This window comes from Scyliorhinus canicula, chromosome 20 (genome assembly GCF_902713615.1).
Source record: "Scyliorhinus canicula chromosome 20, sScyCan1.1, whole genome shotgun sequence".
Lineage (NCBI taxonomy): Eukaryota > Metazoa > Chordata > Chondrichthyes > Carcharhiniformes > Scyliorhinidae > Scyliorhinus > Scyliorhinus canicula.
In genome coordinates, this window is record NC_052165.1 from 57,992,603 (window position 1) to 58,136,781 (window position 144,179).

Below are 144,179 nucleotides of genomic sequence, written 5' to 3' on the forward strand. Positions count from 1 at the left end.
GGACACTGAGCATTTAGGAATCATTTAGTCTATCTCAAAACGATTATGTTCACCACTTTACCAACCTCTTAATGAATGCAGGAACAGAAAGAGGTGAACGACTGGTATTGGTTTCCCCCAACATGAAACCCCAACCCAGGCGGAATAAATGATTCTGCAAATCATTGACCACAATGCATAAAGACCTACAGATGACTGACCCGCATCTCCAGGCTAGCAGTCATCATTGCTGCATTTTTATTTTGGCCATGGATTTGTCACAATTTCAAGGATTGGGGTGGCTTTTTAACTTGTTGCATGGTGTTGCGGATCAGCTGTTAATTATAGAATTTTTGCATTTTCACTTTTATTGAAATTTCTAACCTTTATCAGATGTAGAGTCTAAAGCTACAGATCGATAGCTCACTTTTTATATGTGTACTTTTCAATGCTAAATCTCAAATCATTTAAGAGGATACAACAAAACTCTCATCATCTTGCTAGAGTAAAGGGGAGAATATTGGACTATTGAGCTGTCATTCAACATCAGTAAAGACAAACCGTATTGAGAGAGATGATCATATAAAGCCTCTCACTTCCAGAGAAAATCGAAAGAACCTCAACAGCTCCCTTTTTAATCCCTTCCGAAGAAAAGTTGTTACATTTTAAAACCCAAATAAATTTGTTGTGATCATGTTGGCCCTAGGTTTGATTCACTCACCTTCAGTAATTCTTGGCATACATCCTCACAGATTTCCATTGGGTCCTTGTACTTTTACAATAAGCTGCACACAAGAAAATTATTTTGTTTCCATCCAATATTATGTACTATATTTTCTCGATACCCAAGTGTATTCACTCTATTAAATGATAGTGATGATTTAAATCGGAACTTAGAATTTCTAAAACCTGTACTTAGATTTTGACAGTCATTAGGAATGACGTGTTGCATCAAGAAGAGCACCATTCAGTTTTATAATGTATAACTTCAAAGATTCTTCAGGACTTCCGGTGGCGGCCATGGAGTGAGCGGACGCACATTTGGCAGCTCCCTCTCATGTCATGGTGGTCTTTTTGTGGCTTTTACGCCAGATTGTTGTAGGAATTTTATGAAGTAAGGGTCTAGAAGCAGAAACAGAAGGAGGAGACCCCTAGTTCATTGAGCTGCACACCAGGAAAAATCTGAAAAAGATGACTCAGAAGTTGGTGGCGGGTGAGGACCAGATTTCGGGTGTGGCAATGGCGGATGCGCAGGGATTGGCCCCGCCAGCTCAGTGGTCAATGGAGGGGAGGGTTTAGCTCACTGGGCTAGGGGCTGGTTTAGCGTGGGGTCAGTGTGGGAGCGAGTGGATGCGGCATCTTGCAAGGGTACGAGTTTGGAGGCTTTACTAACGGCGGCCCAGCGTTCTTGCCGGCTCGGTACTCCACAATCCCGGTGGTGGTGGTAGCCCTGAGGGTGTGGGGACAATAGAGACAGCACATTGTGGAGATTGGAGGGGGCCCCAGTGTGGTAACCGATCTGTGATAATCACGGTTTGTTCCGGGGGGACTGGACAGGGGCTTTAGGAGGTGGCAGCGGGCAGGGATTGAGAGATTTGGGGATCTCTTCATTGAGGAGGGCTTCCCGAGCTTAGAGGCATTAGAGGAGGAGTTTGTGTTGCTGGATGGGAATGGGTTTCGGTACCTGCACGTATGTGGGCAGGTTCCAAGCTTTCCTCACCTCCCCCTAAGGGGACTACAGGATAAGGTGATGTCAAACACGGGAGTTTGGGGGAGAGTGTTTCGGAGATATACAAGGAGTTGATGGAGTGGGAAGGGGTCCCTGTCGGGGAGGTGAAAAGGAAGTGGGAGGAGGAATTGGGAGGGGAGTTGGGAGTCGGACTATGTGAAAAGGCCTTGAGGAGAGTCAATTCATCCTCATTGTGCACCAGGCTTAGCCTGATCCAGTTCAAGGTGGTTCAAAGGGCTCATATGACTCTGGCCCGGATGAGTAGGTTTTTTGAAGTGGAGGATAGTCGCGGGCAGTGTGGGGGTAACCCAGCGAACCACATACACATGTTCTGGGCATGTCCGAAGTTGAGGGGATTCTGGCAGGGATTTGCAGACGTCATGTCAGAGGTCCTGGAAGGGAGGGTGACTCCGAGTACAGAAATGGCAATATTTGGGGTATCGGAGGATCTGGGGACCCAGAGGGGGAGAGAAGCCGAGGTTTTGGCCTTTGCCTCCCTGGTGGCCCGGAGACGGATTTTGCTGGGATGGAGGGACTCAGAACCTCCAAAGTCAGGAATGTGGGTCAGTGACATGGCAGGGTTTCTCAGGCTGGAGAAGATTACGTTCACCTTGAGAGGTTCAACTCAGGGGTTTGCTCGGCGGTGGCAGCCGTTCATCAACTTTTTTAAGGAAAACTGAATGTCAGCAGAAAGAGAGGGGGGAATGGGGAGGGGGGGGGGGAGAAGAAAAATGAGAAGCATGGCAGTGTAAAATAAGAGAGAGGGAATCTAATATACAGGTAGTTAGGAGCTAGGGCGAGGGGGGGGATAGTTGGTTATGTTATTGTAATATTGTTGCATGTGTCAGGCCGCTCGGCTGTTTAGAATGTTAATTTGTTAAACTGAAAATTACAAATGCTTCAATAAAATGTTTTCTAAAAAAAAAGATTCTTCAGTCAGCATTTTGCCAATTAGGAGATTTCAAGTCTATAAAATTCAAAGGATTTGGAAAAAATATAAGGCCATTGAAATTCAAATATGGTTTTGATTGAAATTGATTTGAGATATCTGCAGACTCTGAAGAATTACTTTGGTATTTTCCACCTATTTTCGTATTATATATTAATGTAAGTTGTATAATTCTCAAAGTTACAATACTGCCATGCATTTAAAAACATTTTGAAGCAATAAACGACTTGGTTGTGTAAAATGTTGCGTTTTTTGTACATTTCTCAGTGAAGCTGTCTTAATTAGTGGCTGGTTTAGCACAGGGCTAAAGAGCTGGCTTTTAAAGCAGACCAAGGCAGGCCAGCAGCACGGCTCAATTCCCGTACCAGCCTCCCCGAACAGACGCCGGAATGTGGCGACTAGGGGCTTTTCACAGTAACTTCCTTTGAAGCCTACTTGTGTCAATCAGCGATTTTCATTTAATTTCATTCAATTACCTCACTGCTGAAGGAAAATTTAACACAGAGTGATTTTGATTCACTCAAGTGATGTCTGTGACTTTTGCTATGGTTGTCTAACAGATGATATATTACAAACACAGTAAGATCGCGCTTTCTAAATGTTTACAAGGTGTTTGAAAGAGAGACCTCGCAAGGCCAAGTTACGAGACATTTTAGCATCTTGTACTCACGTTTTTAGAATTCACAAAAAAAGTTAAGTGGAGGAATGAAAAAGTAGATACTAAATATAAAATAGAAAGGTGTACAACATTATCAATATTGTCCATTTGGTTTGTGGTAACCAAGAGAAAGTGCTCCAAAAACAAATCAATACTGAAACATGCCATCATCAGCAATAACAAGTGGGGCTGGAACAGGCTGGGCCAACAAATTATGGGTTTCACAGTAGAAAAGTACATATTTTATGCTGAGAAAAGTAATGGAAGTGACAGGTAACAACTTCTCCAGACGAGTGGGTTAGTAAAGAGGTCTGATGACAATCTAACTTGCATGCTCTGCACGTAGACTGAGTACAGTCCAAAGGACTAGGATGAAATGTTGCTCTTTATTGTTTGCCTACAGGGAGGCACTGTACAAATCCACAGGCTTGTTTGAATTGCTATACAAATATCAAGCGTACAATCAATCACTTTTCACGATCTAAGTTAATGACCCTAACCTGGGTGCACGGGGTACAATTTTTCAAAATTAGCAGTTGTTGTAAAAGTTGAAAGTACCGAGAGGGACTGAAGGAGAGGGTAGAGCGCTGGAGAGAAAGTGAATTTAGATACTTGCAGATAAGGGACTTTGCGCGGAAAGTTTGGAACGAGGTCCCTAAGCTACTGAAGTATGCCCTGCTGGAGTGGCTGCTTTTCCCGGGCGTGAAAGGGGAGGGCAGGATCGGAGACATATATGGGTGGCTGGGAGAGTAGGGAGGCGAGCAGGTGGTGAAGATTAAGAAGTGGGAGGGGGGTTAGGAGGGGAAATAAATTGGGGAGTGCGGAGTGAGGTGCTACACAGGGTAAACGTGACTTCCTCGTGCGCGAGGATGAGCTTGATACAATTCAAAGTGGTACATAGGGTACATATGACTTGGGTAAGAATGAGTGGGTTCTTCCAGGGAGTGTCAGATGAGTGTGAGAAGTATGGGCGGGGATCAGCAAACCACGCACATATGTTCTGGGGCTGTGAGAAGCTAGAGAGAATCTGGACGGGAGTATTCACGGCACTAACGAGGATTGTGGGGGAGGAGTTTGGGCCGGACCCTTTGGTGGCGATATTTGGAATATTGGAGAAGCCGGAGCTGATGGAGGGGAAGGTGGCCGATGTCGTGGCTTTCGCCTCTCTGGTTGCCCGGTGAAGGATATTACTGGAATGGCGGTCGGCAACACTGCCAGAGGTGGTGGCCTGGTTGTGAGAATTATACCACTTTCTCCCTCTGGAAAAGATCAAATACGAATTGAGGGGTTCAGTGGAGGGCTTTGAGACAAGGTGGGTGATGTTCATGGCCATGTTTGAGGAGCTGTTCATCGTGAGGGGTGGTAAGGGAGGAGGGAAAGTGAGGGGTGAAAATGGGGGGAAATATTGTACAAACTGTATAACTGTAAGTTGGGGAGCTGTTTATGGTTTGTAACTGTTTGAATAGGTTTGGAATAAATTACATTAAAAAAAACTTGGAAGTACCATTAACTACAAGGAGGATAGTGATGCACTTCAAGAGAACATAGACAGGCTGGTGAAATGAGCAGAGACATAGCAGGTGAAATTTGAGTTGAGACAAAATGAAGGATCCAATTCTAAAAAAAGGGTGGAGGAGCAGAGGGACTGGGGGGTATATGTGTGCAAAACACTGAAGGCATCAGGGCAGGATGAGAAAGAGGTTAACAAGGCAAATAGAATCCTGAGCTTTTTAGAGAATCCTAGAGTATAAAAAACAAAATGTTATGTGAAATTTTTTTGAAAAGTATTTTTATTCCAATTTTCATCATTTTACATTGTACAAAATAAACACACCCAACATACAAAACCCTTCCCCCTCCCCCCTTAATGGTCGACAGTAACCAACTCTCCAAAATACAGAATTAACAAATGGCAGCATTTGTGGAACCCATTATTGCCCTCCATAGGACAAATTTCATCTTTTCCAGAGCTAAGAACTCCAATAGGTTCCCCCCATCACGCCGAGGCACAGGGTGGAGAAGCTGACTTCCACCACACCATGTCCCACTTGAAAGCAATCAGCGAGGCGCAGGCTAAAACATCTTCCCCTCCCCCGTCTGCAACTCCGGTCGGTCCGACACTCCAATATAGCCTCCAGGAAACCGGGCTCCACATCGATGTACAAAACCGCCAAATTGTTGCTGAAAACTGACCTCCAGAACCTTTCCAACTTCAGGCAGGACCAGAAGACATGCATATGATTAGCAGGGCCCCTCCCACACCGCTCACAGATGTCCTCTACCCTCTCAAACAGCCGGCTAATCCTTGACTTTGTTAGGTGCTCCCTACACAACCTTCAGCTGCACCAGCCCCAGCCTTGTATACGTGGTCGAGGCATTCAGCCGCCACAGCACCTCACACCACAATCCCTTCTCCAATGCTGCCTGCAACTCCTCCTCCCACTTAGCCGTAATCCCCTCCATGGACACCTTATCCTCCTCTAAAACCCTCCTTTAAATCGCAAAGACGTCCTCCCTTCCCAACTCCTCCCGCTGACTGCACCCTCCAGCAACGAAGAGGCAGGCACGGGAAGGTCTGAAAGTCCTTCCTTGCAAAGTCCCGCAACTGTGTGTACTGGAAACTCTCCTCCCGCGCGAGTCCAAACTTCTCATTCAACTCCTCCAAGCTCACAAACTGTCCTCCCAGAAACAGATCCGTCATCTTCCTGATCCTCCTCTCCTCCCATTCCCTGAACCTCGCTGCCATTCCTCCCCGGCTCAAATCCCCCTGATCGGCATCACCCTTGACCCTGCTCCCAACCTAGAGTGCTGTCGGAACTGCCTCCAAATTTTCAGCGTGGCCCTCGCAACCGGACTTGGAGTGCCATTTTTGCCAGCGCCTGCAACCCTTACCCCCTATATGAACTCGCCTCCATCCTTATCCACAAAGCCTCTGCCTCCCTATCCCAACTCTGAACTTTCTCTGCATTTGCCGTCCAGTAATAATACATCAAATTTGGGAGACCTAATCCCCCCTGACTGCCGTCCCCCCTGCAGTTCCACCTTCCTTATAATGGTCAACTTCCCCACCCACACAAACAAAGAAGTCAGTGTTTTCACCCCCTTGAAAAATGCCTTCGGCAAAAAGATCGGCAGGCACTGAAATAAAAATGAAAACTGTGGTAAAATGTTCACCTTCACCGCCTGCACCCGGCCCACCAATGATAGAAGAAGCCAATGCTAAATGCAGAAGGGGGGCATGGGGCATACTGCCTCGTTCCTCGGCGCAACGAAGAATACCCCGAATTCATATCATTCGTGCGCACACTCGCCATCCGCTCCTTATGCAGCAACTTCACCCACAAATTTAGGCATAATCCCAAACTTCTCTAACACCTTAACCAGATAACTCCATTCCACCCAATTAACTGCCTTCTCCGTCTCCAATGCCACCACGACTGCCTTCCCTCTGCTGGAGGAAGCACCAAAATCAGCAGTCAATGCACATCCAACAACTGTCTGCCCATCATGAGCCCAGTCTAATCCTCCTCAATCACCTTCCAACCTTAACGCCAGAACCTTTGCCAATATCTTGGTAACTACATTCAGCAGAGATACTGGCCTGTACGACCTTTACTCCACCAAGTCCTTATCCTTCTTTAGCAGCAACGAGATGGAGGTCTGCCCCATCATTTTCGGCAAAACCTCCCTGTCCATCGGGTCCTTGAATATTTCCACCAGCAACACCACCAGCTTATCCTTAAATTACTTGTAAAATTCCACCGGGAACCCATCCTGCCCTGCTGCCTTCCCAACTGCTGCCTTCACCTCTTCTATCTCCACCGACTCCTTCAGCCCAACTTCTCCATTTCACCCACCTTCGGGCACTGTAACCTCGCTAAAACCTCCCTCATCTTCCACTCAGCCTCTGGTGGTTCAGATTTGTACAAATCCCTATAAATCTCCTCAAACACCTTGTTAATCCGCTCCGGGATCACCACCATCCTATCCTGAACCCGAACTATCTCCCTCGCCGCAGCTTGCCTGCGGAGCTGACCTGCCAACACACGACCTGCCTTCTTTCATAGAATTTACAGTGCAGAAGGAGGCCATTCGACCCATTGAGTCTGCACTGGCTCTTGGAAAGAGCATTCTACCCAATTCTTTCCCCATAACCCAGCAACCCCACTCAACACTAAGTGCAATTTTGGACACTAAGGGCAATTTAGCATGGCCCATCCACCTAACCTGCACATCTTTGGACTGTCGGAGGAAACCGGAGGAAACCCACGCACACACGGGGAGAACGTGCAGGCTCCGCACAGTCAGTGACCCATGCCGGGAATCGAACCTGAGACCCTGTGAAGCAATTGTGCTAACCAGTATGCTACCGTGCTGCCCAAAGCTTCCCATACTCATAAATAGCCCCCTTTTCCTTCTCAGCTGATGCACCGTTTTCCCTGTGAACAGCAGATCAAATCTCAGTCTGCAACTCCTTTCTCTTCACCAGGAGTCCGGGATCCGGATCCCCCGTGTACCTCCCATCCACTTCCAAAATCTCTTCTACCAATTGTTGCCGTTCCTCCCTCTCCTCCTTATCCATCTTAGCCATAAACAATAATACTTGCCCCCTGCCTTCAGAGCCTCCCCAGTTAAACCCCACGTACTCGTCACTCACTTTCCCCATCCTATCATAGAAACTCTGGTCTGCCAAGAACCCCACATTCAGTCTCCAACCTGGCTCCTGAGCATGTTCTCTCAGACCATGTCCATCCAATGTGAAGCATGATCCAAAATCACAATTACTGACTACTCCAGCAAAGAGCACCTTCCCCACCACAAAAAATATAATCCCCGATAACACATTGTGCACCGGAGAAAAAAACGAATACTCCCGATCTCTCGGGTGTAAAAACCTCCATAGGTCAACCTCTCAACCCCATCATAAGCCCAGCTGATGCTCCCCCCCCACCCCCCAAATCCCGTCGGGATCAGCGAGCGCTGCTGTCCCCTCACCACAAAATCAACTCATGGGTATCTAGATTTGGAATGGCAGCACAGTTTTCTTCACAAACCCGTCATCCCAATTGAGGGCATATACGCTAACCAATGCCGCCACCCTCCCCTCCAGTGCAACAGTTATGATCATGCAGCTACGCCCCTGATCCGCCACCACTGTCTCCATCTGAAACTTTGCCCACTTGCCCACCAAAATCGCCAGCCCCCGGGCCCTACTATCAATCCCCGAATAAAACACCTGTCTCACCCAGCCCCTCCTAAGCCTCATCTGGTCCTTCACCCTCAGGTGGGTCTTTTGCAGCATCACCACATCAGCTTTGAAACTCTTCAAGTGCGAGAAAACTCTCGCCCTCTTCACCGGTCCCCCCAACCCACTCATGTTCCATGTTACCATTCTGACTGGGGACCTCAGCCCCCCCGCTTCCATCTGCTAGCACCATGACCCCAGGCCCTGCCCAACCGGCAGGACCCGCCACATCCTTCAGCCACCATCCCGCTTCCCAGAATCCCCCCACCTACTTCTAGTACAGCGGGTAACACTGTTGCTTCACAGCTCCAGAGTCCCAGATTCCCAGCTTGGGTCACTGTCTGTGCCGAGTCTGTGCATTCTCTCCGTGTCTGCGTGGGTTTCCTCCGGATGCTCCGGTTTCTTCCCACAAGTCCCGAAAGACTTGCTAGTTATGTGAATTGGATATTCTAAATTCTCCCTCTGTGTACCCGAACAGGTGCCGGAATGTGGCGACTAGGGGCTTTTCACAGTAACTTCATTGCAGTGTTAATGTAAGCCTACTTGTAACAAAGATTATTATCTTGCAAACACCCACCCAGTATCGATCCCCTCCCCTCACCATTCACACCTCCCAGGTCCAATGAAGCCTGCCCAACCAGGTCCAATGGCCACGCCCCCTCCCCCACTACACTCATATTCACTTGCATGGTGACCCTTGCCAGAGCCCCCTCCTCCTCCCCACCACTCCCTTAGCAACCCAGCTCCCCCATGCCCAGGACCCTGAAACCTACCCCCCCCCCCCCCCCCCCAACCACGAAAAGCAAACTCAGCCATACAGTTAGAGTGGGGAGAATACATCCACAAAACAAAAGAAAATACACCAATAAAGAAAAAACACATTAAAAACTCAGTGGAAAAAAATCAAAGTAAAAAGATCTTAGTCCACACGTCCAAGACCCTAATCCCAAAAACTCATCTCAGTCCCAGTCCTTTAGCCTCCATGATAGCCTCTGCCGTCTCAAAATAGAAGTCTTTCGAATTGTGAGTCACTCTCAACTTAGCTGGGTAGACTATGTTTTGTTATGCTCCTGATTTAGCATAAGCTGCTTCCTTGATGTGCACTCTGACAAAGGAAGGTTCAGACTTGGCGATAGCTTTAACACATTTATTAAACTGTTAACAATTCTCCTACTTGAATTCGACTATCCTGTTAATCCTGCTATAGCTACTCAGACTGACGAACCAGTCTGCTACAATCCAGGTGGTGGGTGTGATGTGTTTCAAATCAACCCTGTGTACTCACTGAGAGTCCCCACTGGAAAGAGGAAGATCATGTGTGCTGTGTCCTTTTATATGGTTTGGTGTAATGCCCTCCTGTGGTGGTGTCACCTGTGTGTGTGTATGGTGAATGCCCATTGGTTGTGTCCTATCTTACTGACCTATTGGTTGAATGTCTGTGTGTCATGTCTCTGGTGTTCCCTCTAGTGTCTAACTAGTCTACGTTATTTACATTAACCCCTTGTGTATTTACAGTGATGCATATCACCACAGACTACTCCAAACCTCACCCCGCTGCCGTATAGTGCTGCCTTCACCTAAGCAACCTGCCTTCTCGCCAACTCTGCCTTAAGATCTTGATATATACGTATACCAGCGCCTTCCCATTTTATCTCTTGCTTCTTCCTCGGCCAACTCAAAACCTTTTCCTTCACATGGTAGCTGTGGAAACAGCCTATGACAGCCCTTGGTGGTGTCATAATATCCACTCATGTATATCATGAGATGCAGACAGGCAGTGATTGACACACAGGATAACCAATCAACACACACGACACAGAACAACCAATCACCAGACAGGACACAACCACTCTAAAGCCCACAGGGCATTAAGGCTCTCCCTCTCTCACAGGACACGGCTAGGGTGATAGTCGCAGTGCACAGGCCAATGAACATCATCACCATGTGATAGAGAGCTAGACTGGTCAAGCCAGTAGGAGGTTTCAGTTAGGTTAATAGAGTGTAAACCCACAGCAGATTATGCACAGCAATCAACAGGTTCAATAAAACAGTGTTGGACCATCTCCTGTGTCGGAAGCCTGTTTCTCGTTTTACTGCATCCAGTTGCAATCGATGTTAGACCAACACAGATAACACATCAGGTGGCTCATATATTTTAGGCTTCCTCCGGAGTGACCAATGGGCCCTGTCCAACTCATAGAGGGAGGGCTCTTCCCCCTTTCCCCATCAACTTGGCAAAAGTCCATAAAGTACTCAGTCGGACTCTGGCCCTCCATCCTCTCAGACAAGCCCACGATCCTCAAATTCTGTCTCCTTGATCTGTTCTCCAGGTACGCCACTTTGGCTCAGCCCTTTATTGACCTCCATAGCTCCTCACTCATCGAGGGGAACTGGTTGCTATGCTATGACAATGCTTCTTGCACCTCTATTGACATCTTTGTCAACACAGTCTTTGTCAACGCAGCCTTTATTGGGGCAAGCGTCTCCTCCACCCACTCTTTGAGGAAGGTCATCTTCTCCCTCCGATTCACCTCTAAATGCTTGGCTAACAGCCTTTCAAACTCCCCCGATAGCACCTTGGTCAGAGTTTCAACCGTAATGGGAGTGGCCTCACCCGACAAACCAATACCCTCCTTCCTTCCTCCTGTTGGACTCACAACAGTACTCAAGGTGGACTTTCATTTGCCCCTTCCTCCCCTGACCTTTCTTCTGATTCCATTCCATCGATTCCTTAGAACTTTCCACACCATCCAAAAAGTACCTGAGACCGGGCATAAAGATCTAGCAGGAGCCACCGACGTGTGACCTTCATTTACCCACAAGTCACCACAGGAAGTCCCCCAGTTACGGTGAACCTTTATAAAGCACTGGTTTGGCCACCTGGAATATTGTGTCCAATTCTGGTCACCACACTTTTGGAAGGATCTGAAGGCATCAGTGAAGGTCCAGGAAAGACAAAACTGGTTGCTGGGATGAAGGACACCAGTTACTGGATAGATTAGAGAAGCTCTTCTGCTTAGAAATTGAGGAGGTTGATAAAGGCTGTCAAAACTATGAAGGGTCTGGACAGAGGATATCGGGATAACTTATTTCCATTCGCAAAAGCATCACCAATTTAAGGTCAATGGCAAAAGAACTAACGGTATCATGAGAGATTTTTAAAATGCAGTGTGTTTAGGATATGGAATGCACCGCTGGATAGTATGATGGGGGCAGATTTAACTGTGGCTTTCAAAAGGGAATTCGATTATTATCTGAATAAAAAACAAAACTGAAGGGCTATAGAGAAAAAGAAGGGGTGTTTTATCAGTTGAGTGAACTGGCATAGTTATGACAAGCTGAATGGCCTCCTGTGCTATAACCATTCTAAGACAAGATCTTATTGTTCTGTGTAGATTGTCAAAACCAAAATGACAACAGCTGACTACCGAGAGGTGATTCTCATGAAGCTGATGCCACTAAGTATCCGATTACTAGATCTGACAAAAAAGTTATTGTATCTGAACCCACCCATAACCAGGAAACAGGTATGGGCAGGGCACAGCTTCTTGCTCTGAAGTGGCTTCATGATTTTTTACACGCGCTGTCTGCATTTCGTAGCCCAATTCTACCGTCTATGATTTTAAAGATGAAGCCTCATGAATTAATTGTTAGCCATCAAGTTCAGAGCACAAGTTAACAACACTTATTTAGAACAATGAACTCTTCTCGCTCTTTTCCTTTAATTCGGCGTAGACATTTCTTCCAAAGTACCATTCATCCTCCCTTGTGGTGCAACAGAACAAATAAACTTATTCCTGCCAGTTGTGAATAGGAAGGTGCCCGTTCCAGGCAGATGTGGGACCTCAAACAAACAGCGTTTGTAAATCAATGTGTTTTCCCCTGTGTGCAGACACGCGTTAAACCCTAACCTTTGCTCAGTGTGTGCACGTTGAACGATTGCAATGTTGAGTGGCACGACCTTACCTCGTGTGCACGCTCACTCGCTCCGCGCGCTCACCCGGCGCGCCCCCAAGCGCCTCCCGCCTGGCCGGCCCACGGTGCCGTCACTTCCGTCTGTCAGCCCCACGAAACCTGACACTTATGTGTGTGTGTGTTGTTTTTGCATGGAGTGTCGATAAACAGCTCGAGGCGGTCGCGAGCGCCGTCTTGGGAAGTGCCCGGAGCATTCCGAGAGCAACCGCCGAGCGAAGGCGAGGGCGGCCGCCGTTGATGGGGAGGGCAGGTAACTTCGGACTACTTCGGCTACTTGAGTGGGGAGGTCAGGTCAGGTCAGCCGGCCCCAGGCGCGCACGGGCACGGTTGTTGACTGAACGCAAAAGTGGTGTGTGGACGGCAGCAGGTGACGGCGGCGGCCCGTTTTAACGAGCCGTGTGGTTTTCTTTTCCGTTCCCTCCTGCCGTGGGCAGCTGAGTTTGCCAGCCCTCTCCTCCCCTCCTCCCCCGCCGCGACCGGCCGGGGAATGGGGAGGGGGGGAGGAGGGGAATGGGGGGAGGGCGGGGGGGGCGCTCCCGCTGTTGCTGCCACTGTTGCTGCCACTATTGAACGGTGCCAGGGCTGATCGGGGCACACAGGACTTTGGACCCGGCGGCCTGTCAAATGCTGGCACAGCTCGTAATGTGTGACAACGGGGTTAATTTTGCCGCTGGCAGGTGCAGCCCGTGCCACGCCGGGTCTTGCAACACTTGTGCTGCCCATCTTTGGAAAGCAGTGAAACATTTGCTCCATCCAGACTGATGTCATCCCAGAGACCCAGTGGCGCCTCCATTCGGGTTGTGCCGATTTCTTTCTCGATCTTTAAAAGGTCAAGTAACCGAAAATAATGGTCAGAAAGACATTTCCCCCAATATTTATTTTTTCTTTAATTTGTTCAAACTGTTTGCGCGCTCGGGGGCTGAATAGCTTTCACCCATATTGCTTTACATTGGGACTTTTTATAGTTTAAAAAGGTTTCAATTTTATTTCATAGATGCAATGATAAATACATATTATAGTAATACTGTTCATTCATAGATGTGCCATTATGTTGGGCGATAGCCGAGATTTTGTTGCAGCAAACTTTAGAGCAAATTTTCCTTGCATTGCCCATGTTTTCAAAATTTCAGCCAGTTTCTGATCAGTAGCAGTATTATTTTCGATGGCTTGGCCCCATGAGTTGTTGGAGGAGTGAAACACAAATTCTGAAAAGACTAGAATGGCAACTTGGTCAATAAAAATCTGTTTTGAATTTAATGATTTCCAGTAGTAAAATTGAAATATTACCAAAATATGGCAATGAAATACTGGATTAAAACTACAATTAAATCTCTTCCAAAAACAAAAATAAGACTTAAAAAGACAAAAAGCTTCAATTTTAAAACTTAAAATTTCTATGATTAATGCATATTGATTGTATGTATTGGGCATTATCAATAAATTATTAGCCATTCCTCTGAAAGGAAAACCTAGGAAAAGAGCATTTTTACTATTAAGTTGGTAAAATGTCATGGCAGGTGTGTTGATTTTTAAAAATATAGGAGGCAGTTTCTGATGCTGATTTTATTTGATGAGATCTGATAAAGAAAGATGTGCATTTATATAGTGTCTTCCATGATCACAGGGAGTTCCAAGGACTTTAAGTCAATGAGGTGCTGTAATAGAACATAAAATATACAGTGCAGAAGGAGGCCATTTGGCCCATCGAGTCTGTGCCGACCCACTTAAGCCCTCACTTCCACCCTATCCCCGTAACCTACCTCCTTACCTTTTTGGTCACTCAGGGCAATTTATCATGGCCAATCCAGCTAACCTCCACGTCTTTGGACTGTGGGAGGAAACCGGAGCACCCGGAGGAAACCCATGCAGACACGGGGAGAACATGCAGTGCTCTCAACTTGTGCTACCGTGCTGTAGGAAATCTGGTAATCAGTTTGTGCACACCAGGTTTCTTCAAACAACAGTGTGATAATGGCCAGAGAATCTGTTTGTGATTTGGGAATAAATATTGAACAGGTCACCCTGCTTAATTCAAAATAGTACTTTGAGCTCTTTTTTATACTGGCCTGAGACGTCAGATTGGGCCTTGGTTTTAATGTTCCACTTGAATGCCAGCATCTCTGCAGTACTACACTAGAGTGTTAGCCTTGACTTTTGTGCTCAAGTCCTGGAACTTGATTCTAATCTTTTGCTTTTAGTGGGAGCACCATCAGCTGTGTCGTGGCTGACACTTGTTATGACTTATCAAAGGAACTTTTCTCAACATGATTGTCAGTTTATGCCTCGGTCCCACAGTAGAGTGGTTAACTCATGTTGTAGGGGCTGGTTTAGCTCACTGGGCTAGACAGCTGGTTTGTGATGCAGAACAAGGCCAGCAGCGCAGGTTCAATTCCCGTATCAGCTTACCTGAACAGGCGCCTGAATGTGGCGACTTGGGGCTTTTCACAGTAACTTCAGACTTGTGACAATAAAATATTATTATTAACTGCCAAAGTATAATTTTACTGTTTTGATTAACCGAGTTTCAGATATACTTCCCCTGTTAAGTGTTGGTAGAATAATATCACCAAATAAAATTGGGCAATGAATGCAAGCACAATAAAATAAACATGTTTTACTTCAGGTACCAGCATTAATATTATTTACATGGGAAATGTTTTAATTATTCTACTGAGATCAAATATTGATATGATATTTTCTTCATAAACCATTTTCATTTGCATTTATAAAATAATTTAAGTGAAATTAACAATGAATACTGCAGGCTTTTTATTTTTACACATCTTTTTCTCTGAATTGAATCAGTATCAATCTAAAAATGGTATCATAGAATCCCTACATGCAGTAGGAGGCCCTCTGAGCTAGCTCCCTACCTAGACCCACTCCCCAAACCTATCCCCGTAGCCCCACCTAACCGTTGGACACTTATCATGGCCAATCCATCTAACCTGCACATCTTTGGACTGTGGGAGGAAACCAGAAGAAACACACACCGATGTGAGGAGAACGTGCAAACTCCACATAAGACAGTCAGGGAAGGTCGGAATCGAACCCAGGTGCCTGGCGCTATGCGACAGCAGTGCTAACCACTGTGCTGCCCACAGTGAAACGAGATATAAGCAATCTATAAAATGAAAATGTATGTGGTGCTGAGACCTGCTAGAAATACTATTAATTGAAAACAATTAGATGGCCTTAAGTACATAAATTGGAATAATATTTCTTTTTTTTAATAAACAATTTTATTGAGGTAGTTTTTGGCTTTATAAACAGTTACAGACATCATCAGAAAGGAAGCAAAAAAGGCAAAAATGTGCAAACATCCACATACTTTCAATACTTCCACCGTAACATATTGCACAAGCCCGCTCCCCTCCCACCGGTACTACCCGCCTTATTTTCCCTCCTACTCTACTCTACCCCCCACCCCCCTGCTGATGCTCACTCTCCCGCAAAGAAGTCAATAAATGGTTGCCACCTCCGGGTGAACCCCTGCACAGATCCCCTCAAGGCGAACTTAATTTTTTCCATCCCCAGGAAACTCGACATGTCCGCAAGCCACCACTCAGTCTTCGGGGGCTTCGAGTCCCTCCACGCCAATAATATTCGTCGCCGGGCTATCAGGGAAGCAAAGGCCAACACATCGGCCTCTTTCTCCCCCTGGACGCCCGGGTCTTCCGAAACCCCAAAAATTGCCACCCCTGGACTCATCACCACCCTTGTTTTTAGCACCTGGGACATGACCCCCGCAAATCCCTCCCAGTACCCCCTCAGCTCAGGGCATGCCCAGAACATGTGAACATGGTTCGCTGGTCCTCCCGCGCACTTAGCGCATTTGTCCTCTATCCCGAAAAATGTGCTCATCCGAGCCACCGTCATATGGGCCCGGTGAACGACCTTAAATTGGATCAGCCCGAGCCTGGCACATGTCGCGGTCGAGTTTACCCGACACAGGGCCTCTGCCCACAGCCCATCCTCCATTTCCCCGCCTATCTCCTTCTCCCATTTAAGTTTCAGTTCCTCTGTCTGGGACCCTTCCTCCCTCATGAGCACCTTATAAATACCCGAGACTCTACCCTCCCCTTCGTCCCTCCCAGAGACTATTCTGTCTAGGATCCCCATTGGCGGGAGGCGCGGGAAAGATGGGACCTGTCTACGAACAAAGTCCCGCAACTGTAGGTATCTAAAATCATTTCCCCTTACCAACCCAAATTTCTCCTCCAAGCTCCTCAAACTCGTGAAGCTCCCTTCTAGGAACATATCACCCACCCTTCCCGCCCCTGCTCGCCGCCACACTCGGAACCCCCCATCCATTCTGCCGGGGGAAAACCGATGGCTGTCGCAGATTGGCGCCCAGACAGACGCCCCCATCTCCCCCACATGCCTCCTCCACTGACCCCATATCCGCAGGGTCGCCACCACTACCGGGCTGGTGGTGTACTTGGCCGGCGGCAGCGGTAGAGGAGCCATGACCAGGGCTTCCAAACTGGAGCCCCTGCACAAAGCCGCCTCCACCCGCTCCCAAATAGACCCCGTACCCACCATCCACTTCCTTATCATAGCGATGTTGGCCGCCCAGTAATAATTGACCAGACTCGGCAAAGCCAGCCCTCCCTCGCTGCGGTTCCTCTCCAACATCGCCTTCTTCACCCGCGGAGACTTTCCCGCCCAGACAAAGCTCATGATCAGCCCATTAACTCTTTTGAAGAAGGACTGTGGGATAAAGATCGGGAGGCACTGAAAAATAAACAAAAATCGAGGGAGGATTGTCATCTTTACAGTCTGCACCCTCCCTGCCAGCGACAGCGGGAGTGCATCCCATCTCCGAAACTCTCCCTTCATTTGCTCCACCACCCTGGCCAAATTTAACTTATGCAGCCTGCCCCAGTCTCGTGCCACCTGGATTCCCAAATACCGGAAATTTTCCTCAACTGGCCGAAACGGTAGCCCTCTCAATCTGTTCTCCTGGCCCCTTGCCTGGACCACAAACATTTCACTCTTGACCGTATTTAATTTGTATCCTGAGAACTGGCCGAACTCCCTCAGCATTCCCAGTATAGTTCCCATCCCGGCCACTGGGTCCGACACGTACAGGAGCAGGTTGTCTGCATAAAGAGAAACCCTGTGTTCAACCCCGCCCCTCACCATCCCCTTCCAACTCTCAGCGCAATCGGCAGCGGCTCTATGGCCAGCGCAAACAGCAGTGGGGAGAGCGGGCAGCCCTGCCTGGTCCCTCGGTACAACCTAAAGTACTCCAACACTTCTCTGTTGGTCCTGACGCTGGCCCTCGGGGCCTGATATAATAATTTAATCCAATCCACCAATCCCTCCCCGAACCCAAACCGTCCGAGCACCTCCCATAGATAGTCCCACTCCACCCGGTCAAAGGCCTTCTCGGCGTCCATTGCCACCACTACCTCCACCTCTCTACCCGCCGGGGGCATCATTATCACATTGAGCAATCTCCTCAGATTGGCCGCCAGCTGCCTACCTTTCACGAACCCCGTTTGATCCTCCCCAATCACCTCCGGTACACAGTCCTCCATTCTACCCGCCAGTACCTTTGCCAGGAGCTTGGCGTCTACATTAATCAGGGAGATTGGCCTGTAGGACCTGCACACCTCCGGGTCTTTACCCCGCTTCAATATCAGAGATATGGTGGCTTGTGACATTGTCAGCAGCAGGGTCCCTCTGTCCCTTGCCTCATTGAAAACCCTCGCCAAGACCGGGCCCACCAGCTCAGAGAACTTCCGATAAAACTCTACTGGGTATCCATCCGGCCCCGGGGACTTCCCCGACTGCATGGCCTTTAGGCCCCCCAATATCTCCTCTACTCTAATCGGGGCCCCCAGCTCTTCCACTCGCCCCCCAAACTGTTGGGAATGTTAACCCGTCCAGAAACCTTTTCATCCCCTCCGGTTCTTCCGGCGGCTCCGAAGTATACAGCTTACGATAGAAGTCCCGGAATACCCTATTCAATTCTGCCGGATCCTCCACTTTGCGCCCCCCCCTCGTCCCTCACTCTACCTATTTCCCTGGCCGCCTCCCTCCTCCTGAGTTGCTGCGCTAACAGTCTGCTAGCCTTTTCCCCATACTCGTACACCACTCCCCTCGCCTTCCTAAGCTGTTCCACGGCCCTGCTCGTGGATAGTGCCCCCAGTTCCGCCTGTAGTCTCTGCCCCTCCCTGAGTAAAACCTCCCCCGGGGACTCCGCGTGCTCTTCATCTATCCGACCCATTTCCCTGACCAATCTATCCATCTCTGCCCGGTCTGCCTTGGCTCTGTGGGCCCCAATTGAAATCAGCTCCCCCCGCACTACTGCCTTTAGCGCCTCCCACACGGTCGCCGCTGAGACCTCCCCAGTGTCATTCACATGCAGGTAATTTTTTATACATTTCCGAAGCCTCTCGCAGATCCCGTCCTCCGACAGCAGTCCCACATCTAGCCTCCATTGCGGGCGTTGATAACTCGCTCCCCCGAACTGCAGGTCCACCCAATGCGGGGCATGGTCTGAAATGGTAATTGCTGAGTATTCCGTGTTCTTTACCTCCCCCATACAGTCCCTGCTTATTACAAAGAAATCTATCCTGGAATATACTTTATGGACGTGCGAGTAAAACGAGTAGCCCCTTCCTGTTGGCTGTCCCTCTCTCCAGGGGTCCACTGCCCCCATTTGCTCCATAAACCCTTTCAGCTCCCTTGCCATTGCTGAGAGTCTACCCGTTCTGGGACACGACCGATCCAAAGTCGGGTCAAGGACCATGTTAAAGTCCCCTCCCATTATTAGCCTGCGAGAATCCAAGTCCAGGATCTTCCCCAGCACTCTTTTTATGAAGTCCACGTCATCCCAGTTCGGGGCATATATATTCACCAGCACCACTCTTCTCCCCTCCAGTCTACCCCGTACCATCAGGTATCTGCCCCCCCTGTCTGCGGATATGCCCTCTGCCTCAAATTGCACGCGCTTGTTGATCATGATTGCCACCCCTCTGGACTTCGAGTCCAAGTCCGAGTGGAAGACCTGGCTAATCCAGCCCTTCCTTAGCCTGGTCTGGTCTGACACTTTCAGATGTGTCTGGAATAATATTTCTTATTACCTTTATAGGTAGGGAAAACTTTCAGAGAGCTTTATTTTAGGATTGATTTCATAGTTCACAAATTTAGTGGATTGGGTAGAGTCCACAATAGGAAATGTGTACGATCTGTAAATGGAACAGCAAATTACCATGTTACATTTGCAGAGGCAGTGCACTTCAGCTGTTCTGAATCATACCTCTCAGCCAATGGTGGTGGCTCAAGAAAGGCTAAACAGTGGTTTCCAAAATTCCAGAAACTGCTCTGGTGGTCAGAGGAAGTGGTGATAAGGTCAAAGGGGTTGCTCCTTCCAATGACCATGGAAAGGTACCAAGGTAAATGGTCAGAGATGGTAGAACAGGTTAACCTGAGGAGCATTGCATACTGTAAGAACTTCATTTACAGGAGAATTCTGAGGAAGAGCAAGGCTCACCATTCTTGCCAGCTTCAGAGCTTTATGGGAGCTGATCATTGAGGAATGCCTTAATTAACTGATCTGCCTCTCCTTTCTCATCCAGCACCATATTACTCCTATCATTAGACTAACGCCTTGCACTCTTCAGATGTAGGTCTTCAATGTGAGCCTGGGGATTAATCTGCATTATAAAAAGCTCAACTTCTTGTTGCTATCAGTAGCAGTTCTGGCATACGTCTAGCATGGCATATTGTGATGTGAAACTTGGATGCCTTGCAATAATTTTATACTAAAAAATGAGTTTAATTTCTCTCAGGAAAACAAATATAAATGAAGCACCTTGTATTCCAAGAACTCTCCATCTATCTACATCTACGTAATGTAGTTCATTAAAAATCTGCTTGCCCCATTCTGGTTTCATGCCACCTTCCAGATGGATTGCAGTGTTAATCCTGTCTGCTTTGTGTGGGATATCTGGCTGATGCTCTTAAGCCTCAGCAGAGGTGGAAGGGGGAGCTGCATAAGCTGCCACCATAAAGGCTGATAACAGAAATGCAGCTGCACATAACTGCAACATAAGTGACCTGCTAGACAGGTGAAGTGCTTTCCAAGCAGTTGATAATCACCTGTTAAACAACGAAAGCATTCCCTGAGAGCCAAAGTATTTTGCACAGTAATGTCTCTATGGCCATAATCTATAGTAACTATTCAAATTTGTCAGTTTCAACATCAGTCTGTAACCTTGTGGTGCGGCCTGCCATATCACTCGGGTTGATTACTCAGATCAACCCTGGTTCAATGAGGAGTGCAAGAGAGCATGTAAGGAACAGGGCCAAGCATACGTAAGAGGTGCCAACCTGTTGAGGCTGCAACGCACCCTTCCAGTGATGGCCATGAAGTGAGAGGTCGCATAAAAGATAGTTCCTGCCTGAGACTTGATTCTTGCCTGTTTAGCAGGTTCTGTGCAGGTGAAAAAGTAATATCGTAGAAGAGCTAGGATCTTCCTATGATATGGGATGGCTAAAAGTTACCAAACGAGGAGTGTGTCGAGTAAAGGGCTCTCTTCAGACTCAGAAGACATTGCGGGGAACAGGAGGGGAAACATGGTAGAGGGACCAGTGGCGTCGTTGCCCACTCTGGACGACAAGTTGGTGGAGTTTCTAATTGGAGAGTTTAAAAGGCAAACGGACAATCTGGCAAATGTGACTGAGCCAATCCGGACGGGCGCGCACGCAGAGCTTAATAAGGCCAAGTCAATTCTTTTAGGAGCAAGGTGAAATTTGGAATGGTGTACCCGGTACACCTACGGATCATGCATGGGGCAGAAACCATTATTCCGGCATGCCGGAGGAGGAAAAAACATTGATCAAGGAGCATGTATTGGAGGACATTTGGGTGAATTGGATGGTTTCATCTGTATGGTGATGGTTCGGATGTGCTGGAAGGCCTCTTTGAGCTTCTGTGTGCAGGGGGGATGGTGGCGGCCATCTTGGGTGTGCCTGGAATCTGGGAATTGAGGGGCCCTGTTGCATTACCTTACAAGTAGGGTATAGCTGATTGGAGGACAGGGGCGCTGACCAGACCAGACTGGTCCCATGGAACGTGACTGGATTGAATGGGCCGGTTAAAAGATCTCTGGTGTCCACCCGTTTGTGCTTGAAGGCAGATGTGGTTTTCTTACAGGCGACACACCCTGTGCATTAGGGATCAAACCAGGTTGAGGAAAGGGTGGGTGGGACAAGTGTTCCAATCCATTCTACTTTAGACAAAGGGAACCGTGGTGCTTATCAATAAGAGGTTGGCTTCCCGGTTGGTAACATAGTGGTGGATCCAGGTGGCCAGATACGTGATGATGAATGGAAGGCTGGAGGGAAAGCTGGTGTTTGAGACCTTTCCTGGGGATTGTACAGGTTGGAGCCCCCATAGGGTGACTCTGACATTATACAATTCTTGGATGGTTTAATAAGAAAGAAAGAAAGAAAATCGCTTATTGTCACAAGTAGGCTTCAAATGAAGTTACTATGGAAAAACCCCTAGACGCCACATTCTGGCGCCTGATTGGGGAGGCTGGTTCGGGAATTGAACCGTGCTGCTGGCCTGCCTTGGTCTGCTTTCAAAGCCAGCGATTTAGCCCTGTGCTAAACCATCTTCAATAATTGGGTGGAGAAGGAGAAAGTGCAGGGGCTGACAGTTCTGTTCGGGTTTGAAGAAATTGAGATGAGTTGGTTCCATGCAGTCTGGGAAGGGCCCAGGCCAGGACAGATTCCCAATGGAATTTTATTTAAAAATTGTGATGAAGCTGGCCTATATCTGTTTTTAAAAAAAATGTATTTTACTACAAACATGTATCAGAACAGGTTACAGCGAACAAACACACTGGGAAACATGCTTCCCTACAATCAACTATAGTCTGTACAGATTTTTCCTCTTTTTCACCCCTCCCTCCCCCGTGACGAATAGCCCCTCAAACACGGTCACAAACATCCCCCACCTTTCCTCAAATCCCCCTGAAGAGCCCCTTAACTCATACTTTATCTTCTCTAATCGCAGGAAGTCGTACAGGTCACCCAACCAAGCCACTACCCCCGGTGCCGATGCCAACCAGCACTCCAGCAAAATTCGCTGCTGTGCAATCAGAGAGGCGAAGGCCAAGCATTGGCCTTCCTCCTCCCCATCAGCTTCTCTCAGACCCCAAATATCTGCGCCAAAGGGTCCAGATCCACCTCCTCCTCCACTATCCAGTCTAAGACTGCGAACACTCCCGCCCAGAATCTTCCCAATTTTTTTGCCACCCCAAAACATGTGCGTGTGATTCGCTGGCCCCCCGCCAGGTCTCCGACTTCGGGGGCTTTGAATCCCTCCAAGCTAATAGTATCCATCTCTGGGCTACCAGGGAAGTAAAGGCTAGAACATCTGCCTCTTTCTCCTCCTGGATTTCCGGGTCTTCAGACACTCCGAAAATCGCCACCTCTGGACTCGGTACCATCCTTCTTTTCAACACCTTGGACATGACATCTGCAAACCCCCACAAAGTCCCTTTTAAGCACACAAGATGACTGTGGTCAAACACATGCGCCCCACTCTGAACACATGGGTTTCTCCTCCGAATCCCCTCCGAATTCCAAACTCCACTCCCAAAACATGCTTTAAAATCTTATCGCATCGATCCCGGCTCTGGGTCACTGTCCCAGACAGGTCACTGTGTAGAGTTTGTACATTCTTCCCGTGTCACCCCCACAACCCAGAGGTGCGCAGGGTAGGTGGATTGGCCACGCTAAATTGCCCCTTAATTGGGAAAAAATGAATTGGGTACTCTAAATTTATATTTTAAAAAATCTTCGCATAATGCTTAGCGTTTTGCATTCTGAAATCCAGACCAGGTTTTACAAATGCCTCTTTTTAACCCAGGATTCCGATCTACTGTGAAATTAAACCTTAGTCCTTGGATTTCCGAGAGCCAACCACCAATTTCCATTGTTAGTTCAACTCTCGTTCCATAGGATGTAATAATATCTCAGAAGCTTCTGACATCTTCTAGCAGCTCTGTCTCTCTTTAGTGAATAGGACTCTGTTCCAGTACCTTTTAACCTCTCTTCATTTCTCTAGTTTCTGGAAATGGTTCTATTCAGCTTTCTGCCTTTGTTTTCTTAAACATTATTCCACGGTATGTCTTTTATTCTAGCAAGGTTGAGAGATGTTCCCTCACCAGCCTTCTAAACCACTGCTTCTAGCAGAGCTGTGAGAGCTGTCTTCTCTCTCACTTACCTGCAACTGCAGTTAAATTAGTTCAACTAAAACATAACTCTACCTTTCAAGTACCCAGTTACTAACCAATATCCACATGATTGTGCCTTTTATTTATTCTTCATGCCGTAGCCCTCTCTGAGCAGAATGGAATCACAGTTGGAATTGAAACTATCCCCTACATATGCAAACACCTTTGTCCTGCATGAATCAAAGTATAGGTTTACCCTTCCAGGCATATAAACATTAAATTAAACCCACATAAAACTTTTACCTTATTTTCTAATGTTTACCAATGCGAATATAAATCCCTTAAAACTAACTTTGTTTCCTAACACCTCCCTGGGGTGTTACATCCACTTTACACAAGCTTAACATGGCAAATATCTAACCACAACCTATTTCATCATACAAGTACAATTCTCTTAGTTCAGAACTGTACATTGCATATAATTACAATGATTTACCCAAAACAAATAGAATAATTTCACTGCATCATCAGAATCTATATATGGAAATATACTCGAGCCTTGTGTTTTTTTTTCATTTCCAGTTTTCAGCTTAGAAAATAATACTTAATTTAAATTTACACTGCAACTGCCCTTTTGTTACTTATTCCGTTCTCAAGCCCACTTTCCAAATTCACATGAGGCAAAATCATCTTTCAATTTAACAGTCAAAATGTAATTTTTGTGGGTTAACATCTCCTGTTTCAAGAATGCCGTTATGATGCTTCTTATGTTCTCTCATAATAGTATTATACTCTTGCTTTGTTTGTTCTTTGAACTTCTTGTAATCTTGATGTTTCTCCCTGTCCTATTTCAAATGAATTCTGTTCAATTCAGTTTGAGCCATGTCAATCACTTCCTCACTCTGAAGTTTCATAGTGCATTCTAACCCATCAACTTTATTGCACAATTTCTGAACTGTCTCAGTCCAGTTCTTAGTTGAGTTTGAATGGTCTTTGACAAACTGTTCATTTTGCCTTTTCTCCAATGACTACATCTTGTGTAGTGTCATCGAAAAGCATTTTTAAATCAGTGTCTCTTGTCATTGACTCAGAAAGATCACTTTGCAATTTCAATACTTTGGTTTGACGATGCATAATTTCCAATTTTGCAAGTACTTCAGTTGTTTTCCTACTTTGATACATCAGTAACATTACTTGGATCAATTTCTTGCTCACCTCGATCACTATTCAATAATGAGTTCCTATTTACAGGAACAACTTTCAAATTGAGATGCTAGCTACACCATACACCTTCGCCTTCATTTCCTCCATTCAGCTTTGTACTTCAAAAATCTCATTGTTCTTTTCACGACTGAGTTCTTTTGGTTAGTTTAGCTTTATAATTCTGCATACAGCGAATTATTCCGATTTACTAGAATCTCCTTTCTTTTAAAAAATAAATAAATTTAAAGTACCCATTTCATTTTTTCCAATTAAGGGGCAATTTACCATGGCCAATCCACCTACCCGGCAGATCTTTGGGTTGTAGGGGCGAAACCCACGCAGACACGGAGAGAATGTGCAAACTCTACACAGACAGTGACCCAGAGCCAGGATGAACCTTGGACCTTGGCACCGTGAGACAACAGTATTAACCACTGCGCCACCGTGCTGCCCTATCTCCCCTTTTCAAGGCATTTTTACGATACTACATAAATATTTTGATGCTTGAAATTCACCAAGTTTTAACTGAGGATCTATCTTTGCCAAGTTTGCTTTTTCAAGTTTATCCTTTAGACAGATAAAATCTTCACTCAAATGTTCTACACTTTTCCCGATCCATTCTCGATTGTTCTCATCAGTTCTCCCTTCGCTCCCCTTACAACCTGCCACTCTTCCTCCCGGACTGATGCCGCCTCACGACCTGCTTCCCTCCCTTCTGGACTGATGCCGCCTCGCGACCTCCAACCCTCCTGGACTGACGTCACCTCCCTCCCCCTCTCCAGGACACTCCTCCTGTCTCCTGGATAGTGCCGTCTCGCTCCCTACCTTTCTCCTAAACTGACGCCACCTCCCTGCTTCCTTCCCTCCCTCTCTCCGTGACTGATGCCGCCTCGCTGCTTCTCTCTCTCCCTCCTGGATTGACGCAGCCTCGCTTCTTCTCTCTCTCCCGAACTGACGCCGCCTTGCTCCTTTGCTCCCTCTCTCCTGGACTTATGTGGCCTCGCTCGTTCCCTCCCTCTGTCCCGGACTGACACCGCCTCGCTCCTTCCCTGCCCCTCTCCCGGACTGACGCCACCTCGCCCCTTTGCTCCCTCTCTCCCAGACTACTGCCGCCTCCCTCCCTCCCGGACTGACGTCGCCTCGCTCCTTCCATCCCACTCTCCTGGGCTAATGCCGCCTCGCTCCTTCCCTCCTTCTCTCCTGGACTAATGCCGCTTCGCTACTCCCAGACTGACGCCGCCTCGCTCCTTCCCTCCCGGATGACGCTGCCTCGCTCCTTCCCTCCCGGACTGACAACGCCTCGCTCCTCCCCTCCCTTACTCCCGGACTGACGCCACCTCACTCCTTCCTTCCCTCCTCCTTTCCCGGACTGACGCCGCCTCGTTCCTACCTATCCTCCCTCTCTCCCGGAGATACCATCTCGCTCCTTCCCTCCCTCCCTCCTGGACCGATGCCACCACGCTCCTTCCCTCCCGGAGTGACGCAGCCTCCGCTCCCTTCCTCCCAGACTGACGCTGCCTCCCCTCCCGGATTTCCGCTGCCTCCTTCCTTCCTCCCCTCTCTCCCGGACTGAAACACCCCCCCACCCCTCTCCCAGACTGGCGGCGACTCCCCAGGTCTGCCCTCCCCCCTCCTCCACATATTCCCTAAATTTTAGAACTTGCATGCTCCTTCTACATTTTCACTTTAAAACCCCCTCCCCAACCTCACGTCAGCTGCTACCATACAAAGGGGTAGTGACTTGCCTCTCCGCCCCAGTGACGACTCGATGATGCTGCCGGGGGTATGCTTCGCTGCTCCTGTCTCACCCAACCCGAATGAGGAAGGTTAGGTGAGACGGTCTTCAGAATTACAGCGCCGAAGATTTTGCCAAAGATATTTGCTGAATTTCATGGCAACAATCTAGATGCAACTGACTGTCTCCAACTGCAGCACTCCGATAATTGTTGAATTGCATGGCAACGTTCTTGATGCTGACTGCCTCCTCCAACTGCAGCAGAAAAGACCCATTCTTTGATTGTGCTGAAGATTGGTTTGTCAATATTTCTGTGTACATTTCTTATCGTCCCAGGATCCTCGAAGGTGGAAGGGGTGAAGTTATTCTGTAAATCTGTATTAACCGCGGAAACTATAGTTGTGAACATTGAGAAGTTGAATGTCATCCTATTAAATTCATTAAATTACAGGAGAGATCTATTCCCACTGGGATAATGGTTAGATTCTCTAAACAGATTCCACATCTGGTTGGAGCTCTAATTGTTGAAATGGGATGGCTTTCAAAACATGATGTCAAATTTGGGTCATTGATGTGCATACACGTGGTTTCATTCTGCCTGTTGACATTTGTTGCATTTTGTTTCTTTTCACGTGTACCTAGGTGCAGTGAAAAGTATTTTTCTGCGAGCAGCTCAACAGATCATTAAGTACATGAAAAGAAAAGAAATACATAATAGGGCAAGGTTCACAATGTAACTACATAAACACCGGCATCGGGTGAACCACACAGGGGTGTAGTGTTAATCAGGTCAGTCCATAAGAGGGTCGTTTAGGAGTCTGGTAACAGCAGGGAAGAAGCTGTTTTTGAGTCAGTTCATGTGTGTTCTCAGACTTTTGTATCTCCTGCCTGATGGAAGAAGTTGGAAGAGTGAGTAAGCTGGGTGGGAGGGGTCTTTGATTATGCTGCCCGTTTTCCCCAGGCAGCGGGAGGTGTAGATGGAGTCAATGGATGGTAGGCAGATTCGTCTGATAGACTGGGCTGTGTTTATGACTCTGAAGTTTCTTGTGGTCTTGGGCCGAGCATTTGCCATGCCAAGCTGTGATGCAGCCAGATAGGATGCTTTCTATGGTGCATCTGTAAAAGTTGGTAAGAGTTAATGTGGACATGCCGAATTTCCTTAGTTTCCTGAGGAAGTATAGTTGCTGTTGTGCTTTCTTGGTGGTAGCATCGACATGGGTAGACCAGGACAGATTTTTGGAGATGTGTACCCCATGGAATTTGAAGCTGCTAACCAGCTCCATCTCCGACAGGGGTGCGTACTTTGCTTCCTGAAGTCAATGACCAGCTCTTTTGCTGGCATTGAGGGATAGATTGTTGTCGCTGCATCACTCCACCAGGTTCTCTTATCTTCCTCCTGTATTCTGACTTGTCATTATTCGAAATCTGGCCCACTATGGTAGTATCGTCAACAAACTAGTAGATGGAGTTGGAACCAAATTTAGCCACGCAGTTATTGTGTGTGTACAGGGAGTATAGTTGTGGGCTAAGTACGCAGCCTTGCGGGCAGGGGCGGATCTACTGTGAAACTAATGAAGCTTAAGCTTCAGGGCCCCTAATCCTGGAGGGGCCCCAGAAGCGACTTTAGTCCACATTGCTTAAAAATTTTGGGTCTACTGTATGAGAAGGGGTTTAAAAAAAAAAATAATATTAATAATACAGTATTAAACTTATAATATCGTATTACAAAGATGATATTGACCACAAATTAGTAAACGAGTGTTATCAGTTCAAAGAATATTTGCACCTTAGGAAATCCCAGAACATAGAAGAAAACACGCCATCTAAAATGCAACATGCAGAAGTTCTTCAGCTTATTTGTGAGCAACACCTAATTGAAGTGCTCCCCAATATTACTAGTGCGTTTAAGCTGTACTTGACAATGCCTATCATGAGCTGTGAAGCAGAAAGGAATTTTTCAAAGCTATCTTTTATAAAGAACAAATTTTGGTCTACTATGACTGAAGAGCACTTAAATTCTTTGTGCATATTGTCTCTAGAAAATGACATTGCAAGGAAGCTGTCATGTGGCAAAACTGTATGTGAATATGTTGCTTGAAAAAACAGAAAAAATAATATTTTGTAAAATGTGCTTCATGTAGTATTCTCATAGGTGTCTAAAATAAAAGATTATATTGACTGTGGTCTTTTCTATGTTTTATTTCATCATTCTATGATGCATCATGCATGCATGTAACATTTCCCTCATTTTCGTCCCCCCATAACTCGAAAACTATAAGGCATAGGAAATGTTTATTCACACCAGTGACTTTGATATGAGATAATCCAGTACAGCAATTTTAATCAAAATCTGAGATGTAGTGGTTAAATTTTTAAAAAATTTGTGGTGATCTGTCGTGGAACAACACCATTGAAGAAGATAACAGTGGTTACCCAGACCTCGTTGCTGGTTGCGACATAACAGTTCAAGCTTCAGGGCCCCAAAAATGTAGGTCCGCCACTGCTTGCGGGGCTCTGGTTTTGAGGACTATGGTAGAGGAGGTGTTGTTTATTCTTACTGATTGTGGTCTGTGGGTCAGAAAGTCAAGGGTCCAATTGTAGAGTGAGGAGCCAAGTCCTAGGGTTTGGAGCTTTGATATGAGCTTGGCGGGGATTATGGCGCAGTCAATAAATAAGAATCTGATGTAGGAGTCTTTGTTGTCAAGATGCTCTAGGCATGAGTGTAGGGCAAGGAAGATGGCATCTGCTGTGGACCGGTTGCGGTGGTATGTGAATTGCAGTGGATCAAGGCATTCTGGGAGTATGGAGGTGATGCGCTTCATGACCAACCTCTCGAAGCACTTCATTTTGACTGAAGTCAGGGCTACTGGACAGTAGTCATTGAGGCACGTTGCCTGGTTCTTCTTTGGCACCAGTATGATAGTGGTCTTCTTGAAGCAAGTGTGGACCTCTGAGCGGAGTAGGAATGGTTAAAGATGTCCGTGAATACATCTGCTGGCTGGTCCGCGCAGGCTCTGAGTGCACAACCGGGGATCCCATCGGACCTGTCGCCTTCAGAGGGTTCACTTTCAGGAAGGCCGATCTGACTTTGGATGCTGTTATGGTGGGTATGGGTGTGTTATGGGCCTGGTTTAGCTCACTGGGCTAAATCGCTGGCTTTTAAAGCAGGCCAGCAGCACGGTTCGATTCCCGTACCAACCTCCCCGGACAGGCGCCGGAATGTAGCGACTAGGGGCTTTTCAGAGTAACTTAATTGAAGACTACTTGTGACAATAAGCGATTTTCATTTCATTTCATTTCATTTCGTTATGGGCTGCTGGAGCACCCGACAGCAGATTGTTAGTTTTCTTCTCGAACCGAGCATAGAATGCATTGAGTTTATCGGGGAGGGGTGAGCTGCTGCTGGAGATGTTGCTTGACTTCGCTTTGTAGCCCGTTGTGTTGTTTAGACCTTGCCACAACCGCCACGGGTCTGTAAAGCTTGTCTGTGACTCAAGCTGATATTATCTCTTGGCATCTTGGGTGGCTTTACAGAGGTCGTACCTGGATTTCTTGTATAGGCCAGGGTCGCCTGACTTGAACGCCTCTGACCTGTCCTCCTTCAGTAGGGAGTCAATCTCGCGAATGAGCCATGGTTTCCAGTTGGGGAATGTACGTACTGCTTTCTTTGGCACGCAGTCGTCCACACATTTGCTGATGAAGTCTGTGACAGTGGCAGCGTACTCATTTAAGTTGGTTGCTGAGTTCTTAAATATTTCTCTAAGCAGTCACATAGGAGCTCTTCTGTTTCCTCGGACAAGCACTACACAGGCTTCTTAGCTGGATTCTCCCGCTTGAGTTTCTGCTTTGTATGCCAGGAGAAGGAGCACCGTCTTATGGTCTGATTTTCCAAAGTGCAGTGGCCCTTGATTTTTGAGTAGCAGTGGTCAAGAGTGTTGTTGCCCCTGGTGAGACAGGAGATGTACTGGTGGAATTTTGGCAATACAGTCTTGAGGTTGGCCTTGTTGAAGTCCCTGGCCATGATGAACAAGGCCTCCGGGTGTTCTGTTTCGTAGTTGTTTATAACTGTGTACAGTTCGTCCAGCGCCGCCTTCACTTCTGCCCTGGGTGGATTCTGCAGTGATTTATACAATGAAAACAGATATGAACTGAACATGGAGGATGGCAGAACTGAGAGAACAAATGTGTTTCAATTTCATTCTGCAGCTTTGATTTTATGAGCTCTGTTTTTTTTGTCCATTTGGTTCCTTTAGCCTCATTGAGGCTTCAGATTTGATACAAAGCATTTCGATTCTGCAGCTTTTATAATGCATTTGCAGTATTTATCTTGTATGCCTGTTTCAAATGGGAGATGCTTCATCTGTGATAAGTTTTTAAATTGTCACAGGTTTTGGTTATTTTGGTATTTGTTACTTAGCGGTTTTCTCTATTTCTACATTTTTATTGTATGTGTTTATAGTCTATTTTGACAATTTTTCTTGACTCCTGCACTAAAATTGTTTTCAAGACCAGTATTTCTTAATTGGAGAGTTACAAGTTTAAATAAATACCAAATTATACCTGCAGAGTTTGATGCACCAACCGGTTGTAGCTTGTTCTGAGTCAGGAAAAAGCCCATTGTAAAGAGACCAGCTAATAAATGATGCAACACAAGAATGACCCTGATGGTGACTAGCAAGTTTACTATGATTAAGATTTTATCACAGTGTCAGTTAGCAGTGTGATATCAGCTAATGTGGTGCTATGCAGATGACTGCATTGGTGGGCATGACCAGCACTTTACTCTCCGATTAAATATCATGACATCGCGGTCGCAGCAATTCGGCATTTGCCAGCTTCAGAGATTATTGGTGATTGTCATGCTCCCAACCTACCAAATCTATAGAATCATCCTAAATAACAGTAATTCAGCATATGTGTTGACAATGCATACCTCTGATCCTTATGTTCCAAACTGTGCACAAATGAAGGATATATTTAGACCATAAGACCATAAGACATGGGAGTGGAAGTAAGGCCATTCGGCCCATCGAGTCCACTCCGCCATTCAATCATGGCTGATGGGCATTTCAACTCCACCTCCTATTTGCAAGAAATACTAAAAACTTAAATCATTTGAGGATGAAAATTTGAGAAAGGAGTCTTGCAAAGTGGCAATCATAGTGGATTGCCATTGACTCAGCCCACAATGTATATACAGGTGGCCTGATTCCACTCTCCTCTCTATTGTGGACCCTCCAGACCTGTTTTTTCTTTTTTCTGCTCCTTTTTCGGGGTCCTAATTTGCTGCTCCATTTCTGTGCACCGTCGTTGTACCATGTGGAGCAAACAAGGTACATTAAAACCAGTTTTTCCACTCGTGAGTCTCAACAATTGATGAGATATGTATGGATATTTTGTTTTCCCCCAGACATTTGACTAGGAAGTTGGGTGGGATCACTTGGAGGTGGGTCACCTTGAATGCTAAAATGTAGAGTAACAGTCCCAAATTTAATCAGGTTGTCCAGTAAACATTGATAAAGTTGTATTTTATTGTGAATTATAATGACGGACCAAATTTATCCCAAATCAGACATTATAATACCAGGTTCTTGAGGTAAATGGCTTCCCTGTGGTTAGCACTGCTGCATCACAGCGCCAGGGGCTCTGGTTCGATTCCAACCATGAGTGACTGTTTGTGTGTGGAGTTGTACTTTCTCCCTTCGTAGGTATCCTCAGGGATCTCCAGTCTACTCCCATGGTCGAAAGATGTGCAGGTCAGGTGGATTGACCATGATAAATTGCCTCTTGATGCGCAGGTTAGGATACAGGTATAGGGCAGAGTGGATCGGTGCAGACGTGATGGGCCGAATGGCCTCTTACACTGTAGAGATTCTATGCAACTCCACATTGCAACCCTACTATATCTGTGTTCCCTCCATTGTTCCGTGCAACTCATTTTTCCAGTCTTAAGTACTATATGTGTTTGCACAAAATACGATTTAAAATATAAACAATTATGGAGGTGCCAATGAATAGAAACCGACAGCTGTACTCCATATGCATTTGTAGATGCTGTTGTTAAGTCTAGAATATAATACCAGATTTTGGTGTCCAACAGATATTTGAAGCAAGGAGTCCAGACAGTGTTGTGTTAAACCAGTCAACCATTAACAAATTGTACACAGTAAGCTTCCTAAATTAGAGTTTGCCCTCAATGAACTGAAAGCACTGTTCCCATGTTGCAGTTCTTTGACATTCAGTATCATTGCAGAATTTTGGCCTGCTCCTTGCCAACCCCCACTTGTTTATCTGAATGAACCTGTTCACTCTTATCAATTTGAATAAACCCATTCACCCTGCCATTGCACTCATAACTATTTTATAACATAACTGAATACTTCAAATTATTAAAAACCTTCAGAATATTTAATATCTTGAATAAAAACATTGGATCGTATTTTTGTCTTTATTCAAAATACTAAAGTAGAAGGAGCGGACCAAAACCTGAGTGTGGAAACTGCCAGTTTGAAATTTGATGGTTCCATATCTTTTTTTCTTGTGTCCTCCAGCTGTAAATTTCTCCATGGTGATTATCAGGTCTGTCAGTGTTTGAGTAACATGTTTTTTTCTGCGTTGGGATTCATGCAGTCGTCAAACATTCATTCTGTAGTGGAAAGCAGTGCTGTTTTTGGAAGCTACAGCAAGGACTGTTTTAAATATGAATGGTGGTTTCACCAAGAAATATAATTAAAACATCTGACTCTGGCGTCAATATTCTACTTCTTGAGCTGTCAGAGGATCTTCAATTTATGGCTTTCATAGTTTTTTCTTTATTTAGCATTTATTTTTTTTAAATTCCTTTTCTTGCCGTCTGATGGGTGAAGGGAGATGCAGAAAAAATGATGTACTTGTAATTTCATCCAGCACCCTATGAAGCCTTTCTGTATTGTCTTTTCAGTTAATTTTCATATATTGCTCTCTTTTACAACTTGTGCTACCAAAATAAGTGAGGGAAACCATGGGTCTGAAGGGCACATTGTTAACAGTTCATTAATGAAATTAGATCTAAGCAAATTAACATTATGTAGATACTAGGTATTTTAAAGTAGCCCGTTTGGTCATGCATTTCAATTTATTTATGCATGTGGTGTACACAATTTTTATTTATAAATAGAAATCATCTGTTGAGCAGTTTTTCAGTTTACAAATTCTATTGCCTTTTGCATTCTAGCTGCAATTTTCCATTAATCCATAGAATCCTTACAGTGCAGAAGGAGGCCATTTGGCCCACTAAGTGCACCGACCCTCCAAAAGAGCTCTCTACCTAGGCCCACTCCCCTGCCCTATCCCCACAACCCCACCTAACCTGCACATCTTTGGACTGTGGGAGGAAGCTAGAGCACCCGGAGGAGACTCGTGCAGTCACTGGGAGAAGGTACAAACTTCACACACAGTCCCCTAAGGCTGGAATCGAACCCAGTGCTAATCACTGTACCACCGTGAATGGCTGAAAAATAATGACATGTGGCTGTGATTTTCATTGAGCCTGGCTCGTGGGTGACATTTCCTGATATTGTAAGTTGATAAAATAAAGTGCTGTATGGGTATACCCTTTCCTGTGGTTGGAGGAATTTATAGTGTAGCCCTATACTGAAGAAACCAATTGTTAAGATTTGTTTCAAAATTAGCATGCATTACAGTAAAAATTCCCTTTTTTTGATAACTCTAATCCTTTTTAAAATAATTTTACTCTTTAGAAATCCTGCACATTATACTTTCCCCTATTGTTGCTTTGGCTAGGGAATTATATTTTTGACACGCTGTTACTTCGAAAACAGAAGAGCAGAAACTGAACAAAGCTGCTTTTGTATTTAAGATGATAACTTTAAAACCAGAGTCAAATTACAGCTTTTGGGAGTCAAATTTATTTCTATAAAGCAAGTCTGCATGCCTGTACATCTACTTACAGCCTATTGGAGTATTCGTGCTGTTGTTTGGTACCAGCTAGGAAATGGCAGTTGTCCAGAATCTAGCACTCTGGCTTAAAGTAAATTGAAAAAGATAAATTCTGCTTTCAGAAAGTAGAATATCTAAGGCAAAGTAAATGGAAAAACTGTACTTTAGTAATTAAGTTGCAGCCATCAAAAATAGCAACATCCAGGTCATTAATAAAAAAATTACAATGAATTTTTGTGGGGAAAATGTGCATCAGTGCATTGCGGTCACTGTATCCAGAAGGTGTACCTGAACAAGACGCCCTCCCTGTTCAAGTGAAGGCAAGCATCCAGCAGAGGGCAGCAGAGCAGAGCCGCTGATTGGCTGTAGCGGGGAAAATCTGTATCAGTGCGTTGCGGTCACTGTATCCAGAAGGTGGTGTGTGGAGGAGCTGTTGTCAAGTGACAATTAAACCCCAAACACTTCTTCAGTGTTTCCCTCCCTACCTCCTCTTCTACCCAAAAAAAAACAATAATTGTAAGGATCCCAGCCGAGTAAAGATCAAGAGGGAGACTCGAGGGCAGGTAGAAGTTGAACCGTGATGCCACAGCCAGCAGGTAAGTGATTGGCTTGTGACTGGTAAGTAGTTTTTCTTTTTCCTGAGGTGCGTTGATAAGATACGGTTTTTCTATTTCAATTTTTTATTTATCGTGTGATTGGTAACAATTTTTCTTTTTTTTTTTCTTTTTCATTTATCTATTATTTGATATTATAGTTGGACTAACTTACACATAAGATTAAAAATGGCAGGAGATTTCAGACCTGTGTTATGCTCCTCTTGCTCAATGTGGGAGCTCAGGGACATGGCTGATGTCCCTGGCTCTTTCACGTGCGGGAAGTGTGTCCAGCTGCAGCTCTTGTTAGACCGCATGACAGCTCTGGAGCTGCGGATGGACTCAGTTTGGAGCATCCGCGATGCTGAGGAGATGGTGGATAGCACGTTTAGCGAATTGGTCACACCACAGATTAGGATTCCTGAGGGAGAAAGGGAATGGGTGACCAAAAGGCAGAGAAAAAGCAGGAAGGCAGTGCAGGTGTACCCTGCGGTCAACCCCCTCCAAAACAGGTATACTGTTTTGGATACTGTTGGGGGAGATGGCTCACCAGGGGAAGGCAGCAGGAGCCAAGTTGGTGGCACCGTGGCTGGCTCTGCTGTACAGGAGGGCAGGAAAAAGAGTGGAAGGGCTATAGTCATAGGGGGTTCAATTGTAAGGGGAGTAGATAGGTGGTTCTGTGGTCGAAAACGAGACTCCCGAGTAATATGTGCACGGGTCAGGGATGTCTCAGATTGGCTGCAGAACATTCTGAAGGGGGAGGGTGAACAGCCAGTTGTCATGGTGCATATAGGAACCAATGATATAGGTAAAATACGGGATGAGGTCCTACAAGCAGAATTTAGGGAGTTAGGACCAAGTTTAAAAAGTCGGACCTCGGAGGTAGTAATCTCAGGATTGCTACCAGTGCCACGTGGTAGTCAGAGTAGAAATGAAAGAATAGGCAGGATGAATGCGTGGCTTTAGAGATGGTGCAGGAGGGAGGGGTTCAGATTTTTGGGACTGGTTCTGGGGGAGGTGGGATTACTACAAATTGGATGGTCTACACCTGGCCGGACTGGAACCAATGTCCTTGGGGGTGCTTTTGATAACGCTGTTGGGGAGGGTTTAAACTAATGTGGCAGGGGGATGGGAACCAAATGAGGAGGTTAATGGATAGTAAGGAGGTAGTAACTAAAGCCTGTAAGGAACTAGATCATGAAGTCAGCGTGACTAAGGGGAAGAGTAGGCAGGGAACAGATGGTGATGGCAAAGGGACTGGTGGTCTGAGGTGCATTTGTTTTAATGCAAGAAGTGTAGTAGGTAAAGCAGATGAGGTTGGGGCTTGGATTAGTACCTGGGAGTATGATATTGCTATTACTGAGACTTGGTTGAGGGAAGGGCATAATTGGCAACTAAATATCCCAGGATATCGATGCTTCAGGCGGGATAGAGAGGGAGGTAAAAGGGATGGAGGAGTTGCATTACTGGTCAGAGAGGATATCACAGCTGTGCTGAAGGAGGGCTCTATGGAGGACTCGAGCAGTGAGGCGATATTTTGAGGAGCTCAGAAATAGGAAAGGTGCGGTAACGATGTTGGGGCTGTACTACAGACCTCCCAACAGCGAGCATGAGATAGAGGTACAAATGTAAGAGCAGATTATGGAAAGATGTAGGAGCAACAGGGTGGTGGTGATAGGAGATTTTAATTTTCCCAACATTGACCGGGATTCACTTAGTGTCAGAGGTCTAGATGGAACAGAATTTGTAAGGAGCATCCAGGAGTTTTTCTAGAGCAGTATGTAAATAGTCCAACTTGGGAAGGGGCCATACTGGACCTGGTGTTGGGGAATGAGCCCGGCCAGGTGGTTGAAGTTTCAGTTGGTGATTACTTTGGGAATAGTGATCACAATTCCGTAAGTTTCAGAATACTCATGGACAAAGACGAGAGTGGTCCTAAAAGAAGAGCGCTAAATAGGGGAAGGCCAACTATACCAAAATTCGGCAGGAGCTGGGGAATGTGGATTGGGAGCAGCTGTTTGAAGGTAAATCCACATTTGATATGTGGGAGGCTTTTATCGAGAGGTTGATTAGAGTGCAGGACAGACATGCCCCTGTGAAAATGAGGGATAGAAATGGCAAGATTAGGGAACCATGGATGACAGGTGAAATTGTGAGACTAGCTAAGAGGAAAAAGGAAGCATACATAAGGTCTAGCAGACTGAAGACGGACGAAGCTTTGGAAGAATATCGGGAATGTAGGACCAATCTGAAACAAGGAATCAAGAGGGCTAAAAGGGGTCATGAAATATCTTTATCAAACAGGGTTAAGGAAAATCCCAAAGCCTTTTATTCATATATAAGGAGCAAGAGGGTAACTAGAGAAAGGGTTGGTCTACTCGAGGACAAAGGAGGAAAGTTATGCGTGGAGTGAGAGAAAATGGGTGAGATTCTTAACAAGTACTTTCCTTCGGTATTCACCGAGGAGAGGGGCATGACGGATGTTGAGGTTAGGGATAGATGTTTGATTACTCTAGGTCAAGTTGGCATAAGGAGGGAGGATGTGTTGGGTATTCTAAAAGGCATTAAGGTGGACAAGTCCCCAGGTCCGGATGGGATCTATCCCAGGTTACTGAGGGAAGTGAGAGAGGAAATAGCTCGGGCCTTAACAGATACCTTTGCAGCATCCTTGAACACGGGTGAGGTACTGGAGGACTGGAGAATTGCTAATGTTGTCCCCTTGTTTAAGAAGGGTAGCAGGGATAATCCAGGTAATTATCGACCGGTGAGCCTGACGTCAGTGGTAGGGAAGCTGTTGGAGAAGATACCGAGGGATAGGATCTCTTCCCATTTGGAAGAAAATGGGCTTATCAGTGATAGGCATCATGGTTTTGTGCATAGAAGGTCATGTCTTGCCAACTTAATAGAATTCTTTGAGGAAGTGACAATGTTGATTGATGAGGGAAGGGCTGTAGATGTCATACATGGACTTCAGTAAGGCATTTGATAAGGTTCCCCATGGTAGGCTAATGGAGAAAGTGAAGTCTCATGGGGTCCAGGGTGTACTAGCTAGATAGATAAAGAACTGGCTGGGCAACAGGAGACAGAGTAGTAGTTGAAGTGGAGTTTCTCAAAATGGAGAACTGTGACCAGTGGTGACAGGGATCCGTGCTGGGACCACTGTTGTTTGTGATATACAAAAATGTTCTGGAGAAAGGTATAGGTGGTCTGATTAGCAAGTTTGCATTGACACTAAGATTGGTGCAGTAGCAGAAAGTGAAGGGGACTGTCAGAGAAAACAGCAGAATATAGATAGATTGAAGAGTTGGGCGGAGAAATGGCAGATGGAGTTCAATCTGAGCAAATGCGAGGTGATGCATTTTGGAAGATCCAATTCAAGAGTGAACTATACGGTAAATTAAAAAACCCTGAGGAAAATTGATGTACAGAGAGATCTGGGAGTTCAGGTCCATTGTACCCTGAAGGTGGCAATGCAGGTCGATAGAGTAGTCCAGAAGGCATACGGCATGCTTTCCTTCATCGGAAGGGGTATTGAGTACAAGAGTTGGCAGGTCATGTTACAGTTGTATAAGACTTTGGTTCGGCCACATTTGGAATACTGTGTACAGTTCTGGTCGCCACATTACCAGAAGGATGTTGATGCTTTGGAGAAGGTGCAGAGGAGGTTCACCAAGATGTTGCCTGGTATGGAGGGCGCTAGCTATGAAGAGAGGTTGAGTAGATTAGGATTATTTTCATCAGAAAGACGGGGGTTGAGGGGGGACCTCATTGAGGTCTACAAAATCATGAGGTACAGACGGGGTGGATAGCAAGAAGCTTTTTCCCAGAGTGGGGGGCTCGATTACTAAGGGTCACGAGTTCAAGGTGAGAGGGGGAAAGTTTAAGGGAGATATGCACTGGAAGTTCTTTATGCAGAGGGTGGTGGGTGCCTGGAACGCATTGCCGGCGGAGGAGGTAGATGCGGGCACGATAGCGACATTTAAGATGTATCTAGACAGATATGTGAATAGGCAGGGAGCAGAGGGATACAGATCCTTAGAAAATAGGCGACAGTTTTAGATAGAGGATCTGGATCGACGCAGGCTTGGAGGGCCGAAGGGCCTGTTCCTGTGCTGTCATTTTCTTTGTTCTTTGTTCTTTGAAGTGTAGTAATTTCCATTGGGTTAGTTAGTAGTTTATCTTTCTAAATTGTGTTTTTGTGTTTGTTTCTCAATATAGTTTTTGTTTAAATAATAGGATTGTATAAGTATATACATTTTACTCTGAGCATGTGCTACAGGAAGAATTTGGAAGTCGGTTTAATATCCTCAAATTGTGATTAAAGCAGTGGTGGACCACATGTGGGCCCATCTGGGTTCTGCGTTTGGCCCACAAGATATTTTGTTGATTGTTGCCCATGTGCAGGATTGCCACATTCTGCTGATTTCCATCAGTATAGTTTCTTTCCTACCAGCATGTCAGAAATGATACACATATAAAGAAAGAGCAAGTGAAGTGAGGTGTTGATTGCACACAACATTGACTGTGAGAGCCATGTGCTCCCTCCGCGTTCAAAGTATTTTGCTTTTACCATTTCATGTTGATGACTGTTCTATTAATATATGAATGATTAAACATTTTCTATAACTCATTATGAAATATTCAGCGTTCTTCTGGTGGCAGCATGTAGAGGGTAGACCCACACTAGGTGGGTCCTGTCAGGATACTGCATTTTTAGTCCCTTTTGCCCAGTTTCTGGGTGTACCTTTGCTTAAAATACCACCTGATCACTGGTATAAGGTGCCCACATAATGGAAAAGCCCAGAAGGACCAGGGCAAAGACAGTTGAAGAAATAAATTTATTGATGGAATCGGAAGCTCTTCGAAGCTCTACAGAGAATCTTAGAATTTATAGTGCAGAAGGAGGTCATTCAGCCCATCGAGTCTGCACCGGCCCCTGGAAACAGCATCCTACTTAAGCCCATGCCCCACCTCATCCCCGTAACCCCACCTAACCTTTTGGATACTAAGGGGCAATTTAGCAGAGCCACTCCAGCTAACCTGCACATCTTTGGACTGTGGGGGGGAGAAACCGGAGCATCCGCAGGAAACCCACACAGACATAGAAAGTGCACTCCTTACAGACAGTCACCCGGGACAGGAATTGATCCCGGAACCCAGGAGCTGTGAGGCAACAGTGCTAACCACTGTGCCGCCATGCTGCCCTTCGTTGGAGAATATGGTGGAGGCTGATGCTGCTGTGACACCTTACACTCCACTAATGGCCAAGATACTTACCGGCATATTAGTGGCTGAATTTGAGAAGTGGCCTGGGTTTCTATTCGGTTGGCAATGGAGAAAACCAGCAAGTTGGTCCACAAGTTGGTAAAAGTGCATGGCGCTGCAACTCGATGTAGTGCATAGGGCCCATATGGCAGGGGCATGGATGAGTAGGTTCTTTGCAGAGTTAATAGATAGGTGTGAAAGAATTGGAGGGGGGTCGGCAAACCATGTCCACAATTGGTGGGGTTCTGGGGCTTGATATTTAAAACATTATCGAAAATTATGCGGATATAGACATAGAACAGTACAGCACAGAACAGACCCTTCGGCCCTCGATGTTGTGCCGAGCTATGATCACCCTACTCAAACCCACGTAACCACACTATACCCGTAACCCAATAACCCCCCCTTAACCTTACTTTATTAGGACACTACGGGCAATTTAGCACCAATCCACCTAACCCGCACATCTTTGGACTGTGGGAGGAAACCGGAGCACCCAGAGGAAACCCACGCACACACGGGGAGGACGTGCAGACTCCTCACAGACAGTGACCCAGCCGGGAATCGAACCTGGGACCCTGGAGCTGTGAAGCATTTATGCTAACCACCATGCTGCCCACAGTATGGGGGTGAAGATGTCACCCGGCCCTCTGGTGCCGATACTTGGGAGTATCAGAACGTCGGGAGTTGTTGGAGGGGAGGTGGATGTCGGATGTAGTGGCTTTCACCATGCTGATCGTCCAGTGGCAAATTTTAAGGAGTGGACGTCTGTGGAGCTGGCAAGACTATCGAGGGTTGTGGGATGTTGCAGAATTCATAGAATTTAAATAGAATTTACAGTGCAGAAGGAGGCCATTCGGCCCATCGAGTCTGCACCGGCTCCTGGAAAGAGCACCCTACCCAAGGTTAATATCTCCACCCTATCCCCATAACCCAGTAGCCCCACCCAACACTAAGGGCAATTTTGGACACTAAGGGCAATTTATCATGGCCAAGCCACATAACCTGCACATCTTTGGACTGTGGGAGGAAACCGGAGCACCCGGAGGAAACCCACGCACACACGGGGAGGATGTGCAGACTCCGCACAGACAGTGACCCAAGCCGGAATCGAACCTGGGACCCTGGAGCTGTGAAGCGATTGTGCTATCCACAAGAAACATTAAGTTTGCCCTTCAGTGCTCATCGGGGATGGTTCTGGGTGTGATGGAGACTGTTTGTGTTTTAGGATCTGTCCTTTGCCAGCGGGTAAGGGGAGGGAGGGGGTAATAGTGTTAAGGGGAGAAAATGGCAAAGTATGGTGATTGTTATGTTTTGGACTGATAGTTTTGGACTGGTAGTTTTATCTGTGCCCTAGTTTGAATAAAAAGATATATTATTTAAAAAACACATGGCGTTGGGACAAAGGGAATTGAGGTAGCTTTCCTGAGGCATAGAGACCAGATTGCCTCTCTGACAGCTGAGATGTTGCATAGGGCAGGGTAAATGAAACACTGAAGGCCAAACTGGAAGATTTGGAGGCAGAATATCAGAATTGTGGGGTTGCTGGAGGCCTTGGAAGGCCCAATTCCCACAGAATTATTTTCAAAGCTGTTTGGGAAGGTGGTGAGGCAGGTGGATTCGCGACTCCTCCCGAGCTGGATCGAGCGCACCGTACACTCCGCCAGAAGCCCTGTCCCAATGAACTGCAGTGTAGCTGCAGCTCATTGTTTAGTTTAGATTTGTATAATGAGCTTAGTGTTTTTGTTTGGTATGGGGTTAGGATTAGTAGAGTAGGGTTTAGAGGTTTTTGTTTGCCTCATTGTTATATGTGTGTACCTTCTGAGTGTGGTTTTGTTTTGGGGATGGGGAGGGAGTGCAATCTTTGGTGGCCCTGGTGCTTTTACACTCTAAGCAGTAGTTGGATGGCTCCTCTTGGTGGAAATGGCTGACTCCGGGAGTGCAGTGTGGGGGAACCCCCAATTCGGATGGTGACCTGGAATATAAAGGGGGTGAACAGCCCAGTCAGGTGTAGGGTTTTTGCCCACCTGAAAAGTTTGAGTGCTGTTGTCGTGTTTCTGCAGGAGACTAATTTGCAGATAAGTGACCATACTAGGTTACGGATGGAGTGGGTGAGTCCGGTATTTCACTCGAGCTTCGATGGTAGGACCCAGGAGGTAACAATTTTGATCAATAAAACAGTTACATTTTCATCTGCAAAGATTTTGCCGGATCCTAATTGTAGGCATGTGATTGTTAGTGGATCCTTGGCGGGCACCTCAGTGGTCCTGGTCAACGTTTATGTGTCAAATTGTGGTGATACGTTGATGCTGGCCTCCATCCCTGATTTGGACTCGCATCAGCTAAGTTTGGGGAGGGGTAATTTAAACTGCACTCTAGATCTGAGGATGGATCGATCTAGGCCCAAATCGCTGTTTCCGTCAGGTGTGGCATAGGTGTTGTTGGCCTTTTATGAAATATTTGGCGTGTATTAAATGTACTTAATCTTGCTATTGGTGTCATGGTTAGTGAACAAGACCGGTTTCAATCTTGCAGCCCACTAAGATGAAAGAGAGCCACTCATGCAGCCCACTCACTAGCCTGTGTTGACCATTACTGATTTAAAACAATTGTATTCATGCAATTTGGGAGATGCCTGAGACAATAGGTAGTTTATATTTCGATAATTAATGGGTAGAGCGCAGAGAGAGGCAAAGGTTTTTCAAGTGTTTTCGTGAGAATTTTCTATCAGTATGTTTCCAGTCCAACAAGAAAAGCAACATTGCTGGTTCTGGGGAATGAGGTGGGACGGGTGTCAATGGGGGACTTATAGTGGATAGTAATTATAGTAGTATATGGCTTATGTTGGCTATGAAAAAGGACATGGACCAATCAGTAAAAATAATTAATTAGAGGGTCATTTTTAATGGGGCAAGAGCTGATATGGCCCAGATAAATTAGAATCAAATATAAACAGAGAAAATTGTAATGGAACAATGGGCTGTCATTAAAGGTTCAGGAACAATTGAGGCATGTTCCCGTGCTGAGGAAAGGCCCCAGGCAAATATTTCCAGAACTCATTAGACGATAAAGCAGAAAAATAATTTGTATCGCTGTCTGGTGGATAAAATAATTGAGAACCAGTCTTAAGATAGAAGATTTTGGCATATTTTCTTAACATGCCTCACCTTTCTTAACTGTAACTTCAATGACATGGTTAATGCCGGCCAATAGATTGTCTCTCTACAATTAATTGAAGTTGTTGAAGTATGTCACATCACAATGATTCTGGTATGTTGACCGTCCTGTCTTTGAAGGTGACTAAGATACTTTTTGCTCTTCCCGATAAGCCTAAAGCTGTCTCATGGGCTTAGGAACACCCTGAATGGAGTTTGGCATCCTTTTATAACTGTTTTCCAGAGAAATTGCAGCATAGAGTATTTTGTTGTCTCCTCCTGCAGTAGCTGACGTTGTGCAAAATTCACCAGGTTAATGTGTAAAACATCTTCCAAGTTCTATGGCCACATGCACAATCTTTTCTGGATTTGGGAGCCTGCTGAGGGTATCATTAAGTTACCAGGATTATATTGAACCTTGCAGTTGGAGCTGTATATCTATCTGTACTTGTAGACGTTGCTACCTAGAGCAATGCACTAGCAGCATCTCTAGCAGCTTGTGGTCATTTTCTCCCACAAATCTGTTGTTGAATATGTAGGTGGGTATGTATATGGGCAGCATGGTAGCACTGTTGCTTCACCGCTCCAGAGTCCCAGGTTCCATTCCTGGCTTGGATCACTGTCTGTGTGGAGTCTGCACGTTCTCCCCGTGTCTGCATGGGTTTCCTCCAGGTGCTCTAGTTTCCTCCCACCAGTCTCAAAAGACGTGCCGTTAGATAATTTGGACATTCTGAATTTCCCTCTGTGTACCTGAACAGGCCCTGGAATGTGGCTGCTAGGGGCTTTTTCACAGTAACTTCATTGCAGTGTTAATATGAGCCTACTTGTGACAATAAAGATTCTATTATTATAGATGTGTTGCTCGTTCTGGGTGAGTGTGCTTAACACTCAATTTGGCTCTGTTTCTTTACTTAGCTCTGGAGTCGCCAGGTATCGTTAAGATACGGCCACAAGTTTCAAGATGAAGTTCAAAGCAATAAAACCATACACCAATTAGTAAGTTCAAACAACTGAGTTTATTATAATACAATTATAAAACTACCCATGCACACGCTAAAAGGATTAAACTATTCCTACCGCTAAATAAACTAATACTTATCTCGAAGGAACTGCCGGATCAGGGAACAAGGCCTCGTGCTCTGCACTGGTCTGCAGACTTCAGGTTGGTATAGGTTAAAAGGGGTCAGGAGTGTCTATCTCTGGTAGCAATCGTTGTGAGGCACTTACTTGCTGGCGGCTGCTGTCCCCAAACCTCTCCTCTCTCTCGTTCAAGGTCTTCTTAGCAAAAGCCGGTCGAGGTGCTGGTCCACAGAGGAGGGCTGGTCAAGGAGAGAGGAGGGCTGGACAAGAAGAACGAACTATGTGTGGGACCTGTCTTTTATAGGTCCCAGGGATCCGCGCCCCTTTGGGCGGACCCCCTTACCTGCTCGGAATCGATTGGGTCTCTTCCCAATCGATATGTTTGAATCCCCCCAATACTGAGGCTGTTCCTTGGCTACTGGACGGGCTTTCAGGTTCTTTGTTTTCGAACCCCGCTTGTGCCGGGGTGTCTGGTATTTTCTACAATGTTGCAGTAACTTCCCCATTTGTGTCCATTGTCTCTGGAATCGTTCCATTAATATGCTAACTATCCCGGAGATTGCCCCATTAGTATGCGGAATGTTCATTTCGGGCTGTCTGCTTTCTTAGCAGGCAGAATCCACATTTGCTAGGTGCAGCCTGCTGGTGCTGCAAACATTGTCCATTTTAACCTGTATGCTTTGCGTTCCTCCATTTTGTATTCAGGGAATGGCCAACTCCGGTGGCTACACTCCCTCCTTGTGATCCTCATGAGAAATCATGAAAGATCATCTAAGTACGGTGTCTTTGGGTCCCCTGACCTCAGCGAGTTCCATTGCTTCTATCCTTTCCTCAACTATGGCAAAAAAAATTTAACTAACAATTTCTGATTGGCGCTATGTCAAAGGGGACATGCATTACCAATTCGAATCGGGAACCTCTAACTATTTTAATAAACTACTCTCATCTCACATTTAAAACGTTCTACAACATTCTAAACCCTTATTTATACAACAGCATCTTTACATTTCACTTTCTGACTTGGCAGTCGAGCGCAGAACATTATAATACATCCGCAATAATCTTTATTTACAGATCGTATCAAAATTAAATCCTTCTCCATTTCCTCATCCTGAGGGTCTGGACTATGATACATAGGACTGCAATCACCAAGAGTGATTCTATTACATATGACAAGGAGTACCATGTCAGAAATTTGGTAGACCAGGTTGGGGGACTGTTACCATTGACTGGGCTGGGGGTGGTCTGGGTTTGGGAGAAGTTAGCAAACGTTGGACTGTGGGAAAGGGGATCCGCGTCCACGTGCAACCACACAGATGCCACAATAGCTAAAAACATAGCAATCGGAGTGCTCTTCATCTTCTCTCTCACTTCTCTTCTGGGATCTTGCTGTGCTGTTGCTTCGGTTCCTTCCCTGAACGTCTGAAAGCTAAGGGGATCAAGCATATTATCTGTTAGTGTTCAGCTTAATATCTTGACTTTAAGTATGTCTGTCCTCTTGTTCCAATTTTCCCTTTATGATGGTCACCTCCATGTGACTCCCTAATTTTTTTTTTCAAAAAGCGGATTTAGGACCAGACATATACTTATCTATTAAACCAGTGCGAGCCGTCTCGCAGAGTGTTGCAATTTACCATCCCAAAATGTTCCTGGATGTAAATAGCATATGGAGTGGCGGCCGAAGGGCTACCTTAAACAAAATGAAACCAAGATTTAGAAAAGAAAGGTCGAATGAGTTGCGTATGGGCCGCGACGGGTAAGAGTTGAATGGGATCCCCGGGTAGGGCGTGCTGTGCTGTACCAGAGGTTAGCTGACCAAAGGGGTGGTCCTCAGACAGGGCGGGTCCTCAATGCCGTTTCTCCACTGCCTGAGCGACCTGAAATGAACGGACAAGAATGTAGTCATCGTTGAATTTGCAGCCTCTATTCCCAGAATAGAGGGGCTTATTTTTAAAAAAGGGGAGGAGCCAAGATGCTCCTCGTGAAACGTTTTGCTGGGCTCCAGACGTTTCAGCTGAGTCAAGTTCTCAGAAATATCTGCGGATAAACTAACGTGCATGTGAGGTGGTCACAAGCTTTTCAGCTGAAAAGTAAGTGGCCAATCTCCAGATCAAACATTTAACATACAAACAAACAAACATCCGTGCAGGTTCCATCAGAAAGGACAGCGCTTCTCTCAAGTGGTTCCTCTTCTTACATCATCTGGACACCTCACTTCTCATCATTCTCTGCGAACAGGGTCGCAAAGGGGTTGCCGTGTCGGGAGTCAGACATCAAGTCATCCTCTTCTCCCGGATCCCATACCCTTGTATGGATCAGGCATGCAATTTTCGCATTGTGTGACCGGGGGTCACTCTCATCGTTGTGGACAAGTCTCCAAGAATTGTCCCTGTGCCAAATCGTGGGGTCTAAAATTGAAGGAGCATTGTCGGGGTCGTCAGTGTTGGGTGGTGGGTTTGGGTGTGGGTCTGGATTTTTAATGTAGGTGATCTCCATGGGGTCACTGGAGTCGGGGTCGAAGTCGCTGAAGTGGGGGCTGTAGGGTGGAGTGCTGTGGCTGTCCTCAGTCTCACAGTCACTGTCTCTGCTGTGGCAGCTTGTGGGCGTTCCGGGGCGTGGTCTGGAGTCAGTGGGTGGAGTCGAGTTCGAGTCCAATGAGGAACTGGTCTGTGAGGGGGAGGGTGGAAATGTTCTGCTGTGTGGGGCAGATTAACTAACACAACGGGGTGTCTCGTAAAAGCCGACGCACTGGCAAAAGCAGGTTCCAGGCGAGGTCACTTTTGGAAACCCCCAGCTAGCGCACGTGTCCATTTTAACCTGTATGCTTTGCGTTCCTCCATTTTGTATTCGGGGAATGGCCAACTCCGGTGGCTACAGATGTGAAAACACATAATTCCAAACACCAAGTTAGTGCTTCTCATTCAAAGTTAGAGTAATTGGACTGCATTGCATTAAGGATTTTGAAGCGAATGCAATAGTTTTGCCTTTCTGTAATATTGATGCAAGCACCCCAACCTTCTTGTCACTTGCTACTTGAATTCACCACCTTGCTCTTAGGCTCTCATCTCAAATCTTGGTCTGCTGCAATGTTCCAGTGAAGCTCAATGCAAATTGGAGGAACAGCACCTCCTCTTCCGATTAGGCACTTTACAGCTGCCTGGACTTAACATTGAGTTCAACAAATTCAGACCTCTGTCCTCCATTTTGATCATTTTAAAAAAGATTTCCCCAACTCCCCCTCCCCCACAGGATCACTCTGTAGTTTGTTCTTGGGTTTCAGAAAGCGCTCGCTCTTGTCCTGCGATAAACACGTTTTGCTATCTGACCTTTATGCCTCTATCAGAACCGTCCTTAGTTTTTAACAATATTTTTAACACACTTTTTATCTTGCGGCCATGACATCTTTGTCAAATCTGTCCTGAGCTCCCACCTATCCCTGACCTTTTTTGCTCTATCCACTCCACCCCTCTCCAAACAGTATAAAATCTATCACATTTCTACTTCTCTTGTACTCTGAAGAAGCATCATATGGACTTGAAAATTAAATTTGTGGATGTGATTCAGCGGTCCTGTCACCCCTGAATTTTAATATAATATGTATTAAATAATCTTTATTAGTGTCATAAGTAGGCTTACATTAACACTACAATGAAGTTACTGTGGAAATCCCCTCGTCACCACACTCCGGTCCCTGTTCGGGTACACTTGGACAATTCAAAATGTCCAAATCACCTAAAATGCACGTCTTTCAGGACTTTTGGGAGGAAACCGGAGCACCCGGAGGAAGCCCACGCAGACAAGTTGAGAACGTGCAGACTCCACACAGACAGTGACCCAAGCTGGGAATTGAACCCAGGTCCCTGGTGCTGTGAAGCAACAGTGCTAGCTTCTGTGCTGCCAAGGGTGTCGGAACGAGGCCTTTGAATCACCTTGTCCAAATATCTGTTTATTTGACTTGATGTCACATTTTTTGAAAATGCTCTTGTGATGTTATACTCTATTAAATACACTTGTCTAAATGCAAATTGTTGCAATTCCCGAAATACCCATTCTAACTGTCAACTTAAGAACAAATTACATTTGTATAGAACGTTTCATAATTTCAAGGCATTGCTACAGGAATTCCTCGAAGCAAAGTCCTAGGCCCAACCATCTTCAGTTTCATTCATCAATGGTCTTCCTTCCATCATAAGGTCAGGAGTGGGGATGTTCACTGATAGTTAGTGTTCAGCTCCATTCGCAACTCAAAATGAAGCAATCTGAGCCTGGGCAGCATTCGGGCTTGGGCTGATAAGTAGTAAATAACATTTATTCCATGCATCTGTCAAACAATGTCGAGAAAGAACCTAGCCATCACCCTGTGACATTCAGCAGCATTACCATCACTGAATTCCTCACCATTGTAGGGAGCGCTGTTGACCTGAAAATAAAGTGGACTTCCACATAAATGTGGTGATCACAAGACCAAGTCAGATGTTGGCAATTCTCAGGGAGTATCTGCCTGAATGAGTACAGCTCCAACAACACTCAAGACACCACCCAGGATCATGTATCATCTTGATTGGCACACCAATCCATCACCTTAAAATTCACTCCTGTGGTGCCAATTTGTGGTATCTATAAGGTGGCACATTCGGCAGTGCAGAATTTGCTCCGTATTGCATTGGAGAGTCAGCCTGATTTTTGTCCTCCCAGGTCTCTGTTGTGGGACTTGAACCCACAGCCTTCTAGCTCGGACAAGAGGGCTACCAACTGAACCACTGTTAACATTCAAGGAAATGGAGTGGCAGGAATTGCTGGACTTGGGTGATTCATTGCCACCTCCAGCAAGTCCAGATGATACCCCTAAATTTACAGGCACCACTTCTGCTATAATGGCAGTCAGCATCAACTCATCTGTTGACTCAATCAGCTGAGTAGGCTAGCTTGGTGACATGGAAGTTGAATTATACTGAAAGATATACTTTGTCCCTGTCCGTCCTCGGTGCAATCCTCCTGCATGTTCATCCGGCCGAATGGTGCAGTTCCCAGATCATGGTAGCCTTGTGTTATGATCTCAATAGAGAACAGTAATTCTTTTTTAGAAATCAGAAAACCTACACAAAAATCAAGGAACATGAATACTAATAACTTGCACCCTATCTTAAATAGTTATGTTATGATATTAAATGTACAGTGAACACAGTTGTTTGGACTCTAAACTGAGCTTCTGATAAAAATTGACTATTCTTGTCTGATATGAGGTTTAAATGAGAACTCATTAAGAATAATTGACTATAATCATATTAACCATGAGAGTAAGGGAGCCGAATAGCTGGGAACATTTTGCAAGTTGTTTGAGACTTGCTTAAGATTGTAAGAACAGTGACATCAACTAGCTAAAAGGCCCCATTGTTATACAATAAAGAACTGGTAGTTCCGTCTCTATAGTAACAGCCAGTCTAGGACTGATAATTTCTGAACAAAAACTGTGTTTTTCTAATTACATTGGCAAGCAATGGTATGGGAAAGTGGAACCAAGATATTCAAATCCATATATTTCTTGAAAATTGATCGACAGTTTGGCCGAATTGAGTGAATTCTAAATTAGTTAAAGCCAATCGGAGGTGAAAAGAAGGGGAGACCTTAAGATAACCTCTATAAGAATAACTTACCCGGGATGGAAAAACTCATTCCGCAATCAATCTATCTTTTTCTAAAGCCTATTTCCTTGCTGCTTTTGCTAAATCACCACCTTTCCTTTGTTTAAGTCACTTAGTCATTTTATGCTGTGTATTTGAAGAAATTACCACGATCTGTATTTTAAAACTCAACCACTGTATTCGCTAAAAACATTCAATCTGACAAGCTTGCTAAAGGGCTAGTCGGAATTGAAAATAAAGTTACCAGTGGGCACTACAGCTGACTAATAAAGTTCCAGTTAACTTTGCCAAAAAGCACAGACTTAACCTTTGTTATTTGGGAACTGAGAAGGGATAACGGATATCCAGGGTTCCGAACAGACACCGAGATCCATCAGCTTCTTAACTCGAATTTCTTCCTACACTCATTTGAATTGCACCGAAAACAAAACTCTGTCAGACATGTATTAAATATTGGAAGATTAACCAATTGGAAGATTAATCATTTAGTCTGAGTGCTGTTTGAAAGATTAGTATGAAGGTGGAAATTTTTGGGCCTTCGAAGTTCCTCCAATTGTACCATGATTGTAGATTTAACACCGGTATCACAAGCATCTTAACCGCGGGTTTCACAGATCTCTTCTGGTTCTAATGCTCTTTAACCCTACATTATTGTAATGGGAACTCTCTCTTTCTGTTCAGCTCAGCTAATCCTAGAAATCCAACTGGATATTTGTTGAGTCTTTCAAATATCAAGGGTTTTAAAATCCTTTTAGCCAACACATAGAATTTCGACTGAATCCTGCATCCAGCTTGTTCTAAATCTAAAAATAATACCCAGGAACCTACTCGCCCCTATAAATAATTTTTGGTTGAGCTTTTTTTTTTAATGTTGTTTAACTCCCAGGTAGCTTGACTAATAAGCATCAACTTGTAGACTGGAGTGCAAGGTCTTGATGCTTCTGAGAGCATGCAACTGCTCTTAAAGTTGCTACTTGAAGGTGCCATACAGTCCATAGTAGACTGTATTTCTTTTAAGTGATCAAACCCCATTGCACAGATATGGGTTGTGTTTTTGCTTATTTTACTGTGAATTCTTTTGTAACATATTATCAAAGTCTCAATAAATTGATGGTGCTTAGAATGCAACCAACTTTTATAGGCAGTCCCAAAATTTAATATTTGAGGTTGGTACTGTTGATAGATTCCAGAACTTTTTTTCTTGTTAAGAAAATCTATCCCAATCCACCCTACAGCACTTGTGAATTATAAATTCTATTCTGTCATTTAAATAAAATCTTACAACACACTGGTCTAAGTCTTTTCTGTATATTCAAATTTTTGTGTTCAAGAAAATGAAGAGTAAGCGTAGCATTATTTTCTATTGCCTGAAACCTCTCCCCTAAGCAGTAATTCTTTCTAATGTACAATTCCATAGGTGATGGAAAACACTTATCTTTTGTCAGCAGTAGTTTCTAGGCAGTGGGATTTCTTGCCAATGCTTCTTCTTTGCCACTTTACGTTAGACAAAAAACACTGGTCTCACTGCTGCAACAACAAAGACCAATTAAGATAAAAAAACAAATTTTCTTTAAAAAGGATGCTACTATGTTATCAATTAATTTTCCACATGTAGCCTCTGTAATAAAGTGGCAATAAAGTTCAACACAGTAATTGTTTTCACTGAAAATATACTTTTTATTTGGATAACCTATCTCTCAAAATCTATCCCCGTGCCAGTTCATCATCCTGTTTTGAGCATGTTCTTCTTTCCAAACACTGTGCGACATGGAATCTTCGGTATTGGGAGAAATCTGGATATTGCATCATTTTATTGTTGACCGACATTTCCTATTCTTTATACATTATTTTAATTTCTCATTTTGATGGAAAACAAATTTTCAGTAAAAATTTATATAGGTGAACTGGCTTCTTTTTATAGGCTAATGACTTGTTCTACCAGACAGTGCTCACTGGAATGGTAGACACACAGATCCACTCTAATCCATTATCGCCGCTGGAAAATGACTCTGGGACTCCCTTGGCTGGAGAATTCGTACAGGAAATGGAGAATGTACAAGACGCTTCACAATCTGTCGGGGACAACAGTTCAGAGACTTTTAGCGTTGATGAGAACCTGACTTCAGGAAATGGTCCTGGATCAAATGAAACTATACCAGGTAGGGTAATTTACTTTGAATAGGCGATCGTTTTTCCAAATGTGTCAGTGAGTGGGCAATTCTTTCATTTCAACAGGATTCCACTGAATGATCATTTATTGCATTAGGCTTAACTGTCATGCTATGACAAATCAAACATTCTACTCCCAGAGAGAAAAAGCCATTTATTGGCAGCCATCTACTCCAATTAATTGATTTGCTATTAGTCAAATTAGATGCCACCTGAGTTGTTTTTCAGACTCCTATTAATCTATAGAGGGTCATAGTAACTCATTGAAGAGTTGGATTCATAGGTCATAGCTCCATAAACCAACTGGGAGCATAATTTATACACAGCCGCTACCAATGTAAAGATTTTACACTAACTAGAATTATGGACTAGAACAGCACAAAACGTGGTCATTCAGTTGGAGGACTGCTTATCACAACCCGAGTCCTTGATGCATTTTGTTTGATGATGCTGTTACCCGTGTTATGTTAAAATTGTTGCTTGCATTTCAATGATTCATGCATTTAGTCTAGACTTTAATGAAATTGACAGGAACAATATGGTGGCATAGTGGTTAGCACTGCTGCCTCACGGCGCTGAGGACCCAGCCCCGATCCCGGCCCTAGGTCACTGTCCATGTGGAGTTTACAATTCTCCCCATGTCTAATTGTGTCTCACAGATGTTCCCTGTTCATCTAAAATGCCACATTTTCCTTTGAATTTGTTTTCAACTTTGAGCATAAAAACAGGGAATATATCGAGTTTTCTAAAAATCCATTGCTCTCGTGACTTCTGTACACGTTGCTGCAGTTATTTAAAAAATAAGTCGACACGCTGAATGAAGAAGCACACAAATGTTGCTGAGATTCCCCGAGTTTATTTTAGTAATTAAATATATAGTTTAAAATGAGTGCTTACTCTTTACATCCTTTGCTTTCGAACAGCAAACTTTCCTATTTTTCTTTGCTTCCACCAATCTATCTTTAGAGTTGGAAATAGCAATACAGTAGTTATTTTATTAAAATCCTCTTTATAGACCATTTTCGTGCTCACGTGAAAATTGAGTCTGTTAACTTGGTAGCATCACAATGGTGACCTGAGGGTTACATTTATTTATTTTAGTCCATAATGAAATATTCAAAGCCTGTCCCGTGTTTACGTGGGTCTCAACCCCACAACCAAAATATGTGCAGGGTAGGTGGATTGGCCATGCTAAATTGCCTCTTTTGGAAAAAATAAATTAAATTCAAAAGAGGGATTTTAAACTGGTGAGAGGCGAGAGTTCAGTGGAGAAGAAAAGGTTCATTTTAAACTGCACACAGAGGTCCGAGTTAATTGCAAACAGGGCAGAAATTTAGAGTTCATTGTGAACAGCACAGAGAGAGAGGCAGGCAAGAGCTCATTTTGAAAGCAGAGTGGCAGGCGAGAGTTAATTTTGACCAGCGCAGAGAGGGGCAGGCGAGAGTTAATTTTGAACAGCTAATGGGAAGGGGCACTGACTGTGGACTGACTGCATTCGGAGAAAAGTGTGACATCAGATGGAAACCTTAAATGGTTGAACATTTGTTTGTTTAGCTAAACAATTACTAATAGATTAAATGAGTTTTGAAAGGATTTTTTTGTTTATTGATTTGTTTATGGGACATGGGCATTGCTGGCTGGGCCAGTATTTATTGCCCATCCCTAATTGCCTTTGAGGGGGCAGTTAAAAGTCAGTCACATTGCTATGGGTCTGGAGTCACATGTAGGCCAGACCAGGTAAGGATAGCAGATTTCCTTCCCTAAAGGGCATCAGTGAACCAGATGGGTTTTTACGACAAGCGGCAATGGATTCATGGTCATTATTAGACTTTTAATTCCAGATTTATATTGAAATCAAATTTCACCATCTGCAGTGGCGGTATAATGGTGCACTAAGGCAGACTTTCACCTGTTTCCTTAGCTAATAATTCCTGGAGCTGGTTGCTAGTCTGAGGGGCTTGAGGGCACCACTCCACATCAAGCGTGGCTGTCCCGGAGTCTCTATTGGAAGTAGTAGGGCTTATTAATTCTAACTGAACTAAGAAAAAAGTAGTACATTAATTAACACAAATTTGGCAGGACAGATTATGTTTTGCAAGTGCAGAATGTGAGAGCTCCTGGGCACCAGTGTTATCCAAGGCATACACACCTGTAGTAAGTCTCTGCAGCCTCAGGAGCTTCGGCTCCGAGTCATTAAACTGGAGACTGAGATGCAGAGCTGAAGCATTAGGGAGGGGTGAAGTTATCTGGACAATTTATTCCGGAAGGCAGTCACACCCCTTAGGCTTGGAAGAAATTTAGAGTTGGCCAATGGTCAGGGATAGGGTGCATGTTAGGCAGGTATGGGGAACGGGTATACAGTAATGGAGGAGCCTTAGCCCCTGACATTAGCCAACAGGTACAAAGTGCTTGGTACCTGTTGTGGATGAGGACGTGGGCTGCAAGGCAGATGAGCAAACCGACCATTGCACGATAGTGAAGGATGCCATTTAAATGGGGGGAGGAACGAGGACTGTGGTAGTGATAGGAGACAATATTGTCAGGGGATAGATATTGTTTCCTGCAGTTGTGATAGGGAGCTCCATAAGCAGTGTTGGCTCCTCGTACCAGGATTAATCACATCTCTTCATGGCTGTAGAAGAACTTTGAGTGGGAGGGGAGCATCTCGTTGTCAGGGCCCACATGGAAACCAACTACGTAGGTAGAACCAAGAATGATCTAAGAAAATTTGAGGAGTTAGGGTCCAAATTAAAATGCAGAACACCAAAGGTAATCATCTCTGGATTGTTTCCTGAGCCACATGCCATTTGGCATTAGGTCAAAAATATTAGAATATTAAATGCACGACACAAATGTGCGACTCAGAGTGTCACAGGAAGAAGGGGTTTAAATTTATGGGGTACAGGAAAGAGTGAGCTATTTCATTGGAATGAGTTCCACTTGAACTGGGCGAAGAGTTATGTCTTGACCATTTGTACAACTAGGATTGTGTACAGAGCTTTAAACTAACAGAGGGGTTGGGGTGGAAAGGGTTTGGTAATGGTAGATCTAGAAATCCATAGAGAAAGGTCAAGGCATTGGAATAGTATAGTGATGTGGGTAAAATTTAACAGCAATTGTACAAGAGACAGTAATATCTTTTCAGTGAATAGAAGTAAAAAAAATGAAAATAAAAGTTCTTTATCTGAATGCTGGAAGCATCTGCAATCAGGTAGATGAACTAATTGCACAAGCGGAAGTAAATGATTTTGATCTATTAGCTGTCGATATGGTTACAAAGTAATCAGGGTTACGAATTGAATGTTCCAGAGTACACTATATTACTGAAGGACAGATGGAATGCCAAAGGTGGAGGGGGAGGGGGCAAGAGCTCTAATAGTACAGGAGGACCTAAGGATGTTAGTAGAAAGGATCTGGCTCCAAGACTGGGACATTCAAATTGGCAAGAGTGTTTAGAAGGTGAGTTTGTAGAATGTTTTGTGACTGTTCCTTGGAACAATATGTGTAGAACTGAGTAGGGATGAAACTATTTTAGATCTAGAATTTTGTCAAAGCAGGGTTAATTTGTATTGTCATGGTAAAAGATCCTCTGGAAAATGGGTGACCAGAGATCCATTCAATTCCACGCTAAGTTTGAAAGTGCCATCCCAATCACAAACCAGAATCTTAAATATCAACATAGGTATGAGGGGGAACTGGTTAAGATTTATTTGGGTCAATATTCTAAATGATTTGGAGGTAAATGAACAGTGGGAGACATTTAAAGAAACTAATCAAAAGTTCAACTAAAATTGAAAAACAAGAATGCTGCCAAAAATCCTCTTCCATGCTTCACTTAGGAAGTTAAGGATTAGATTAAAAGAAGGGGCTGACAATGTTGCAAAAAGCAGTAGCCGGCCTGAGGATTAGGAGTGTTTTAGCGATCAACAAAGGGCCACCAAAATGTTGATTAAAAATGAGACCAAACTAGCAAGAAATATAAAAACTATTAGTAAGAGCTTTTATAGGTATAGGAAAAGAAATAGAGTAGTTGAAATAAATGTTAGTCCATTTGAAGCAGAGGCAGAAGAAGTTATCGTAGAGAATGTGGAAGCGGCAAAGGCATTGAACAAATATTCTGTCTGTCTTCACAGTGGAAGACACCAGTTTCATACCAGAGGTAGGCAGGTACTCGAGGGCTAAAGCGTGAGGAAATTTAAATCAGCAGAGAAAAGGTATGGAGAAAAGTAAGGGACTAAAATTCAACATATCCCTGAGACCTGATGCCTTACCCTTGGGTTCTAAAAGAGATAGCTGCAGAAGTGGATGTGCCAGCTGTGAATTTCTAAAGTGCCTTCAATTCTGGAACAGTCCCATTCAGATTAGAAGTTGGCAAATGTTAGACTGCTTTTTAAGAAAGAAGGGAGAGAGAAAGCAATGTGCTGCAGGCCAGTTAGCCTAACATCTGTTGCTGGGAAAATGCTTGAATCTATCATTAAGGAAGCCTTAAACCTGTGGTTTCCTCCCACAGTCCAAAGATGTGTAGGTTAGATGGAGTTACGGGGATAGGGCAGCGGAGTGGGCCTAGGTAGGGTGCTCTTTCAGGGTATTGGTGCAGACTTGATGGGATGAATGGCCTCTTTCTGCACTGTAGGGATTCTCTGGGTGCAGGGTTGGCTAATAAATAGAAAGCAGCGTGGCATGAACAGGGATTTTTCAGGTTGGAAGGCAGTGAATAGTGGAATGCTGCAAATATCAGCGCCGGGGTACCAGCTATTTGCAATCTATGTTAATTACTTGGATGAAAAGACCGAGTAATATATCTAGCTGCTGATAAGCTACATGGAAAGCAAGGTGTGGGAAGACGCAGGCTGCAAAGAAATATGGATAGGTTAATTGGGTGGGCAATAAAATGACAGGTGGCGTATAATGGGAAGTGTGAACTTTTTAACTTGGTTGTAAAAATAGGAAAACAGAATATTTAAAGGCATGAAACGTGTGTGGTCACACATGGAATGTCAAAAGATAGCATGCAGGTGCAGCAAGCAAATAGGAATGCAGATGGCAAGTTGGCCTTTATTGCAAGGAAATTGGAGTACAAAAATAAGTCTTGCGACAGTTGTACAGGGTTTTGGTGAAATCACGTAGAGTGCTGGGTGCAATTTTGGCCTCCGCATTTAAGAAATAATGCTTTAATTGGAGCAAATATTTACTAACTTGAGGGGACAGCCCCTGAGAGGAGAGGGTTGTCCTCTGGTGATAAAATGAGTAAATTGGGTTTATATTCTCTGGACTTTAGAAGAATGAGAGAGAGGTGATCTCATTGAAACCTACAGAATTCAGAAGAGGCTTGATAAAATGAATGCTGAGAGATTGTTTCAACTGAGTCTAAAACATGGGTGCAGTCTCAGGATAAGTGGCTGATCATTTAGGTCTGAGATGAGGAGAAATTACTTCACTCAATGTTGTAAATCTTTGGAATTCTCAACCCAAAGGATTATGGATGCTCCATTGTTGAATACATTTAAAACTGGTATAGGTGGATGTTTCGTCTTTTTATTCATGATTAGGCTTTGTATGTTGCTGGTCAGGTCAGAATTTATTGCCTATCTTGAATTGCCCTTGAAGATGGTGGTGGGCTGCTGTTTTGAACCACTGCAGTCCATGTGGTGTAGGTATACCTACAATCATGTTGTTAGAAGGGAGGTCCAGGATTTTAACCTGCCACAATGAAGGAAGTGCAATATAGTTCCAAGTCGAGGTCTTTTTCAAGCAGGTGAACGAGATCATCTCTGGCTTTGTATGGGCGAATAAAACCCCGCGGATGAGGAGAATGTTGTTGGAGCGTAGTCGGGGGGGGGAGGGTGGGTTGGCGCTGCTGAACTTCTGCAACTACTACTGGGCGGCTAACATCGCTATAATTCGGAAGTGGGTAATGGGGGAGGGGTCAGAATGGAGGCGGAGTCTTGTAAAGGCACCAGTCTGGGGGCACTGGTAACGGCACCTCTGCTGTTCTCGCCGGCCCGGTACTCCACAAGTTCGGTGGTATTGGTGGCTCTGAGGATCTAGGGGGCAATGGAGGAGGCGGGGGAAGGTGTGTCGGTCTGGACCCCAATTTGCAACAGCCACAGGTTTGCAGTCTGGACGGTGGGTTCCAGAGCTGGCAGAGGGTAAGAATTAGAAGGATAGGGGATCTATTTATAGACGGGAGCTTTCCCAGCTTGAAGGCGCTGGAGGATAAATTTAAACTGCCGCCAGGTAATGGCGTTACATATTTGTAAGTGCGAGACTTCCTGAGAAAACAGGTACCGGCCTTTCCGCTGCTGCTGCCACAGGGGATACAGGATAGAGTAGTGTCCGGTACCTGGGTGGGGGAGGGGAAAGTGTCAGGTATCCACCAGGAGCTGTTGGAGGCGGAGGAAACCCCGGTGGCGGAGCTTAAGGGCAAGTGGGAGGACTAACTAGGTGGCGAGCTAGAGGCAGGTCGATGGGAGGACGCCCTAAGCACGGTCAGTTCCTCCTCTTCATGTGCCAGGCATAGCCTCATACAATTTAAGGTGGTCCACCGGGCACATATGACGGTGGCGAGGATGAGCAAGTTTTTCGGGGTAGAAGATAGATGTGTGAGGTGTGCGGAAACCCCAGCAAACCATGCCCATATGTTCTGGGCATGCCTGAAGCTCAAGAGGGTTTTGGCAGGGGTTTGCAAAGGCAATGTCCACGGTGCTAGGAACCCCGGTGGCGCCGAGACCAGAGGTAGTGATCTTTGGAGTATCAGAAGATCCGGGAGTTCAGGGAGTGAAAGAGGCCGATGTCCTAGTCTTTGCCTCTCTGGTAGCCCGGAGATGGATCCTTTTAATGTGGAGGGACTCGAAGCCCCCGAGTGTCGAGACCTGGGTTAGTGACATGACTGGGTTTCTCAGGCTTGAGAAAATAAAGTTTGCCTTAAGAGGGTCAATGTTGGGGTTCTCTCGGAGGTGACAGCTGTTCGTCGATTTTCTCGGGGAAAGTTAAAATGTCAGCAGAAGCAATATTCCAAAGGGTGGATAGGTGTTAGATGGTTGTGGTGTGTGAAGATTGGGTCGGGTGGGGAAATGGTTATTTTACCATGTCATTGTTATTGTTTGTGTTATTGTTATAAAAATATGCAAATACTTTAATAAAAATATATAGTTCCAAGTCAGGATGCTGTGTGGTTTGGAGTATTTGCAAGTAGTGGTGTCCCCAGACATCTGCTGCCCTATCCCTTCTAGATGTTGGAGGTTGCGGATTTGGAGGATGCTGTCAAAGGAATTAACGGATATGGAAAGCGTACAGAATAATGTATTTGAAGTCCAAGATCAGCCATGATATTGAATTGTTTGCCTTTTGGTCTATTTATGCTCCTGTTTCTTGTGTCCTTGAGAAAATTAATTCCTTCTAAGGTAGCTGAATTTGACTACAAAAAATATCAGGACGGATCAGATCTTATTTTGTTCTTAAAAGGAGTATAAAAGTGATGGAATCAAGGACAACATTTTTCATGGGGAATTTTGACCTGAACACCAGAATGGTACTTTACTCTTGCACACAATGGGTGCGATCCTCTGGTCGCACTGCGTTGGAAAAGGATCTCGGCGCAGCATGGCTGGTGAAAGCCGGGCGACCCCGCTCCCGGTGTCCACCTGGCTCGCAACGCCTCGTGAGATTCAACGCAATATTGCAAGGGGAATCCCGCCCACAATGAGTGGGATCACGTTTTGGCAAATCTGCATGTTAGAGCGAGACAGTAAGCTTTAATCTAATGTGCAAATTTCCACGGTACCTTAGGCTTTGGGATTCAATCCCTTTGCCTTGGACCTCAGGCATAAATGGGGACCAGACTGAACGGCACTCGTGGGGGTCTCCAAGAGGATCGGAGGCTCCCAGATGCATGCCCTTTGTAAGTGTAGTGCTATGGCACTGCTGATGCCACCTGGGTACTCTGGCAGTGCCTGCCTGGTACCCTGGTAGTGCCAGCCTGACACTGCCAAGGTGCCCAGGTGGCACTGCCAAGCTGGCATTTTTATGCACACTTATGATTGGGCCGGGGTTGCCCACCGTGGATGATGGACGTGGGGGGGGGGGGGGGGGGGGGGGGGGGGTTCTGGGGGCCCACCTATGCCATATTTGGGCTGGGGATAGTCAGCGACTCTTTTCAGGGCCTCGGAGATCGGGATGCCATTTAAAAATGGCATCCCGATCTCTCGCTACAACGGGGATTGTGATGTGAAGCCTAACTTTAAACTTGCTGGTTACTGGCTGCACAGTCAGCAGAGGCTTCGGGTGCATGAGTGACTAGCACTTAGCACATAGTATTTAACGGGGCAAAACAATATCTGAAAAGAGCTGCGATGGTTTTTGTTGAAATTCCGAGTAACTCCATTAAGCCAAAGCCTGTGCTCTATATGCTGTTCCCAGGAATGCACATAGACCAGTATCAACTAATGGAGGGTCACCAACTTGGTGAAAGATACTCTTTGATTGAAACTTGTTGGTCTTCCAGTGCAAATAGTTGTCCACTCCAAATGTTTAAGACTGACACATTCCCAGGTCCAGAACTTTTATGTGCTGAGAAACTCACGAAAGCTTGGGACTGCTGCTGCAAAGGCTAATTGGGGAAAGGTCACCATCTTAAGGCCTTGCGGCCATTGTGCACTTGAGGGGCTGGTAACTTATAGAACCCCTTGGGCTGTGAGCTTGTCATTGAATATATCTAGTAAATGCAATTGTATTGAGGCATCTAAGAGTACCACATGCTTTATGGAGAAAAGTTAAATTTTATTGCACTCTCTGTAATGTCCAATTTGAAATGATTTTGAATGAACTTTTAGATATTTTATGAACAAAGTATATTTTTTTATAAAAAATAATTAAAGGCAGGCATCTTCTCTTAAAGGGAAGGTACAGTTTGGCTGCAGGCACTGGATGAAAAAATGTTTGAGAAGGAATAATGAAAAATGAAATGAATAAGACTACCAATTGAGTACCGGCCATCAAGCGAGTTCTCTGATGCCTTAGTCCAAGAAATGAAAAGGAGAAGAGGAGTCCTTTTTTCTCAAGGGAGCAAGAGGCCCATCAGGCATATTCTGCAAAAAGAATGGGAGCATTCAGCCATGGCGTTTAGTTCAAGAGTTTGACATTAGTACTGTACCTGGCTGTAATGCTGCAAAAAGCTTAATGACCTCATAGGCAGTTCAAGTCAGTGAATACATCTTCAGACTTCCTATCCTACCCACTGCATCACACTCTATCTCACTGGTCAGTTGGATTTGTGCCTAGCATTCAGGTGCTTACCCTTCCACACTTAACAATGCTGAAAATCTCACACCTACATCTTGCAACCACCACCTATTTTCAGGTTTGAGAGGCATATCACCAAATGCATTGCAAGATGCACATGCACACAGACATGCGCACAAGCAGTAACAGTCTTCCTTTTCTCTTGTAGGGCAAGGCTGCATATAACCAAGTAAGCAGCAGAGAACTGTGGGGCAGGTCCAGGAGGGGGGTGGGAGAGGCATGTCTGCCTGCATCTCCTGAGACCCTTGGAGGAGGTAGTGCTACAAATGATTGTGCTGGCAGTCACTGTGCACTGCCAAGGACACCCTACGGAGAACAGTATGTTCCTTCTTGTATCCCGTTTCGCCCTCATTCTGCTATCTGGCAAAAAGTGCAAAGTCCATTTGATATGACCTCATGCTTAGTGCATGCCAGCTCAGTGAAAAGTGCAGTTGTAGATGACGTCTGCTGCAGAGGGCTCCAATGAGGATTTTGGGGTGGCATACAGGAGAAAGCTGATGTGTGCATTGTTGCCACTTGGCACTGGAGTAATGTTGCCAATTAATAATGATGCTCTTTAGAGTCGCCAGGTATCAAATCATACAACCACAAGGCTTTACCGGATATCGCTCAAAGGACCACACAACCAGTTAGTCACCAAGTTCAAAGATGGTTTATTTACACACAAGGATTACCTCGACATGCAATACAAACACTTTAAATTAAACTACACCTAACAACTACAATAACCTATACTTAACCAGGGCGACCGACTCTATGCAGATTGACAAGTCCTTTGTCCGGATCTTGCGTGGCTAGGTGGAAGAAGTGGCTCTGTTTCTGCTGTGCTCATCCGCCTGGTAGCGATCGTTGGTATTGAACTTGTCTATCTGGTCGTTATGCTGCACTTGGGTTGGCATAGGCCGGATCCAAGAGAGGCTGGCACAGGCCGGGTCCAAAAGAGTCAGAAATCATGGCTGCATTGTCTTTTAACTGGCTTAAGTTTTCCCCACTCCTTTTGTGGGCAGTTTCTGGGTCACTGTCAATCAATTGGGGCAGCACGGTGGCGCAATGGTAGCATTGCAGTCTCAAGGCGCCGAGGTCCCAGGTTCGATCCTGGCTCTGGGTCACTGTCCGTGTGAAGTTTACACATTCTCCCCGTGTTTGCATGGGTTTCGCCCCCACAACCCAAAGATGTGCAAGGTAGGTGGATTGCCCCTTAATTGGAAAAATGAATTGGGTACTCTTTTTAAAAAAAAAAAATTAAAAAAAATTTTAATAAAAAGGTAGGGTGCTCTTTCCAAGGGCCGGTGCAGACTTGATGAGCCGAATGGCCTCCTTCAGCACTGTAAATTCGGTGCTGCCTAGTCTGGAAGATGATGCGATGGATCTGATGGTCCCATTGTTATTTTAATTGCCTTGAATGGCCCATTTGCAGGTTTGAATTCCTGCATACTCCTGGGCTGCAGTTTGCAAAGATGCAAGCTGCAGCTTGTCTGTGTCCCAAACCTGGCCGTAATTCCCATCATTCTTTGCAGGTGGCCATCTCAGGTGGTTGCAGCATTTAGAGACAATGTCAGAGTATCAAGCCCATCCTTTCCTACATATAACTTAATGCCAACTCCATGTTAATACTTCTGGTTCCACTTGTGATTCAATATATGATCCCCGTCTCCACTTCCACTGCAGCACAACAAGAAGCCACTTAAAAGTTTTAAGCAGGACATGAGATCAATGCAAGCCCTGCTTGGTGCCTTGCAGATGCTGACTTCTGCCATCATGATGAAGGGGCATGCATGTTCTCAACAGATTACCGATCTTTTTGAAAGGGTACTTTGACATTTTGCTGACTGTTCCTGGTTTTTAAGTTTGAATGATGTGTTATGTGCTATATCTCATCAATATCCCACAGCCCCTCAAAGCAAGAGATGCAAAATGAAAAAAATGAAAATCGCTTATTGTCATGGGTAGGCTTCAAATGAAGTTACTGTGAAAGGCCCCTAGTCGCCACATTCAGGCGCCTGTCCGGGGAGGCTGGTACGGGAATCGAACCGTGCTGCTGGCCTGCTTGGTCTGCTTTAAAAGCCAGCGATTTAGCTGAGTGAGCTAAACCAGCCACTGGTAAACAATAATGAGCAATGTTTTTTGATAATTAAGAGAGACACTGAAACATCTCCTCTTTGAATGGTGCCATGAGATCTTTAATGTCTGAACAAGGAGATGGGAACTCTGCTGAATGTCGGTGTTGTTGACAAAACAGCAGTTCTTCATAACTGCATTACTTCATTACTGCGTGGGTTTCCTCCGGGTGCTCCGGTTTCCTCCCACAGTCCAAAGATGTGCGGGTTAGGTGGATTGGCCATGCTAAATTGCCCGTAGTGTCCTAATAGTAAGATTAAGGGGGGGAGTTGTTGGGTTACGGGTATAGGGTGGATACATGGGTTTGAGTGGGGTGATCATTGCTCGGCACAACATCGAGGGCCGAAGGGCCTGTTCTGTGCTGTACTGTTCTATGTTCATTACTGCATTGGAAGATCATCCTGAATATTATGTGCCATAAACCTGGTATGCATTCAAACCCAAACCAGTGTACAGGCAACTAAGGCGAGCCAACAGTTAAACTGATGAGAGAAACCTTTTGATTTGCAGTATTTTAAAACTTAATGATTGGCCAGAAAAGTGCGACATCAATATAAACTAAGTTTGTAAGTAGCAAGCAAAAAAATCATTGGAATCATTACCTGGATGAATGATAAAGGCAACAACAGCTTCATACCCTTGTTTGCAGTAAGTCGAGAACGATAACCTCTAGATAGGGCATACAGAAAGATGCCAATTGTTTTAAAGATACCTTCCAAAGGAGGACTTCCAGTGGCGGCTATGAGGGAGTAAGTCGAGCATTTGGTGGCTCCCGCTCTGGCCGGACTTTTGGACCTTTCTCCCTGACTTTTTTGCGTTTTTGAGCGCTGACCACCAAGGGAGCGAAAAGGGAGAAATAGGAAGACAAGCAAGGGCTGGGTGGAGTTGTGGTAGAAGACAATATGGCTGATGTCCGGACCCCTGCTGTGACGGCCCAACCATCAACGGAGGAGTTGATGCAGATCATTCAAGAGGGCTTCGCTAGGCAGAAACGGGACTGTCTTGATCCGATAAAGGAATCGATCGATCAGCTGGAGCGCAGGCTGAATGCCCAGGATTGGACAATTCAGAAGCTGGAGAAAGCGCTGGCGGACCAGGAGGAGCACTAAATGGTGGTGGAGCTGGAGGCGGGGATGCTGAAAGATCAGCAAAAAGGTAGAGGACCAGGAGAATAGAGCCCGCCGGCAGAACTTAAGAATTGTCGGTCTCCCTGAGGGGGCTGATGCTGGCACGTTTGTGGCGAGTATGTTTCAGAAGCTTCTGGGGGAGGGGGCTTTTCCCCGACAGTTGGAGGTGGACAGGGCGTACAGAGCGCTGTCGAGGAAGCCACAGCTGGGGGACCCCCTCCAAGGGCGATGGTGGTCCGGTTCCACAGGTTCCTGGATAAGGATTGTGTTCTCCAATGGGCCAAGCGTACATGGAGCTGCAAATGGGACAATAGCAGCATTTCGCGTGTTTACCAGGATTTACGTGTGGAGGTGGCCAGAAGGAGGCCAGGCTTTAACCAAGTTAAGGCGAGCATGTCAAGAAGCGGGTGAAATTTGGACCGTTATACCCGGTGCGTCTTTGGGTTACGCACGAGGACCAGCACCATTATTTTGAGTCGCCCAAAGACGCGATGGACTTTGCCAAGAGGAATGGGCTGATGCTGAACTGAGAACTTTTTGTTTTATGTTGCAACTTTTTGAATGATGTTTATATGTTTTTATTGTCTTTTCTCTTCTGTATTTGAGTTTGGTTGAAGAAGAGGGAAGTAAAAGTTATTTGGTTTCTGTGGGTTTATAGTGTTCTAGTAGGGGTGGCTGGTGGGGCTTTTTACTTTGCATTACTTTGATTTACACTATTGTGGGGGTTTTCGGTCTGTTTTCTTTTTTTTTTTGCGTTGTCTCTTATGTTAATTGGGCGTTTGTTTGGGGTTGATCTGATGAGGGAAATGGTTGTGATGGGCGGGCGGGGGGGGAAGGGGAGTGAGGGAACAATAGGTGGGAGACTTCTTGGCGCCGGAGGCGAGGGCCACCTGGCTAGCTGGGTGAGCTAGTCTCCGGAAGCAAAGTGGAGGGTGTGCATATGATTAGTCTATGGCAGGGGTTAGGCTACAAAGTGTTGTTGCTGGGGGGGGGGACGAGAGTTACTCTGCTAACGAGGGAGGGAGCTGCCAGTAGGCGGGCTGATAGAGGTGAATGGGCTGGTGGCAGGTCCAGGAAAGGAGATGGCTGATCGGCCGGTGGTGGTTGTGGGGTGGGGGGGGGGGGGGGGGGCGCATTACCGCCCAACTGGGCTGATCACCTGGAATGTTAGAGGATTGAACGGGCATGTCAAGAGGGCACATGTGTTTGCGCATCTGAGGGCTCTGAAGGCAGACATGATGATGTCGCAGGAGACACACCTGAAAGTGGCAGATCAAGTCAAGCTTAAGGAAGGGTTGGGTCAGTCAGGTCTTTCATTCGGGGCTGGACACCAAGACTAGAGGGGTTGCGATTTTGATCAACAAGCGGGTGCAATTTCAGGTGGGCAGTATAGTCTCGAAAAGGGGGGGCCGTTATGTCATGATTAGCGGTAAGCTGGAGGGGTGGAAGGTAGTTTTGGTTGATGTGTACACGCCAAATTGGGATGACGTGGAATTTATAAAGAGGTTGCTGGGGAAGATACCTGACCTGGACTCGTACAAGTTGGTTATGGGAGGAGATTTTAATACAGTCATCAATCCCGGCCTGGGCCGGTTGTGTTCAAAAACGGGTAGGATCCCAGCATGGCAAAGGAACTGATAGGGTTCATGGAGCAGATGGGATGTGGGCGGGTCGACCCATGGAGGTTTAGGCAGCTGACGGGGAAGGAGTTTTCTTTTTATTCGCATGTGCATAAGGTTCATTTTGAGCAGGTATTTGCTGGCTGGGGTGATGGACAATGGGTATTCGGCCATCACTATTTCGGATCATACCCACACTGGGGGGAACTGCAGGTTAGTGAGGAGAACTTCCAGCGTCCGCAGTGGAGGTTAGAGGTGGGATTGTTGGCGGACGAGCCGGTGTGCGAGAGGTTGAGGAAGTGCATGCAGAATTACCTGCAGGCTAATGACACGGGGGAAGTCTCAGCAGCGTGGTCTGGGAGGCGCTGAAGGCAGTGGTGAGGGGGGCTGATTTTGATCTGGGGTCTTAGTGGCAGGACAGATAGGGCAGAAACGGATTGACTGGTAAAGGAGATCTGGCAGATAGACAGGAGGTATGCGGTGACCCCGGGGGTGGAACTCTTAAGGAACGTCGGAGGCTGCAGGCGGAGTTCGGGGTGTTGAATTCACAGGTAAGGCAGTGGAGCAGCTTAGTAGGCGAGGGGTGCGTTTTACGAACATGGGGAGAAAGTCAGCAGAATGCTTGCACAGCGGCTTAGGAAGAGGGAGGCGGTCAGGGAAATAGAGAGGGTGGTCGATGGGGATGGGAACTTGGTAGGGGAGTCGGCAGGGCTAAACAGGGTGTTCAGGGACTTTTACAGTATGCTCTATTGCTCGGAACCCCCACGAAGCCGGAGGGGCTGAGACGCTTTTTGGATGGAGTGACCTTCCCAAGAGTGGGTAGGGAGCTGGTAGATGGCCTGGGGGCCCCGTTTAGGGCTGTAGAAATAGTTGAGGGCTTGAAGGCAATGCATGTCAGGTAAAGCTCCAGGGCCGGACGGGTACCCGGAGGAGTTCTATAAAAAGTTCTCTGGGATTATAGGGCCGTTGCTGGTCAAGGTTTTCCGTGAAGCACGGGACAGAGGGGTGCTGCCCCCGGTGATGTCACAGGCTACTATCTCATTGATATTGAAGCGGGCCAAGAACCCGGAGCTATGCGGGTCATATAGACCGATCTCCCTGCTTAATGTGGATGCCAAGTTGCTCTCCAGGATTGAAGATTGTGTGCCGGATGTTATTATGAAGGACCAAACCGGGTTTGTCAAGGGCAGGCAGTTGGTGGCCAATATAAGAAGGCTGCTCAATGTGATCATGGTGCCCCCGAGATTAGGGAGGTTGAGGTAGTTGTGGCAATGGATGCGGAAAAGGCGTTTGACCGGTTGGAGTGGGACTATTTATGGGAGGTGCTGGGACGAATTGGGTTCGGAAAGGGCTTTATCGACTGGGTCAGGCCGTTGTATCAGGCCCCGGAGGCTAGTGTAAGGACGAATAGGACGACCTTGGACTATTTTAGCCTGTACCGGGGGACAAGACAGGGGTGCCCCCTCTCCCCACTGCTGTTCGTGTTAGCTATAGAGCCGCTGGCAATTGCTCTGAGAGATTCAAGGGGCTGGAGGAGAGGGGGGGGGGGGGGGCATAAAGTCTCGCTGCGAGCGGACGACCTGCTCTTATACATATTGGATCCAGGGGCAGGGGTGGGCGAAATTATGGCAATTTTGGGGGAATTTGGCCTGTTTTCGGGGTATATACTGAATCTGGCAAAGAGTGAGATGTTCGTAGTTCGGGCGAGGGGCCAGGAGGGTCGGCTGAGGGAGCTGAGGTTAGAAGGGGACAGTTTCAGGTACTTAGGGATACAAGCGGCGCGCTACTGGGGCCGGTTACACAAATTGAACTTGTCCCTGTTGGTCAATCAGATGAGGGGCAGGTTTCGGAGATGGGATGCGCTCCCGCTGTCGTTAGCTGGGAGAGTGCAGACGGTCAAAATGACAGTCCTACCGAGATTTCTGTTCGTATTTCAGTGTCTCCCAATTTTCATTCCGCGATCCTTTTTTAAGAAGGTCAATAAAATCATCCTGGGCTTTGTGTGGGCGGGTAAGTCCCCGCGAGTGAAGAAGGTGATGCTTGAGCGGGGGGGGGGGGGGGGGGGGGGGGGGGGGGGTGCGCTGCCGAATTTGAACAATTATTACTGGGTGGCTAACATAGCCATGATAAGGAAGTTGGTGGCGGGGGCGGTTTGGGAGCGGATGGAGGCTGCTTCGTGTAGGGGCACCAGTCTGGGAGCGTTGGTACGGCACCTCTGCCGTTCCCGCCGGCGTGGTATTCCATCAGCCCTGTAGTGATGGTGTCCCTGAGAATCTGGGGTCAGTGGAGGAGGTACGCTGGAGCAGTGGGAGCATCGGTCTGGTCCCCAATATGTGACGATCACTGGTTTGCCCCGGGGAGCTTGGATGGGAGGTTCCGAGTATGGCGAAGGGTGGGAATTGGGAAGATGGGGGACTTGTTTTTAGCGGGGAGCTTCGCTAGCTGGAGGGCGTTGGAGGAGAAGTTTGGGTTGGCAAGTGGGAACGAATTTAGATATTTACAGGTGCGGGACTTTCTGCGTAGGCAGGTTTCATCCTTCCCACTCCTGCCACTGAGGGGGATCCAGGATAGGGTAGTGTCTAGAGGATGGGTGGGGGAGGGGAGCATCTCTGGCATCTACAAAGAACTCATGGGGGTGGAGGAGACGCAGACCGAGGAGCTGAAGCATAAGTGGAATGAGAAGCTTGGTGGTGAGATGAAGGATGGCTTATGGGCGGACGCGTTGAGCAGAGTCGACGCGACCGCAACATGGACCAGGCTCAACTTGATCCAATTCAAAGTGGTCCACTGGGCCCACATGACAGTGGCCCGGATCAATAGATTTTTTGGGGTAGAGGAAAGGTATGCAAAATGTGCAGAAGGGCCAACGAACCATGTTTATATGTAGGGGATATTGGCAGGTGTTTGTGGACGTCATGTCCAGAGTATTGAAAACAAGGGTGGCAATGAATCCAGAGGTGGCGATTTTTGGGGTTGCGAAGGACCTGGGAGTCCAGGAGGAGAAAGAGGCTGACGTTTTGGCCTTTGCTTCCCTGGTAGCCTGGAGACGGATACTGCTAGCTTGGAGCGACTCAAAGCCCCCGAAGTCGGAGACCTGGCTAACTGACATGGTGAATTAATCGCAGCGGGGGGGAAGAGTCGGTGATTGCACTATATATATTGCTCTTTGTACATTGTTTTTATATTGCCGTTGTTTGTCATGGCAAAAAAACCTCATTAAAATTGTTTATCAAAAAAAAAAGATACCTTCCAAAGAGATTGAATGTTCGCACAGCAAAGGAGTTACTGATTTGATCAGTATCATTGATATGCTGTATCTTACTTTCTTGGCTAGCTTCCAAAAACAATATGTGGAAGTCATACTTTATGACTAATATTTGATAACTGATACCAGGTGGATCTGTTTGTGTACAAGTCCTTTTGATTTCAAGAATAATGAACTTATTCTGATTTTTCTTTGCTAGATTCTATAATGGCAATTTCTCAGAACAGAAAATATGCTTTATCATGAAGAATTATACAATACATGTCTTCAAATTCAGTCTCTAGTTTCCTGTGAATATGTTCTAAATTTGATGCTGGAACTCTTGTCAAGAAGTTGTGATAAAATGAAAATTAAGGAATTAACTGGAATTGGTTAAGAAGTTGGACTGAGGTCTTTGATATGGGATTAGCATAGCAACACTAATCCGATATTTGCCTCAGAAGTAAGTAACAACAGGGCATGGAACTTGGAGTTAAAGTGCAGATGGTAAAGGTTCAAAGGAGAAGATAAGGGTGAATTTCGCACTTGTAATCTAAAAGGGTGCACTCCTGTAATATATTTCATTGAGAGGGATCTCTAAAGACAAGTAATTCAGATAAGAACAGATCAAAAGCAAAATCAATACGTCAGTGGGCAAAGTTCATCCTACATATGGAGCTGAGCGGAGTTAGTCCAAGGTCATAGCTACACCGAGGTAGCTGTGTTCACTCCAAACAAACCAGTGACTGGGAAGTCCTGTTTGAACTTCGAATTGTTTCTGTTTCAGATCCGAAGCAATCCAAAAAGAGATATAGGTGCTTAATGTGGCAAATATTACTGGATTTTGCTTAATTTAAAATAATTTAAAAACCTATGGGATGTTGTTCGGGGAGATATGGCTCTGAGTTTAGGAAAATAGAGAGGATTGGAACTGGATCAATTTAACAATATAATGTGTAGTTGTTATTATAGTTAAGTGTATGTTTTTTAGTTACATTTCTTGTGTGTTTTGCCGTTTAATAAACATTTATTTTGTTTAATTATTACAAGAAGACTGGAACTTTCCTCACTTGTTTTAACATCTTTCCTCACCAAAAATTATACCAAAAAGCATTAGGACCCAGCATGTTTTCCTTCTGGAATTGTAATTCCTAGACTTTAACATCAGCTGGGTTCCTAACAAAACTGTGGGCTCTTGGCGAGATATTAAAGGCATAATTCCTTGACTATGTTGGAATTAGTGATTTTTTAAATAATGAGCAGGTGTATGTTAGGTGGATTGGCAATGCTAAATTGGCCCTAGGTGGAGTTACGGGAATAATTTGGGCTTTGGGCCTAGGTAGGGTCTGTCAGAGGGTCGGTGTAGACTCAATGGGCAGAATAGCCTCCTTCCGCACTGTAGGATTCTATGATTCTATGAGTTTTTGTACCAAGTGTGGTAGTGTGATATTTAAAGTAAGGTTTTGGCAATTGCTAATACCTGTTTGGGAGTAAAGGATATAACCTTGCAGAGTTTGGAAAGTTAAAATGATTATATTGACAGATATGTTGCAATTGGGATTACCTGCAAATGTAAGAAAGATGACATAATTGGAAGTATAGCTAAGCATTTGAAGTTGCAAGGAATATGTGAGAGACTGAGTTCTCCAAAGGGTAAGGCAATTAATTAAATTGTCTAAGATATAGTTGCAAATGCAGAGACTTGATTTGGAAGCAGAGGAAAAGAAAGGAGAGAATGTTTCAAAGAGAAATCAAAATGAAAAAACTTGAAAGGGAGAAAAAGGAAAAAGAGAGACCATTTCAAAGAGAAGAAGCAGAGAGGGAGGAAAGAGAAAGAAGACCGGAAAGGGAGTTGGAGACTTCCAGCGTAAAAAGCTGCTAGGTAAAAAAGACATCAGCGGATGGTGGAGAAGTACCTATTCCAAACAAGAACTTAGTGGGGGGGATGTTTATATTCATACAGGCTCTTGGACGTGGAGACATTTTTCAATTTGTTTTAAAATATTAGCTAAACAAATGAAAAGGCCACAAGGGATTTGGACATTAGAACATAGAACATAGAACAGTACAGCACAGAACAGGCCCTTCGGCCCTCGATGTTGTGCCGAGCAATGATCACCCTACTCAAACCCACGTATCCATCCTATACCCGTAACCCCCCCTGTGGACATTGTGCGAGAAGAGATATTTTTGGAGTATATTATAATGAAGAAAGCTGATGAGCTGATATCAGAGACGTAAAGACCAAAGTTTTGAAATAATTTGGACAAACCTGTATTGAATTTGAAAGGGTTAACCGTTAAATGTTGATAGGTAGATAAGAGCATTAAAGATAGAAATAACCCATGAGGTTCAGTAGTTCTTCTGGAAGAATTTCAAGATACATTGCCTTCAGTAATAAGGACTCATTTGGAGGAACAGGCAGGCAGCTCAGTTCGCTGATGATTGTGAAGTAGTTCATAGATGCAAGGTGTTTTTTACAACATCTTTTTAGATCTGAGAGAGAGAAATGGGAAGGTGAGAAAAAAGTAGGTCAGGTAAAAGAAGGAATAGTTGAAAATTTCAGAGATTCCAGCTCAGTGAAAAGAAAGGGAGAGTACAAGGAATATGAGGAAGATTAGATGCTTTCATTGTAATAAACTAGGCCATATCAAGTCAATGTTCTGGAGTTAAGTGGGAAAACCAGTTGGATTTGTGGGACTTGTGAAATAAGTCTGAGACTGTGGAACAAGAAAAAACAGTAGGATTTGATCACAGAAAAACCAAACAATAGAATTTGTAAGGAGGTGTGAAAGTGTGTGCATAGCTTCTTCAGAATCAGTGAACAACACTCTACCAAGGTAGCCGATTTGTTAAAGGGCTTTGTGAAGGAAAAGTCCTTTTCATATTTATAAAATGGAGTGAGTAAAGATGTTAAGATTTTACTGGAGCACGTCAATCACTAATGTTGTGGTATAAGGATATTTGCTGTCCAGAGGGGATTTTGAAGGAAGAGGTTCTAGTAAGTGGTATTCATGATGAAGCTCAAAGAATTATTCTGGCTAAAGTAAACTTGAGAAATAGTTTGAAGAAGGGAGAATGGATTGTAGGAACAGTAGAAAAATTGCCTATTGCAAGATTAACTTATCTTCGGGCATGATATCGTTGGGTCATAGTAATGCCTACTGTAGTTGAACAGCCTGTAGAAAGTCGTGACACAGGATTACAGATCGAGAATCCTGGGTTGGTTCTGGATAATGAGATCATGGGCACATAAGATGAAACAGGAGGAGTGTGGCACAGAATAAGGGGCGTGAGATACAATTAGCTGACAGAATCTTTGGTGAAATGATTCAGGGTGAAAGGGAAGTCAATAAGGGGGTTCAGGATGAAAGGGAAGTTGATAAGGGAGTTGAAGTGTTTCGTTCAAAGAAATTAATAGAGTTGCAGCAAGGAGATACAAAGCTAAAACTGGTCTATCAAACAGCGTATTCTGAATCAGAAGCCCAAAGTGGAGACCTTCTTATGTTAATGCGGATGAAAAATGGGCACCAAATTGTACTACCACCTTGGAAAGAAATTCTGTGAATAACCCATGTGATTCCATCAAGGGAACATTTAGGAATAAGGAAAACTCAGGAGAAGATGCAGAAACAGTTTAACTGGCTTGGGTTACACAAAGATGTAGCTATTTGTTGAGCATGTCAAGCAATAGGAAAACCACAAGGTGTATTAGAGAATGGAGGGGGTGTTTGGAGGTCATGGTGGAGGAGCGGGAGGAAGGGGTCGAAGGATTGCAGCGGTATTAAAAAATGGCAGCCTGATGTGCGAGTCATCTTCCTGCACTGACGAGCTCAAAATGAGGTAAGTGCAGCCTCGGCGAGGGCATTCCCGACTGAGACCATAAAAACTAGCCAACGGTCTGTTGGATAGTAGAATTGTTCTTCCAGCTGCAGGTGCTGAGAAACGCCCCGAATATGTGCCCAAAACAACTTTCTTTTTTAAAAAATGCATTAATAATAATAATCTTTATTGTCACAAGTAGGCTGCAGTAACACTGCAATGAAGTTACTGTGAAAAGCCCCTCATCGTCACACTACGTTGCCCGTTCGGGTACACTGAGGGAGACTTCTGAATGTCAAATTTACCGAACGAGCATATCTTTCAGAACTTGTGGGAGGAAACCGGAGGAACCCCATGCAGTCCTGGGGAGAACGCACAGACAGTGACATAAGCGGGAATCGAACCTGGGACCATGGTGCAGTGAAGCAACAGTGCTAACCATTGTGCTGCCATCATGCCCTCTATGCCAACTACAGAAAAGTCATCAAGTGGGGTTGTATTGAAAAGTTGGGACAGTCAAAATCCATTATTAAAAATAGACTTGCTAAAAGGATATTGGCAAGTACCTTTATAGGAAAGGCAAAGGCTATCACCTTAAAGTTTGAGATGAAAAACTTAACTCTCAACATTCCAGAGACTAACTAATAAGATTATTCATCGACTCAGTCACTGTGCATTAACGATTTGGTGGTATTTAGTCAGAGTTTGGAGGAGCTCCTACAACATCTGGAAGAGCTTTATGATTGCTTAAGAAAAGCAAATTTGGCAGAAAGTGAGTTTGCTCAAGCCCAAATCCCATATTTAGGCCATATAGTCCCGAAAGAATTGCTGTTAAGTAATTTGGACATTCTGAATTCTCTCTGTTTGCCCGAACAGGCACTGGAGTATGACGAGTAGGGGATTTTCGCAGTAACTTCATTGCAGTGTTAATGTAAGCCTACTTGTGACAATAAAGATTGTAAAAAAATATATACTGTGGGACATGGTCAGGTGGCTCCATTAGATGCAAAAATACATGCCATTTGGGAATTTACAGAAGCTACAACAAAAAGGAAGTTCTGAGATTTCTGGGGCTGTGTGGTTTTTACTGCAAGTTTGTGTTTATTAACAGAACTCTTAAAGAAGAATAAGAAATTTAACTGGACAGTGGAATGCCAAACTGTGTTCAAAAATCTAAAAACCCGGATTAACAGGAGCACCAGTTTTAACCATACCAAATTATGATAAACAATTTGAAACTGAATGTGGACGCAAGTGATATTGGCATTGGGATTGTGTTGCTGCAGGAGGATGACAGTGGTATAAAAAAGCTCGTAGAATATTTTTCAAGGAAATTAAATAATCAATTCTATTATCCAAAAGGAAACGTTGAGTTTGGTTTTAGGATTGCAGCACTTTGAAGTTTATGTTGCTAATAATACATCAAAGACCATAAGCAAATCATAACCCCGTATAATTTCTGGAAAGACCTCTGGATTGGGACACCAGATTATTTGATGGAATCTATTACTTCAACCATGTGTATTGCTGATGCAGTATCCAGGATGTGTAGTATACAGAAGTTGGACATTTAACAAGGGTGTGAAAGGACTGACATGGACCTTTATCTGTAAGGAAACATGGTGTATATTTTATGTCAATGCAAGAAATCTGATTTTTCTAATTGTTGATGAGGTGAAAATGGTAAGAAATGAAATTGTCTTTTCAATTATGATGCTTAAAAATGGGAGGGGTCAAGAAGTTGTGATAAAGTGAAAATTAAGTAACTAATAAATGAGAATTAGTTAGAAAGACAGTTTGACTGAGGTCTTTGATATGTAGATTAGCCTAGCCACACTAAACCAATATTTACCCAAGTGAAGTGGATAACAAACAATAGGGAATAGAATTTCAGGAGATCATGCGTAGATGGTAAAAGTACAAAAGAGAAGACTAGGGTGAATTTCACCCTTCCAGAATATATGTTTTAAAAAATGTCATTAAGAGGGTCAAGTAGTTCAGGTAAGAAAAAAATCAAAAGAAAAACTAGTACATCAGTGGCAAGATTCCTCCTATTTGGGCAGTGAGCTGAGCAGAGCTGGTCCAAGATCACAGCCACATGCAGCAGGATGCTGTGTTCGCTCCAAACAAGCCAGTGTCTAAGACATTCTATTTAAACTGACAGTTGTTTCTATTCTAAACCAGAAGCAATCCCAAAAGAGATGGTGTTGAATGTGGTAACTATTGCTGGATGTGCTTAATTTTAATATCTATGGGATGTAGCTTGGATAATAGAGGGGCTTGGAACTGGGTCAATTTAACAATATTGTATGTAGCCATTATTGTAGTTGAGTGTATGTTTTTGGTTGTCTTTCTTTTGTGCTTTACTGTCAACAGACAGATAATTATCACCATTTATTTTATTTAATTATCACAAGAAGACTGGAACCAAATATAATTAGGAATTGGAATTCCAAGTCTCCCTTCCGCTGTTTGGAAAATCACCTTGGTTCTTAACACTTAAGTAAATCCCTCAGTCCAGCACTGAGGGAATGCTGCACTGTTGGAATTAGCATTTTTTGAATAAGATGTGAAAATCAAGTCTGCCCCCTCGAGTGGATTATTCCATAGCACTATTGGAGAAAGTGTCACTTGTGTCCTGGTCAATATTTATTGATCAACCAATATCACTTAAAATCTATTATTCAGTAATTGTTTTCATTACTATTTGTGGGACCATGCTGTGCAAAGGTGACATTTCCTACATTGCAACTTTGTCTGTATTTCTAAAGTACTGAAGTCGGGGTGTCCTGAGATTACAAAAGGCACTATATGAAAGATCAGTTTTTTTGCTTCTTGATTTGTGTCCCTGATTCAAGGGCTATTAAAAGTCTCACAAATGATTAAGATGTAAAAATATCTAACATGTATTTCAATTATACTTTGATTACCTGATTAATCTCATTTTCAGTATTTTTTTCCCCATATTCTCCATCTACCTTCAGATACTCTTACACCGGCCTCTAGTCCATCATCAGCAATCTTTCCGGTTACACCATTAGCCCAAGATGAAGCTTCCACCTCTGGCCTCAGCATAGAATGCCGAGTGTGTGGGGACAAGGCCTCTGGCTTTCATTATGGCGTACATGCCTGTGAGGGCTGTAAGGTATGTGCAATATAATGAAGTTTTTTTATTGAAGTGTGTATTTTGTTGATTTTCTTCGTCAACGTTATGTTACAATGTTTTATCAGTAGCTCCTCTATTGATGATTAAAGGAGATAAATTAATTGACTTTATTCAATTCTGACTGCTTCACCAAATCTACAGCATCAAGAGATCAATCCTCTTTTAGCTCAATATTTTGATCATTTTGATAGTTGATTTCAGATGTGTAGGACATTAGACACTTGGCTAAGTGCAGTTTTGAAGTTCTTAGGATGCCAGCTTCATTTCCTTCATGCTCATGTCATTTATTTGGGATATTGGCAATACTAGACTGCATGGGCAACATGGTAGCACAGTGGGTAGCACTGTTGCTTCACCACTCCAGGCTCCTAGGTTCGATTCCAGGCTTGGGTCATTGTCGGTGTGGAGTCTGCACGTTCTCTCTGTGTCTGCGTGGGTTTCCTCTGGGTGCTCCGGTTTCTTCTCACCAGTCCCGTTAGGTAATTTGGACATTCTAAATTCTCCCTCTGTGACCCGAACGGGCTGGAATGTGGCTTTTCACAGTAACTTCATTGCAATGTTAATGTAAGCCTACTTGTGACAATAAAGATTTTTTTTTAAATGTGGAGTCTCCTCCCTCCTGGCACACCACCTCAACCATACCATGTTCCCAGATGTTGAGTTTGATGCATTGGAGCACCCACTAATTGCTTTGGACAACCATTATATTTCAATTCCTCAAGGGAAGTATGGGACCAGAAGTCACAGTATAACTATTACCTTCCAACTAGCTGGGTTTCTTTGCATGAATGGTTGATTCAGAAAATTATTCTGATAGGACAGCAGTGGGAGAACATTACTTTACTCATCACTGGAGCCCATAAAACTTTATTTGCAGATATATTAGCAGTACATCTCCACATGCTACATGGATATAGCTGTGACAATTATAACTGTTTCCTGATGAAAGACCTGAATGCCTTTATTTTGAGGTTTAAATGTTTCAGAATAAAAAATACTGGATAATTTTAAGACACTGAAGTTCTGATCTGCAGAATTTCAGATGGTTTTTCATTAGTGATGCTGGCTTGGAATTTTAAATTAAACCTTTTCAGTCTTTTCTTAGGCTCGATTGGGAGTATCTAATTTTGTACAAAGTATACAAAAATCTGGAACAATTAATTTCTTTTTTATCCTTTCTTAAAGCATGAGCATTGTACTCGAGCTCATTCATATGCCATATTTTTAAAGAACTAAATGTTCTATTGAACTGAAGGAGGAGGCCATTTTCCCAATCTACCTCATTGTTCCATCAAAACCAATTATGTCACATTAGTGGATCTAACCAACCTTTAACTGATTACCAAATTCTTGTTGCCACTGCCGGCCTTGAAGACTATGCCAGATATTAATTAGTCTGTGTGCAGTAGTACTTGCCATCATGTACCTTTATTTTGAAATAGCGCTTCAGATTAATTTATTTTACGTATTTCCATGTAAATTAACTCTGAATCGATAAGATGGTGCATTAACTTGTTTGAATTTCTTTTGTCATTGTTCTGTCTGGTTTTGAATATTACTGTGACCTGTCGGGGTGTAAGTCTGGTCTATTTGCCCTGTACGTAACAAGTTATTTACCTGATTTATTTAGGGTTGCTCCTAGCGGGCATAAAGCCTTCTCAGGAGTATAGTGTTTTCCATCAGCAGGCGCATCAAAGCACTTTGGCACCTCTGGCACTGCTCATCAAGCCATCCCCCAGTTTTGCTATCCACTGACCTTGCTCACCACATACACACCCTCACCCCTCCCCACACGTTAGCCTCCAGGTCTTCTCTGACATCAGGCTTGCAGAGGGAGGAGTTGGTGTGTGAGCAGAGGTGAGACAGGAGTGTGGACGAGCAGAGAACAGGAGGAAGAAGGTTGAGCAGAGCTGGGGGTTGGGGAGGGTTGTGATGAGCAGTGCTGGGGTGGATAGCAGCTGACTGGACATAAAGGTTAAATGAAGGAACCCTTGTAAACACTTGAAACAGATATAACTACTTGTAGGCACTTAAACACAGCACCTGTCAAAACACTGGATCTGGACCTCGAGGGGCATGCCTTCCTCCATTAACCTCAAAGGAAGCTTGAATTTGGTGAAGCAGTGCTTTGCCACTTGCCTTCCTGAGTTCCTACAATGATAACTCCATGCTGCAGCTGGGAGAGGAAGCCCATGCTAGTCCAACATACAAAGATAACTGCTCACGATCAAACTGTCAGTGGCATACACCACTGCTTTGCTGCTGTCCAGAAGATCCAGGCGAATGGAATTTCCTATTTAGTTCTTGTATCTTGCTGCCGCCTTCCTTCTTTTCAAATATCTTCAGAAACTTTTATCTTCAACTGTACTTTTGCCTTGCTACTACCCGAGTCTTGTTTTTCCTTTGTTTGAAGAGCTTTTTCTTCATGTAAACTACTGTGAGATACCTTTCCGCATGTGAGGAATGCAAAATGCTTTTGTTGGAACCTAATATTTGTTTTAATTTGGAAAGAGCAGGGTGTAAATGCACTGCTATATACAAGAATCATGTATAAATATTTTGCTAAAACAGGAAAACAACTTTATTTTATCATGTTGTTCAGAATTATTGACAGACATCAGTAGGTTGCTTATTACAATGTGCTTTCCTTTGATTAATTCTCTTGACCAATTAATTTTGTGCAGATTATGGCTTTGGTTAAGAGCGGAAATTGTAATTTTAGCTGAGGACTATAGAAATCTTCTTTTTATAGTTTGTTTCATTAACTGTTTTCTGAAAGTGAATTCATATGCCATCATGTCTGGAGGGAAAATATCAGACCAGAAGTCAATGTCAAATTAGATTTTTTCATTGTATTGTATTTGAGAAAGTCAAAAAATACTGGAATTGAAAAAGGAAGGTTATATTATTCAACTAGATCTTGTATTCTATTAGAATCATGTTGCTGTATAATTGCCGCTGTGATTTTTATTTTGCAGGGCTTTTTTCGACGAACAATACGATTGAAACTGGATTATGATCAGTGTGAACGCAATTGTAAGATTCAAAAAAAAAAACCGCAACAAGTGCCAGTCCTGTCGTTTTCAGAAGTGCCTTTCAGTGGGAATGTCACATAATGGTATGTGATGGCTGTACGCTAGATTTTGAAGCAAAAACTTAAGCACTCCCTGCGCGGTTCTGATTGGGAGGTGAATGGGCGTGGACTGATGTATCTATTTTTCTCATAAGCATATCCAAGTTCTGTCACATATTATACAAACACCACATTCTGATTTTGGTCCTACGTTTTTATATGGTCAATACGTGCAGGGCTGAATAATGGTCTAGCTGGTTCTGCACCTTGAAGTCAGCAGTGTTCTGACGTCTGGATCTGCCGTAGGAAGCGTGCCTGATATTGCGTTAATTACTACTAATTAGTGGCAAGAGCAGGTTACAGAGTGTCACCTGCCCAGTGAATGCAAGATTTCAAATCTCTGAGGCTGCCAGCTGTGACCCAGAAAAAGGTAATGGCCAGCACTTTAAAGGGCCCCGGCATGGAACAGTGTCAGGTAACCCATCAGAGGATCAATCAAGTGGATCTACTCTAAATAGAGAAGAATATGCACTTTTGGTATGTGCCACGCGCTGGCAAGAGAAGGACGCCCAGTCAAACTCTTGCTGTGTGGGTGACGGTGGCCAAAGAGGTCAACAGTATTGGCGTGATGAAAAGCACTTGGTCCCAGTGCTACAAAAGGATCAATCACCTCCTGAGGTTGGCCAGGGTGAGTATGGCATCAGTATGAGTAATCTTGGTCCAGTGTGATACAAGCTTTGCGAGCGAATGCAGGAGGTCATTGAGGTTAGCTGCTTGTCAAAAGTAGTACGATTCCACAAAGACGCAGCTATATCCTATCCTATACCATACCATTTGCATTTCAAGTAATGGGCTAGTTATATGAAGTGTGGTCAGTAGGATCATCTTATAACGCGTGAGCATAGGCTTCTAATCTGATGAGTTGGATGCATACCGTATAATAGTTTGAAATTTGTGTTGAAGCCTTTATGTCCAATCTTTTCAGAAGTGTGAGCCCATGCAGGTGGGGGTCTACCCAATCTGGACGTCCTGACTCCTTATGAGGAGCAAATGTTGGCCCTTCTGTAGCCCAATTCATCCAGAAGTACAGGCAATGGAGGAATTGGAGGAAGGCCTGATCCTGGTGAGATAGTCAAATTATCAGTGATTGATAAAGAGGAGACATGGCTGTTGGTGGTTTAATGGGAGTTAGGAATTATGTAATGTGTTTGGTGAATAGAGTTCACAAATTGGCACCTTGGCCAACTTCATTATCTCAAATTTCAGATCATAGTTAAAGGCTCATTATATCAGGCGTTTAATCATGCATGTTGGACTGTGAAGAGGTTGACGGTCGTCATAAGATAGTGCTGATGTGTCAAGTCATTACATACCCTTACCGATATCTCTGTTACAGGAGAAGCCTCTTCAGCACAGGTGGCACCAAAAGCCATCCGGCAACCGCTCTCCTCCTTGTCCGAAGAGGCGAGAGGTTGCCGGATGGCTTTTGGTGCCACCAATGCTGAAGAGGCTTCTCCTGTAACAGAGATATCAGTAAGGGTTTGTAATGACTTGACACTCCGATTCTAGTGGTAGGAGGTGAGCTGCAGCTGCATTCATCTGGACGTTTCTCTCCTGGCACTTCTGTTGGGGCAGCATCTCCTCCATCCATCAGCCATTGACCATTGCCATGGCGACCCAAGATTTGCATGCATCTCAACATGAGTCTCCTGAAGTGTCAGCCGTATGCAGAGTATGCCCGTCAAAGTCATTCCGTGCAGATCAGCTGTCTCTCTCCATATACCCTTGAGCAAGGAGAGAGCACTCGTAAATGTGGTAGTAAATATCCACATTGGTCATGAAAAGGGGCACATTGGTGAGGTTTTTATTCATTGATGTTAGATTTTTTGAGCCTGTGGAAAAACACATCCCCCATTCCCTCATGCTGACGTTCTTATTGATTGCTGTGTGCCTGGTGTCTGTAGGTTTAAGGAAGAAATAAAAGGTTGGTGGAGGGCAGGAGGAATCGTGTTCTCCTGTGGGGTGATAGTGAATGATTGGATACAGGAACTACAGGATTTTCATTGAGACATGAGAAAAGGAGGCCCAATGTTTTCACCAAAGTCCTTCTGTAGCAGTGGTAAGACGCAGAGGCATCCCGGCAGTGGTGCACCTATCTACTCTATCTACTGTATCAAAAGCAGGAAACTCCCTGTAGTCCCTCAACTCATCATTGCCCCTTCTGACATATCCTCATCTGTCAAGACATCTTGGATGGCAAGGCTATGGAGTACACAATAAACTATGACCATCAGGAACACACACGAGTGGAAGTATTGTAATGCACCTCCAGATCTGTCCAGGCATTGGAATTGCATGTTTAGTAGATCAGTGGTCTGTTCCACTATGACCCCGGTGCTAGCATGGCTCTAATTCTACCTTCTCTGTCAAATCTGGACATCTTCACGGGTGTCAATTGCCACCTTTTCAGTGGATATCCCTTATCACATAGTAGCCATTCTTCCAACAAATCGGTGCATGTAAAAAGGTCTGTAATATGAGTTTTCTAAGGATGTCTGAGTTGCTGCCTGGGTACCAGCACAAACCTGCATGATCCACCAATTATGTTCGCACATCAGCTGGACATTGATCAAGTAGAATCCCTTCCTGTTTGTGAAGGTGCATGTCTGTTTTGCAGGAGACTTAAGCAACATGCATGCAGTCAATGGCTCCCTTCACACTGGGGAAACTTGCAGTAGCTTTAAATCCTCAAGCTCGATGAACTTGGCTGTGGCCATCTTGTGTGAAAGCAATATAATTCCCAGCCCTCGGAACATTGCATCTGTGAACATCTAGATGCAATGGTATGCAGTAGGCTGTGTTAACCCAAGGAGGTCTCCACAGGCTGCATGAAATGAACCTGTTGTGAAGAGGTTCAGTACCACTGTCACCTTCAATGAGACAGGCAACGGGTGGTCCCCAATGCAGTTGGATGCCATTTCCCCTGCGGGCATCTTGCAAAGTAATGTTACAGTGGCTCTTGAAAGCCTGAGTCTTTACTTGCACTAAGTCTCACTTTGTTGCAGGTAGCTAAATCTCTGGCTGCATTCTCTTGGGGCAGCAGAAGATCATCTGCTCTTCTACTGAGGGTTTCTGGGTTGTTCCTGACATTCGGGGTCTGGGGCTGCTTTGCTCGATCCCCTTCCTGAAAATCCACATAATTCTGAGCCTCCTTGTGTTCCCTTCTTCCTCTCCTAATCCTTCTCTCTGTCTCAGTGGAGATTCTATCTCCAACTGTGACCACAAGGCCCATCTGTCTCAACTTTACAACCCTGGGTCATGGACATGAAAACAATTAATCAGTCAAGAGCCCTCTGAGTCAGAGGAGGGAAAACAATATCCAAAAGGTTCCACTCATTCCCCTGAGCATGCCCTGCAGTCAATTAAGTGTAAACCTATCTGAACAATGACTGCCCATTAGAAAACACATTCCCTACCTGTCGTGATTTCACCCTGAAGGCATGTTATTGTCTTCTGAATGTATTTTAGCTGTGAGCTGGGTCGTTAATGACCTTAATTGCGTTCTTAATTACAATTTAAATAATGTGGCCGGCTTTTGACACACCTACATACTATATTATCGTAAGATGGCACGATGTTGTAAATGGTGCTCCAACATCACCCCCATATTGCGTTCCCGAAAGTGATTCATATTATTCAGCCTGTAGTGTTTGGGCTTCTTATCTGACATCAAATCCCTAATGATTCATAGTTTTCTACATTTAGCTAAGTTCATCTTTAACACTGACCTACAAGGGCTGCAGTTTGAGGAGGCGAACAAAAGCACTGTGGTGAACCACTGTGTACACCTGTATTAGGGGATGTAAGAACCTGTAGTACTACAGGTTCGCTGGTAGCTCCTGCCGGCTGGCTCCGCCCACTAGGAGCTGTATAAATATGCGTGTCCTCCATTGATCTGCCTTTTCGCCAGCTGCTGTAGGAGGCCACGCATCTGACTGCAATAAAGCCACAGTTGCACCCAATCTGAGTCTCTGTGCATTGATCGTGCATCAAGCACAAAAAGTGCTGGTGGCTGGGGAGGTTTAGCTCCATTGGCTAGACAGCTGGTTTGTGCTGCAGTGGCCAGCAGCGTGGATTCAATTCCCGAACAGGCTGAAGTTATTCATGAAGGCCCACCTTCTCAACCTTGCCCCTCACCTGAGGTGTGGTGATCCTCAGGTTAAATCACCCCAGTGTGCACTTCCCCACAAAGGAGAAAGCAGCCAAAGGTCATCTGGGATTATGCCGACTTTACCGCACCCTAACCTACTATCAACACTTCAAAACCCAGAATAGAAAACCATCAAGAGTTTAAAATCTAACTGTGTCATTTTGTTAAGCTGTCAGTAGAAAGGATAACCGTGTCATTTTGTTAAGCTGTCAGTGGGAAGGCAAGTGTTTGTCTAATTTGCCTTTGGGGAATGACGAATGCTTGTTTTTATTAGATGGTTATGTTTTGAACTGTCTCCTTTTAATTCAATATAAAATGGAGGAGAGTAATGTGCCCTCCTACTAGGTCTGCCTGGTGATAATGCATATGGCATGATTGCCATGGGGACAGGGGCCCATGTCAAGCCCTATTGGAGGCAGGGTCCTAATTTCTAGACTGTGGAAAACACTGGTATGGAACTTTACGAATCTAATAGCTGCCTTTAAAACAATCAATTCTGCTGCTCTTTTGGACCACAGATCCAAACGCCATTGGGAAGGTGATAGCTGTGTCCACCTGCCTGATATTGCCATATCGGCATCTAATAGCTGCCTTTAGAACAGTCATTCTGCTGCTCATTTGGACCACAGATCCAAACGCCACTGGGAAGGTGATAGCTGTGTCCAACTGTCCACCTGCCTGATATTGCCATATCGGCAACCAGGTCTTCTCTTTCAGGCACACGCTTGTGGGGGGATGTAAGTGACAACACCCAAGTGCTCAGGAGTGAGCTAACTGAAGAGAACTGTGTCACTTCCATGACTCTTTATTCCAGCTTAAATAGCCAATTAACTGCAATGCTGGTCAAGCAATTGTACGTACAAGGAGCACTGGTAAAGCTGACAGGCACGTATAGGTACCATGGGAAATTTGGCACAAAGCAAATTACTGCAGATGCTGGCAATCTTAAAGAAAAACAGAAAATGCTGCAAATGCTCAGGAGATCCGGCAGCATCTATGGAGAGAAACTGAGGGAACATTTCAGGTTGATGACATCTCATCAGAACTGATGAAAGATTATCAACCTGAAAAATTAATTATTTCTTTCTTTGCCGATACAGCCAGACCTTTTGGGAAGCATGGTTAGATGAGAGTGATGTTTTGTTGCCCAAAAGACTTCCATTTATTTGATTCTCTTGGGTTAGGGAGGTTATGAATGGCCCACTCTCATGTAAAGAAATCAGTAACCTGACATTAATACTGTTCACTTGATACAGAGATTGTTCCATAGCTGCCTGAATGGCTGTGTCCTACAGGAGCTGAATTCAATAACCACCTTCACAGTTGATCACTTCCAGCTTGGTTCTTGCAACATACCCCTTTTCTGTATAATAAACCTCCGATTATATGAAAGCACCACATCAGTGCAATTTATTTCAATATAGTAATAGCAAAGTACATACAATCACCCTATTTTTTTATTATCATCGGTGTCTAAACCTGCCTTTCTACCACCTAAGTGCTTCTATCAGTGCAGCCTGAGTGATAGCATTCCAGGAAGTTGGCTTCTCAACCTATTGAGAGGGATCAGTGGACTGAGGCAGCTGCCATCTCGTCAGCTTGTTCCTCCGCAGCTTAGTATCACATTCTACTGATGCTCGTTATGAGCAAAACTGTTCCAAAACAAAAGAAAGGGAAAGAGTAGAGCAGTAGAAATTGTGCTTTTGGCACTGCAGTTTAAGGATAAAACTAAGGTGTGAAATAATTAAACCAGGAGAGAGTAATAAGAAATATCTGAGTAAACATTAGAACAGATGTACAGATGAGGGTGTATGGCCCAAATAAGCATTCATTATACAAACAACAGTATAAAGAATAAATTGAAAGAATGACAGATACAAATTTAACTTGGAGAATATAACATAGTAGCCATTGTTGAAGCATGGCTGCAAGACAATCAGGGCTGAGAACGAGATATACCAGGTTACAAGGTCACAGGAAAGATGTGGAAAATGGTAGATGAGGAGTTGTAGCCTTAGGGTATTGATAAAATAATTTAAATGATGGAAACATTAAGAGTAGAATTAATAAATAGAAAATATTTAAGACTAATAGGAGTTCTGTATAGGCCTCCTGGTAGCAGATGTAAAGTGGTAGAATATTTAAATGCAAAGATTAAACAAACATTTATTAAAGGCAGGGTGGATTTCATAGGGGATTTTAACTTTCATATGCCTACATGAAGGCCACTTGCTTTCTCCCTACCCTTCTGGGTTAGGAGTTGGGGGTGCTTCCTCCTACTCCTGCCAAGCTCCTCCACCATATAATCCCAGCCCCTATGGCCACTTCAAGATAAAAGTCTATATGCTGTGTCGTGCCGCAGTTTTAACTCCACTGGATGTGGAGAAACTTGGATTTCTGGATTTTCCATGCACTACAGGATTCCAATGCTCCTGCTATGTTGTTAAGTAAAAATTCCCTCTGTTTCTCTCCATTCTTTCCCATCTTCTCCTTAATATCTTGAAAACTTTGGTCAAATCACCCCTTAAGCTTCTAAATTCCAGATAATATACTTTTCCTCATAACTTAACCCTTGGGGTCTCTGGGATGAATTTTACCTGGAAGGTGCGACTGTAAAATTGCAAGGAATGATGTCAGGCTGATGCCCACCATTGAGCAATTTTGCCAATGGTAAGACAGGAATCAGCAGTCCTCCAACCCCTAAGAGATGGGCAGCCAATTTCCATAAATAATGGCACGATAATTTAAGAAAGATTTATTATTCCCGAGTACTTAAGTTGGAATTGGGGTTTTAATTTTTTAATAGGCTGCACTTCTTATTCAATAGACTGCTTCAAATATAAAGAGAATATAGGTGGCACTATGGTGGTGTTGAAGAAGTAATTGCTGAACACTATAAACTCATTCTAAAATCACCTTTGTAAACAAGGGGTTTCTTGGTAGAGCCAGCAAGCCTAGAAACTATTGGAGATATAAGTTATACATGGAGGTTACAGAATCAATGGATTAAAAAAAAATTAGTGTACATTTTTGCTTGGAGGATCCCAAAGTATGCCACATTGCCATGGAGATGGAATATGGGAGTTAGGACGGTTCCTTTCTTGTAATCTATCTGGGTGTGTTTTTGCTCACAGAAGTAGGCAATCAGCCATCAGCTTGGGTTGGAACTTGAGACGGCAGAAATAGATTTTGTAGAAGCTGTAAAGCAGCTGTGGGACCAGGAGCTGTGGGGAGAGACTGAGAAAGCCAAGGACAAGGAGAGTTTTGATATTGTGGCGAAATCTGTCATTTATTTTTTTTTGCTGAAAGGAGAGATATTGCTGAACAATCTCTTAGTTGTGATTTGCGATTGGACACTAGGTGAACAATCCTGGATGTACATTTAATAACTAATTTAAGACAATCGATCAAGCGTGTAACATGGCTTAATTAATGTCGCTTGCTAGAAGTGACATACATTCATATGCAGGGACCTGTTTTGTGCAACAAATTATGTTCAAGCCTTGTTATATTTATTTGAATTTTGTCTCTCACTTATCAGGCAAAACACAAGAATTTCAAATGATTACAATTTATACTGCAGGATAGAGAGGGGTTCTGATTGGTTGGCAAGTTGACTCTGATTGATCTACTTATTACCATGCAGAAAAACATGGGAAACTATAGGCTCCCCATGCTTCTGGGTAATTCAAGAAAGGCACAAGGCTTGAACATATTCTTATTGATTGCAGGGTCTGGGTCTCTGTGTATGAATATATGTCGTTTTCAGCAAGCGACTATGGTACAACCTTGACTTACTGACCAGAATGTTCCGGTTGTTCATGCTGGTGGGATCTTCTGAAGACAAACACCTTGAAAAGCAAAATAACCAAAGATATGCATGTTTAGCTTTTAATGGCACCTCATTTGGATAATCCTCCTTTGTTCGCAAACGAGCTAAACTATCTAAATGTGTGTTGGAGGGGAAGAATTTTTTATGTCCGCGTGTCATCGGTGCACATTTTATATTTATTTTTAACTCCTTTTATGAAGCATTTAGAACACTAGATAGATTCCATGAGAAGAGGCTGGAAGAAAAAGGTGAAGTGAATTTACAGGACGTGTTCCCACATATTTTGGCACTTATCCTAGCACATAATATGTAATACGTTAGCATGTAATATTGCATTGCATGTGGGTTTCTTATCCACAAACCTTGCTTCAATTGTCATAGTTTTTGATCATATTTTCATGTCAACTTTTCCCTTTATGGATTGCTATGTTATTTTTTAACAGTTTTGCAATATCAGTGTTATCATATAATTGTAACTGTGGTGTACAAATTTATTTATTTTTTCTCCCAGTTCTATCACTCTAATTTTTAAGCAATTTTCCAGTAGCTAAGTATTTCAAATTCTATTAATGTTTTCTCTTGTTATTTTTAAATAACATTTAAGTTTAAACTTAATTTATTGCCAAATTTTGTGAGGGGTTGTGTGGCATCTGTCCTCTTTGTTTAATTTGAGAGCCTCCTTGATGTCGTCTTGTACCATCAATTACCTTTTTATTAACTGCAATTTGTAGTATTTTGTTTTGTTCACACCAATTCTTGGTTATTTTCTTGTTAATCTTCCACCTGTTTGTTTTTTTTTTAATTGTCCACACATGATTAAATCTCTTGCTTGCCCAAAAGTTATGCAGTTTTTATTTTCCCCCTCAGATTGTCCCTCACTTTTCTCTGTCATATCTGACCAAACTGATTTCTAGTTCTCTTAAACTTTGTCAAAGAGGGGCTGACGGTGATGTGCTGAACGGACGCACATCAGGTGGCTCTCCTCCCAACCAGAATCAAAAATGCTCTGTTAGGCGAATTTTGTCCGGAAATCGATAGGGAAGTAACCCCAATGGAAGAAAGAGAACGATTGCAAAAAGAATGCCAACAAACAGGAGCCGAAGGGATGGCAGAAGTGTTGGAAAGGGCAATGAACAGCAAGCAGATGAACCGGCAGACCCACAAGGCGAGGGGGTCCCGGCCGCCCAAGATAGGGGGAGCCCATCGACCTGAACACCAGCCTCCATCTCGCCACCTGGAGACGGATGGAAGACCTTCCTCAAGCTGGCCACCATGAAAAAGATAATCAGAATTGAGATCCAGGTGGCGGTTAAGGTGGAGGTGACTGAGGCAATCGTCACCCTACAAAAGCCGATCGACGGACTGGGGAAGAAAGTGGAGGCGGGGGAGAGGACAATCCACGACCTGTAGTAGAGAGCCTCGACGGACCAGAGCGACACTCATCGCTCTGGAGGCAGAGGTAAAAAGGTTGGTGGCGGCCCAAGGTAGCTTGAAGGGGAAATTCGAGGATCAGGAAAATGGGTCCCGGCGACAAAACATGTGGCCTGCCAGGAGGCATGGAGGGTAGAGACCCGACAGGCTACATTGCCCAAATGCTGAGGAACCTAGTCGAGAGAGACTGCTTCCTCAACCTCCCAGAATTTGACAGGGCTCGCAGGTCGCTCAGACTGAAGCCCAAGGTTGGAAGCAGCTGAGAGCGATCATTGGGAAGCTGCACTGATACCAGGATCGTGAGAGGATCCTGCGGCGAGCAAGACAGACTAAAGCAAGCACATGGGAAGGACACAGAGTCTGTATTTATCAAGATATTGGGGCAGACCTGGCAAAAAGGGCTGAGTTTAACCAGGCAAAGTCGACGCTTTACAAACGTGGGGTGTGATTGGGCATGTTATTCCCAGCCAGACTTTGGGCACACGCCAGAGAAAGTGTACTTTTTCAATACCCGGCAGAGGCAAACAACTTTGTATGGGCCATCGGCCAGGACAACGGGCAGGCGAGGCTGCGATGAAGGCGGGTTGGAGGAAAATCGCTGAAAGAAACAGATTGATAAAACAAGTTAACATGTTTGCGCAGGACTGTACTGCCTCGTTCTGATCAGAAAGACCGAATCACAGGAGAGAGCGATGATGGGGAAATGTAGGTTACGGGGCAAAGTGGAGAAAGTGGACAGTCGGCGGGCCTAGGAAAGGGCTAGAGCAGCCCTGCGAGTGGAGCCACTGTACTAGCAGGGAGGGCTAGCATGGGAAGACAGGCAGTAAGGGGGGTGCACCTCTCGGCAGGGAGGGAGTGCCTGGCCAGAGGGAGGGAAGGTGGGGGGGACGCAAGGAATACGTAGGAAACAGGGCGTAGGAACCGTGGGGGGGAAAAAAATAGCTGGTACTCTGATTGGCAGATCGGGAGCAGGCCAAGGAAACAAGATGGCGCCGCAAGCAGCCACTTTGGAGGATCCCTAAACAAAGGAAAACCCCGGGTGCAGAGACGCATTCACCATTTAAGTATGATTGATCCCGCAGGACCGGGGGGAGCGAAACCCCCCATCAGGATTATCACCTGGAATGTGAGGGCTCTCAGCGGCCCAGTGAAAAGGTCCAGAGTCTTCGCCCACTTAGGCCGAAAAGCCAACATAATCTACCTGCAGGTGACAGACCTGAGGGAGAAGGACCGACTGCGAGAAAGAAAGGACTGGGTGGGACAGACATATCATTCATGCGAAGGGATGAGGGCTAGGGGAGTAGCGATAGTGATCAGCAAGTGGATGAAGTTAATTGAGACATAGACGGTTACAGACCAAGGGGAAAAGACCATAAGACATAGGAGCAGAATTAGGCTACACGGCCCATTGAGTCGCTCCGCCATTCAATCCTGGCTGATATTTTTCTCATCCCCATTCTCCTACCTTCTCTCCATAACCCCTGATCCCCTCATTAATCAAGAACCTATCTATCTCTGTCTTAAAGTGAATTGGCCTCCACACCCTCTGCATCAAAGTGTTCCACAGTTCACCACACTCTGGCTGAAGAAATTCCTCCTCATCTCTGTTTTAAAGGATCATCCCTTTATTCTGAGATGGTGTCCTCTGGTTCTAGTTTTTCCTACAAGTGGGAACATCCTCTCCATGTCCACTCTATCCAAGCCTCTCAGTATCCTGTAAGTTTCAACAAGGTTCCCCCCCCTCATCCTTCAAAACTCCAATGAGTACAGAACCAGAGTCCTCAACCGTTCCTCATGTGACAAGCTGTTCATTGTAGGAATCATTCTTGTGAACCTCCTCTGGACCTTTTCCAAGGCCAGCACATCCTTCCTTAGATATGGGGCCCAAAACTGCTCACAATACTCCAAATGGGGTCTGACCAGAGCCTTATACAGCCTCAGAAGTACATCTCTAGTCTTGTATTTTGGCCCTCTTGACATGAATGCTAACATTGCATTTTCCTTCTTAACTGCTGACTGAACCTGAACGTTAACCTTTTTGTGCTTCTGATTTCCTAAGCATTTCCCCATTTAGAAAATAGTCTATACATAAATTCCTCCTTCCAAAGTACATAACCTCACATTTTTCCACATTATATTTAATTTGCCACTTCATTGCACACTCTCCTAGCTTGTCCAAATCCTTCTGCAGCCCTCTTGCTTCCTCAATACTACCTTTCTCGCTACAGATCCTTGTATCATCTGCAAACTTAGCAACAGTGCCTTCAGTTTCTTCTTTCAGATCATTAATGTATATTGTGAAAGTTGTGGTCCCAGCACAGACCCCTGAAGCACACTACTAGTCACCGGCTGCCATCCTGAAAAACACCCCTTTATTCCCACTCTCTGCCTTCTGCCAGTCAGCCAATCCTCTATCCATGCCAGGATCTTACCCTTAACACCACGAGCTCTTAACTTATTTAACAATCATCTATGCAGCACCTTGTCAAAAGCCTTCTTGACATCTAAGTAAACCATGTCCACTGGTTCTCCTTTGTCTAACTTCCTTGTTACCTCCTCAAAGAACTGTCAGACATGACATCCCTTTGTCAAAGCCGTGCTGACTCAGTCCTATTTTACCATGCACTTCCAAGTACTGTGCGATTTCATCTTTAATAACGGCTTCTAAAATCTTACGAATGACCGAAGCCAAGCTAACCAGCCGATGATTTCCTGTCTTCTGCCTCCCTCCCTTCTTAAACAGTGTATAACATGAGACACTTTCCAGTCCTTTGGGACCCTTTCTGCCTCCAGTGATTCCTGAAGGATCACCACCAATGCCTCCACAATCTCCTCTGCTATCTCTTTTAGCACCCTGGGGTTTAGACAATTCGGTCCAGGTGACTGATCCACCTTCAGACCTTTCAGTTTCCCCAGAACCTTCTCCTTAGTGATGGCCATTGCACTCACCTCTGCCCCCTGATTCTCCTGGAGCTCTGGCATCCCACTTGTGTCTTCCACCGTGAAGACTGATGCAAAGTAACTATTCAGTTCCTCTGCCATTTCTTTGTTTCCTATTTTTACTTCTCCAGCCACGTTTTCCAGTGGTCCAATGTCTATTTTTGCCTCTCTTACCTATCTTCTTTTATATTACTAGCTAGCTTGCACTCATGTTTCATCTTCTCTCCCCTTATGCTTTTTTAGTTGTCCTCTGCTCGCTTTTAAAGGCTTCCCAATCCTCTGGCTTCCACTAATCCTTGCCATATTGTATGCTTTTTCTTTTGCTTTTATACTGTCCTTGACTTCCCTCGTCAAACATGGATGCCTTGTCCTGCCCTGTGCATGTTTTCTCCTCCTTGGGATGAATTCCTGTTGTGCCTCCCGAGTCACCCCCAAAGATTCCTGCCATTGTCTTCCCTGCTAGGCTCCTTTTCCATGGTATATCATGGTCAGCGGTGTCCTAGATGGGGCAACGGTATTACTGGTAAATGTGCACGCGTCTAACTGGGACGACACAGACTTTATATAAATACCATGGTGAAAACCCCCGACATTGACACACACCAGCTGATCATGGGGGGGGGGAGGGGGGGGTTAACTGCATTCAGGACCCTCTGATTGACTGATCAAACCCCAAAATGGGGAAAAAGACAGGCATGGCAAGGGAACTGGAACATTCATGTCACAGATGGGGGCGGTGGGCCCATGATAGTTCCTACACCATGGTGAGAAGGAATTCTCGTTCCTCTCACTGGTCCACAACGTATACACCGGATTGCCGACTTTGCAATGGAGAAATTGGTACTTCCAGGAATAGTAAGAGCGGAATACTCCTTGATAGTCATCTCCGACCACGCTCCACACTACATGGATGTGAGGTTGGAGACGGGCCGTGACCAGCGCCCCACATGGAGGCTGGACATGGACCTCTTGGCCGTCAAGTCCTTCTGCCAAAAACATCATAGGCCATAATAACCAGAACGGGGAAATATTACCTTCCATGTTCTGGGAGGCACTGGAGGCTGTGATCAGGGGAGAAATTATAGCCTATAAGACTCGTAGAGACAGGGAAGAGAGGGTGGCCAGGCAACAACTGATCAACTCCATCCTGGAGGTCAACAGAAAGTACTCCGAAGCCCCAACATAGAGCTTCTGGCGGAGAGGAGAAAGCTGCAAATGGACTTTAACCTGCTATCCACTAGGAAAACAGTGCACCAACTCCGCCAAACACGGGGGACTTTCTACGAGCACGAAGAAAAGACTGGCTGGCCACTGACTCACCAGCTGAGAAAGCAGACAGCCACGAGGGAGATAGCGCAGGTAAAAAAAAAACAGCTGAGCCTGATAACTGAGCCAAAAGAGGTCGATCAGGCATTCAAGACCTTCTAACGATTGCTGTACACCTCCGAACCCCCCGGCGCGGATGAAACAGTTCCTCAACGGAGTGGACATGCCAGTTGTGGGGGAGGACAAGCAAGGCGAACTTGAAGCACCAATAGATCTGTGAGAAATCATAGAGAACATCAGCTCCATGCAGGCGAGGAAAGCGCCGGGACCCGGCGGGCTTCTATAAAAATAATTAGTGCCGGCCCTGGCCCCGCACCTAAGGGATAGGTTCGTAGACTCGCTAGTGAGGGACACCCTGCCTCCTACGCTAACACAGGCCACTATATCGCTGGTACCTAAAAAAAAAAGACAAAGGCCTGCCAGAATACCAATTGTACAGATCAATTTCACTGCTTAATGTAGACCCGAAGATACTTGCGAAAGTTCTGGCCAAGAGACTGGAGATCTGGAAAGCTCTTTCTCCCCCCCCCCCCCCCCCCCACCCCCCCCCCCCCCACCCCCCCCCCCCCCCCCCCCCCCCCCCCCCACCCCACCCCCAGGAGAGAACATGAGGTGATCATCTCTCTGGATGCAGAAAAGGCCTTCGAAGGACCTCCTTTTTTTTTTAACATTTAAGAGTACCCAATTCATTTTTTCCAATTAAGGGACAATTTAGCGTGGCCAATCCACCTACCCTGCACATCTTTGGGTTGTGGGGCCCGAACCCACGCAAATACGGGGAGAATGTGCAAACTCCACACGGACAGTGAACCAGGCCCGTGATCAAACCTGGGACCTCGGCGCGGTGAGGCAGCAATGCTACCACCATGCTGCCCCAGAAATTCAAGTACTGAAACGGTTTGTGCTAGTTTCACCTCCTGGGTGAATCTCCTGCGCTACCAAGGTGAGCATTCGGACCAACACCACCAGCTCTGAATACTTCCAGCTGCATAGAGGCACACGGCAGAGATGCCCACTGTCCCTGCTCCTGTTTGCCCTAGCAATTGAACCCCTGGCGATCGCTCTGCTAGACACAAAAGCTGGAAATGTATCCAAAGGGGTGGTGCAGAGCACGGAGTCTCTCACTCTATGTAGCTGACTTGCTCTCTCCGTCTCCGAACCACAGAAAGGCCTGAGAGCAATCATGCAGCTCCTGAAAGAGTTCGGAGCTTTCTCGGGCTATGGTATGGGCGACATGGTAGCACAGTGGGTAGCACTGTTGCTTCACAGCACCGGGGTCTCGGGTTCGATTCCTGCTTGGGTCACTGTGCAGAGTCTGCACGTTCTCCCTGTGTCTGCGTGAGTTTCTTCCGGGTGCCCCAGTTCCTCCTACAACTCCCGAAAGATGTGCTGTTAGGTGAATTGAACATTCTGCATTCTCCCTCGGCTTACCCGAATAGGCTTCAGTGTGGCGACGAGTAGATTTTCACAGTAACTTAATTGCAGTGTTAATGTGAGCCCACTTGTGACAATAATTTTTTTTTAAACTCAACCTGGGCAAGCACGAGGCTTTCCTGGATAACCCAAGCAGGGAAGGGACAGAGCTGGAGGGACTACCATTCAAACTAGCCCAAAACAAATTCTGCTTCCTGGGGATTGAGATAACCCGTTGGACACGGATCCACAAGTGGAATCTGACCAGTCTGGCGGAGGAAATTAAAAAGGATCTGCTGAGATGGGATACGCTCCCACTCTCCTTGGCGGGAGGGTGCAGACGATCAAAATTAATACTGCCAGATTTCCTCTTCCTGATCAGATCCATATCGATCTTCATCCCCAAGGCCTTCTTCCATAGCATAGACAAAATGATCATGGCATTTGCGTGGGGTGGGAGGTGGGAGAAGAAGCCAAGAATTCCCAAATCAACACTGCAAAGGAGGAAAATTGTAGGCGGTCTGGCACTACCAAATGCTACCACTGGGCAGCTACAGCGGAGGGGGTGAGGGTATGGATACGTGAACCCAACATGGAATGGGTGAGGATGGAGAGGTCTTTCTGCAAGGACATGACTCTCCGGGCCCTCGCCATGGCAGCGCTCCCATACTCCGCACCCCCAACCCTCCCTTGACGAAATGCACATCCTGTCCAGTGGTGGTAGCATTAAAGACATGGAACCAGATGAGGCAATATTTTGGTTGAACCGAGATGGCCCCCATTTGCAGAAACCACAAATTATCATCAGCCATGCTCGAACACCACCTTTTTTAAAAATGGAGGCAGGACAGGGGGACACTAAGCGTTAGGGACTTTTGCATTGGGGACAGACTAGCGACCCTGAGCGAACTGACCGAAGACCTGGAACTGCTGACAGGACAGGAACTCGGGCACCTCCGAATCAGACAATTTCTCTACAAGGAGACAGCAGGATACCCCAGGGCCTTGAGAAAGACACAATTAGAGGAACTGATGAACACAAACAGTAAGAAAGAGGGAAACTGTGGAACACCTATGGATAGTTACTGGACAGGGCAAAACTACCACTGAACAATGCCAGATGAAAATGGGAGGACGAACTGGGAAGAGAAGTGGGTTGGGAACTCTGGAGCGAAGCATTGAGCAGGGCCAACTCCGTCTCCTGCGCACGGATCAGCCTCATGCAGTTTAAAGTGGTGCACGTAACGCACCTAACCAGAACCTGAATGAACAGGTTCTTCCCGGAGGTGGAAGATAAATGTTAATGGTGCCAGGATGGCCCGGCCAAATGTGCCCACATGTTCTGGGCGTGCCCCAGACTTGTAGGGTTCCGGACAGCCTTCTTCAAGGCAATGGCTAAGGTTGTGGGGGTGAGGGTAGAGCCGTGCCTGAAAGTGGCTGTCTTCGGAGTATTGGAACAGTCAGAGCTGCACATGGGGAGGAGGACTGATGCCCTAGCTTTCACTTCTCTAATCGCTCGTCGGAGAATCCTGCTCGACTGGCGATCAGCAGCACTACCCACAGCTGCAGACTGGTTGGCAGACCTGGTGGAATTTCTCCATTAAAAGATCAAGGCCACCACTCGAGAGTCGGAGGTGGGCTTCCACAAAGCGTGGGAGCAATTCAGTTCTTCGATGGCAACACAACTCAAAGCAAGTTTGCTTTTTGTTGCATGCATTTCAGGATTTTGTTCATTTCCACAAGCTAATTGAGGATGCATTATTATTGCATTTTCATATGCGGCAGTCATTCGTGTTTCAGGTGAACTGCTTCAAGGCACTGCTTACTTGTCCATGTTTGTAAATGAAAGTCAATGGGCTGGCTTCTCTGCACCCCGACACCGAAATTGCGGCCGGCGTGGGGGCAGAGAACCCATTTTCCCACGATATGTGACAACCATTGGTTTGCCCCGGGGGATTTTGGGTATAGCGGAGGGCGGGGATTGAGCGGATGGGAGATTTGTTCTTGGAAGGGAGCTTCCCTGGCTTGAGAGCACTGGAGGCCACGTTTGGGTTGACGAGGGGGAATGAATTTCGGTATATTCAGGTGCAAGACATTTTGCGCAGGCAGGCGCCACCTTTTCCATTCTTGCCACTAAGGGGGATCCAAGTTGGGGTACTGTCTAGAGGATGGGTGGGGAGGGAAGTATCTTGGATACTTACAAGGAGCTCATGGGGGCAGAGGAGATGCAGACCGAGGAGCTGAGGCATAAATGGGAGGAGGAGTTGGGAGGGGAGATTGAGGAAGGCCTGTGGGCGTACGCGCTGAGCAGGGTTAATGGGACTGGAACATGTGGCAGGCTCAGCCTGATTCAATTTAAGTTTGTCCACCGGGTCCACATGACAGATGAGCAGATTCTTCAATGTAGAGGACAGATGTGTAAAGTGTCTGAAAGGACCGGCAGACCATGTCCACATGTTTTGGGCGTGTCCAAAACTTAGGAGATACTGGCAGGGGTTTGAGGACGTTGTGTCTAGAGAATTGAGCATCAGGTGGCAATGAGTCCAGAGGTGGTGATTTTTGGGGTTTCAGAGGCCCTGGAAGTCCAGGGGCAAAAGAGGCCGATGTTTTGGCCTTTGCTTCCCTGGTAGCCCGGAAACAGATACTTGTAGTGTGGAGGAACTCAGCCCCCGAAGTCGGAAGCCTGGCTCTCAGACATGGCGAGTTTCCTGGGCTTGAAGAGAATCAAGTTCGCCTTGAGAGGGTCGTTGTTAGGGTTCGTCCGGAGGTGGCAACCATTCATTGACTTCTTTGCAAGAATTAATTGTCCGGGGGGGGGAGGGTTAGGGGAATGTAGTGTAAGGGGTCAATTAGGCAGTTCTGGGTGGGACGGGTTACGGCAATTGCACTATGTACTTTGTTTATTGTACAGTCCTTTTGCTTCCTGATTCTGTAATTCAACTGTTTACAATACCAAAAAATACCTCCTTAAAACTGTTTGGCAACAAAAAACAGGTGGCAGAAGACCAGGAATGACGTGGAGTGTGGTGGTAGAGTGCAGAAGGGAGAGGCCAAGAATGATGCCAGCTGGGGGGTGGAGAGTGGATGGTGCTGACGAAAATGGATGAGCTAGATTAGTGCTGCGAGAAACTGTGGCAGAGTGAATTTGGGCAGAAAAGAGGAGGAGAAAAGTGAACTTGGAGGGAAAGACGGTATGAACTTCAGGAGGAAAAAATAATAATTCCAGCATGGACAGAAATGGGGAGAGGGGGAAAAGAGTTCCAGTGTCAACTGAAGGGTAAAATTGAATAAATTTTATGTTCCCTACCTACACAGCTATTCGTTTCGGTAGAATGCCACAATCTGAAAAGGAGAAATTAAAGGCAGAGATCCTAACACTAGAACAAGATGTACAGAATTCTCAGATGGCTGATCTCAAATCTCTTGCCAAACATATGTTTGAGGCATATCTAAAGAATTTTAACATGAACAAGACCAAAGCCAGAGCCATTTTGACAGGAAAAGCTAATATCCCGGTAAGTAATTGTAATTCCTCCACATTAATTTGACCTTTTTAGACAAGTGAATAATATATAATTAAAAAGTTGATATAAAATGTGATGCCTCAAAGCATGCACATATTCCTATCTCCTCCCCCATATCCTTTAGTGGGAATAAGGTTTATTTTGATTTTGAGTTTCATTTCTTTTATTGCAGTTATAGCACGTGGCAAAAAGGTTGACGGGCTTTGCAATCAGAGATTTCAGTATTTCATTCTTGGGTAGTCTATCATCCTGGCTGATATCAATGAACTTTTACAGTGGCTGCAGTCATAAATGTTGAGTTTAGCTTTTTCAAATGGCTATTATGGAATCATGAAGTCAGAAAATGACTCAGGTCATTTGGCCTGTTACATCTGTATCAGCTCTCTGCAAGAGCGAAGCATTTAATCCTATTCACCTGCTTTTGCCTGATGCCCTGCAAATTTTTTCTCGCAGTAATTACTCAATTATTTTTTTGAAAACCCTGATTGAATCTTCCTCTACCACACTCTCAGGCAGTATATTCCAGATCCTATCCACTCGGAGTAAAAATGTATTTCTTCTTGTCGCTATTGCTACGATTGCTAATCGGCTGGCTTTTAACCCTTATGCCAAAGGGGAACAGTTCCTTTCTCTCTACTTTTGTCCATACTCTTCATATTTTTTGCACATCTAAATTTCTTCTTTTCTCCAAGCAGAACAGCTTCAGCTTCTCCAAATCAATCCACTTAATTGAAATTCCTCATCCTTGGAAATCTTCTCATGAATCTTTACTACCTCCTCTCTAATACCTTCACACAAGTATGGTGCCCAGAATTAGACTGGTCCAACCAGTGTTTCATACAGATTTATAATGACTTGCATGATTTTGTACTCTGTGGCCCTGTTTATAAAGGCCAGGATCCCGTATGCTTTAACTGCTTTCTCAACCTGCCTTGTCACTTCAATGATCCATACAGATATACCCCCAGGTCCCTCTGTCCCTGCACCTCTTTTAGAATTGTACCCAATATTTTATATTGTTTATATTGATTCTCCTTGTTCTTCCAACCAAAATAAACTACATCACACTTCTGTACATAAAATTTCATTTTTTAATTCATTTTTTAAAAATTTGTCTTAAATGTCAGGCAAATTTTAATTGAGATAATCAAACACTCCACAGAATTGTTTCTGTAATACTGGACCCAGAGATGTAAGTTTGGCTTTGGGGGATACAGAGGACATGGGTGAAATGGTGGAAGGGGCAATGGTGCATGTGGTGATATCATCATCACTATCTTCTGAACTCTTGTTATTCTTTCTGCTCCTCATGTTCATCTTCCTTCTATTTTGCCCGCCCTTCTTTCGATACAGATTGTTCAGATGGATAGAAAATCAGGCAAGAAATGGTGCACAGCACTCAAACAAAATAGTGGCACCTCTGAGGTTCATTGCAGCTTAGTTCTTTAAAGTCCTGTAATGTGGAAAATTCTATAAATTGAATAGCTTTGACCTCTTCACATTTTCAAACAAACTTGGCAGCTCAAAATACATAAATAGTGACATTTTGCTTTACTTGCAGGAAAATGAACACTTGATAACTTTTAAATTTAATAATTTCTCATCTCACTGTAGGAGGTTTGTTCTTGTTCTAAATAGTCCATGGATGGTAAAATCCATAATCATTTAACATTAACTCAGCTGCCACCAGGAATTGGGTATTGTTCTTGATGAGATAAAGGAGTTGAAGAATCATTTGTCATTTTTTTTCCTCTCCATACTTTTTTCCTGGTAGATAGTTTTTTGCAGATTGGTAAAATACCTGACTTAGCATCAAATGGGTTTGTTTGGGCTTGATGTTATTTTCCACTTCTTCCTTTTCATATGCTAGTTTTACTTTGATTTTGTAAATGCCATCCCTTGCAGAAAATATATTCAAAATGAGGAGAAGGGGGATCTTTTTTCAATATTGGCATGATTAACAAATGCGTTAACCATGTTAGTAGAAGTCTCAGACCGCATCTGAACTACCCCCACAAACTTCGATCAATTATAACGGTTATCTAAAATATGTACTTTTAGGGAGAGGTGGTGGCATGTTGGTAATATCGCCACACCAGCAATCAAAGCCCCTGGGACACTGGTTCAAATATCACCATGGCAGCTAGTAAGAATGTAAATTCAAGTAACAAATCTGAAATATAAAGCAAGTGTTAGTAATGTTGATCATGAAACTGTCATTGATTGTCATTAAAAACCCATCTAGTTCACTGATGTCCTTTTTAAGAAAGAAAACCTGCTGATCTTAATGGCCTGACCTATATGTGACTCCAGACTCAAAGCAATGTGCCAGCTGCCCTTTTAAATGGCATAGCAAACTACTCCGTTCAAGGGCAGTTAAGGATGGGCAACAAATGCTGGCCCTGCCAGTGCTGGAAAAAAATCATTTTAAAGGAGTAATTGAACTTTACCCGTGCATTACTTGTCTTGAATCTTCACCATCTGCTGCTCTTTTTGCTTTAAAAAGTATATAGTACCTATATATCAGCTTTTACATGATTAGCAAATGTAACACCGTGATTCAAGAAAGGAGGGAAAGAGAAAATTGGGAACACAGGCCAGTTAACCTGACATCAGTGATCAGAAAAATGCTCGAATTTAAGATTTAAGGAAGTTGCACAATGCATTTAAGTAAAGCATAGTGTTATCAGACAAAGTCAGCATGGTTTTATGAAAAGATAATTGTGTTTGACAACTTTATTGAAAATCTTTGAGGATATTACTAGATAAAGGGGAAACCAGTAGATTTCCAAAAGGTGCCACACAAAAGGCTAATGCACAAGATAAAGGCGCATTGCATTGGGGGTAATATGAGGTTATTCATGAAGGCCCGACTTCTCAACCTTGCACTTTGCCTGAGATGTGGAGATCCTCAGATTTTGTTGCTGATGATACAGAGCTAGGTGGAAATATAAACTGAGGAGGAGACCACAAAGAGATAGATACAGGTTAAGTGAATGGGCAACAAGGTGTCAGATGGAGTATACTGTGGGAAAATGTGAGATTATTCACTTCAATAGTACGAAGAGCAAAGCAGAATTTTTTTTTAAAGTGTGAAGCTTCTAAATGATGTCCAGAGAGTCTTGTGAATACTCGTACATGAAACAAAATCAGTATGCAGATACAGCGAGCAATTAGGAAGGAAAATGTATTTACTGCAAGGGGATTGAAGTACAAGAATAAAGAAGATTCTGAAGGGGCTTGACAGGATAATAGTTGTTACCCCTGGTTGGGGAATCTAGAACATGGGGACTCAATCTTAGGATAAGGAGTAAATCAGTAGGAGAAAGATGAGGAGAAACTTCTTTGCTTAGAGAGTTGTGTCTCTTTGGACTTCTCTACCCCAGAGGATTATGAATGCTTAATTGTTGAGTGTATTTGAGGATCAGATAGCATATTTTTGGTCTTTCAGTGAATCAAGGGATATAGGGAATGGACAGGAAAGTGGAGTTAAGACCAAAGATCAGCCATAATCACATGAGATTGCAGAGCTGTCTCAAGAAGCTGTGTGGTCTACTTCTGCTCCTATTTCTTTTGTTATGTTCATTGTGAATCATCCTTTGCAAGAATGTAATCTAACAAACTTTTAAATGAGTCACATTAGGTAGGGCAGATCACCAACGGTGTGGTCAAAGAGTTGGGTTTTAAAGAGTGTTGTAAACGGGAAACGAAGTGAGGTGGAGTAGGTAAGGGCAGGAATTCCGAGCTTGAGAGTTGGGCAGTTGAAGAAACGATTGCCAATGCTGGTGTGATTAATGTCTGAAATTCCCAAGAGGCCAGAATTGGAGTTGTGTTGATATCTCTGAGAATTGTACGGGTTGGAGGACACAGAAATAGGAAGGGGTGAGGCTATGGAGAGTCAGTAGAGGTCAACAAGCACAGCGGTGGTGGGTAAAATGATTTGGTGCGAATTAGAACACAGGCAACACTGGAAAATTAAAAGCACTTAAGGAAACTATTATTGTATTCTGGGAACTTGGTACAGAAGAATGTTTTGATGTTTATTAATTCTTGAATAATAAATTTACAGCCTTTTGTAATTCATGACATGGAGACGTTACGTCTGGCAGAAGAGAATCTAGTTTCAAAGCAAGCAGTAAATGGCATCCAGAACAAAGAAGCTGAAGTTAGAATCTTTCAACGCTGCCAGTGTACATCTGTGGAAACAGTAAGGGAACTGACAGAATTTGCCAAATGTATCCCTGAATTTATAAACCTTGACCTCAATGATCAAGTGACCCTGTTAAAATATGGAGTTTATGAAGCCATGTTTGCCATGTTGGCATCCATTATGAACAAAGATGGGCTGCTGGTAGCCTATGGGAACGGTTTTATGACTCGAGAGTTTTTAAAAAGCCTGCGGAAGCCTTTTAATGAGATAATGGAACCCAAGTTTGAGTTTGCCATGAAGTTCAATGCACTAGAGCTGGATGACAGTGATTTGTCTCTCTTTGTGGCTGCCATCATTCTTTCTGGAGGTAAGAATGAGTGACTCATAAAACTTGAAAAGCCATGTCACTGCACAATAGTTATTTTACTGTTGTAATTAAATACTTTTTCAAGATATCAATATGTTGCATGTTACAAAAAAATGCAAATAGTACTTAATGCTCTCAAGAACATCGACGATGAGGCTCGAACATTTCTTCTGCTAGTGACATTGGTCTCTACGTTTCTTTCCCAGTAGTGGCAAATGCTTTGCTGCCAAGGGCTGCAATGACCCCACAATTTTGGGCAATCTCACTTCCACCAGCACCTCAATGGACTCCAGAGGGACCTTAGCTTATGGTCTCACTGATCCAATGCTTAAAATAGCAGGGACCATGAGTGAAAGATTGTGCCTATTTGCCCACAAGTTGTACAAATTTTACGTGCAAAAAGGGCTGATAGTCGCAGGAAGAAGGACTACATTAGTGAAAAGGAAATTTAAAGCTGATATATTTGGACAGCCTTGTTTATTTGAAAGGTGATAATCTGTTAGGCATGGTAGAAGTGATGAAACTGTCAGCAATAAAATCACAGCTCTTCTTCATTATCACAAATGCAGGATGATCACGAATAAGTCCTGGATCCTCTCATTCATTTTGTAACTTTACCAGGCTGCATATCAATCACTTCTCTAAAATGATTTTTAAAAAAAAATTATTTCATGGAATGTGTTGCCCGTCTCTAATTGCCTTTGAATTCAATGGCCTGTTAAGCCATTTCAGATGACAGTTAAGAATTTTTTATTTTTTTAAATAAATTTAGAGTACCCGATTCATTTTTTCCAATTAAGGGGCAATTTAGCGTGGCCAATCCACCTAGCCTGCACATCTTTGGGTTGTGGGGGTGAAACCCATGCAAACACAGGGAGAATGCGCAAATTCCACACGGACAGTGACCCAGAGCCGAGATCGAACCTGGGATCTTGGCGCCTTGAGGTAGCACTCGTAACCACTGCGTCACCGTGCTGTCCTGGGCAGTTAAGAATTAACCACATTTCTGAGGGAGGCCCGGTGGCGCAGTGGATAGCACTGCTGCCTCACGGCATTGTGGACCCAGGTTCAATCCCGGCCACGGGTCACCAGCCATGTGGAGTTTGCATATTCTCCCCGTATGTGCATGGGTCTCACCCTGCCACATCTTTTTGGGTGGGGGTAGGTAAATTGGTCACACTAAATTGCTCCTTAATTTGAAAAACAGAATTGTTACTCTAAATTTAAAAAAAGAATTAACCACATTGCTGTGGGTTTGCAGTCGCATCTTGCTCCACCTCTGCTCATCCCACTAAAATCAGAAATAGCACTTGATGGGAGGGGGAGTATCACAAAAAATCTGTAGGTGGTGAGGGGAACCGGTGGGTGGGGTGACGTGTATAAGAGGATCCAGGTGGCATTTATACCCCAGGGACAGATTCCAACAGTCAGGAAGTTTATGGAACTCCAGGGACTAGAGAATAATGTCACAGAAATATCCCACGCCTGTCTACCTATCTCTCTCCCTCCATCTCTGTCTTTCTCCCCTTCTCCCTCTGTCACAGCATTAAAAGTTTATGAATTTTTAATAGGTGTTATAAAAATGTTGGAAGTATTTAAAAGTTTATAACAGTTTTTAAAAAGTGGCAATACTGTTTTAAAATATCTAAAAGTCAGTGAAAAGCCCACCTGCCATAAATTTGAAGACTGACCTCCAAGGGGCACGTCTTCAGTGCATGACATGAGAGAGGGCATGGCTTCACTGGCAATGCACCGTGCTGGAAGACTTCACTATTCGCCCGACGCTGGGTCCTGCCTACGAACCAGTTAAATACGGATTTCTTTGTGCTGTTGGCAGTTTGCTGCTGATGGGAAAATCTGGGCCATTGTTTTAGTATTGTGTAACAGCAATGAAAAGCAGATAAATAAATAATGCTCACTGTGCAAGCACAGTATAATTAGAAAGCATTACTGATATTAATTGCTCTTCACAAAATAGTCGTGCATTTTGTTAATCATATAGTTGTGGTTTGTTCATTATTATGTTCCTTCGTAATACAAGGTCAGTGCTGTCTGCTCGATAAAGTTTCAGTGTGAAAAATTCTGTTAAAAGCATGAAATTTCAAGGCCGCAAACTTGTGCAGGTCATTCATTGGAAGCAATGTTGAAATAACTATTTTTCATAATCACAGTGATGCTGGCGAACAAAATAGACAGATGTAATGTTGACATAACAAATCTATAAAGAGCACCATAGCCTATATTTTAAAATCATTCTATTTATCCTTAATTCAGGTTCTTTAGTTCATATATAATGTTATGTGAACTGTAGGATAGAAATTGTGTACACAAGTAGGTGAACCAAATAGATTTTGAGCAAAGTATTAAGTTAACTTTCAATGATGCCTCTGGAACATAAATCATATCATTATAGCTTTAATAATTTTCAGCTGAGAATAAGAAGCAGATATTGAGCCATGCATTCAAGCTAACGATTATGCATTTTAATTGAAAGTATGATTTTATACAAATAGACATAGAATTTACAGTGCAGAAGGAGGCCATTCGGCCCATCGAGTCTGCACCGGCTCTTGGAAAGAGCACCCTACCCAAGGTCAATACCTCCACCCTATCCCCGTAACCCAGTAACCCCACCCAACACTAAGGGCAATTTTGGACACTAAGGCCAATTTATCGTGGCAAATCCACCTAACCTGCACATCTTTGGACTGTGGGAGGAAACCGGAGCACCCGGAGGAAACCCACGCAGACACAGGGAGGATGTGCAGACTCCGCACAGACAGTAACCCAAGCCGGAATCGAACCTGGGACCCTGGAACTGTGAAGCAATTGTACTATCCACAATGCTACCGTGCTGCCCTCTGGTGAGAATTGTAGAAATAAGCTAGTATTATTCCTCCTTTGTTCATAATTGAATGAATTGAATTGAATGAATATTTAAAGTCTGCAATTATCTCCAACCCCGTAACAACAATTTCAATTGTCCATTTGAAGTGATATAGTCAAATCCTATAACTTTTAATCAAGTGTATTTTTTTAAATGTCCCTCTTGTAAAATGAAGCTCTCCAGTAAACTGATCCCCTTCTATTAGGTTTCGTAATGAAGAAGTAAATTTGCCAACAGAATTGAGCGTAGCTTCTATTAGAATGGCGTGACAGTTCACATTTGGTTAAAACTATGTCACCATTCCTTCATTGTCACTGTGTCCCAATCCTGGAACTCACTTACATCAGATAGACTGTAATGGTTCAAGAAGGCTGCTCACCACCACCATATCAAAGGCAATTGGAAATGAGCTGGTCTGGTCAGTGGTGCTCGCATCCCATCAAAGAATTTTTTAAAAAACCATTGTGCACAATCTATTCGTAGACAAATTGCAACCCTACACATGTGTTTTGTATCATTGTTATGTTTTGGAAGGTAAGGGGGTCATGTCACCCATAGAACCATAACATTTACAGTGCAGAAGGAGGCCATTCGGCCCATTGAGTCTGCAAGGCTTTTGGAAAGAGCACCCTACAAGTCCACACCTCCACCCTATCCCCGTAACTCTGAAATCCCAGCGAACCTTTTTGGACAATTTAGCATGGCCAATCCACCTAACCTGCACATCTTTCGACCTGTGGGAGGAAACCGGAGAACCCAGAGGAAACTCACGCAGACACGGGGCGAACATGCAGACTCCGCACAGACAGTGACCCAAGCCAGGATTCGAACCTGGGACCCTGGAGCTGTGAAGTAACTGCGCTAACCACTGTGCTACCGTGCTGCCCAGTGATGAGACTGTGGAGCAGACTTGGTCGATCACAGGGCAATGGACCAAGGCTGGCTGCGATTATGGAATTAGAGTGGTGAAGACTGTGGCATTTCTGGTGAGAACTGAATAGGGTGGGTTTAGGATTGTAATCATTACACTGCAGAACATCATCAGGCAAGGAGTGATGGAGTGGCAAAACCAGATGTTGGTGTGGACAGAAGTAAAAGAGAATGACTTATGCTTGGAAATATCTATATCAGAAATAATGGGGACGGAAAGAGTAATGCAATGGTGTACTGGAAATTATAGGGATTGTAGGCTATGGGGAAGTGGGTTAACAGTTAGGAGGTGAAGTTAGATGGTGAGTAATTAAAAGTATAGAATTAGAGATGGATAAAGAGGAGAGGTTTGAGTCTGTAAGGATATAGTGATGAGAAGCAACCAATAGAGTTTTAGGGAGCAGTAAGTAAGCTTATGAATGTGGGTACAACAAATTCAGAAACATTCATGTAGAAGTAAAGGTGAACATGGGAATGGAATAAATCAGTGGCGGTAACATTAACTAATAAAATTCACGTATGTGACTATAGTGTACAAACTGGCTGATGATAGCTTTGATGGCCAATTGAGCGGTAACTATGGAGAATCTAAAGCGGACGTAAAACCAAAAAGAAGAAAAATACTTGTATTTATATAGCACCTTTGCATTACAGGTAGTAAAAGCACTTTTTCTCCATAGTCTATGTAAAGTAGGAAATAGGTTTGTGCACAGCAGTGAATTAATGACCAAATGATCTGTTTTGGTGGTGTTGGTTTTTGGATAAGTATTAGCCAGGACACCAAGGAGAATGTATATTGAAACAAGTAATATGAATCATATGCAGGCAGTTAAAGAGTAACATTTGCAAAGAGATGTTATGGTTTTGTTGACCATTAACCAAATGCATCCAATAAATGAGGTTTTTTTTTATCAGCAAGGCTAATCAAGTACTAAGGTGCATCTAAGTAAATGTTATTGTAAGTGAAACAAAATATTTTAATCTTGTGTATATCAAGCAAACATTTAAAATACTGAGGTAGATTTGGAGTTACAACCTTTGAAAGGACATTCAGAGGGCAGAGCAAAATAGGATGATTCCAGGACTTGGAAGTTTAAAAGATGAAGAGCAACTCGCGCATTAAAATGTTTTATTGAAGAACTGGAATATTACAGTTTATCATCCAAGATCAAAAATGAAGATTATGTTGACATATATGTAGATCTAAAAGATGCCAACATAAAATTAGTATGTTACAAGTGTGGCTGGAGTTTAGAACAAAATTAGTGCTCCCCAAAGTAGGAAATATGTCGAATAAAATCCCTTCAGATAACAGTGGGCTAGATTCTCCGTTTCCCCAGCCCCTTGTTATCGGCAGCGTGCCATTCCGTGCCAGCGGGATTCACTACTTCTGCCGCTTGGCAAAGGAATTTTCCATTGAAGCCACCCTGCACCGCCGGAAAACCCGTGGGCGTTTTACACTCCCAGCGGGAACAGTGAATCACAATAGCCAGAGAATTCCAGCCAGTGTGTTAATTAATCCCAGTCGAAAATATTTGGACAAATACTTGGCTAGCATCAGGATAATTTGAATAAATTACTATAAACTGATAATTAAATACTCCATGAAATGGGATGTTCTATGTAAGTGGATTTATGATTTAATTATGCAAATAAACAGAGAAGAATTTTGCGAACTTTGTTTTAGAAAATTAAGTTGGGTGCAGACTTGTTCATTTAGTCTGTAGAAAGAAACGTTAATCTCCCATTGTTTCAGATTGAAACCACATTGCAACCTCCATAAATTTCTGCTCATCCAAAACTCTATTGCTTCTGTCCTAACTTGCACCAAATCCTGTTCACCCTTCTGTTTATGGCTCCCCATTGGCTCCAAGTTCAAAGAAGCCTGCAGGTTAAAAGTCTCATTCTTCATTCATGGCCTTGCCATCTTCTCAGTATATAAACTCCTCTAGTCCCACAATGTTCCATCAAAAGTAATTCTCATTTAGAGAATCATGGGTCAATTAGGAATAGTCAGCATGGAATTATTATGGCAAATTATATCTTGATTTGAGTTCTCTGATGAAATTACAGATAACGTTAATGAAGGTAGTGGAGTAGACTTATATATTGGAATTTTAAAAGGCCACATAGCAGATTTTTCAGAAAGTAAAAGGTGGTGGTATGAAAGGGGCTGCGGTTATTTGGGTGCTTGATTGTTCACAAAATATGTCTGAGAGTAGCAGTGAACAGATTTTCTTTGAATGGAGAGATGTATGCAGTGGGGGCCTCCTGGGGTAGCTTTTTCTTTAATAAAAAAAACCTGGACTGGGGTCATTTCAAAGTTTGCTGATAATACAAAAGTTTTTTTTTTAAATTTAGATTACCCAATTATTTTTTTCCAATTAAGGGGCAATTTAGCATGGCCAATCCACCTACTCTGCACATTTTTGGGTTGTGGGGGCGAAACCCACGCAGACACGGGGAGAATGTGCAAACTCCACACGGACAGTGACCCAGAGCCGGGATCAAACCTGGGACCTCAGCGCCGTGAGGCAGCTATGCTAACCACTAGGCCACCGTGCTGCCCTGATAATACAAAAGTTGATAATATAGTAAATAATCAGGACAGAAACTTGGAGGCTGTAGGCATACTGCGGAAATAGGCAAATAAAGCAATGTAATGGGGTTAAATGTGACATGGAGTACGTGTACGAATCCTCGGGCAGGTCAAGTTGAAAAGGCAGTTAGGAAAACCAATGGGATATTTGGCTTTATAAAGAGGAGCATTGAATACAAAAAGAAGAATGTAATTTGTGAACTGGGTACAATTCTGGAAACCACATTTTAGGAAAGATATCAAGATCGTAGAGAAAGTAAAGAGGACAGTTATCAAGATGGTACCCGGGATAAGAAACTGAAGTTATTGCAAGAAATTGACGCAACTGGGATTGGTCTCCTTTGAGGAGAAAGGACGGGGGAGACCTAATAGCAGGTATTCAAAATTCTAATGGATTTTGATAGAGCACATAGGGACAAACTGTTTCCCTTACCAAATAAACTGGAGGCGAAATTAGGAGAATTTCTTTCAGATAAGGGGCTGTTCTGAAATCCAAATAATTACCTGAAAGTGTGGGGGAATCAGTTTCGAAAAAAAGTTTTAAAGAGGCAATTGGTCATATATTTGAAGAGAATAAATTTGCAGGGTTATGGAGAACCTGGGGTGTGAGACAGCCTTTTCAAAGAGCTCAGACAGGCACAAGAGGCCAAATGGCCCAATTCTATGCTATACGATTTTCTGATCTTTGCGCTCCTCCAATCTGACCTCTTTCCCATCACACTACTATTAACAACTAATCTTCAGATGCTTAGCCACTAAATTCTGTAATTTCTTCCCTAACCCCCTCAAGCTCTTCATCTCTCCTCTTTTAAGGTGCTCATTAAATCTTTTGTCCACCTGTCTTAATATCTTCATGTCAAATTTGTTTGCTAAATGGGATATTTGGCTGCTGTAGATTTTTATATATTCCACCATGGATGTGGGCATTACTGGCCTGGCCAGCATTTATTGCCCATCCCTAAATAACCATGGGAAGGTGTTGTTGAGCCACATTCTTCAACCACTTGCAGTCCATGTGGTGTAGGTAATCACACAATGCTGTTAAGTAGAGTTTCCGGATTTACCCAGTTGAAACGTGGAAAGAGAGATAATATATTTCCACATTGTATGTGTGTTTGAGGGAAACATGTAGATGCTGGTATTCCCATTGGACATTTAACTGCATTAAAAGTGCAACATCGATACAAAGCCTGACTTTCCCACTGCACTATGCCTGGCACCAAGTCCATTACGTCGGCTGCATAGAGGGAGAGGCCAAAACCTGGTTTTATGGTGGGCACCGAACCGCGCGTGATGCACCCAGCCCACTATGCCCGACACTATCTGGATCACTGCTTTGCTGACTCTGATCCAGATCGGGATATTAAATGAGTCATTAAACTCATTTAAGTATGCGTGTCTGCTCGAGGCCGCTCTCTCCTGGCTCCCTGAATTCACCCATGCTGGCGCGAGTAAGTACCGGTCTCCAAATAGGGTAACCATACGTGATTGGGGGGGGGGGGGGGGGGGGGGGGGGGGGGGGGGGGGGGGGGGGGAGCTCTGAGGTCATTGGAGACCCCGTGTGGGTACAGGGTAAAGCTCCCAGGCAGTGCGCCACTAGCAGTGCTAACTACTATGGCCCCCCATACGCCGGTCTTGCCAACATCTTTAGTTCCCCCACTACAGGAAAAATTCAAAATATGGGATTTGTCAGTGAAAAACTCCCCCAAAGGTCCAGAAAAACGACTAGATGTGCGCCCAAACACCCGGTTATTGTCGCTACCCTCGCCCGTCTAAATGGTAGTCATCGTGAGTTTTGCACGTGTTCTTGAAGAAGAGAGTTGTTGCAATGCTTTCAACAAAGTCCCACATAAGAGATTAGAGTGTAAAATTAAAGTGCATGCGATTGGGGATAGTGTATAGAGATGGGTAGAAAACTGATTGGCAGACAGGAAGCAAAGAGGAATAAACGGGTCTTTTTCCGAATGGCAGGCAATGAATCCTAGGGCATCGCGGGGACCGGTGCTGCGACCCCAGCTATTCACAATGGACGGGATTCTCCGGCAAACGCTACCAGTAGCACAGGTGAGGTGTGAATCCTGCGTTAATGAAGGAAAAGGTTTCCAATACTCTGGAGTTCGCACCCCGCATCAGCGGGAGGATGCAAGTGGTTCTCAATGACCCTCTCATTTATCAGGCCAGGCATGATGTTCTCCGGGCCCGTGTGATTCTCCAGCCCTCTGTGCCGGGAATCACATGTGTGAGGATTACAACGGGTACGGACAAATGTAGCCCTGACATGGTTGACCAAGTTGTCCCCAATGCCCATCCGAGGGCCACCCTCATCTCCTTTCCCCCCCCCCCCCCCCCCCCCCCCCCCAACTATGCAAGACCTGCCCAGCCCACTGCACCATCAGAGACCCAATAAATAAAGAGACCCCTGCCTGGAAGCTCCCCAGTAAAGAGACCCTGTCTGAAAGTGCCTCCCCCCGCCCCCCCCCCCCTCCCCCAGAAGACGCCCCTTACAGGCAGCTCCCCAGAAAAGAGACCTCTGTCTGGAAACTACAAAGCAGCCCAGACACCAATCAGTGGAAAACAATACTGTTGTGACACTCATCTGGGCAATTCCTGGAAAGGGAAACCAGCTATGTTTAAACCCCCTCAGATCCTTGAGCTGCAAGCAATTCTTTCATTTCCCTTACTAGGCTGTGATTGACACCTTCCACACACACAGCTGTCAACCTTGCTTCATTCATCTTCTTCACGGTTGAGTAACTGGTGTTTGCAAACATCAACCACTTCAATGAGAGTTGAGTGCTTTCCCATCACCACCCTTCACGCTCGAATGCTTTTGAAGTGGCCAGCTGGAAATTGACAGCACTTAACTCTCTTTCAACAGGACTAGACAGGGTAGATGCAGGAAGGGTGTTTAAGATGGTGGGGGAGTCCAGAACCAGAGGTCACAGTCTGAGGATATGGGGTAGACCATTTAGGACTGAGATAGGGATATTGCATCACCGAGAGTGGTGAGTCTGTAGGATACGCTTCCATAGAAAGCAGTTGAAGCCGTATTGTATGTTTTCAGGAAGGTGATAGATATCGTTCTTTGAGCGAAAGGGATCAAAGGATATGGGGGGGAAGGCGGGAACAGGCTATTGAGTTGGATGATCAGCCATGATCATAATGAATGGCAGAGCAGGCTTGAAGGGCCGAATGGTCTATTCCTGCTCCAATTTTCTATATTTGTAAATGGAAATCGCTTACTGTCACGAGTAGGCTTCAATGAAGTTACTGTGAAAAAGCCTCTAGTCGCCACATTCCGGCGCCTGTCCGGGGAGGCTGGTACGGGATGAGATGCGAATCAAGTGTGCTTCCCAGTTATGAATGGTGTTGAGCTTCTTGACCATTGCTGGAGCTACATTCATCCAAGTAAGTGGAGAGTGTTCTATCACACATCTGACTAGTATATTTATAAATGGTGCAAAGGCTTTAACTTGCTCTTGTAGCCATGATTTGGAGATGCTGGCATTGGACTGTGGTGGGCGCAGTAAGAGGTCTTACAACACACCAGGTTAAAATCCAACAAATTATAGAATACCTACAGTGCAGAAGAAGGCCATTCGAGTCTGTACCTTTGAAAGAGCTTCCCACCCAGGCCCACTCCTCCTTTCTATCCCTGTAACTCTACCTAACCTTTGGGCACTAAGGGGCATGGTCATTGCACCTAACTTACACATCTTTGAACTGTGGGAGGAAACCGGAGCACTTGGAAGTAACCCACGCAGAGACTAGGAGAATGCACAGTCACCCAAGGTCAGAGTTGAACTGGGAGGCAGCAGTACTAACCTCTGCCGCCCCAGGAGACACTGGCGTATCCAGTTCATTTTATGATCAATGGTAATCCTAGGATGTTGTTGATGATTAATTTAGCGATGGTAATGTCATTGAATGTCTTGAGGACTTGTGTGGTGCGAATTTTAATAAATAATCAGCAATCCAGATTCATTCAAATTTTTCAAAATGCACATCTTCCCCTACGGAGGTTGGGTTCGGCACTTAAATGGGGGTGTAAATAGGATTTTCACCTGCGCACCATTTTAACTGGTGATGCAAAGGTATCGAAGTGCCGATTAAAAGCATGGCAAACTTGAGAGTTTGCAAAAAGAAAATGGAAAGCCTGCTAAGGAGTCTAACATTTAGAAAGGTAAATATAAAATGTTTTCAGACCTTCCGATGTCTTTATTAGATTCTGTTTATAATGTATTTTTAAAGCAGTGATTCACCATAGGGATCTGTCTTTCAAAGATAAGTTGATTATTCCATTGAGCTGATTGTGTATTTGTTCTCATGCATTGCACCATAATGATGTGTAAGATGTCCTGTCAACTTGTATCTCATTTTTTCTACTGCGATTTAATTGGCTTCAGTTGATTAAAAGATAACTGGGAGAAAGTCTACTCTTGAAAGATATCCAACCAAATTCTGCTTTAAGTTCATTAACAGCAATCTGCTTTGAAATAAAATGAGTTTCTTCCAATCTTTTCTTACTGAGCTGAGAGGAAGATTCAACCCTTAGAATTCAGCTTTATTATATTACCATGTACGGCTGTACAATAATATGAAAATTGCTATTTACTTTGGCTGCATTTGGCTACCGTCATCTACTGATGTGTGGTTTTTAAGGTGTTTCATCAGATAACTAACAGTAAACTGTGTGTTTGCTCAGCTGGTTTCTGTTCGTGAACTTTATACTTTTGTTTCATTTATTAATGTGATATGGGCGTTGCTGCCACGGCCAGCGTTTGTTATCCATCCCTAATTGCCCACGAGAAGATGGTGGTGAGCTGCCGCCTTGAACTGTTGTCGGCCGTTTGGTGTAGGTAGACCCAAAATGCTGCTAGAGAGGGAGTTCCTGAATTTTGACCCAGCGACAATGAAGACACAGCAATATAATTGTCTGACTTGGAGAGGAACTTACAGGGGATGGTGTAACCTTGCGTCTGCTGCACTTATCCTAGAAGTAGAGGGTGCAGGTTTGAAGATACTACCAAAGAATTCTCAGCAAATTGTTGCAGTGCATCTTGTAAATATTACACACTCCTGACGCTATAATAGAAACATAAAACATAGGCGCAGGAGGCGGCCATTCGACCCTTGGAGCCTGCTCCGCCATTCATTATGATCATGGCTGATTATCCAACTCAGCGTAATCTGCTTTACTTCCATATTCTTTTGATTCCCTTCACTGTAGGAGCTATATATAATTGCTTTTTGACAGCATGCAATGTTTTGGCATCAACTACCTCCTGCAGTAATGAGTTCCACAGGCTCATCACTCTGGGTGAAGAAATTTCTCCTGAACTCTGTCCTAAATGGTCTACACTGTATCCTCAGACTGTTACCCTTGGTTCTCGACACCTACCATTGGGAACATCCTTATTGCATCTGCCTTGCCTAGTCCTGTTAGAGATTTATAGGTTTCTATGAGACTTCTCCCCCCCCCCCCCACCCCCATTGTTCTGAACTCTAGTGACTACAATCCTAACTGATGTCCTGCCAATCCAGGAATCACTGCACTCCCTCTAAAGCAAGAACATTCTTCCTCAAATAAGGAGACCAAAACAGCACACAATATTCCAGGTGTGGCCTCACCAAGGCCCTGTATAATTGCAGCAAGACAACCTGCTCCTGTACTCCAATCCTCTCACAATGAAGGCCTGCATACATACCATTTGCCATCTTTACCGCCAGCTGTACCTGCATGCTTACCTTCAGTGATTGGTGTATTGGTGCACCTTCCCCTTTCCTAATTTATGGTAATTCAGGTAATTTGCCATCTCGTTTTTGCCATTAAAGTGGATAACCTCTCATTTATCCAAATTATACTGGATCTGCCATTCATTTGCCCACTCATTCAATTTGTCCAATTGAAGGACAAGTGAAGGATCTCTGCATCCTCCTCACTGCTCACCCTCCCACCAACTTGGTGACATCTGTAAATTTGGAGGTATTACATTTTGTTTCCTCACCTGAATCAATATATATTATGAATAGCTGGATTCTAGCAGCAATCCCTGCCTACCAGTTTGAAAAAGGCCCATTCATTCTGACTCGTTTCTATCCATCTCAATACACTACCACTGTTCCCTTGCGTTTTAATTTTACACACTAATCTCTTTTGCGGGACTTTGTCAAAAAGCCTTCTGAAAGTCCAAATGTAGACTGGTTCCCCTGCATCTACTCTACTAGTTACATCCTGAAAAGTATTCCAGTAGATTTGTCGAGCATGATTTCTCCAGCATAATTTCCCCTTCATAGATCCATGCTGACTGTCCGATCCTGCCACTGTTTAATAAATGCGCTGCTATAAAATCTTTGATAATGGATTCTAGAATTTTCACCGCTACTGACATTAGGCTTACTGGTCTATAAGGTGGTGGTGGAGAGAGTGAATGTTAAAGGTGGTAGATGTTTACGGTTTTTACTATGAAGACGTTGGGATATATAGTGAAGCATAAAAAGGGACTAGCATTGTTATTTAACTACTCCTGTGACAGCCTGGTAGTTGATATGACAGTGAATTTCCATAATTCACCAATGACACCAAGTGTCCTTAAGTTCCCTTTTCCACTACATAATATTCAGATGTTTTTTAATTTATTTTGGTAACCCAGATGTACTGGTTGGGCCAAGTGAGTTGAGTTTTTCAAGGGAATATCCCTTTTTTGTAAAATGATATATGTTTCTGTAATTCACAGGTAGATGATATAAAGTAACTAACTGACTTTGTAAAGTTGAAATATTGGAAAATAATTTCTGCTGATAACTGTTTCCAGGTTAAATTAGTTTAATCTGGTACTTGTTTCTCAGATTAAATATCAGAATTACAGTGTAGGAAGCCTTTTGGTCCATCATATTAGCACTAGCTCTTCGAATGAGCAATTGCTTTAGTGCCATTATCCTGCCTTCTCCACTCTTTCCAAATAGCAGCCTGATTCCCTTTCGAATGCTTTGATTAAACCTACATTCACCAGGCAGAGCACTCCAGATCTCAACATGCTGTGCGTCAAGTTTCTCTCGTATCTTTTGCCAATTACTTTAAGTCTGTGCCTGCTCTTTCTTGATCCTTTCACGAGTAGTAATTTTACCCTCTCTACACTGTCCTGTCCCCTTATGGTTTTTAATACCTCTCAGCTCTAACTCCTCCAATCTATCTTCATAATTAAAGTTCCTCATTCCTGGAGCTATTCCCGTGTATCTTTGTGATGTTTCTTTAAATATTTGCACCCTATTTCCTGTTAGTAGTTTAAAATCTGCATTGCTACATCTTTGGAACCTGAGTTGATAGCCAATGAGATAAAGCTTGAAATTGTTGCAGGTTTGCCTCATAACTTCAAAGGATTCCTTTTTGCTTCTTTAGTTCCCTAAATTGATTTTGGATGCATTTGAGGACTTTGTAGACTTCAGCTGTAACTTTTAAAAGTCTATTTTAACTTCTTCACAGGTTTGAACAAAATGTAATATTGATAGGTTAGCTTAATTGTGTATTAATAGGTAATATATTATATATCATATCAATCTGTAATATCTTGCCACTAATCTGTTTTTCTTTTACTTTATAACTGAATTGGCATTCCATAATTTTAGTTCCTTGAAGGGAAATATTACTTTAGAAATCACGTTTGCCAAGCTTTAACAATTTAGGTTATGTAAAGCTATATGGAACAGAACATTTTTGCCCTCGCATAAAAATATAATTTCACCAGAGTGAAGCTTACTGAGAATTTAGGAGTATTAAGAGTAGGTTCTGGCAGGGGTGGGGGGGGTGGGTGGTTTATGGCAGGAGTTGGATGTGAGTGTGTGCGAGAGGAATGGAGGTCAAGAATAGTTGATAATTTTTAAAATCCAAATTCAATAAATAAATTATTCCAAATCAGAGAGCATAATTATTATGGTTTAGCTCTCACTAGGTTTGGCTCTGCCAGTCAACTCCTGCTGACCTTGTCGATCCTGATTACATCACAAACTTATGAAAATACAGTTTAGGTGAGGTGGGAAATGATCAGGTGACAGAGGCCTGCACTATCTCGGCCTTCAACAGTTGGTCCTGTGACTGTGATGTGCGCATGCATCTCTGCTGGTGCTAGGTGCTGCACAAGGATGCACCTTCTGAGGCTCCCTCCGCCTCCTCAGAAGTTGGCCCCTCAGGGCTGGTGCCTACATTGGCCGAGGTTTCACCTGTGGGGGAAACAAACAATGATTATAAAGGGCATCATCATCATTTGAGAGGATTTCAAGATGCACGTTTCCTACATACATACATGCTCTCACCATCGGGAATTATTAACAAGGATTTAACCGTAGGCCCTTCAAAATTGTGAGACACATTCCTCCTCATTGCAAACCACCAAAGCCAAACAAATCAATGCTCCAATCCAATTCGTTACTCCAATTTCCCTGCACAAAAAGCATATTTTGAAGTATTTCATCATAACTAACCCCTTATTCCTGATATCATCCAAGTAAAATGTATGTTACATATTCATGTCCTTCTTATCTATTTGAAGAATTCATTTCCAAATTTTTCTTCCCCTATAAGTTGAAAGTTTCCTGTGCAGAATAGAATTCTGAATTTCCCAACCAAACATATCTTATTTGCATGGCCTGCAAACACAGAATCTGTATCCCTTAGATCAATTTTCCTTGTTCTGAGATACCTCTGACTTTTCAGGAAAAGCACTTCCCAAAGAGCAGAACTTTCATATAGTTGGCGTGGCTTTCCCCAACAGGACACATGAAAATTTGAAAAAAAATATAGCTGCATCATATCAGCCCCAGAGATTGACGGGATGTTTGGCTCGTGAATTTGGCATACTTCCTAATGTATATTGGCGGTTGTTCAAGGTGCTTCACAGGCCCATGCTGACAAAATTTGATACCAAACTACATAAGGGCATGTTACAACAGATGACGAAAGACTTGGCCAAAGAGGCAGGTTTTACAGAACATCTTAAAGGAAGAAAGAAAGGTAAAGAGCTGAAAAGTTTTAGGGAGGGAATTTCAGAGTTTAGGCTGTGGACAGCTGAAAGTATGTCTACCAGTGGTGGAGTGATTAAAGTAGGTGGATGCACAATGGGCAAAAATTAGAGGAGCACACACATGAGGGATCATCAGTGTAGAGGAGATTGTGAATTGTCTGAAACAGTGGCTGGGATATGGAATGCTGTTCGTGGCAAGTGTATGAAAAATGAAATGAAATGAGTATGGAGCTACTGGCAGAGGCTGAAGACAAATGCTTTAATATTCCCAATTTTAAAAATGTCGATTAGATTGCAGTTTAAGGTATATTTTATAATAATTTGCAAAATTAAAATACAGAATGTAACATCTTTTTTTTAATAGATCGACCAGGTCTGGTTAATGTATCACAGATTGAACAGATGCAGGAAACTATTGTTCAAGCCCTTCGCCTCCACCTGCATAGCAACCATCCTGATGCCATCTACCTGTTTCCCAAACTTCTCCAAAAGATGGCTGACCTCCGCCAGCTGGTTACAGAGCATGCTCAACTTGTCCAGAAGATCAAAAAGACTGAGGCAGACACTTTCTTACATCCACTTCTACAGGAAATTTACAGGGATATGTACTAATGTTATTGCAGTCTTTTAGCAATACCAGAGGTTATAAATCACAGTTACTAAGAATAATTAGGAGTGCAAAGATTACTTCTGAGTCAATTAATCACTAAATACACGGTGCTTCTCTAACATGATTGACTAAATGGTGTGCCTTGTGAAACAACATAGTATATGGTACCTGCGCAGATTTAAAGCATATTTTGAAATGAATTGGATTTATTAATCCTGTATATATTTTGCTTGTAACAATTCAGATTATTTAATTTGCTATTTGGCAACATATATGGCTCAATAATTACGCTATTCAATTGTTTTCCAACATAAGATGAAAACCTCATAGTTTACTGCAAATTTAACTACGGAAGGATCAATTTCTCATAAGTAAATCCAAAACTGTTAATCATTGCATTCAACAATCAGTGCGAAAGTTCTGCTGGTATTTCACGCAACCTCTTGCTTTCAAAATTTGTAATTATTTACAATTTTTGCATACAATAATTAAAACTATGCAACTCATTATGTTTGCATCCGTAAATTAGTCAAAATAAATTTTAAGAATACACAATATTAAATAATTGTAACTTACATATTGTTGTGTACTTTGCACAGAGAAAGGGAAAACCACTATTCTAAAATGTGAAATTTTCAAACAGAATATATTGGAATCTATTATTATAGTACAATTCTTGTTACCCAGCAGTTGAAAGAGAATCCAGACCCACTAAGAAAAGCAAATACACTGGCTAGCAATTGTTTAACAATTTATAATGTTAACTCTTCAATATTTCTTTATCTGCTTATCTCCTAAAAATATAATTTCATTTTTCCACACTGTGATGGTTTTAATCTAATTTATTCAGGAGTATAAAGAACAAGTAAAAGGTGGTTATCATATTCAACCTTAGAATGCTTTTTAATCTTGAGTGAGATTCTGGATGGGATTTTCCCACAGAATGTCAGGTTCAGTCAAAAAGCCAGCCCGTTTCTCCCAGGGGCAGGTTTCCTGCTGAGATCTTCCCACACTTTGACATTTTTCCTTTGAAGGGGTGGGGCCTGTTTTACACCATCACTGTGAGGGGCCCGAAACACCAGCAAGTTTGGCTTCACAGCCCAAAGTCAGTGAAGTTAAATACCCACCCTGAAAATAGATCGCTGGCCCCGCTTCCCGAACATAGTGGTATTGGGTATCGCTTGCAATGGGTCGCCCTATATGACCTGCCCTCTTCAGGCCCCTGCTTCCTTCAGGCCCAGTCCATTGGCATTGCACCAGGATACCAAGAGCCACCCCCCCCCCCCCATCTCACGGTGGTCATTCCATCTGTGCTCCCTTTGTGGAGATCAAAGGTCATTCCTGCCAGCACCACATCACATTGGCGGGTGAGAACATTGCATGTTCCCGGTATTAAGCCAATTTTTAATACTAAAATCCATTTAAATGAGTGACAATCAGGTTCGTGCCCTCACGGGGGAACATCGCAAACTGTTTGGCGCCAGCGCAAATCCCATTCCAGACCTCTCCTGAAATTTTGCCGTCATAGCCAGACTTGCACTACGTGCAATGCAGCCGGAAAATTACCCCCTCTGATTTGAAAGTTAATTTACAAGATTGGGCAGAGATCAGTGCTGTCAGGTCTCTACTCCTTTATTGAGAATAAGCGGAAAGATGGATGCTAAATCTTAATTAAAAATCCAAACAAAAGTATGAGCCACAATCAAATACAAAGGAATAGTGAATAATGCGCTTATTGGTTGTGGTCAACCTCTAATAAACGTAGAGCTAATCTGTCTCTACTTTTAAGAATGTAACCCTAAATGTCTTTATTTCTTCAAAATTGGCAGAAATGTCTTCCTGCGTGATCTTCTAATTCCTGCACTTGCCAACTGCAAATTGGCAAGCCCTATGGGAGTTTTTTTTTAAAAAGTGCTTATTTCAGACTCAAAATTGCTTTGCCCTTGATGAGAAAAAAATTAAAGATTTTTTTTTCATTGGAGTGAAACAATGAGGAAATGTTATTCAGATTTGAAATTTATCATGTTTCTGTTAAATACATAAATGGGGGGTACTTTTTTGATCATTTTAGAGCAAATTTTATCCCTGTGACCTTCAAGGAGGTGCAAAAGAAATGTATCTTTCAAATGATTGGCACTAATTCATAGAATGGTTACAGCACCGAAGGAGGCCATTTGACTTGCTGAATCAATACCCTGCAATTTTAGCTACTCCCACTCACATGCCCCTCTCCCTGCAAAATGTTTTCCTCTTCAAATGTTTATCCAATTCCCTTTTCTAATCTGCCACCTTCTCAGCCAGTACAGACAGATCCTAATATTTCACTGCATAAAAAAATGTGGCCTCCTGCTGCCTTTGGTTCTTCTGCCGGTCACCTTAAATCTCTGCCCTCTGGTTCTTGACCTCTCTGCCAAAGGGGATATAATTCACCATCTACTCTATCCAGACCCCTCATGATTTTGAATACGTCTATCAAATCTCAACTTTCTCTTCTCCCCAGGTTCTCCAATCTATCCATTTAACAGAAGTTTCTCATCCCTGAACAAACCCCATAAATCTTTTCTGCTCTGGTTCTAAATCTTTGATACTATAGAATTTACTGTGCAGAAGGCCATTTGGCCCATCAAATCTGCACTGGTCCTTGGAAAGAGCATTCTACTTAAGCCCACACATCCACCTGTAATCCAGTAGCCCACCTAACCTTTTGAACACTACGGGGCAATTCAGCATGGCCAATCCACCTAACCTGCACATCTTTAGACTGTGGGAGGCAACCGGAGGAAACCCGCAGTCACGGGGAGAAAGTGCAAACTCCACACAGACAATCACCCGAGGCTGGAATTGAACCCGGGACTCTGGAGCTGTGATGCAGCAGTGCTAACCACTGTGTCATCCCTAAAGTAACATGTTTCGAATTGGGCACAGTACTCTAGTTGAAGCCGAACTCGTATTTTATAAAGGTTGATCGGAACTTCCGTTTTTGTATTCTATGTCTTCATTTCTAAAGCCTGGGGACCTGTTTGCCCTTTTCACTACTTTCTCAACCTGTCACCCCTTTTGAATGTTGCCTTTAGTTTATAGTTTTATATGTTCCCTCTGCTCCATGTCCACCTATTCCACCAGTCTAAATACTGTTCAAGTCTTTAACATCCTCACTCTTCAATATTTCCAAATGCTTTGTCAGTTGCAAAGTTTTAAATTGTACCCTGTACAACCAAGTTTGAGTCATTATCAAGAAAAGCAGTGGTCCTAGTAGTGACCCCAGGGAAACAAAATGTGTTCTGGTAAATCAACCGTTTACCACTTCTGTTTCCTGTCACTCAACCAACTTTATATCTGTGCCACCACTGACCCTTTTATTTCATGGGCCTCAATTTTGTTGATAAGCCTATTATGTGGCACATTCTTAAGTGCCTTTTGGAAGTCCATGAAAGCTACATCAGCACTCTCTTAATCATCAAAAAAACTCAGGAAAGTTAGTTAAACACAATTTACCTTTAATAAATCCATGTTAGTTTTCCTTTTCCCAAATGACTGTATTTTATCCCAAATTATTATTTGTAGAAAGTTTCCCGCTACTGAGGTTAAACTGACTGACTGACTTGTTTATCTCTACACCCTTTTTTTTGAACAAGGGTTTAACGTTTTAAATTCGCCAGTCTTCTGCCATCCCTGCCGTATCTCGGGAAGATTGCAAGATTATGGCCAGCACCTCTATAATTTCCACTCTTGCTTTCAGCATCTTCTGATGCATTCCACCTGGCCTTGGTAATTTATCAACTTTGTAAGTAGAGCCAACCTTTCTAATGCCAATTCCTCATCAGATTTGACCCATGGTCAATTACTTTTTTCACTGATGTGTGTGGTATTGTTTCCTTGGTTAAAAACATAGATGGTGGTGTAGTGGTAGTGACATTCAACTAATAAACCAGAGGCCTACGCTAATGCTCTGCGGACATGGGTTCAAATCCCACTATGACAAATGGTGAAATATTAATAAACCTGGAATTGAAAGTTTGTCTCAATAATGGTGACAATGAAACTATTATTGATTGCCCAGCTGGTTCATTGATGCCTTGTAAGGAAGGAAGTCTACCATCCTTACCTCTGAATTACATGTGACCCAGACCTACAGCAATGTGGTTGACTCTTAACTACTCTTTGAAATGGCCTAGCAAGTCACTCCATTCAAGGGCACTTGGGGATGAGCAACAAATTCTCCCTAACCAACAATGCCCACACCCCATGAAATAATTTTTTTTTAAAATCCAGATTGTTCAGACTTTCACTGCCCTACTTTTCCCCCCGGGAATGTATCGTGACTATGCACAAGCAATCTCCTTTTTAAAGTCAGACCATAGTTCTATTAAGAGTCAGATATTAAAATGAATATTGTGAAATAGCAACTGGCCAGAAAATCCTAGCGGTTTTTATTTTGTATAACAGTTCAAAATATCACAAATTTTTGCAGAATGGATTATAATGTTTATGCAGGTCCTGGGATTCTACAACATTGATGAAAATCTTCATGAGAGACGCACTTTTAAAACATTCTGTGGAGTGATGAAAAGCCTTGACCTACTTGCTTATTTCATGACTGCTGGATATTTCCCCATGCCATGTTTCAGTGGATAACTGGAAAAACTAGTGGATTATTTTACTTACTGTGGCCAATATCAACTTGTATTTAACCAGCAATAATAATAATGTACAAATTGAGCAATTGTATATTTGTATTTTCATGTAGAAATTTGAATGGAACTGCCACATGCCTTCTGTCTCAGTAGTAATCTGTTTCATGTTTGGGGCTTGAGAACCATCTTATTTCTTAAATGTGTAACCGTGCTTCAGTTGCATAAAATTGTATTTTTCTACTAGAGGTTTTATGACAGTGTACATGGATTGTGTAATGATTTTTGTCAAATGCATAATGTTTTGAGCCCTTCAGAGGTTTTGTACAAGGACATTCCTTCCTTCCACCAAATGACTCTTAATCAAATATAGGAAATTGTGTGTGAAATAGCCTGTAGATTAAAATATTAACACACATGGTGAGGCAAAATCGTTAAAATAACACTCAGAAAAGGATAAATCCAGCATAACTGATATTGCATCTCCTATCTTGTTTATTTTTACTTTTATTTCCAGGACAAATGGTGTATTACCTTTTATTTCTAAACTTCACTTTTCAGAGAATCCCTACAATGCTGAAGGAGGCCATTCAGCCCATTGAGTCTGCACTGACCCTCTGAAACAGCACCCCATTAAGGCCCACTCCACTGCCCTATCCCTGCGCATTGATCATGACCAACCCACCTAACCTACACATCTTTGGACAGTGGGAGGAAACCTGAGCATCCGGAGGAACCATACACAAACATGGAGAATATGCAAACTGCAGTGGCCGGAATCAAACCGGGGTCCCTGGTGCTTGAGGCAGCAGTGCTAAACACTATGCCACGATGCCGCCCCCAGATCGAATACACTAGTTAATTTTTCAAAACGCCTACTGGTAATTCTAACATTTGGATTTAACACAGCAGGTGTCTTTCAAATGCTAAATTATGAATTTAAGATTCTAGAGTTAAAGTTCAGCAGTGGAAGGGAATTTATAATACATTTACAACTCAGAGAACCAATTATTTTAGCCTATGCTTTCCTCTCCTGTCAGTTACTATGATCCTAAAACTGAAGCAACTATTTCCTCTTTGTTAATAAGTTAATAGGTATTTATGCAGTCAATAAATCAAAAACCAAGATGTCATCATACATGTTCCACAGTGTTTGGATGGTGCATTTTCATTGTGCCAACTAGACATTTTCATTTTTGCAGATAAATAAACCTAGTTATATGTTTTATGTAAACTTTTATTAAGTCTGAGTAATAAGAAGAGTAAGAGTTTGTTAAATTAATTCAGTAGTAAATTTAGGCAACTGTATTGTCCCAGCTCTGTAGAAATTGAAGAACAAATACAGCGATTCTGAAGTTTGACTCAACCAATGCAAATGAGGTACTTCGTGGTATGTATGTAGCTGACACGATGCAATCACTAATTTCTTCCCTCATGCTTTTGTTTTTTCTGGATGTGAAATCTTGATAATGGTACCCAAACAGTTCTGGTATTCACTCAATATCTTTGTTCTAAGAATCTTAGGTACATTAAAAGAGGAATACATTGGAGTTAATCATCTGGTTTCAGATCGCTAACTGTAATCCAAAACCATGGATTATTGACAAATCAAAGCTCACTGTGCCAAAGTCGATCTAATTAATTGTAAAATCACAGGGAATCCCATTAAGAATACATGATTCTGGTAGAGGAGAATCACAAAATACGGAAGTGTAAATTTTTCCCTTCGCCATTTGAGGCAGATAATTATTCTTTAAGTTTGGTTACAGTAATGCAATGTACGTTTTAGTAATGTGAAACATTTTAGAGAGGTTAGATAGCACTCAACACTGTAATTTACCAGTTTTACTGATTAGATTTTCATTGAATTTATTTAGGAACTAAAAATTTATTTTAGTAATAGTGTGCCATCCTTAATTCCTTTCCTTCTCCTGATGCCAATTTTCAATATAACAATGCTTAACTCATAGAGCACCTTTGGATGCAACTGAGTTGCCTTTTAATACTATGCTGCTTATGAGGAATATGTTAGTAAACTGATTTTATATAAATAGTAAATAGTAACGTCAAAGTGCTTCCATTGAAGAAATGAGTAATTATTCAGATACCAAAACACTCTACCACTGTCCACAAGTATCTTATTTACAGCAATAAATCTGATCATTCATAATCTAATGAAAATGGCACTGAGCAATGTCCACTTTCAAATATGGTGTCTTCTCTTATCACATAATGTACAAATATTGCAAGCACATGTGGCATTTAATGGATAGCTAGGAATGTCCAACAAAGCCTACCCCAGATTCCTGAAGCAAAATCAGAGATTTAAAGCTTTATCAAAACCCTCGAGATTAAACCGTTTTTCTAAATGAACTTAGATGTACTATTTACAATGTTTTTATTCAGTTATCATTTTTGTGATACCAATTGTTACTTTTTTCCCCTCTAAATTAAGAAGTGTTGAATTTCCTTTGTTTTACATTATATCATCGTAACAGGAAGGATGTTGACAGAGCCTTTATAAAGAAGTTGCTGACTGTATTACAGCATCAACTGACTGGAAAATTTGAGTTAAAATATGTTTTTTGAAATGTTACCCCAACACTTGGTGCATAATGTAAAAGTAGTTGGTGTAACATTTGAAAGGATGTTTTAGGTCAAATCTGACTGTATTTCGTGACCTATGGTTGAGTTTCACATCTGGGTGTTTGTGTGCCATGTATCTATGGAGGCATTTAGATCTTGGTGCTTGGCTTCCCTCACAGTGGTATAGTTTAACTTAGTCATTTCGGTCAGTGATGCAAAAGCAGGGAGTTGGATGTTATTGCATCTGTAAACTTAGCCATTAGTGTCTTGCATGTTGATAGTTTGCCTTCTGTTTGAGATACTAGCCAATCCAATGTTCAAATGCAAGAATCTTAAACATAAATAGCTAAAAGGGGTTTATTTGTATATCTCCAGGGAAGAGGTCATCAATGCCTTTTGCAAACTAAAGCAAGTAAAACAATTTAAAAGTGTAATGGAATTGTATATATTGTGAGTCTACGTAGTTTTCTTTCCTCAGGTTAAAATCAAGTACTTTTTTTCAGAAGGTGTGTAAATATAGATGGATGCTGTTTCTGAGAAACAGGTTGAAAGCCAGGCAATGGCATAAAATTCCTAAAGAGAAAAATATAAGTTAATTTTGCACTTTATCATGAAATGTATTCAGCAATTCACCTATACTTTTGCAGAGAACTCTAACAACATATTGTATAGCATGCAATTTGCATGGGGAATGCTGCCAGTAAGACGGTTATCAGGATATGTATGATAGTAGATCAGTGGTGAAATTAATCCTATTGTCACTAAAAGAATGTATTGGGATGTTGTTTTCTGTAATTTAAAAATAAGGGATTGTGCTTTAACATCCAAACTAGATTGTAATGAACCTTTTGAGCTGTACTTGTGTGTGAGGTATTGTACATATAGATCAAGACCTATGCTGTAAAACGTTTAATGAATGTATCTTTCAAATCAAGAAATGTTTATCCTCTTGTCTCTTTCTAAAAACAATAAACATATTTTCAAGAACAGATGGAACTTCTGATATCATTAGAAGATTTAAAACATCATATATTATTCCTTAAGGTTAGTGTCACACAAAACCACAAATATACAACTTCTAGGGCCGCCCATGAGTGTTATGGAACAGCAAGATCAGAGCAGAATTTGTATCACACCCAAAATGTCAATCTGCCTTGGAGCCTGAAAATATTTTATTCCAGAAAGCGCTATGCATTTTATGTGCACAGAAATGACCAATAGGTATATCTTTTTAGAAGTTCAGTTTGCCCTGTTGAGAAATTTATTTGGTCAACAGAAATTTTATAAAGTTAGTTTTCTAACAGTAGTTTGTTACATTTATCACAATGTAGATTCACGCTGTTTCATATTTCTTGTTAAATTATTTCTCTAAAACAAATTTCAATTGTTTTGCGATTTACTTACTGCTGAGTTTTGAAATTTGAGCTATTGGACCTGCAATGATGCTCAGATGGGACTTTCCTTACATTGTGCATATTACAATGTGTATTGATATCTATAAATTTTTATAGACCTGCAGATAGGGCGCATGTATATAAAGTGCATGTGTTTCTGTGTTTATAGACATGTATAACCCAAGCAGATATAGTATATGGGCATTGATACACATGCAAGTATGTGAGAAACAGGCTTTATATGCACGAGTGTGGTGTTTAGATATAAACGTGTGTGCATGTACATGCATGTGATATTAGACAATGGCACCAATGGGCAAAGGACTGTACAGGAGGGGACTGCAAAGCCTAGAAATTCAGTAGTAGGGAAGAGATGGACAATCTATAACCATAATCGCAAGCCCTGTATGGTGCACAACAGTGCAGGGGAAAGTGAGTGACTCTGAAGATGTGGTACATGTACCACATGTGGTACCAACATGGACAGGGCAGGTATTGAAGTTGTAAGATCAGATTTTCTGGTGCTTGGAATAAATTTGAAAGTTGGATTGCTCCCAGTGCCAAATGCCAGCAAGAGTCGAAAATGATGGAGAAACTTCAGATCCTTGGGACTGCAGTGGATGTCACAATATATTGTGATATACACATCATGTTCGCCAACTACATGCAAACATACAAATGAGCAGGAGTAAGCCATTCTTTAAGATCAGGATTGATCTGATTGTGGCCTCAATTCCATACTGACCTAGATAACCTTTGGGTCCTTTGATGGTCGGGAATCTATATACCTTTGCTTAAAAATATTCATTGCCCCAGTTTCCACCGCTCTCTGAAAATGAAAAATGAAAATCGCTTATTGTCACAAATAGGCTTCAAATGAAGTTACTGTGAAAAGCCCCTCGTCGCCACATTCCGGCCCCTGTTCGGGAAGGCTGGTACGGGAATTGAACCGTGCTGCTGGCCTACCTTGGTCTGCTTTCAAAGTCAGCGATTTAGCCCTGTGCTAAACCAGCCCCAATGATTGCATCACAGGAGTGATAACTGACCAATAGGTATATTTTATGTTAAAGCAAACTTAAAATAAAATTAATCACATTAGTAACAAACCGTTCTTAAGTAAAAGAGAAACCCTTAACAAAATTCCTAAACCTGCCACGATATTCCTATATATATATATTGCACTGTGAGCAATCCAACTTTCAAATTTATTCCAAGCACCATAAAATCTGATCTTACAACTTCAATACCTGCCCTGTCCATGTTGGTACCACATGTGGTACATGTACCACATCTTCAGAGTCACTCACTTCCCCCTGCACTATTGTGAACCATACAGGGCTTGCGATTATGGTTATAGGTTGTCTGTCTATTCCCTACTACTGCATTTCTTTGCTTTGAAGTCCCCAATATATTTCAAATGCAGCTCATGAATAAAGTTTAACAACCAGGTTTCTACTTGCTGTGCAGAATCTTTGGAGAGAGAGCCTTTCAAGACATGACTGAAATAGTTCTGTTCAGATTAGAGTTCTATGGCAAACTGCCTTTTTCAGACAACTGACTCCTCCCATTAACTTTATTATCTGTACCCATGCCATTCTTTTGTCTCTTGACTTGTTTGGCCAGAACCCAAACCATTACCCCTCAAATTATCTACACTCCTGAGGCCTTCAAATGTAAGCGATATTCCATTAACTAGCTATCTATAAACAAGTAAATGGTTCACAAAATACATTAGCAAAACGTTTCATCTGCAAATCACTGATGGCCTCATTTTTATGACACCACAATCGCCACTCTAGCAGTTATACTGACTGTATGCATCTTAACCCAGGTTTCAAAAACACTGAAAAAAATATAAAACGTGACTTTCTTACATTCATCAAAAGAAAAAACTTATTTTCATCGCCATCTTAAATTAGTGTGTTACAGAATGTCATTTTGAGTACAGTGTGTTCTTATACGCCTTTCTCCTATGTAATTATTTTCCTGGCATCTGTTGAGGGTTCTGAACATGTGCAGGCTTTGGAGGGTTTATCAGTTAGCAAGAGAGTGGCCTGTAAGCAAGACTTGCTTTACTAGTGTTCTTGTTTTTGTAGCTATTACTGTTACTACTGTTCTGCTGAGTTACTGTTATTGTCATTCTTTTAAACAATGCATTTGACTATCTTCTTTGTGGTTTCATGTTACCACATCTTGCCGATGATGAGAAAATGGCAAGAAAATAAAACCAAGTTCTTCAATGTTCAGCATGGCAACCCAAGGTTGCATTTCCATGAATAGGTAGTTTTCCATCATGGGTTTATTCAATGGAATTTCAAGCTAGCAACACCAGAGGGGGTCAGTGGGTTCAATGAGAGAAGTGAGGACTAGGCTGAATACATGGAGAGGTTGCAACATTTCTTTTTAGCAAATAGAATAGAAGATGAGGCATAACAGTGCTCTATTCTCCTGTGTGAATGGCAAAGACTTATACGTTGACGAAGAATCTGGCCATGCTGTGGAAGTCGGGATATTTCATTTGCAGATGTAGTTGCTCTGATCCAGAATCACCATAACCCGAAGCCCTTAGTGATTGGTTAAAGATTCAAATTTTATAGCAATATTCGAAAAGCGGATCAAAGCGGCTAACTTTATAGCAGAATTACATCAGCTTTCAGAACACTGAATTTGAAACAGTTTTAGAAGATATGCTCAGAGATAGTATGATCTGTGGTATTAATGAGGTCCGCATTCCTTGTTGGTTGATGGGTGAAGCGGCTCTGGACATTTTGCAGGGCATTGAATTGGCTGCCAGTAAAGCTAACGATATGCAGAAGGAATGTTGGTGCTTCGGCAGGGGCGCAGCATCAAATTAAGGAAAAGGTTGCATTCAAAAAGGTGAAAGTAGTGAAGTGTTTTAGGTGTAGTGGGCCACACTATGCGAAACATTACAAATTATGAATACTGTTTGTACTGGTACAAGGGGCATTTAGCAAAGAAATGCAGGGGTGCAAAGAGCAAGGCAAAGGTGAGCAAGAAAATTTGAATTCGCAGAAGCCTCAAACATTTGGACAGCTCAGAACAGGCAGAGGAGCACGTTTGCAGCATGTTTAATATGAATGAAGCATGAGCAGAGCCTATTTTTATTACAATGGTGGCCCATGGTTAGCAAATCAACATGGAGGTGGACACAGGAGCCTCCATGTGTGTAATTAGTGAAGAGACCTACAAGTTGGCATGGGACTCTAGCTGAGCACCAGCCCTTACTCTGGCAGAGATTAATCTTCGGACATACACTGGAGATTTCTGGGGCTGGATTCTCCAAAAATGGGGCTATGTTGCCATGCTCATGGAAAAAGGTTGGCGTTTTACTCCAGACTTTCCTGAAAAATATAGAGAGCAATTCACTTCCCTGAAGGGGGCTGGCAGGGACCTGGGGAGCTTCACGCAACTTTCGCTGCGGAAATGGGCCCCCTGCACTTCCTGTTCAGAGTCTGTGTATGGCGGCGGCCTCCAGTGGCCACGCCAAGCGCCATGGCAGACTCAGACCACGGACAATCAGCAAGAAAGAAGGTCCCCCCATTTGGCCCCGCGACACTTGATCTGACCTGTGCGATCCCTGCCCTGGCCGCCAATAAGGCCCCCCCCCCCCCCGCAAACCAGGGCAGCTGCGGACTGAGTCCTGACTGGCCAGACATGGTGAGAATTATGCCGCCAGGAACTCAGCTAGTTCGGATCAGAGTATCGCTGGGAGGGCCTCTGGCAATGGCCCCCAGCTGTGCGGGAGCGGCGCTGGGCCCAATTCGGGCGTTAAAGTCGATTCTCCGGCCCCGCGCCAAACACGATTTCGGTGCGGGACTGCGGAAAATCCAGCCCCATATCTTTGCTTGGACCATAGGAAGTCCATGGTGTGTATAATAGTCAAGAAGCAAGGGCGCATCTCCATGTGGTCAAAGGGACTGGCTGAGCAAAGTTCCACTGAAGGGAAATTACATCAATCAGATGAAGGTGATCATTGATGTTGTCAACTAGTATCTGGACGGGTACATTGTGTGATACTCATGTGACTTTATAGTTGGGATATTCCTTGCTTTTTCAAGCCAAGGACAGTGTCCTATGCCAGAAGAAGAAAAGTGGAGGAGTTGGAATGGCTGCAAAGGATTGAAATCATTGAGCCTATTCAGGTTCCTCGTCGCGCAACTCCATCATTCCTGTCCTTAAAAACGATGGTGTGATGCACATATGTGGTGACTGCAAGTTAGATGCCACATGTTTGCAAAACTGGAAATGAGCCAGACATATTAACAACTTTTGCGAGAAGAAGATTCAAAGCATTGCATGACCATCAAAAAGCATAAAGGATTGTTCAATTACAATAGTTTGCTTTTTTGCATATCTTCCAGTCCGGTGATCTTTCAAACGATGCTGGACAACCTGTTGGAAGGCATTCCTCAGGTTGCGGTCGTCTTAGTTGACATCTTAATTACAGGGGAGCACCACCGCAATCTGGATCAAGTTTTTTTTTTTAAGTTTTCAGAGGCGCAAGTGCATCTAAAGAAGAACAAGTACATTTCCCAAGCACAAAGTGTAGAGTACCTGCTGTGCACAAGGCTTATCCTTATTGCCTGTGGAGGGGATGATTTGAGCCATTGAAGAAGCTCCATGCCTAAGTATGTCAGAGCTCAGGTCATTTTTGGACTTCATAAACTATTATGGAAACCTTTTGTCAGACCTGCCTACAGTGTTGGCTCCCATGCACTTACGTCTGCATAAATAAACCAAATGGAAGTGGGAGTCCACATGGAAGAAGGATTTCAAGGATGTGAAAGTGTTGCTGCAATCGGCTAATCTGAGAGTCCATTTTGGACCAGGCAGGTAACTTATTCATGTTATGTGGTGCCTTACGGTGTGGTGATGGTACTTTCTCATTTAATGGAAGACAGGTCCGAAAACCCATTAGCTTTACATCTGGGACCCTGACAAAGGCTGAAAGGGATATTCACAGTTGGATAAAGAGGGTCTTATCATTCTTGCAGTGAAAAGATTCCATCAGAGGGTGGCATGGTGGCACAATGGGTGGCACTGCTGCTTCACGGTGCTGAGGATCTGGGTTCAATCCCAGGTCACTGTCCATGTGGAGTTTGCATATTCTCCCAGTGTCTACATGGGTCTCACCCCCACAACCAAAAAGATGTGCATGGTAGGTAGATTGGCCATGCTAAATAGTCCGTCAATTGGAAAAAGAAATGATTGAGTACTTTAAATTTATTCTTAAAAATGCCATCAGTACCTCTATGGTTGTTCTTTCACCGTATGTAACGACCACAAGTCATAGATTAATCTTTTCAGGAAGTCAAAGTGTATTCCTCCTATGGCCTCAGCACGAATACATCGCTGGGCACTTACATTGTCAGCTTATCAGTACAACATTGTGTATAGAGCAGGGAAAGACAATACAAATGCTGATACGTTGAGTCGTCTCATTTAACCGGATTAGCCATCGAAGGAATTGTGTCTTGAGACAATTTTCTTACTTGAGAGACATGCACATTCTCCAATGAGTGTGAAACAGATTAAGCAGTGGATGAACAGGGATTTTATTCTGTTGTAAGTTTAAAGATTTCTGATGCAAGGATGGCCAACTATCCTAGATGATAGGCAGACTGCATGTGGACTTTGCAGGACCTTTAATCAACCACATGTTTTTTGTTTGTCGTAGGTATGCATTTGAAATGGTTGGAAGCACAGATCGTGAGTAATATTACAGATCCTGTGATAATTGAGAAGCCGCATCAAATTTTTGAAACTCATGTTGCTATATTTATCTGGTTATAAATATGGTGGTCAGTATGGTCGCCTTCCTTAATCCTAATTATGTTTGCACGAGAGTCGCCAGGTATCTTTCGATACCGCCACAAGGTTCAAACCCGAATACTGATCAAAGAACCAATGCACCAGTTAGTTAGTTCAAAGTCAATACTGTTTATTTACACACACAGTAATATCTACTCATGCACAAAATACCACAAACTAAACTATCTCTAACGCTAACGCCTATACTTAACTTTGGGTGCCCACTCAGTCAGAGGAACAATGGCTGCTGCTCGGATCTGAGGCTGTTGGGTTCGAAGCTAAGGTCGTCCGTCTGATGGCGAGCGTTGACCTTGGGCTTACATGCTTCTGGTGCAGCTGGTGGACGGGTCTCTCCGCTTCGAGAGCTGAGTCCAAGAGAGCGATTCTCGGGGGCTTCTTCTTATACCCAAAGGGGCTTCGCGTGCTTTTGGGCGGGCCTTGAACATGGCACCGATTAATTGGGCCGTATCCTGATCACTCGATTTGATCTTGATCAATAAACGGGTGGGGCCCTGATGGCTGGGCGTGTCTTAGGTGGTCGTTGGCCTTGCTTCGTTTGTGTCTTTCTGGCGCCGGGCTGTCTGCTATAGTATCGGTTACTTGAGTTTCATTCCTTTGTTCCCGGAGATGGGCCATCAATATGCTAATTGCTTTACAGTTTCAGTCTCGTCTGGGAGTTGCCTTCTCAATACGCATCTATAGGCTCTGTGCCTGCTTGCTTTCCTGACATTGTCCATATTTCCCTATAATCTTTGCAAACATCCATTTTGTATTCTGGAAGTGGCCATCCCAGATGGCTACACTCCCTCCTTGTGATCCTCAACGCAAAGCGTGAAGGATCGAATTACTGCATCTTCTTCCTTCTCCTCCTAAATTGGGCACCCGTAGTAAGGACAGGCCTTACACTACTCTGTCCAATGAATGGAAACCTTTACCTAAATTACTTTATGTACATACATCATTATAAAATTCTACGGGGCGCTATGACATTCAGGCATGCATTACAAAATTTAACAAATTGGAACCTCTAACTATCCTTAACTAAACTATCCTTACTCAATCAATCAAAAGAATTTATAACATTTTAAACTGTACAATAGCAGCAACACAGGTCTCTCTGGCTTGGCAGTCAAGAACAGAGTTTTACATTTCTTTTATTAGAACGAACAAACAAAAAAAAACGGATGCACTTAAATTCACTTAAAGGGGTTGGGGGGTTTTGTTGAAGTCTGAAAATAGGGGATCTGAATGTGTATACCGGAGTGTGGGAGGCTTTCCTCTGCCATTTCCTGAGTCTTAGGGTCTGAATGACACTGCAGAGTATCGCAAGTACTAATAGTGACAAAGTAGGATAGGGAATACCAAGTTATGAACTTGTCACACCAGGTCGGTGTATAGGTTACGGTCTCTGGGTACAGTGTATGGTAGGGGTGGGAAACATTCACGGCCTGCGTGGTAGGGGTCGGGGGTAGCGTTCGCACGCAACTGGAGGGATCCCGCTAAGATCCAACTGTAGAGCATGATGGTTTTCTTCATCTTTTCGTCTTTCTTTCTTCCTCTTGAGGCTTCTGTGGTTCCGGAGTTCTATGGACACAAGCATAATTTCTGTTATTATCTTGTTTACGATCTCGTATGTCTGTCTTGTCCTTTTATTGCCAATTACCCGTTATAATTGGTCACCATCTGTGACTCCCTCATTTAAAATAAAAAACAAATCTTTGGGACAAGACATCTGAGAAAAACTGACACAGTGCGAGCCGTCTCGCAGCTTGTGCGATCTACCATCCCAGTGTTCGAGGATGTAAATAGCATTTGGAAGCAACCCAAGAGTCACCATAAACAAACAGAAGAGTTTTGAACTAAAAGTGCCAAAATGGGGTGCGTATGGGCTGCGGGGGGTAAGAATGGGTGGAATCCCCGGGTAGGACGGTAACCAGTGCCATATGTGCTCTACCCGAGTGTAGCTGACCAGGGGGTCCTCAGGCAGGGCTGGGGCCAGTGCCGTTACTCCACTGCCCGAGTGACCGGACAAGAACAGTGTGGTCGGCGTGGTGGTTGCAGTTATAGAGAATATAAATTGGAGTTTGCTACCTTTGTGCCTTTATTTATTCTTTATTACAAGTGTTAAAAATCTTTAATGGTTTCTAAGAGGTTTATAAGATGATCAGGGGAATAGATAGAGTAGACAGTCAGAGACTTTTTCCCCGGGTGGAACAAACCATTACAAGGGGACATAAATTTAAGGTAAATGGTGGAAGATATAGGGGGGATGTCAGAGGTAGGTTCTTTACCCAGAGAGTAGTGGGGGCATGAAATGCACTGCCTGTGGAAGTAGTTGAGTCGGAAACGTTAGGGACCTTCAAGCGGCTATTGGATAGGTACATGGATTAGGGTAAAGTAATGGAGTGTAGATTAATTTCTTCTTAAGGGCAGCACGGTAGCATTGTGGATAGCACAATTGCTTCACCGCTCCAGGGTCCCAAATTCGATTTCGACTTGGAGCACTGTCTGTGTGGAGTCTGCACGTGCTCCCCGTGTGTGTGTGGGTTTCCTCCTTGTACTCCGGTTTCCTCCCACAGTCCAAAGATGTGCAGGTTGGGTGGATTGGCCATGATAAATTGCCCTTAGTGTCCAAAATTCTATGATTAACCTAGGACAATAGTTCGGCACAACATCGTGGGCCGAAGGGCCTGTTCTGTGCTGTATTTCTCTATAAACTATAAACTGCCATACTCTTGACTGGAGTAATCGTGCTAAAGCAGCTTGGGGCGAATTGGGGTCCATCTCAGCATTCCGGATGAGCCTGAACGAATTGTCTCGGTGCCAGTATTTTGAATTGAGGTTGGAGGTGCTGGAGGCAATCCATAGTCGCCGGGTGGTGCGTCTGGATCAGGGGCTTTCATGTATGTTATCTTGAAGGGGTCGCTGGGAGTGGGGCCTGGTGCAGGGGTGTAATCGTAGCGTGGTGTGCTGGGGCTGTTGCTATCGCTGTCGCTTGGAGGAGGGGAGAGGTGGAGTCGTGCCTCTGGGGGTGGAGTCGAAGTGGTGTCTGAGGCTGGGCTGGACAGGTTGGGGGTGGGTAGGAATATGTTGTTTGTGGGCGGGGTGTGCTCATCTGCTGCTGCAAGCGAGATGTGGTGCAAATGGTTGTTCTGCGAGCCATAAGCCTTAAACTGGTTTATGTGGAACCACGCAGACGTGCCATTAGGATATGTGATCTTGTATACAGAGCGGCTGACTTTGTCAGAGATGGAGTACGGTCCGACAAATTTGGGGGAGAGGAACGAACTGGGGTTGTATACGGTTAGCATAACTTGCTGCCCTACTACAAATTCTGTGGCGTGTACCGTCTTATCAAAGCAAACTTTTCTTTGCTTCTTGTGGGTCCCAAGTCTGAAAGCTGCTGCAAGCTGGGCTGCCTTTATGTTTTCGATAATCTGTTGCATTGCTTTCTCATGCGTGAGGGCGGTGACTGCGGGGCTGGCCAAATCCAGTCCTAATAAATATTCTGTCCCTTTCATGGTCTGGTCATGAGGGTGTGGAGGGGTGTATCCTGTGGACGTGGATACCGTGTTTCAAATGAACATTAATGCAAAGGGGAGAATTGTGTCCCAGGTGCTATTGTGCTGTTGCACCATTTTTCGAAGTATCGCTTTTAAAGTTATGTTCATTCTTTCTACTATGCCGCTTGACTGGGAGTGGTATGCGATATGGAACTTCTGTTTTATTCCAAAAATTGTAAGGACGTTTTTCATTACACATCCTGTAAAATGGGAGCCTTGATCGGACTCTATACTGCGTGGGAGTCCCCATCTTGTAAAGATGTGCTGAGTGAGGATTTTAGCTGTCGTTTTGGCTGTGTTTGTTCTGGATGGGCAAGCTTCCATCCATTTTGCGAAGGTGTCGGTGACCACCAACACATACTTGAAACCATTCCTGCAGGGGGCTAGGGGTTCGAAATAATTGATTTGCAAATTCGTCCAGGGGCATTAACAGGGCCGGTGTGACTAAGCTGACCTTTTCTTGCGTATCTGTCCGGATTGTTCTGGGCACAGGTCAAGCAGTTCTCGATGTAGTGAGTCACATCAGTCTTTAAATCAGGCCACCAACAGAGAGGTCTGAGGTTATAGGGTGGGTTCAATGCCCTGGTGTCCATGGTTGTCATGGAACTGATAAATAATCTGATTCCTGTCCTGGCTGGGGACTACATAAATTCCGGCTTTTAAAATCACACCGTCATGTGTGGTTAACAAGTGTTTAAACTTATCATAAGGAGCTGGGAAGTTGCCTTTTAAAACTTCCCTGAGCTTCTCATCATCTTTTTGGGTCTTCGCTATATCTTGAATGTTGGTCTGTGAGACCTGAACCACGTGTACTGGGGCGCCCTCGCGGTGGGGGGGGGGGCTGCAAAAGTGACCGTATCTGGAACCTGCCTTTGCAAGGGCGTCTGCCTTAACGTTACCGGGGGGGGGGGGGGGGGGGGGGGGGGGGGGAGACGGTGATGGCTGCGTACTTTAATAATGCCATATTTCCTATCTTTAGCTATCTCTAGGATATGCCGGAGTAATGGGGCTGAGGGTAGGGGTTTTCCATCTGCGGAAACAAATCCTCTAGTTTCCCTAGGGGTAGGAATTCGGTTAAACTATTGCAGACATGTAGACTGTCAGAATATATGTCGGCTGGGGTCGGGAACAAGTCGGGGTGGTCTACAATGTACACTATGGCTGCCAGTTCTGCTGCCTGCGAGCCGAAATGTCCTGGCAATTTTAACGAAATCTCTTCTAACATGCATCCCTGCGCATCCTCTACATAGATACCACAACTGGTAATCCTTTTGCCGTTTAAAACTGTGGAGGAGCCATCCACATAAATTCTAAGGGGTGCGCATGTTTCTGTGGGCTGGGGTCTCTGGAGTGAAGTATCTGGTTTCGGGGGAGCTGACTTAGGTATAAAGGGTCCTGTATTGTGCTTAGTGGAGATGATTTCACATTCATTTTTTTTTAATAAACAATTTTATTGAGGTAGTTTTTGGCTTTGTAAACAGTTACAGACATCAACAGAAAGAAAGCAAAAATGTGCAAACATCCAAGTATTTTCAATACTTCAATCGTAACATACTGCACAAGCCCGCTCCTCTCCCACCGGTACTACCCGCCGTTTTATCCCTCCTACTCGACTCTACTCCCCCCCCCACCCCCTGCTGATGCTCACTCTCCCGCAAAGAAGTCAATAAATGGTTGCCGCCTCCGGGCGAACCCCTGTACAGATCCCCTCAAGGCGAACTTACTTTTTTCCATTCCCAGGAAACTCGACATGTCCGCAAGCCACAACTCAGTCTTCGGGGACTTTGAGTCCCTCCACGCCAATAGTATTCGTCGCCGGGCTATCAGGGAAGCAAAGGCCAAAACATCGGCCTCTTTCTCCCCCTGGACTCCCGGGTCTTCCGAAACCCCAAAAATTGGACCCATCGCCACCCTTGTTTTTAGCACCCAGGACATGACGCCCGCAAATCCCTCCCAGTACCTCCTAAGCTTAGGGCATGCCCAAAACATGTGAACGTGGTTCGCTGGTCCTCCCGGGCACCTAGCGCATTTGTCCTCTATCCCAAAGAATTTGCTCATCCGAGCCACCGTCATATGGGCCCGGTGAACGACCTTAAATTGAATCAACCCGAGCCTGGCACATGTCGCGGTCGAATTTACCCTACTCAGGGCCTCTGCCCACAGCCCGTCCTCCATTTCCCCGCCTAGCTCCTCCTCCCATTTAAGTTTCAGTTCCTCCGTCTGGGACCCTTCCTCCCTCATGAGCACCTTATAAATACCAGAGACTCTACCCTTCTTCCCCCCTAGAGACTATTCTGTCTTGGATCCCCATTGACGGGAGGCGTGGAAAAGATGGGACCTGTCTACGAACAAAGTCCCGCAACTGTAGGTATCTAAAATAATTTCCCCTTACCAGCCCAAATTTCTCCTCCAAGCTCCTCAAACTCGCAAAGCTCCCTTCCAGGAACATATCGCCCACCCTTCTCACCCCCGCCCGCCACCATACTCGAAACCCCCCATCCATACTCCCAGGGGCAACCAATGGTTGTCGCAGATTGGCGCCCAAACCGACGCCCCTGTCTCCCCTACATGCCTCCTCCACTGGCCCCATATCCGCAGGGTCGCCACTACTACCGGGCTGGTGGAGTACTTGGCCGGCGGCAGCGGTAGAGGAGCCGTGACCAGGGCTGCCAAGCTGGAGCCCCTGCACGAAGCCGCCTCCATCCGCTTTCAGATAGACCCCGTACCCACCATCCACTTCCTTATCATAGCGATGTTGGCCGCCCAGTAATAATTAATCAGACTCGGCAAAGCCAGCCCTCCCTCGCTGCGGTTCCTCTCCAGCATCGCCTTCTTCACCCGCGGGGATTTTCCCGCCCAGACAAAGCTCATGATCATCCTGTTAACTCTTTTGAAGAAGGACTGTGGGACAAAGATCGGGAGGCACTGAAAAACAAACAGAAATCTAGGGAGGATTGTCATCTTTACAGTCTGCACCCTCCCTGCCAGCGACAGCGGGAGTGCATCCCATCTCCAAAACTCTCCCTTCATTTGCTCCACCACCCTGGCCAAATTTAACTTGTGCATCCTGCCCCAGTCTCGTGCCACCTGGATTCCCAAATACCGGAAAGTATCCTCAACCAACCTAAACGGTAGCCCTCTCAATCTGTTCTCCTGGCCCCTTGCCTGTACCACAAACATTTCACTCTTGGATGTATTTAATTTGTATCCTGAAAACTGGCCGAACCACCTCAACATTCCCAGTATACTTCCCATCCCGGCCACTGGGTCCGACACGTATAGGAGCAGGCCGTCTGCGTAAAGAGAGACCCTATGTTCTACCCCGCCCCTCACCATCCCCTTCCATCCCTCTGCAGCTCTCGGCGCAATCGCCAGCGGCTCTATGGCCAGCGCAAACAGCAGCGGGGAGAGCGGGCAGCCCTGTCTGGTCCCTCGGTACAACCTAAAGTACTCCGACACTTCTCTGTTAGTCCTGATGCTGGCCCTCGGGGCCTGATATAATAATTTGATCCAATCCACCAATCCCTCCCCGAACCCAAACCGTCCAAGCACCTCCCATAGATAGTCCCACTCCACCCGGTCAAAGGCCTTCTCGGTGTCCATCGCCACCACTACCTCCACCTCCCTGCCCGCCGGGGGCATTATTATCACATTAAGTCATCTTCTCAGGTTGGCCGCCAGCTGCCTACCTTTCACGAACCCGGTTTGATCCTCCCCAATCACCTCCGGTACGCAGTCCTCCATTCTACCCGCCAGTACCTTTGCCAGGAGCTTGGCGTCAACATTAATCAGGGAGATTGGCCTGTAGGACCCGCACGCCTCCGGGTCTTTACCCCGCTTCAATATCAGTGATATAGTGGCTTGCGACATTGTCGGCGGCAGGGTCCCTCTGTCCCTTGCCTCATTGAAAACCCTCGCCAAGACCGGGCCCACCAGCTCAGAAAACTTCCGATAAAACTCTACTGGGTATCCATCCGGCCCTGGGGCTTTTCCCCGACTGCATGGCCTTTAGGCCCCCCAATACCTCCTCTACTCTAATCGGGGCCCCCAGCTCATCCACTCGCCCCCCACCTACTGTTGGGAAGGTTAACCCGTCCAGAAACCTTTCCATCTCCTCCGGTTCTTCCGGCGGCTCCGAAGTATACAGCTTGCGATAGAAGTCCCGGAATACCTTATTCAATCCTGCCGGGTCCTCCACTTTGCGCCCCTCCCCATCCATCACTCTACCTATTTCCCTGGCCGCCTCCCTCCTCCTGAGTTGCTGCGCTAAGTCTGCTAGCCTTTTTCCCATACTCGTACACCACTCCCCTCGCCTTCCTAAGCTGTTCCACGGCCCTACTCGTGGATAATGCCCCCAGTTCCGCCTGTAGTCTCTGCCTCTCCCTGAGTAAAACCTCCCCCGGGGACTCCGCGTGCTCTTCATCTATCCGACCCATTTCCCTGACCAATCTATCCATCTCTGCCCTGACTGCCTTGGCTCTGTGGGTCCCAATTGAAATCAGCTCCCCCCGCACTACTGCCTTTAGCACCTCCCACAGGGTCGCCGCTGAGACCTCCCCCGTGTCATTCACCTGCAAATAATTTTGCATACACCTCCCGAAGCCTCTTACAGATCCCCTCCTCCGACAGCAGTCCCACGTCTAGCCTCCATTGCGGGCGTTGGTGATTCGCCTCTCTGAACTGCAGGTCTACCCAGTGCGGGGCATGGTCCGAGATAGTAATTGCTGAGTATTCCGTGTTCTTTACCTCCCCAATACAATCCCTGCTTAGTACGAAGAAATCTATCCTAGAATATACTTTATGGACGTGCAAGTAAAACGAGTAGCCCCTTCCTGTCGGCTGTCTAGCTCTCCAGGGGTCCACTGCCCCCATTTGCTCCATAAACCCTTTCAGCTCCCTTGCCATTGCTGGGAGTCTACCCGTTCTGGGACACGACCGATCCAAAGCCGGGTCAAGGACCATGTTAAAGTCCCCCCCCCCTCATTATTAGCCTGCGAGAGTCCAGGTCCGGGATCTTCCCCAGCACTCTTTTAATGGAGTCCACGTCATCCCAGTTCGGGGCATATATATTCACCAGCACCACTCTTCTCCCCTCCAGTCTGCCCCGTTCCATCAGGTATCTGCCCCCCCTGTCTGCGGCTATGCCCTCTGCCTCAAATTGCACCCGCTTGTTGATCATGATTGCCACCCCCCCTGGACTTCGAGTCCAAGTCCGGGTGGAAGACCTGGCTAATCCAACCCTTCCTTAGCCTGGTCTGGTCAGACACTTTCAGATGTGTCTCCTGCAACATAATTACGTCCGCCCCCAGGGCCCGCAAGTGCGCGAACACCCGCGCCCTCTTAACCGGCCCATTCAGTCCCCTGACGTTCCAGGTGATCAGCCTGGTCGGGGGGGCACAACCCACCCCCCCACCATGCTGGTCAGCTATAGCCTTTCTCGGGCCGGCCCCCGGCCAGAGCGTCACGTCATTCCTGGCCCGCCCGTTGGCTGCCTCAACCCTCGACCTCCTTTCCAGTGCCTATTTCAAGTCCCTCCCACGTCAGCAGAACAACCCCCCCCCCCCCCCCTAACCACATCCCCCGATGCCCCCACCCCTGCCATCCACTGGCTGTGATCTCCCCCCCCCCCCCCACCTGACTCCCTTGACTAGCCAATCTGCTAGCCCGGTGACTCAACACTCTGGCGCCTTCCTGTCTCATTCCCATTGTTTCCCCGTCCTCCTCCCCACTCCCCGGCGGATTTCACATTCATGTGGGGTGCCTGCATACTGTAACTTATCAGCGAGGAAAGTGTGGGTCTTTGTCCTATTAACTGTTATGTCCCGTACCGGTAAGAGAAGGGTCCAACGGGCTGTGCAGATTTGGCTGACTGTGACATCCTTAAGTCTACCGTCGAGTAGGAGTTGTGTTGGGGTGTGTTCTGTTAGAATGGTGATGAGGTTGAGTCCTGTAATATAGGCGAAGTTTTGTACTGCCCAAAAAACTGCGAGCAGGTGCCTTTCACAGGCAGAAAATCCTTGCTTGACTGGATCTAAAACGCGTGAGGCGTACGCTACGGGGCCTAAACGATCATGTCATTCCTGGAGGAGCACGGTCGAAAGGGTTCGGTCGGTGCTTGCAACTTAAATTGCGTACGGGGAGAGCGGATCTGGGACCTGTAACGCTGAGGGCTCTTTTCTTAAAAATAATTTTTATTCAAATTTTCAACAAATTTTAACCAACAAAACAGAAGAAAAGAGAAAAAAACAGTAACCTCCCCCAAATACAGAAGCAATAAATTAACAAAAATAATTAAATAACATGGAAACAAATGCACATACCCAGTAAAGAACACCCAGTAAAGAACACCCCTGCCCCCATCTCCCCCCCCCCCCCCCCCCCCCCCCCCGGGTTGCTGCTGGATGACCACCCTCTAATGCCCCGCCAGGAAGTCTAGAAACGGCTGCCACCGCCGCAAGAACCCTTGCACCGACCCCCTTAGGGCAAACTTGACCCTCTCCAGTTTGATGAACCCAGCCATATCGTTGATCCAGGATTCCACACTCGGGGGCTTTGCATCCTTCCACTGCAAAAGAATCCTGGGCTACCAGGAATGCAAAGGCCAGAATACCGGCCTCTTTCGCCTCCTGCACTCCCGGCTCCGCTGCCACCCCAAAAATTGTGAGCCCCCAACCCGGCTCAACCCTGGAGCCAACCACCCTTGACAATGTCTCCGCGATGCCCCTCCAAAAGCCCTCCAGTGCAGGGCACACCCAAAACATGTGGGTGCGGGTTGCCGGGCTCCCCCAACACCTGACACACCTGTTCTCTCCCCCAAAGAACCGGCTCAGCCTTGTCCCAGTCATGTGCGCCCCATGCAGCACCTTTAATTGAATCAAACTAAGCCTCGCGCAGGAGGAGGAGGAATTCACCCTCTCCAGGGCAGCCCCCACGTTCCCTCACCAATCTC

General features: G+C 44.5%; 1 protein-coding gene across 1 annotated transcript; it reads left to right on the forward strand.

Moving 5' to 3' along the window:
- The first annotated feature begins 13,365 nt into the window (after positions 1-13,365).
- Positions 13,366-121,227, forward strand: pparab (peroxisome proliferator-activated receptor alpha b). The gene is given in 8 exon segments (XM_038779964.1): positions 13,366-13,385; positions 52,272-52,509; positions 76,734-76,894; positions 79,894-79,962; positions 79,964-80,033; positions 98,456-98,655; positions 102,734-103,181; positions 118,979-121,227. Coding segments are annotated over 8 exon segments (1,437 nt in total). The 5' UTR covers positions 13,366-13,382; the 3' UTR covers positions 119,227-121,227.
- The last annotated feature ends 22,952 nt before the right edge of the window (positions 121,228-144,179 follow it).